Source organism: Salmo trutta, chromosome 17, assembly GCF_901001165.1.
Source record: "Salmo trutta chromosome 17, fSalTru1.1, whole genome shotgun sequence".
In the NCBI taxonomy this organism is placed as follows: Eukaryota; Metazoa; Chordata; class Actinopteri; order Salmoniformes; family Salmonidae; genus Salmo; species Salmo trutta.
In genome coordinates, this window is record NC_042973.1 from 937594 (window position 1) to 1081772 (window position 144179).

The 144179-nt window shown below is 45.4% G+C and overlaps 2 protein-coding genes and 1 long non-coding RNA gene across 3 annotated transcripts; 1 reads left to right on the plus strand and 2 right to left on the minus strand.

Annotated features, from left to right (window-relative positions):
* The first annotated feature begins 3776 nt into the window (after window positions 1-3776).
* On the plus strand, window positions 3777-73294 carry slc9a7 (solute carrier family 9 member 7). Its single transcript, XM_029695336.1, has 16 exons — window positions 3777-4115; window positions 11384-11586; window positions 12195-12272; window positions 16953-17029; window positions 17110-17222; window positions 17443-17548; window positions 20496-20637; window positions 21255-21360; window positions 23533-23621; window positions 25993-26106; window positions 35204-35315; window positions 39849-40002; window positions 52848-52911; window positions 60479-60558; window positions 64026-64131; window positions 72310-73294. The coding sequence occupies exons 1-16, from the start codon at window positions 3818-3820 to the stop codon at window positions 72559-72561; spliced, it is 2094 nt and encodes a 697-aa protein (XP_029551196.1). The 5' UTR covers window positions 3777-3817; the 3' UTR covers window positions 72562-73294.
* On the minus strand, window positions 71525-72071 carry LOC115151419 (uncharacterized). Its single transcript, XR_003867286.1, has 3 exons — window positions 71997-72071; window positions 71671-71928; window positions 71525-71557 (listed from the first exon to the last, which is right to left on the minus strand). It is a non-coding gene; the product is annotated as an uncharacterized LOC115151419 (long non-coding RNA).
* Window positions 73295-97575: 24281 nt separating the features above from the next.
* On the minus strand, window positions 97576-115112 carry chst7 (carbohydrate (N-acetylglucosamine 6-O) sulfotransferase 7; the record flags this gene model as incomplete). Its single annotated transcript, XM_029697367.1, has 2 exons — window positions 97576-98934; window positions 113702-115112. A coding segment is annotated over one exon (1389 nt), but the record flags the coding sequence as incomplete, so codon positions are not given.
* Between the last annotated feature and the right edge of the window lie 29067 nt (window positions 115113-144179).

Below are 144179 nucleotides of genomic sequence, written 5' to 3' on the forward strand. Positions count from 1 at the left end.
ATGTTTTGCTAGTCATCAACCATGTTTTGCTAGGTATCAACCATGTTTTGCTAGCCATCTAGCCATCAACCATGTTTTGCTAATCATCTAGCCATCAACCATGTTTTGCTAGTCATCTAGCCATCAACCATGTTTTGCTAGGTATCAACCATGTTTTGCTAGCCATCTAGCCATCAACCATGTTTTGCTAGTCATCTAGCCATCAACCATGTTTTGCTAGGTATCAACCATGTTTTGCTAGGTATCAACCATGTTTTGCTAGGTATCAACCATGTTTTGCTAATCATCTAGCCATCAACCATGTTTTGCTAGGTATCAACCATGTTTTGCTAGGTATCAACCATGTTTTGCTAGGTATCAACCATGTTTTGCTAGGTATCAACCATGTTTTGCTAGGTATCAACCATGTTTTGCTAGGTATCAACCATGTTTTGCTAGCCATCAACCATGTTTTGCTAGCCATCTAGCCATCAACCATGTTTTGCTAGTCATCTAGTCATCAACCATGTTTTGCTAGGTATCAACCATGGTTTGCCAGCCATCAACCATGTTTTGCCAGCCATCTAGCCATCAACCATGTTTTGCTAGCCATCAACCATGTTTTGCCAGTCATCAACCATGTTTTGCCAGCCATCTAGCCATCAACCATGTTTTGCCAGCCATCTAGTCATCAACCATGTTTTGCTAGTCATCTAGCCATCAACCATGTTTTGCTAGGTATCAACCATGTTTTGCTAGTCATCTAGCCATCAACCATGTTTTGCTAGCCATCTAGCCATCAACCATGTTTTGCTAGCCATCTAGCCATCAACCATGTTTTGCTAGCCATCTAGCCATCAACCATGTTTTGCTAGCCATCTAGCCATCAACCATGTTTTGCTAATCATCTAGCCATCAACCATGTTTTGCTAATCATCTAGCCATCAACCATGTTTTGCTAGGTATCAACCATGTTTTGCTAGTCATCAACCATGTTTTGCTAGGTATCAACCATGTTTTGCTAGCCATCTAGCCATCAACCATGTTTTGCTAATCATCTAGCCATCAACCATGTTTTGCTAGTCATCTAGCCATCAACCATGTTTTGCTAGGTATCAACCATGTTTTGCTAGCCATCTAGCCATCAACCATGTTTTGCTAGTCATCTAGCCATCAACCATGTTTTGCTAGGTATCAACCATGTTTTGCTAGGTATCAACCATGTTTTGCTAGGTATCAACCATGTTTTGCTAATCATCTAGCCATCAACCATGTTTTGCTAGGTATCAACCATGTTTTGCTAGGTATCAACCATGTTTTGCTAGGTATCAACCATGTTTTGCTAGGTATCAACCATGTTTTGCTAGGTATCAACCATGTTTTGCTAGGTATCAACCATGTTTTGCTAGCCATCAACCATGTTTTGCTAGCCATCTAGCCATCAACCATGTTTTGCTAGCCATCTAGCCATCAACCTTGCGCAGTTCCAAGGAGTAGAGACGGTGGGTGCAGCTTCGATTTTTCGACCAATGACGGAAGAGGAAGCATTGTTCGATTCTGTTGGCATGAGAATGAAGATGAGTATTCACCGGACGTGCTACCTGTCCCAGTCCTGCTGTTTTCAACTCTCTAGAGACAGCAGGAGCGGTAGAGATACTCTCAAAGATCGGCTATGAAAAAGCCAACTGACACTTACTCTTGTGTTACTGACTTGTTGCACCCTCGACAACTACTATGATTATTATTATTTGACAATGCTGGTCATTTATGAACATTTGAACATCTAGGCCATGTGCTGTTATAATCTCCACCCGGCACAGCCAGAAGAGGACTGGCCACCCCTCATAGCCTGGTTCCTCTCTAGGTTTCTTCCTAGGTTTTGGCCTTTCTAGGGAGTTTTTCCTAGCCACCGTGCTTCTACACCTGCATTGCTTGCTGTTTGGGGTTTTAGGCTGGGTTTCTGTACAGCACTTTGTGATATCAGCTGATGTAAGAAGGGCTATATAAATACATTTGATTTGATTTGATTTGGAGCTAAAAGGGTGTGGTTGGTGAAGAGTCTGAGGAAGCATGGTGGTAGAAACCACATTCCTGACTTCCTGGAGTGGCCTGGAAGGGTGAAAGAGGTTACTAGGCACGAGGCTATCCATTAGGTCTCCTATGTGGAGGCAGTAGAATAGGTACAAGGCTATCCATTAGGTCTCCTATGTGGAGGCAGTAGAATAGGTACAAGGCTATCCATTAGGTCTCCTATGTGGAGGCAGTAGAATAGGTACAAGGCTATCCATTAGGTCTCCTATGTGGAGGCAGTAGAATAGGTACGAGGCTATCCATTAGGTCTCCTATGTGGAGGCAGTAGAATAGGCACAAGGCTATCCATTAGGTCTCCTATGTGGAGGCAGTAGAATAGGTACGAGGCTATCCATTAGGTCTCCTATGTGGAGGCAGTAGAATGGCTGAAGGAGCGAGTTTAGATGAGATGGTAGTGGATTCCCCACAGCCTGTAGTAAATGTAATACATCAGAGGGATCCTGAAATACTAATAGTGAAGAAGGTGGACTTTGTTGTGTTTTTTGCGCAAGTGATAAATTGCACTGGACAAAATTATAACAAATAGAATAACTAGATATCATTGTGAAGGTGGTGAAAATATTTTTGGATCTCCAGGACTTCACGACCGAAACGTTGCAGGGTGACGATGTCTCCCTGTGTCGGGATCGGAGTAGACATTTTAATCCGACTGAAGGAGTACAATTTTAGTATATATATTTTGTTGCTTATGGAATATTAGGTGTATGTTTTTCCCTCCTTCCCCCCTTCCCCTATGATTACAATGTTCAGTTCTCACCCCATCCAGTAGGTGGCGGCATGCACCTCTAACATCTGTTTGCAGACCGCTATAATACCATGAATAAGAAGACATTTTTTGACTAAAATTTAAAACAAATATTTTAATAATTTTTACATTTTTTATTTTGTATGACAAAGTCCAGTTGGGGTGGTAATGCAACATATTGGATGCTAACCGCCGTTAAACGATGGAGGAGAAGAAGGAGGAAAAGGAAATAAGCATATTATGAATAAACATGGACTGGGTGATTACACAGACCTTCTGGAAGATCTGGTGAAGGACAAGATGATGGACAAGAAAATAAAAAGTGAACAGTGGAAATGGTTATGAGGGATTTCACAGAACCTTCTGGAAGAACTTGAGGAAACTGAGAGTGACGAGAGTGAGAATGAATTAGATGTGATGGCAGGTGCAGTGATGACTGTTGAGAAGAAGATGAGTGTAGAGGGAAGCAGTTTGGACGAGGAAGGTTGGCGTCAAGTGCAACAAGCAGAATATGTGTTCGAGTAGCTCAGAGATGGAACCTTACGAGAGTGTGGGTGAAATTCCTGCAGTGAGGACCGCCGAGATCGGGCCTCTGTTCGAGGATGTAAAGGATAATTCTGGCCCAGCACAGAAAGTGTTGTATGCTGAAGCAGTGAAGAGAGTGGTAGAAGAAGATGGGTACAGGGTGAGTTTACTGCTGAACATTTGCAGGGGGTGTTGAGTGGTAGTGTTCTGTCCTCCCAGACAGTTGGTCTGGAATAGGATTAGGGAAGGTTAAATAGTGGAATGGGGTGGTGTTTTACTGAGGGCTAATACTTGTCAGGGTAATTTTTCCTTTTCTTGTTAATGTAAATGTAGGTATGCCGTGAATGGCCTCACACTCCAGTACAGTAGGGGGCGGTGTATGCTCCTTCAAGTGGATGCGAGCCGCCAACACAATCCCAAAGAAGAAGAAGACAAGACTAGAGGCGGTCCGACAGGCTTGGTGCATCTAACTGCACCATGGATGCTGCTGTTGTCAAAAAACCAAAGCTATGCAGATTCTTCTTTCCTTTGGGAAAGCAATTTATGTTATTTCCCATTTTAATTCTGCTGATAAACCAAGCCTCTAAAATGAACGCCGAGGACGGCGTTATGGAGGAACTGGCAACTGAGAAAGAGGCAGAAGAAAGTCATCGACAGGACAGTGTGAATTTATTGACATTCATTTTACTGCTGACATTAACAATTCTGACCATTTGGCTTTTCAAACACAGAAGAGTTCGTTTTCTCCATGAGACCGGGTTGGCAATGATATACGGTAAGAGTCGACACGTTAATCTGTCAGACGTTTGCAACGCATGTAACTTTGCCAACCCCCCCACCCCCTAATCCCCGTACGAATGATGCCAACTCACGTCGGTGATTATTAGTGCAGCTCTATGACACTGCTACATTGAACCACGACGAGTTAGTTACCACTGATCAATATTGTAGACAGTTAAAATGTTACGCTATTACATGATGCGCCATTCAGCGCTCATTCCCAGTCCTAGTTGGTTCAGATGCGAGTGACACAGTATTTAGTAGATTGGGCATCACATTCCTGCATAGATACCCACAGAACCATGTTCCTATGCCACCAACAGATAACAATATATTATAGGTTTGGCTTTATTGGTATAGCCTGAATCACACTGCGCTATAGGCCTAATCATGAATTTTACTTTACATCTTAGCAGATAAATTGTATAATGTCGTGGCCTGGGCTTACAACTAATGTGTTGACTCGTTACCCAATAGCAGCTTGTAGTATGGAATATAGAAATATACCTGCCATGGGATGCAGTCAGTGTGGTGCAACTACAATACAAACATCACCTGATGCATCTGAAAATGTGCTTCTCACTCTGCTGAGTCAAGCCATGTCAATGTGATGTGAATCAAGAGCCTATCCCCTCTGAGAGGATTTCAATTTCCCAAACCCCTGAATAGCAGCCAGTTTTACGGGCTCCTGACCAATAGAAGAGGCAGTGTTCTAGAGGTCCGTGTGCGGGATACCTGACGAGACTACTGTCACGACTACCGCCGATGTCGGCTCCTCTCCTTGTTCGGGCGGCGTTCGGAGGTCGACGTCACCGGTCTTCTAGCCATCGCCGATCCACCTTTCATTTTCCATTTGTTTTGTCTTATTTTCCCGCACACCTGGTTTTCATCTACTACTAATTACTGTGTGTATTTAGCCCTCTGTTCCCTCCATGTCTGGGTGGGGTATTCTGTCAATGGTGGGTGTAGCTGGTGCATGGAAGTCAGGCGTAGGAGAGTAGAGATGAGTGGACAAAGCACTTTGCTTAGGCAATCATAATAACAGAACGCAATCGCGTCACAATAAACAAAATGCCCAAAGAACATTTGACGCAGCACAAAGTACCACAAACAATCTACAAAGTACCGGCTGCCACAAAGCACGGGTAATAAAACAAAACCCGGCGCAAACCAGCCGGAAGCGTGCCAACCTGACAATAAACAATACCCCACACAGACATGGAGGGAACAGAGGGCTAAATACACATAGTAATTAGTAGGAGATGTCTATTTGTCAATAACAGCTGGTGTGCAATGTGAAATATTAAGGTAGTCTCGAGGTATTGCTCGCCTGAGGTAGAGTACCTCATGATAGTGTGGTCTACAGCCTATCTACCAAGAGAGTTTTCATCTAATTTTTCATAGCCGTCATACTAATGCAGGAAGTACCAGTGACTCGCTCAATACGGAAGTGGTCAGATGACGCGGATGCTACGCTACAGGGCTGTTTTGGTAGCACAGACTGGAATATGTCAAAGGCATTGAGGAGTATACCCCCTCAGTCACAGGCTTCATCAATAATAATCTTAATCCTGTATTGACACTTTGCTTATTTGATGGTTCGTCTGAGGGCATAGCGGGATTTCTTATGAGCGTCCAGATTAGTTTCCCGCTCCTTGAAAGCGGCAGCTGTAGCCTTTAGCTCGGTGCGGATGTTGCCTGTAATCCATGACTTCTGGTTGGGATATGTACGTACGGTCACTGTGGGGACGACGTTGTCAATGCACTTATTGATGAAGCCGATGACTGAGGTGGTGTACTCAATACCATAGTCAGTATCGAGGCAAAGATGAACAGAGCAAAGTACAGAGAGATCCTTGATGAAAACCTGCTCCAGAGCACTCAGGACCTCAGACTAGGGCGAAGGTTCATCTTCCAACAGGACAACGACCCTAAGCACACAGCCAAGACAACGCAGGAGTGGCTTCGGGACAAGTGTTTGAATGTCCTTGAGTGGCCCAGCCAGAGCCCGGACTTGAACCCGATTTGAACATCTCTGGAGAGACCTGAAAATAGCTGTGCAGCGAAGCTCCCCATCCAACCTGGCAGAGCTTGAGAGGATCTGCAGAGAAGAATGGGAGAAACTCCCCAAATACAGGTGGGCCAAGCTTGTACCGTCATACCCAAGAAGACTCGAGACTGTAATCGTTGCCAAAGGTGCTTCAACAAAGTACCGCGTAAAGGGTCTGAATACTAATGTAAATGTGATATTTCTGTTTAAATGTTTTTATAAATGTGAAAATGTCTAAACCAGTTTTTCTTTGTTATTATGGGGTATTGTGTGTAGATTAATGAGGGGGAAAAAACTATTTAATCCATTTTACAATAAGCAACAAAATGTCGAAAAAGTCAAGTGGTCTGAATACTTTCAGAATGTACTGTGTATAGGATGAACCATGACTAGAATACAGTATATACATTATAAAGTGGGTAAAATAGTATGTAAACATTATTAAAGTGACTAGTGTTAAATGTCTGTGTACATAGGGCAACAGTTTCAGAAGTGCAGGGTAGAGTACCGGGTGTTAGCCGGCTAGTAACAGTGAGTAAGTTCAGGGCAGAGGCAGGCTAATGGTGGCTGTTTAACAGTCTGATGAGATGGAGATAGAAGCTGTTTTTAAGTCTCTTGGTCCCAGCTTTGATGCACCTGTACTGGCTACGCCTTCTAGATGGTAGCGGGGTGAACAGGCCGTGGTTTGGGTGGTTGGGGTTCTTGATCTTCCTGGCCTTTCTGTGACACAAGATGCTGTAGATGTCTTGAAGGGCAGGCAGTGTGCCCAGAGTAGAAGAAAAAAATTCCACAAGACAGTAGAGCCCCAGGGACAGACCATAGCATCCTAAGAGTTACTGTACTCCTTCTGTCTTACTGTATTCAATACAAGGCATCCAGACCTCATGAAAGGCCCCTGGTATAGCCTTCATTTGAATGTTAAAGTCTCAACTCATCTCTCTCACTGCTAGGCCTATTTGTAGGTGAATTGTAGTCTGTTCTGTTGCAGGATAATAACCTATATTGTCAGTAATAGAAACCGTTTCACATGGCATATTCCTCTTAGGCGTCATTAGTAGGGGTTGCCTAGAGGACCAGACTCTGTCCGTCTATCTCTCTGCATAGTCTGTGAGTGAGCATGGCCCTCCTTGAGATGCTCTGCACACCGTCCCAGCTGGTCTTAACTGGAGGACAGACAGACTCAGCTGCCGGGTGTTGCTGAGACATGACTGACTCTATGCTAATGTCCAAATACTGACTTAAGCAGTAATAATAATGTATTAGTAGTAATAATAATGTATTAGTAGTAATAATAAGGTAGTAGTAGTAATAATAATGTAGTAGCAGTAGTAATAATGTAGTAGTAGTAGTAGTAGTAGTAGTAGTAGTAGTAATAATAATGTAGTAGTAATAATAATGTAGTAGTAGTAGTAGTAATAATAATGTAGTAGTAGTAGTAGTAATAATAATGTAGTAGTAGTAGTAGTAATAATAATGTAGTAGTAGTAGTAGTAGTAATAATAATGTAGTAGTAGTAGTAGTAGTAGTAGTAGTAGTAATAATAATAATGTAGTAGTAGTAGTAGTAGTAATAATAATGTAGTAGTAGTAGTAGTAATAATAATGTAGTAGTAGTAGTAGTAGTAGTAGTAGTAGTAGTAGTAATAATAATGTAGTAGTAGTAGCAATAATAATGTAGTAGTAATAATAATAATGTAGTAATAATAATAATAATAATAATGATGTAGCTAGTAGTAATAATAATAATGTAGTAATAATAATGTAGCTTGTAGTAATAATAATAGTAATAATAATAATAATGTAGCTTGTTGTAGTAGTAGTAATAATAATAATAATAATAATGTAGCTAGTAATAATAATATTGTTGTTAGTATTGATAATGATGTAGCTAGTAGTAATAATAATGTAGCTAGTTGTCACGTCCTGACCAGTAAAAGGGGTTATTTGTCATTGTAGTTTGGTCAGGGCTGGCAGGGGGTGTTTGTTTTGGTGTTTTTGGTTTAGGTTCTATGTTTTCTATTTCTATGTTTAAATCTAGTTTTCTATTTCTATGTTGGGTTTTTGGTAGGACCTCCAATTAGAGGCAGCTGGTTGTCGTTGTCTCTAATTGGAGGCCATATTTAGTTGAGGTTTGTTTCACTAGTTTTTTGTGGGTGGTTATTTCCTGTATAGTCTGTGCACCTTATGGGACTGTTTCGTCGTTTGTTTCTTTTGTTTAAGTGTTATTTCTAATAAATTAAGAAGATGAGCACTTTACCCGCTGCGCCTTGGTCCAATCCTTACGACGCCCATGACGCTAGTAATAATAATATTAACAATAATAATAATGTAGCTAGTAAAATAATTATATAGCTAGTAAAACAATAATAATAATGTAGCTAATAATAATGTAGCTAGTAATAATAATAATAATAATAATGTAGCTAGTAATAATAATGTAGCTAGTAATAATAATAATAATGTAGCTAGTAATAATAATAATAATAATGTAGCTAGTAATAATAATAATAATAATGTAGCTAGTAATAATAATGTAGCTAGTATTAATAATAATAATGTAGCTAGTAATAATAATAATAATGTAGCTAGTAATAATAATAATGTAGTTAGTAATAATAATGTAGCTAGTAATAATAATGTAGTAGTAGTAATAATAATAATAATAATAATAATAATAATAATGTAGCTAGTAGTAATAATAATAATGTAGGTAGTAGTAGTAATAATAATAATAATGTAGCTAGTACTAATAATAACAATGTGGCTAATAATAAAATTGTAGCTAATAATAATGTAGCCAGTAATAATAATAATAATAATGTAGCTAGTAATAATAATAATAATAATAATAATAATAATAATAATAATAATAATGTAGCTAATAATAATAATAATAATAATGTAGCTAGTAGTAATAATAATGTCGCAAGCAGTAATAATAATAATAATAATTTTGCCAGTAATAATGTAATAATAATAATAATGTAGCCAGTAATAATAATAATAATGTAGCTAGTAGTAATAATAATGTCGCAAGCAGTAATAATAATAATAATTTTGCCAGTAATAATGTAATAATAATGTAGCCAGTAATAGTAATAATAATAATGTAGCTAGCAATAATAATAATGTAGCTAGCAATAATAATAATGTATCTAGTAATAATAATAGTGTAGTTAGTAATAATAATGTAGCTAGTAGTAGTAATAATAATGTAGCTACTAATAATTATAATAATAATAATGTAGCTAGTAGTAGCAGTAATAATAATGTAGCTAGTAGTAGATTAATAATGTAGTAGTATCAATAATAATAATGTAGCCAGTACAATAAATCAAATCAAGTCAAATTTATTTATATAGCCCTTCGTACATCAGCTGAAATCTCAAAGTGCTGTACAGAAACCCAGCCTAATACCCCAAACAGCAAGCAATGCATGTGAAAGAAGCACGGTGGCTAGGAAAAACTCCCTAGGAAAAACTCCCTAGAAAGGCCAAAAACCTAGGAAGAAACCTAGAGAGGAACCAGGCTATGAGGGGTGGCCAGTCCTCTTCTGGCTGTGCCGGGTGGATATTATAACAGAACATGGTCAAGATGTTAAAATGTTCATAAATGACCAGCATGGTCAAATAATAATAATCATAGAAGTTGTTGAGGGTGCAACAAGCACGTCCGGTGAACAGGTCAGTGTTCCATAGCCTCAGGCAGAACAGTTGAAACTGGAGCAGCAGCATGGCCAGGTGGACTGGGGACAGCAAGGAGTCATCATGCCAGGTAGTCCCGAGGCATGGTCCTAGGGCTCAGGTCCTCCGAGAGAGAGAGAGAAAGAAAGAAAGAAAGAAATAGAGAAAGAGAGAATTAGAGAGAGCATATATAAATTCACACAGGACACCGGATAAGACAAGAGAAATACTCCAGATGTAACAGACTGACCCTAGCCCCCCGACACATAAACTACTGCAGCATAAATACTGGAGGCTGAGACAGGAGGGATCAGAAGACACTGTGGCCCCATCCGATGATACCCCCGGACAGGGCCAAACAGGCAGGATATAACCCCACCCACTTTGCCAAAGCACAGCCCCCACACCACTAGGGATGTCTACAACCACCAACTTACCGTCCCAAGACAAGGCCGAGTATAGCCCACAAAGATCTCCGCCATGGCACAACCCAAGGGGGGGCGCCAACAATAATAATAATGTAGCTAGTAATAATGTAGCTAGTAATAATAACATTAATAATAATGCAACTAGTAATAATAATAACAATAATAATAATGTATCTAGTAGTAATAATAATAATTAATGTAGCTAGTAATAATAATATTGTAGCTAATAATAATAGTAATAATAATAATAAGCTAAAATAACATATCCCAGAAATGTTCCATATGCACAAAAAGCTTATTTCTCTCAAACTTTATGCTCCAATTAGTTTACATCCCTGTTAGTGAGCATTTCTCCTTTGCCAAGATAATCCATCCACCTGACAGGTGTGGCATATCAAGAAGCTGATTAAACAGCATGATCATTACACAGGTGCACCTTGTGCTGGGGACAATAAAAGGTGGTTTTGTCACACAACACAATGCTACAGATGTTTTGAGGGATTGTGCAGTTGGCATGCTGAGTGCAGGAATGTCCACCAGAACGGTTGCCAGAGAATTTAATGTTAATTTCTCTACCATAAGCCGCCTCCAACGCGGTTTAAGAAATTTTGGCAGTGTGAAGATATTCTATCCTCGGTGTATATATCTCTCTCTCTCTCTCTCTCTCGCCCTCCCTTTCTCTCTCTCTCTCTCGCCCTCCCTTTCTCTCTCTCTCTCTCTCTCGCTCTCTCTCTCGCTCCCTCGCCCCCTCTCTCGCTCTCTCGCCCCCTCTCTCGCTCTCTCGCCCCCTCTCTCGCTCCCTCGCCCCCTCTCTCGCTCCCTCGCCCCCTCTCTCGCTCCCTCGCCCCCTCTCTCGCTCCCTCGCCCCCTCTCTCGCTCCCTCGCCCCCTCTCTCTCGCGCTCCCTCGCCCCCTCTCTCTCGCTCCCTCGCCCCCTCTCTCTCGCTCCCTCGCCCCCTCTCTCTCCCTTCCTCTCTCTCTCGCCCTCTCTCGCTCTTTCTCCCTTCCTCTCTCTCTCGCTCCCTCGCTCTCTCTCTCTCTCTCTCTCCCTTCCTCTCTCTCCCTTCCTCTCTCTCTCGCCCCCTCTCTCTCTCTCCTTCCCAGGACTGTTGGTAGGTGTGATCCTGCGTTATGGAATCCCAGCCACCAGCTACCACAACAAAACTCCTCCCAGCTGTTGTCTGGAGGAGGGGCCAGTCAGTACTCTCCTGCTGAACGTCAGCGGGAAGTTCTTTGAGTACACGCTGAAAGGAGAGATCAACTCCAGGGAAATACACAACGTGGAGCAGAATGACATGCTGCGTAAGGTAACACACACACACACACACACACTATGTTGGAGCAGAATGACATGCTGCGTAAGGTAACACACACACACACACACACACACACACACACACACACACACACACACACTATGTTGGAGCAGAATGACATGCTGCGTAAGGTAACAGTCACACACACACAACTACTGACTAAACACAACTGAACTGTATAACCCCCCCCCCCCCCACTACTGACTAAACACAACTGAACTGTATAACCCCCCCCCCCACTACTGACTAAACACAACTGAACTGTATAACCCCCCCCCCCACTACTGACTAAACACAACTGAACTGTATAACCCCCCCCCCCCAACTACTGACTAAACACAACTGAACTGTATAACCCCCCCCACTACTGACTAAACACAACTGAACTTATTTGAAATTCATCCTGAAAACAACATTTTCCGGTATTCAGTCTAACCTATTTTCATGTCAGTCTCTGCATCCTAAGCAGGCAGGTAGCCCTCGTTGGCAGTGTAACCTCTTTGTCAACAGTCTGCATCTCAGCAGTGTATTAGCTGGCTATTAGCAACTTGTTTTGGATTGATCTGTTTACGTACATGGTTTTTCTCCTAAATGTACAGGTTACCTTTGACCCTGAAGTATTCTTCAATATACTGCTACCTCCAATCATTTTCCATGCTGGATATAGTCTCAGAAAGGTAAGTGACCGCTGTAACATTTGTATTTGTATTCTGTATTTTTTTTTAACCTTTATTTAACTAGGCAAGTCAGTTTTGAACAAATTCTTATTTTACAATGACTGCCTACCCCAGCGGTGGGAGAACCTTCCAGAAGGACAACCATCTCTGCAGTACTCCACCAATCAGGCCTTTATGATAGAGTGGCCAGACGGAAGCCACTCCTCAGTAAAAGGCACGACAGCCAACTTGGAGTTAGCCAATAGGGACCTAAAGGACTCTGACCATGAGAAACATGATTCTCTGGTCTGATGAAACCAAGACTGAACTCTTTGGCCTGAATGCCAAGCGTCACATCTGAAATAAACCTGGAACCATCCCTATGTTGAAGCATGGTGGTGGTGGCAGCATCATGCTGTCGGTATGTTTTTCAGTGGCAGGGACTGGGAGACTAGTCAGGATCGAGGGAAAGATGAACGGAGCAAAGTATTTGTATTTATTATGGATCGCTATTAGCTGCTCCACTTTCAGCCAGGAGAGATTGACATGCATATTATTAATATTAGCTCTCTGTGTACATCCAAGGGCCAGCCGTGCTGCCCTGTTCTGAGCCAATTGCAATTTTCTAAGTCCTTTTTTGTTGCAACTGACCACACGACTGAAAAGTAGTCAAGGTGCGACAAAACTAGGGCCTGTAGGACCTGCCTTGTTAAGAAGGCAGAGCATCGCTTTATTATAGACAGACTTCTCCCCATCTTAGCTACTACTGCATCAATATGTTTTGACCATAACAGTTTACAATCCAGGGTTACTCCAAGCAGTTTAGTCACCTCAACTTTCTCAATTTCCACATTATTTATTACAAGATTTAGTTGAGGTTTAGGGTTTAGTGAGTGTTTTGTTCCAAATACAATGCTTTTAGTTTTAGAAATATTTAGGGCTAACTTATTCCTTGCCACCCACTCTGAAACTAATTGCAGCTCTTTGTTGAGTGTTGCAGTCAATTTCAGTCACTGTAGTAGCTGACACGTATAGTGTTGAGTCATTCACATACATTGACACTCTGGCTTTACTCAGAGTCAGTGGCATGTCGTTAGTAAAAATTGGAAAAGCAAGGGGCCTAAACAGCTACCCTGGGGAATTCCTGATTCTACAGAGAGATCCTTGATGAAAACATACTCCAGAGCACTCAGGACCTCAGACTGGGGCAAAGGTTCACCTTCCAACAGGACAATGATCCTAAGCACACAGCAAAGACAATGCAGGAGTGGCTTCGGGACAAGTCTCTGTTTGTCCTTGAGTGGCCCAGCCAGAGCCTGGACTTGAACCCGATCGAACATCTCTGGAGAGACCTGAAAATAACTGTGCAGCGACGCTCCCCATCCAACCTGACAGAGCGTGAGAGGATCTGCAGAGAAGAATGGGAGAAACTCCCCAAATACAGGTGTGCCATACCCAAGACGCTTCAAAGCTATAATTTCTGCCAAAGGTGCTTCAACATAAACTCAGCAAAAAAAGAAACGTCCTCTCACTGTCAACTGCGTTCATTTTCAACAAAATTAACATGTGTAAATATTTGTATGAACATAACAAGATTCAACAACTGAGACAAACTGAACAAGTTCCACAGACATGTGACTAACAGAAATTGATGTGTCCCTGAACAAAGGGGGGTCAAAATCAAAAGTAACAGTCAGTCAGTAGAAAGGCCTCTTTAGTGTCCTAAGTTTTCGTGACTGTGACCTTAATTGCATACCGTCTGTAAGCTGTTAGTGTCTTAACGACCGTTCCACAGGTGCATGTTCATTAATTGTTTATGGTTCATGAACAAGCATGGGAAACAGTGTTTAAACCCTTTACAATGAAGATCTGTAAAGTTATTTGGATTTTTACTAATTTTCTTTGAAAGACAGGGTCCTGAAAAAGGGACATTTCTTTTTTTTGCTGAGTTTAGTACTGAGTAAAGGGTCTGAATACTCATGTAAATGTGGTATTACATTTTTTTTAAATGTGCAAAAATGTCTAAAAAACAGTTTTTGCTTTGTCATTATGCAGTATTGTGTGTAGATGAGGGAAAAAAATATTTAATCAATTTTAGAATAAGGCCGTAACGTAACAAAGTGGAAATATTCAATGTGTCTGAATACATTTCGAATACACTGTATGACTAAGACAACTTCATACGATGCTAAAACAATCCATGGGCGAGTCAGCGACCACAATTTAATTTGTGACGAAATAAAATAAAAGTTTTCTAGCCAATTCTGCTGTGAAATAGAAGTGACGTCTTTATTTTATTACTTATCGTCAATGCCGTCTTTGGTGTGCTTATCAATGAACAAGCACCTTTTCCCCACTCCTATCGCTTTTATCGGTGGAACAGGTTGTTGCATTGTGGCCGTAGACATATAATCCATAGAAGGGTTTGGAACCTGGACTGGAACCAGGATCTCTAGTAACACAGCTAGCGCTGTGATGCAGTGTATTGGAGCACTGCTCCACTCAGGATGCCAGTGTCCTCAGAGCACTGCTCCACTCAGGATGCCAGTGTCCTCAGAGCACTGCTCCACTCAGGATGCCAGTGTCCTCAGAGCACTGCTCCACTCAGGATGCCAGTGTCCTCAGACCACTGCTCCACTCAGGATGCCAGTGTCCTCAGACCACTGCTCCACTCAGGATGCCATGTGATAGGTATTTTAACATTACCGTTTTTTTACACCACATTTCATTAATAAAATATTGATAATTTGTCTTCCTCAAATGAAGGAGATGGGAGGGGAGGGGATTTGATTGGTCAACAACTCATGTTTCAGACACTTCATTCAGGATAAATGGTGTTAGCCCTTAGTTAGCCCTTAGTTAGCCTGCCCCAGAGCAGGTTAGTTCTGAATACAGGATAGTGGAGTTAGCCCTTAGTTAGCCCTTAGTTAGCCTGCCCCAGAGCAGGTTAGTTCTGAATACAGGATAAATGGTGTTAGCCCTTAGTTAGCCCTTAGTTAGCCTGCACCGGAGCAGGTTAGTTCTGAATACAGGATAAATGGTGTTAGCCCTTAGTTAGCCCGACCCAGACCAGGTTAGTTCTGAATGTAGGATAAATGGTGTTAGCCCTTAGTTAGCCTGCCCCAGAGCAGGTTAGTTCTGAATACAGGATAAATGGTGTTAGCCCTTATTTAGCCTGCCCCAGAGCAGGTTAGTTCTGAATGTAGGATAAATGGTGTTAGCCCTTAGTTAGCCTGCCCCAGAGCAGGTTAGTTCTGAATACAGGATAGTGGAGTTAGCCCTTAGTTAGCCCTTAGTTAGCCTGCCCTGGAGCAGGTTAGTTCTGAATGTAGGATAAATGGTGTTAGCCCTTAGTTAGCCTGCCCCAGAGCAGGTTAGTTCTGAATACAGGATAGTGGAGTTAGCCCTTAGTTAGCCTGCCCCAGACCAGGTTAGTTCTCAGTGCAGGATAAATGGTGTTAGCCCTTAGTTAGCCCTTAGTTAGCCTGCCCCAGACCAGGTTAGTTCTCAGTGCAGGATAAATGGTGTTAGCCCTTAGTTAGCCCTTAGTTAGCCTGCCCCAGACCAGGTTAGTTCTGAATACAGGATAGTGGAGTTAGCCCTTAGTTAGCCCTTAGTTAGCCCTTAGTTAGCCTGCCCCAGAGCAGGTTAGTTCTGAATACAGGATAGTGGAGTTAGCCCTTAGTTAGCCCTTAGTTAGCCCTTAGTTAGCCTGCCCCAGAGCAGGTTAGTTCTGAATACAGGATAGTGGAGTTAGCCCTTAGTTAGCCCTTAGTTAGCCTGCCCCAGAGCAGGTTAGTTCTGAATACAGGATAGTGGAGTTAGCCCTTAGTTAGCCCTTAGTTAGCCTGCCCCAGAGCAGGTTAGTTCTGAATGTTTCATTGCCATAGAAATATACCTACTAAAAGGTGAGCCGTTGTCAGACTGCCAGTCCAGTCACACTCCCATGGTGAGGAGTGTCTGTTGTAGAGGGAGTGACCTGGTCACCAATGGCTGGTGGCTTGAAAGGACTCAGAAGAGAGACTGCAAGTCGCTCTCTGAGGGCAGATGACAGGCAACACTCTCCCTGCTCACCAAGGCCCTCTTGTGAGGGGAAATGACAGGCAACACTCTCCCTGTTCACCAAGGCCCTCTTTGTGAGGGGAAATGACAGGCAACACTCTCCCTGTACACCAAGGCCCTCTTGTGAGGGGAAATGACAGGCAACACTCTCCCTGATCACCAAGGCCCTCTTGTGAGGGGAAATGACAGGCAACACTCTCCCTGATCACCAAGGCCCTCTTGTGAGGGGAAATGACAGGCAACACTCTCCCTGATCACCAAGGCCCTCTTGTGAGGGGAAATGACAGGCAACACTCTCCCTGATCACCAAGGCCCTCTTGTGAGGGGAAATGACAGGCAACACTCTCCTTGCACACCAAGGCCCTCTTGTGAGGGCAGATGACAGGCAACACTCTCCCTGATCACCAAGGCCCTCTTGTGAGGGGAAATGACAGGCAACACTCTCCTTGCACATCAAGGCCCTCTTGTGAGGGCAGATGACAGGCAACACTGCACATCAAGGCCCTCTTGTGAGGGCTGGCTGACATATCAATGGCACAGAGATAAATGTTTATTTAATGCCCATGTAGATCACACACTAACCTCTCTACATTCTATGATGTAGCCCAGCGATTTATAATATCCCTTCTCTTTTTCCAGAGACACTTCTTCAGGAACCTGGGCTCCATCATAACCTATGCCTTCCTAGGAACAGCTATCTCGTGCTTCGTCATTGGGTGAGTCAGTGTATTGGTGGGACTGATTTTTTTCAGATCATGTCTGGAATGGAACTCTTGTAGTCCTCTCCTCTCTTCAGAAACCTGATGTATGGAGTGGTGAAGCTGATGCAGTTCATAGGGCAGCTGACTAACAAGTTCTACTACACAGACTGTCTTTTCTTTGGAGCCATCGTCTCTGCCACTGACCCAGGTAGGTCCTGGAGCTCCTCACCACCTCACCCCAGTGGAGGGCTCTCTCTACAGGCCTTGTAACCAGGAGAATACCTCTGCAGTCCGTCGTTAACGAATCATCCGTCCTAGTTCACTACAAGTATGGTCACGGTCCATCCTAGCAAGCAACACGTTGCTCCTCAACTCTCTTAAGTGTGTGTGTGTGTGTGTGTGTGTGTGTGTGTGTGTGTGTATTTCAGTGACGGTGCTGGCCATCTTCAATGAGCTCCATGCAGATGTGGATCTTTATGCCCTGTTGTTTGGAGAGAGTGTCATGAACGACGCAGTGGCCATCGTCCTCTCCTCGTAAGTTACCGTGCTCCTCCTCTCTCCTCCCAGCGCTCTCTCGCTCTGTCTGTCTCGCTCTGTCTGTCTCGCTCTGTCTGTCTCGCTCTGTCTGTCTCGCTCTGTCTGTCTCGCTCTGTCTGTCTCGCTCTGTCTCTGTGTGTGTGTCGGAGGGTTCCTCAGTTTCTGGGAAATATTCCTGTTCCCTCCTCGTTTCCCCTCCTTTTCCCCGGTGTTGTAGAGATTCCTCACTGAGGTGACAGACAGTGTTACATCACTAGTGGGGTGCAGCTGGCAGCTGAGACAGACCTGGTGATCTACTAACCCCTGCTGGAAAGGCCTAGTGTGGTGCAGCTGAGACAGACCTGGTGATCTACTGACCCCTGCTGGAAAGGCCTAGTGTGGTGCAGCTGAGACAGACCTGGTGATCTACTGACCCCTGCTGGAAAGGCCTAGTGTGGTGCAGCTGAGACAGACCTGGTGATCTACTGACCCCTGCTGGAAAGGCCTAGTGTGGTGCAGCTGAGACAGACCTGGTGATCTACTAACCCCTGCTGGAAAGGCCTAGTGTGGTGCAGCTGAGACAGACCTGGTGATCTACTGACCCCTGCTGGAAAGGCCTAGTGTGGTGCAGCTGAGACAGACCTGGTGATCTACTAACCCCTGCTGGAAAGGCCTAGTGTGGTGCAGCTGGCAGCTGAGACAAACCTGGTGATCTACTGACCCCTGCTGGAAAGGCCTAGTGTGGTGCAGCTGGCAGCTGAGACAGACCTGGTGATCTACTAACCCCTGCTGGAAAGGCCTAGTGTGGTGCAGCTGAGACAGACCTGGTGATCTACAAACCCCTGCTGGAAAGGCCTAGTGTGGTGCAGCTGAGACAGACCTGGTGATCTACTGACCCCTGCTGGAAAGGCCTAGTGTGGTGCAGCTGGCAGCTGAGACAGACCTGGTGATCTACTGACCCCTGCTGGAAAGGCCTAGTGTGGTGCAGCTGCAATGAAAAATCAGGTGTTTTATGTGAAAGAGTGTATTATACAATTAAAGGTTTTATTGTCACATACATCGGATGGTGCAGTGTAATGTATTGTTTTACTGGGTCAGCCATAGTAGTATGATAGGTGCAGTGTAATGTATTGTTTTACTGGGTCAGCCATAGTAGTATGATAGGTGCAGTGTAATGTATTGTTTTACTGGGTCAGCCATAGTAGTATGATAGGTGCAGTGTAATGTATTGTTTTACTGGGTCAGCCATAGTAGTATGATAGGTGCAGTGTAATGTATTGTTTTACTGGGTCAGCCATAGTAGTATGATAGGTGCAGTGTAATGTATTGTTTTACTGGGTCAGCCATAGTAGTATGATAGGTGCAGTGTAATGTATTGTTTTACTGGGTCAGCCATAGTAGTATGATAGGTGCAGTGTAATGTATTGTTTTACTGGGTCAGCCATAGTAGTATGATAGGTGCAGTGTAATGTATTGTTTTACTGGGTCAGCCATAGTAGTATGATAGGTGCAGTGTAATGTATTGTTTTACTGGGTCAGCCATAGTAGTATGATAGGTGCAGTGTAATGTATTGTTTTACTGGGTCAGCCATAGTAGTATGATAGGTGCAGTGTAATGTATTGTTTTACTGGGTCAGCCATAGTACACTGGAAAAAAAAAATATGAAACGCAACATTTTACTGAGTTACAGTTCATATTAGGAAATCAGCCAATTGAAATAAATAATTTAGTCCCTAATCTATGGATTTCACATGACTGGGCAGGGGTGCAGCCATGTGTAGGCCTGGGAGGGCATAGGCCCACCCACTGGGGAGCCGGGCCCACCCACTGGGGAGCCGGGCCCACCCACTGGGGAGCCGGGCCCAGTCAGTCAGAATTAGTTTTTCCCCACAAAAGGGCTTTATTACAGACAGAAATACTCCTCAGACAATCCCGCAGATGAAGAAGCTGGATGTGGAGGTCCTGGATACTGGCGTGGTTAGACGTGGCCAGCCGGATGTGGAGGTCCTGGGTTGGCGTGGTTACACGTGGCCAGCCGGATGTGGAGGTCCTGGGTTGGCGTGGTTACACGTGGCCAGCCGGATGTGGAGGTCCTGGGTTGGCGTGGTTACACGTGGCCAGCCGGATGTGGAGGTCCTGGGTTGGCGTGGTTACACGTGGCCAGCCGGCTGTGGAGGTCCTGGATACTGGCGTGGTTAGACGTGGCCAGCCGGCTGTGGAGGTCCTGGATACTGGCGTGGTTAGACGTGGCCAGCCGGATGTGGAGGTCCTGGGTTGGCGTGGTTACACGTGGCCAGCCGGATGTGGAGGTCCTGGGTTGGCGTGCTTACACGTGGCCAGCCGGATGTGGAGGTCCTGGGTTGGCGTGGTTACACGTGGCCAGCCGGATGTGAGGCCAGTTGGATGCGCTGCCAAATTTTTTACAACGACTTTGGAGGCAGTATATGATAATAAAAAATAACATTAAATTATCTGGCAACAGCTCTGGTGGACATTCCTGCAGTCAGCATGTCAATTGCACCCTCCCTCAACTTGAGACATCTGTGGCATTGTGTTGTGTGACAAAACTGCACATTTTAAAGTGGCCTTTTATTGTCCCCAGCACAAGGTGCACCTGTGTAATGATCATGCTGTTTAATCAGCTTGTTGATATGCCACACCTGTCAGGTGGATGGATTATATTTTTCAGCTCATGAAACATGGGACCAAAACTTTACATGTTACGTGTTTAATTTTTGTTCAGTGTAGTATGCTGCCTCTGGAGCAAATTAGGGTTAAGGGCATTTCAACATATTTTTCACCTTGTCGGCTAGGGTATACAAACCAGCGACCTTTCACTTACAGGCCCAATGATCTAACCGCTAGGCTACCTGCCACCTGTGAAATGTATTGTACCTGTGAAACAGGATATTTGATGCATGAAAGTGTTTATTGGAAGTTCTGTATCCCGTTTCTTTGATCCAGGTCTATTGTAGCCTATCAGCCGGCTGGTGCCAGCACACACACCTTTGACGCCACAGCCTTCTTCAAGTCAGTGGGGGTTTTCCTGGGCATCTTCAGCGGATCCTTCGCCATGGGAGCCGTCACTGGAGTGGTCACTGCACTCATATCCTTCTGCTGAAAACGTCACTACACAACATAGGGATAGATCTAGTAAACTAAAATCACTTACAAAAGGGTAGTTAAAATGTGCTGCCGTCTTGTTTATTATGTTGGTGGAAAGAGTCATGTTTATTAAGTTATAGCTAGTCTGAAGTGGTCACTGGCCTCATATCCTGACCTGAAAGATTACCACAACTTGTTTTTGTTTACATTTCTAAAAGACAACTTTATTAACAGCGTATTCAGTACCCTGGCAATAGTGTATTGTAGTGTCCTCCGAAGCAATGCCAATAGTGTATTGTAGTGTCCTCCTAAGCAATGCCAATAGTGTATTGTAGTGTCCTCCTAAGCAATGCCAATAGTGTATTGTAGTGTCCTCCGAAGCAATGCCAATAGTGTATTGTAGTGTCCTCCGAAGCAATGCCAATAGTGTATTGTAGTGTCCTCCGAAGCAATGCCAATAGTGTATTGTAGTGTCCTCCGAAGCAATGCCAATAGTGTATTGTAGTGTCCTCCGAAGCAATGCCAATAGTGTATTGTAGTGTCCTCCAATAGTGTATTGTAGTGTCCAATGGTGTTTGTGATGTGTGAAATGTTCTGAGTCTCTAACTCTGTCTCTACGTGACCAAGTTCACCAAGCTGCACTGTTTCCCCCTGCTGGAGACGGCCCTCTTCTTCCTCATGTCCTGGAGCACCTTCCTATTGGCCGAAGCCTGCGGGTTCACAGGTCAGGACTGGGGTGGAGGGTGTCAAGAGGGGCTCTGTTTGCATCCCAAATGGCATATTATTCCCTATAAAAGTGCATATGGCTCTGGTCAAAAGTAGTGCACTATGTAGGGAGTAGGGTGCTGTTTGGGAAGTATATATTGTATGGTCAGCACTCTGGCTGCTGTACATGTTTTACAGATTCTGCTAAAGAAAGAGCAGAGCACATAGAAAAACGATACGAGGATTATAGATGTGGCGTAGGGAGGCAGGTAGCCTAGCAGTTGAGAGCGTTGGGCCGGAAACCGAAACCGAAAGGTTGCTGGTTCGATTCCCGAGCAGACTAGGTGAAACATCTGCCGACGTGCCCTTGAGCAAGGCACTTCGCTGAAATGAGTGTCTGCTAAATGACTATGTGCTAATCCCGGGGTGTTTATCGGTGTCCTAGTGGGTCTCTGTGACAACCATTCGCTCTGATCAATGTATTTATTAGCTGATGCCAAGGCAGCAACTACTCTTCCTGGGGTCCAGCAAAATTAAGGCATATATATACATACACAGTTTAATATATACAATTTCATAACACTTTACCCAAAATGATTTAGTGTGTTCCCTCAGGCCACTGCTCCACTATCATGTCTACAATACAACATCCATGTGTATAGAGTGCATGTCTTATGTACACTACCAGTCAAAAGTTTGGACACACCTACTCATTCAAGGGTTTTTCTTTATTTTCTACATTGTAAAATAATAGTGAAGACATCAAAACTAGGAAATAACACATATGGAATCATGTAGTAACCAAAAAAAAGTGTTAAACAAATCATAATCGATTTTACATTTTGAGATTCTTCAAATAGCCACCTTTTGCCTTTGACAGCTTTACACTCTTAGGTCGGCTATTTGAGCCAGTAAAGGGGGCTTTACTATTCTTGGGTAGCAGAATTACTTCAGCTTCCCTCCAGGCCTGAGGGGCACACACTTTCTAGTAGGCTTGGATTGAAGATGGGGCAATACCGTCTGCTATTATCCTCAGAAGATTTCCATCTAGATTGTCGGACCCTGGTGGCTTGTCATTGTTAATAGACAACAATGTTTTCACCTCTTCCACACTCACTTAACGGAATTCAAAAGTACAATTCTTGTCTTTCATAATTTGATCAGCTATACTTGATGTTTAGTGTCAGTGTTTGTTGCTGGCATGTCATCCCTAAAGTAACGGTTTAGAGGTTTTTGTTTTAGGGATGCCAAGTAGGTTGTTCCTACCAGAAAAAAAATATTAGTTTCTCCTTTTTGTTTGGGAGGGAATGAGTCCCGTCTGGTCCGTCAATTCTACACCAATACAAAGGAATCATGTAAAAGTCAGTATGGAAATACACTTTTCATAAACCCTTAAAACATTGGAAATAACTTAAACTTTTTTTGTGTGTTGGTTGTATTCCCAAAATAAATGAAACTACACACAATAATGTCTCAACACAATGATCTCTGGTTCCTCAAGAAAAGTCCCGTACCTCGGGCCTAAAAAGAGTCCAGCCCGGTAAATGACTTCAGTGAACCCAAGTGACCATAGTCACGCAATTGTCCTTCCATAAAGTGATGCGTAAAAAACGGTCTCATTCATACACTCAGAATGCAATAAACTTCCGTTCCACACACAATGGAGTATCAGAAATCTTCAGCTACAACTGTACACGTAAACCAACACGGTATAAATCACACCAAAACCAAAGGAAATAAAAGTTGTAGTCGGTCAGACAATCCAACCCGCCAACAGATCTCCAGCCGTCATTTATCTTTGTTTCATAGTTTATGTTTTTTATTCAGTTTAGTCACATGATTTCTCAATTTGCAGTACGTTTTCCAATTGGTTGTACAGCCAGACTTATTTGCAATTCAATTCCTTTTGCCTCATCCCTCTCAACCATACAAACCATAATATTTTTATTCCTCATCAATCAAACAGTTTTTAGTCATTTTGTTAATGGGTGCATACTTATTAGAAACTGGAATAAGCAATTTGCTTTCCCAATTGCACCCTATTTCCTATATAGTGCACTATCCATATGGCACCCTATTCCATTTATAGTGCACTACTTTTGGCCAGAGGGGGTCATTTGGGAAGCAGACTGTATCCTCAGGTGTGTTAGCTGTGTTTACACTGTTCTATCTCTGTGTGTTTCTGTCCCAGGTGTTGTGGCAGTGCTATTCTGTGGGATCACTCAGGCCCACTACACATACAACAACCTGTCTGAGGAGTCCACCAAGCGCACCAAGCAGGTAACACCCTACATACTACACTCTCCAGCCCTAACCCTTACCACTAACCCTCTCCAGCCCTAACCCTCTCCAGCCCCTCTCCTCTCCTGGTTGTCGTGCTAGCTGTAAAGGGCCAGATGGTTCAATCTGGAGCAAAAAACGTGCTATCCAGGAGCACGAGTAAAGGACATTAATAAGCTGCTCCCAAACATTTTAAACCAGCATCAGGAAATGTAGTCTATCATAGTTCATGTGGGGTTCAATGAAATTATGAAGGGCAGCTCAGAACAGCTGAAAATTGATTTTAAAGAACTGATTGGGTCTCTACTTGACACCAACAAACGCCCCATAATATCTGTCCCTCTGCCCTCCCTAAATCGTGGCATTGAACGGTTCAGCAGACTGTTAGCCCTCCATAACTGGCTACGAGACTATTGCAGCTCTGTGGGTGGAACATTTATTGACAATTTTGATACCTTCTGGAAACAACGCTCATTATATAAGGAGGAAGGGATCCACCCAAATTATTTGGGTTCCTGGATCCTTTCACAGCATTATAAGGCTGCGTTGAGACAATGACTTATCAATGACCCAGCTCAGTTAATCCCTACCGTTGTGTCGCTGAGTCATCATAATGCTTCAGCAAATGTACATTATACCAGGGGCGTTGGTAGACACAATGTAAGTAACCTAATTGATGTCCCTCTAACTGCCCTGAATGCCTCTGCTGATCCTACAGTTGTTGTATGCAGTAATCATGAGCCTATGGACCAGAGTTATACTGTTAGCACTGAGGCTGTCACGGTTGTCGTAGGGTAGAGACCAAGACGCAGCGGGAAAATATATACTCATCTTATCTTTATTTGGTGAAGAAGGGAAACACAATAAACGTATACAAACAAACTGGACAGTCTTGTCAGGCACACAGCTAAACAAGCACAATCTCCCACAAAAAACCCATGAAAACAAACTCCTAATTATAGGACCCTCAATCAGAGGCAACAATAACCAGCTGCCTCCAATTGAAGGTCCAACCCCAATTAACGAAACATAGAAATACAATAGATTAGAATGAACATAGAAAAATACTAACATAGAACATAGACTAACAAAACCTGAACCACATAAACCAAACCACACCCCTCTACCTAAATACATAGTTCAAGCCACATGAAACAAACACCCCCTGCCACGTCCTGACCAAACTATAATAACAAATAACCCCTATTACTGGTCAGGACGTGACAGAGGCAGTGTGTCCTAGTAGGAAGTCCACTGTGTGTAGCTCATCCTGCACTAACATAAATAACCTGAGCATGTCTACCTCTGCTGAGCTTCCCAGTAAAGCAAGAAAAACAATCAAGCATCCCAGAAATGTGCTAAAAATAGCCCACATTAACATATGTAGCTTAAGAAACAATGTTCATGAAATGAATAATTTGCTAGTAACAGATGACATTCATATTCTGACTATCTCTGAAACTCAGCTAGATAATACCTTTGTGTGTATGTGTATGTGACAAATAAAATTTGATTTGATTCTATGGAAGCGGAGCATCTCCATTGTTTTGTGTCCAGTACATGCGTTGAGCGTTTATTTGGATAGGATGAGAGCTTTGCAGACGAGTGACCAACTTTTTGTGTTCTGGGCGCCTCCCTGCAAGGGGAGGCCTCTTTCTCATCAACGGTTATCACATTGGATTGTGGAAGCTATTATATTGGCCTATAACAGCAAGGGATTGTAACCAGGGCTCATTCCATGGCTACATCTTAGGCACTGTTCAAGGGCATCTCCTTGCAGGGGATTTGCGATGCGGCTTGTTTGGCATCCTCTCATACTTTGAGGTCCTACTGACCAGACGTCCCTGTGCCTTCATTGGCACGTACAGTCCTCAGTGTCGGGGCCTCTGAGGGTTGATAAATTGGGACTCTCTGGCTTCAGAGGCCCTCTGAGGATTGATAAATTGGGACTGTCCTGCTTCGGAGGGCCTCTGAGGGTTGATAAATTGGGACTCTCTGGCTTCGGAGGGCCTCTGAGGGTCGATAAATTGGGACTCTCTGGCTTCGGAGGGCCTCTGGACATACCCCACTGTGAGATGTCTAAACTAATAATTGAAAGAAAACTTAAGGTTTCTTGCTTAATTAACCCCTGTTCTCTGATATTATGAGTGACCCGTCTTACCACGTTCCCCTACTCGCAAGACTGTGAGGAAATTCTACATTTCTGTTTCCTGGTTTTGACTGACTGACTGGCATCCTGTAAAGCTACCTGGTTGAGGAGAGACCTGAGTATATAAAAAGGGATTAAACATAAAGATTAGCCTTCTCAGCTTTGTTGACTTGGATGTGTGTGTGTGTGGCTATGTAATGAATGAATCTCTCTGTGTTTCAGCTGTTTGAGGTCCTTCACTTCCTAGCAGAGAACTTCATCTTCTCCTACATGGGCCTGGCTCTGTTCACCTTCCAGAACCATATATTCAGCCCCATCTTCATCGCCGGGGCCTTCGTATCCTTTAACCCTGAACAGGGACTCCTCAAAGCTTCCCTGCTGCTCAAAGCTTCCCTGCTGCTTCCACACGGTCAGTCTAGGTAACAGTGACTACTCTATAACCCCAGCTGCTCAAAGCTTCCCTGCTGCTTCCACACGGTCAGTCTAGGTAACAGTGACTACTCTATAACCCCAGCTGCTCAAAGCTTCCCTGCTGCTTCCACACGGTCAGTCTAGGTAACAGTGACTACTCTATAACCCTAGCTGCTCAAAGCTTCCCTGCTGCTTCCACACGGTCAGTCTAGATAACAGTGACTACTCTGTAACCCCAGCTCCTCAAAGCTTCCCTGCTGCTTCCACACGGTCAGTCTAGGTAACAGTGACTACTCTGTAACCCCAGCTGCTTCCACACGGTCAGTCTAGATAACAGTGACTACTCTATAACCCCAGCTGCTCAAAGCTTCCCTGCTGCTTCCACACGGTCAGTCTAGATAAGTGACTACTCTGTAACCCCAGCTCCTCAAAGCTTCCCTGCTGCTTCCACATGGTCAGTCTAGGTAACAGTGACTACTCTATAACCCTCAGTCCTGCTCTCAGTCCCCTCCTCCTGACTAGGCTTCATCTGTATTTATCCTGACCGCCAAGGCCCTTTAATTATATCCCCTGACTGTGTCTTCTATCCTGCCTCCTTGTTTATCTTTGTTTACCTCTAACGCACCGCCACAGCCAGCTCAGAGAGGATAAATAACACCAGTGCATGCTGGAACAGCAAAGGATGCTGTTCTTTGTCTCTTTTAAAGGAGAATGGAAACACTGTGATTTTGAACGCCAGCCAACTAACTGTAAATCGCCATATTGGCATTGTTGCATCAATTAACCTACTGAAGCCGTTCATGTTTGATCCGATCGTTGCCCCAGATCAAAGAGTTTGTTCTCGTAGCAGGAACAGAGGTATTCCGCCTTGAAACACCTCAGCTAGAGGGGAGGCATATCGGTGACACAATCTGGTGTGAGTGGGGATGCTGCCAGGTAATGGCTGGAGTTTGATGTGTTGTAGAGAGATGGTGGTGATACAGCACAAAATCCCAGTGGATGGTGACTGTATTACATCCAGGTCAGAGGTTCCTGTCAGTCTGTCTGGATGGTGACTGTATTACATCCAGGTCAGAGGTTCCTGTCAGTCTGTCTGGATGGTGACTGTATTACATCCAGTCAGAGGTTCCTGTCAGTCTGTCTGGATGGTGATGTATTACATCCAGGTCAGAGGTTCCTGTCAGTCTGTCTGGATGGTGACTGTATTACATCCAGGTCAGAGGTTCCTGTCAGTCTGTCTGGATGGTGACTGTATTACATCCAGGTCAGAGGTTCCTGTCAGTCTGTCTGGATGGTGACTGTATTACATCCAGGTCAGAGGTTCCTGTCAGTCTGTCTGGATGGTGACTGTATTACATCCAGGTCAGAGGTTCCTGTCAGTCTGTCTGGATGGTGACTGTATTACATCCAGTCAGAGGTTCCTGTCAGTCTGTCTGGATGGTGATGTATTACATCCAGGTCAGAGGTTCCTGTCAGTCTGTCTGGATGGTGACTGTATTACATCCAGTCAGAGGTTCCTGTCAGTCTGTCTGGATGGTGATGTATTACATCCAGGTCAGAGGTTCCTGTCAGTCTGTCTGGATGGTGACTGTATTACATCCAGGTCAGAGGTTCCTGTCAGTCTGTCTGGATGGTGACTGTATTTATTGGACGTGTCACTAATCCTTATGAAGGACTTCCTGTCAGGAGAGGTTACTCGACCAGTCAGCAGCCGATATGCCAGTTAAATAATTGAAGCCTTGCTTGATTATAAATTGTTTTAAAGCTAATAGCAGTAGTGGGTAGGTGCTCAGTATATATCAGTTTCCTATAACGATGTTTATCACCAGTGCTGTTTGTCGCCATGGTAATGCATTCACCTTTAGATTAGACGACCAGAGTTGGGATCGCAGACAGCGTCATGATTTATCAAATCTCATTCTAACCAATAATGGGGCGTGGGGGGGCAGGTAGCCTAGTGGTTAGAGGGGGGGGGGGCAGGTAGCCTAGTGGTTAGAGTGGGGGGAGGCAGGTAGCCTAGTGGTTAGAGGGGCGGGCAGGTAGCCTAGTGGTTAGAGTGGGGGGAGGCAGGTAGCCTAGTGGTTAGAGTGGGGGGGGGCAGGTAGCCTAGTGGTTAGAGGGGGGGGGCAGGTAGCCTAGTGGTTAGAGTGGGGGGAGGCAGGTAGCCTAGTGGTTAGAGTGGGGGGAGGCAGGTAGCCTAGTGGTTAGAGTGGGGGGAGGCAGGTAGCCTAGTGGTTAGAGTGGGGGGAGGCAGGTAGCCTAGTGGTTAGAGTGGGGGGAGGCAGGTAGCCTAGTGGTTAGAGTGGGGGAGGCAGGTAGCCTAGTGGTTAGAGTGGGGGGGGGCAGGTAGCCTAGTGGTTAGAGGGGGGGGGCAGGTAGCCTAGTGGTTAGAGTGGGGGGAGGCAGGTAGCCTAGTGGTTAGAGTGGGGGGAGGCAGGTAGCCTAGTAGTTAGAGGGGGGGAGGCAGGTAGCCTAGTGGTTAGTGGGGGGAGGCAGGTAGCCTAGTGGTTAGAGGGGGGAGGCAGGTAGCCTAGTGGTTAGAGTGGGGGGAGGCAGGTAGCCTAGTGGTTAGAGTGGGGGGGCAGGTTGGTTAGAGTGGGGGGAGGCAGGTAGCCTAGTGGTTAGAGTGGGGGGAGGCAGGTAGCCTAGTGGTTAGAGTGGGGGGAGGCAGGTAGCCTAGTGGTTAGAGTGGGGAGGGGCAGGTAGCCTAGTGGTTAGAGTGGGGGGAGGCAGGTAGCCTAGTGGTTAGAGTGGGGGGGGGCAGGTAGCCTAGAGGTTAGAGGGGGGAGGCAGGTAGCCTAGTGGTTAGAGGGGGGGAGGCAGGTAGCCTAGTGGTTAGAGGGGGGGAGGCAGGTAGCCTAGTGGTTAGAGGGGGGGAGGCAGGTAGCCTAGTGGTTAGAGTGGGGGGGGGCAGGTAGCCTAGTGGTTAGAGGGGCGGGCAGGTAGCCTAGTGGTTAGAGTGGGGGGAGGCAGGTAGCCTAGTGGTTAGAGGGGGAGGGGGGCAGGTAGCCTAGTGGTTAGAGTGGGGGGAGGCAGGTAGCCTAGTGGTTAGAGGGGGAGGGGGGCAGGTAGCCTAGTGGTTAGAGCATTGGGCCGGTAACCGAAAGGTTGCTGAATCGAATCCCCGAGCTGACAAGGTAAAAAATATGTCCCTGAACAAGGCAGTTAACCCACTGTTCCTAGGCCGTCGTTGTAAATAAGAATTTGCTCTTAACTGACTGGCCTAGTTAAATAAAGGTTACACGCATTTAGTTTCGGTATCAGATTAATTTCCTTATGGTTTTGTTTGCAGAGAATACAGGCTGGCAGTTTATCACCAGTTCACCCTATTGGATGAGGTGTAAAGCATCTCATCCCTGCGTGTGTTGTCTCTTCCATAAGGCGTCCATACCCAGAAGCTTGTGGCATCTACATAGGGTTTGACTTTGAATAAAACCAGTTCATTTAGTAAACGTAGCCTAGCCTGAAGACATAGGACCTAATACCTGCGCCTTATGTAGAAAATAGTACTAGTGAGCTTGTCCACTATAACGACAGGTTCAAGAGTAACCAGATAGACTTGAAGATAAAACTACTTTCAACGCACAGCTGAATGGGTCTCCGGGGGGGCAAGCAGCTGTTGAATGGGTCTCCGGGGGGGCAAGCAGCTGCTGAATGGGTCTCCGGGCGGGGGAAGCAGCTGCTGAATGGGTCTCCGGGGGGGGGGGGGGGGGGGGGGGCAGCTGAATGGGTCTCCGGGGGGGGCAGCAGCTGAATGGGTCTCCGGGGGGCAGCAGCTGAATGGGTCTCCCCTGGTGTTCATTGGTGATGTGGTGATCCTCTTTTCTTTTTGCACCTGGACACCAGCAGTGGCGGCACAGTACCACAGGGTGGTGCTCTAATGCCCTCACACACACTGACTGGGATCAGCAGTTATATAGTTCTGATCAGTACCTGAGACACAGGGAATAAATAGGACTGGAATCAGCAGTTATATAGTTCTGATCAGTACCTGAGACACAGGGAATAAATAGGACTGGAATCAGCAGTTATATAGTTCTGATCAGTACCTGAGACACAGGGAATAAATAGGACTGGAATCAGCAGTTATATAGTTCTGATCAGTACCTGAGACAGGGAATAAATAGGACTGGAATCAGCAGTTATATAGTTCTGATCAGTACCTGAGACAGGGAATAAATAGGACTGGAATCAGCAGTTATATAGTTCTGATCAGTACCTGAGACACAGGGAATAAATAGGACTGGAATCAGCAGTTATATAGTTCTGATCAGTACCTGAGACACAGGGAATAAATAGGACTGGAATCAGCAGTTATATAGTTCTGATCAGTACCTGAGACAGGGAATAAATAGGACTGGAATCAGCAGTTATATAGTTCTGATCAGTACCTGAGACAGGGAATAAATAGGACTGGAATCAGCAGTTATATAGTTCTGATTTTACTATAAAATATATGACAGTACCTCTGGCTTTCCGATGGCCACCAGCTGTTTCCTCACACCTTTGGCAATGGGCCACAGGTCATACTCCTGCTCATGAGCAGCCAGTAAGGAAGACCGCTGATGACACCAACAGATTCCCTGTAAACAACCTTCCCACTTCTGGTCTGGGACTCCCACTTCCTGCTGTGGTCCACAACACACTGTCTCCATGGTGATGGCCAAACCTTTTATTTTCAGGGTTGAACTGATGACACCTGCTCGACATCCTGGCTCACGGCAGACATTCAACAACTCCTTCAGCATTGAGGATTTTGTACATACTCTTCGATAGTATAGCTTGGCTAAGAACTGTGATGATTGATTCTGATCTCTCAGGTTCATACAGCGAGTTCTGGACTTCACTGATCTCTCTCTCTCCGTCAGCTCCATCTGTGGTGTAGTTCTGGTCTCTCTCCATCAGCTCCATCTGTGGTGTAGTTCTGGTCTCTCTCCATCAGCTCCATCTGTAGTGTAGTTCTGGTCTCTCTCTCCATCAGCTCCATCTGTGGTGTAGTTCTGGTCTCTCTCCATCAGCTCCATCTGGGGTGTAGAGGGGCAGGACTCGGTTGTATACTGATGGTCGTGAGCACAATCTATCTGATCCCCGAGCTCTTTAGTGATGGTCCAGGTGGACCTCTTTAGTGATGGTCCAGGTGGACCTCTTTAGTGATGGTCCAGGTGGACCTCTTTAGTGATGGTCCAGGTGGACCTCTTTAGTGATGGTCCAGGTGGTCCTCTTTAGTGATGGTCCCGGTGGACCTCTTTAGTGATGGTCCCAGTGGTCCCGGTGGACCTCTTCAGTGGTGGTTCCGGTGGATCCTCTATAGTGGTGGTTCCGGTGGATCCTCTATAGTGAGGGTCCCGGTGGACCTCTATAGTGAGGGTCCCGGTGGACCTCTATAGTGATGGTCCCGGTGGACCTCTATAGTGATGGTCCAGGTGGTCCTCTTTAGTGATGGTCCTGGTGGACCTCTTTAGTGATGGTCCCAGTGGTCCCGGTGGACCTCTTTAGTGGTGGTTCCGGTGGATCCTCTATAGTGGTGGTTCCGGTGGATCCTCTATATTGAGGGTCCCGGGAGGACCTCTAAAGTGAGGGTCCCGGTGGACCTCTATAGTTATGGTCCCGGTGGACCTCTTTAGTGATGGTCCCTGGTGGACCTCTATAGTGATGGTCCCGGTGGACCTCTATAGTGGTGGTTCCGGTGGATCCTCTATAGTGAGGGTCCTGGTGGACCTCTATAGTGAGGGTCCCGGTGGACCTCTATAGTGATGGTCCCGGTGGACCTCTATAGTGATGGTCCTGGTGGTCCTCTTTAGTGATGGTCCTGGTGGATCCTCTTTAGTGATGGTCCTGGTGGATCCTCTTTAGTGAGGGTCCTGGTGGATCCTCTTTAGTGAGGGTCCTGGTGGACCTCTTCTCCACCGCAGCAACACTCTGGCACCCAGGGGTCAGGGGTCAGTTTGGCATGCTGTACTAACTGTTCTTTCCTGTTGGTAGAAAACAATTAAGGCATCTATTAGGCTATAGGTATATTGAAGAATCACTGTGTATTGTCCAGTTTATATCCAAAATGGCCTCAGGGATGACAGGCTGTCTTGAAATAAACAATAGCCTTAGAAATAACATGGATGAGCATGTACCTGCACAGCCTCCTCCTGCACAGTCAGCCTCCTCCTGCACAGTCTGTCTCCTCCTGCACAGTCTGTCTCCTCCTGCACAGTCTGTCTCCTCCTGCACAGTCTGCCTCCTCCTGCACAGTCTGCCTCCTCCTGCACAGTCTGCCTCCTCCTGCACAGTCTGCAGCCTCCTGCACAGTCTCATCCAGGGTGAAAACCTTTACAGGGATGAACATGTCATCCTGGAAACAAACAAACGCTTTGTTAAGACAACTGAAACCAAATATATAAGTTGCCGTTAACAAGCTACCTGTCTTGTATGTCAACACACACACAGCAAATACAGAGCCGTTTTTCCCCAGCAAACATTAGCTATGTCCACTTCAGCCTAGCTAAGTAAGGTGGAGCTAACAAAACATTAAAACACATGTCAACAAAATGTATTACAGTAACGTAACTTGACTATCTGAGATGGAAGCTAGCTACAGAGTAACTGCCTAGTAACGGGGCTACAGAGTAACTACCTAGTAACGGGGTTACAGAGTAACTGCCTAGTAACGGGGTTACAGAGTAACTGCCTAGTAACGGGGCTACAGAGTAACTGCCTAGTAACGGGGCTACAGAGTAACTGCCTAGTAACGGGGCTACAGAGTAACTGCCTAGTAACGGGGCTACAGAGTAACTGCCTAGTAACGGGGCTACAGAGTAACTGCCTAGTAACGGGGCTACAGAGTAACTGCCTAGTAACGGGGCTACAGAGTAACTGCCTAGTAACGGGGCTACAGAGTAACTGCCTAGTAACGGGGCTACAGAGTAACTGCCTAGTAACGGGGCTACAGAGTAACTGCCTAGTAACGGGGCTACAGAGTAACTGCCTAGTAACGGGGCTACAGAGTAACTGCCTAGTAACGGGGCTACAGAGTAACTGCCTAGTAACGGGGCTACAGAGTAACTGCCTAGTAACGGGGCTACAGAGTAACTGCCTAGTAACGGGGCTACAGAGTAACTACAGAGTAACTGCCTAGTAACGGGGCTACAGAGTAACTACAGAGTAACTGCCTAGTAACGGGGCTACAGAGTAACTGCCTAGTAACAGGACTACACGGAGAAACTGTGTTGTATTTGCAGTCGAGTTGCTTGCTAACGTTAGTTACTGGGGGGTGTTACACAAAACACTTCAGACACAATTAGCTTGTTACCTTCAACCAGAGTTGCAACAAAGTTGTCCAGTGTCTAACGCTAGCCTTGTCATCAACAGTCATGACTGGTTTAACGTTACCTCAGAATCCGAAAATCTACCCCTAAACTTTGTTTCAACAAGTCAAAATACGTTTCTATCTACTCCTCAGATACCCTAAAATGTAATCAAACTAATATTTCTTACGGAAAGAAGTATGTTCAATAGGAAACCGATTTTAGCAGGTGTGTCCTGTCTTCATGGCGCAAACACGAATTTCCAAGACAGTGCCCCTGTACTTATTCGTTTTTGAAGTTACAAGCCTGAAACCTTGAACACAGACTGCTGACACCCTGTGGAAGCCATAGGTATTGCATCCAGGGAGCTAATTTTCAGTATGACCTTATACTTGCCATTCTAAGAGGATGGTCTTTCTCCAAAAAAAATCTGGTTGGGTTATCTCCTACCATATCTATTGTGTTATACTCTCGTACATTATTTTAACATTTCTACAAACTTCAAAGTGTTTTCTGTCCAATGGTACCAATTATATGCATATCCTGGCTTCTGGGCCTGAGTAACAGGCAGTTTACTTTGGGCACGTCAGTCAGACAGGAAATGGAGAAAAAGAGGGCCTAGCCCTAAGAAGCCACTTCTTACATTTACATTTTAGTCATTTAGCAGACGCTCTTATCCAGAGCGACTTACAGTAGTGAATGCATACATTTCATTTCATGCATTTATTTATACATATGTATATATATATTTTTTTTTGTACTGGCCCCCCGTGGGAATCGAACCCACAACCCTGACGTTGCACACACCATGCTGGCGTTGCAAACACCATGCTCTACCAACTGAGCCACAGGGAAGACTTCTTCGAAAGTTGTGGGTCATTTGGGCCGCCGATGGTAGCTTACAGAGGGATTTGTTTTGGAGCCAATTCCTACAGCCTGGTTTAGTGTTTGTTGCACCTGAGGGAACTGTTTGGAGTCGTTTGTTTTTTGTATACAGTTAATGTTTGAATTATTACGTTTTGTTGCCATCTTCATTGTCCTAACCTCACTCTCTTTCGATTCGCTCTACCTTTGTGAAAACTCAATACCATAGACACTTTACTGTTTCCTGCCAGTGACGCACTGGCGTCAGTCGTTACTATGGCAATTTAAAATAGAGCTGACCATAGTTCAAATATACCTTGTTGATGATCAAAATACTAAATACAGAGATGTTTTTATGTTAAATGCACATGTTCAGTATTAGTGGATTGAATACATCTCTTTGCTTAAATTAACTTCCTAAAGTGTTTCCATTCCCCTTTAAGAGTTGATAGTGTTTCCATTCCCCTTTAAGAGTGGATAGTGTTTCCATTCCCCTTTAAGAGTGGATAGTGTTTCCATTCCCGTTTAAGAGTGGATAGTGTTTCCATTCCCCTTTAAGAGTGGATAGTGTTTCCATTCCTCTTTAAGAGTTGATAGTGTTTCCATTCCCCTTTAAGAGTGGATAGTGTTTCCATTCCCCTTTAAGAGTGGATAGTGTTTCCATTCCCCTTTAAGAGTGGATAGTGTTTCCATTCCCCTTTAAGAGTGGATAGTGTTTCCATTCCTCTTTAAGAGTTGATAGTTCAGTGTCAGTGGTGATAGGGTCAAGGTAAACAGGGCTGTGGGGTGTTCTTCACATTGTGGCAGAGTTTATGTCCTTTCTGTATAGCGACTTCTATCCTCAACACTGTCCCGTCCGTCAGCTGGCCATCTTCATAGGCCGTGCCGCCAACATCTACCCCCTCTCCTTCCTGCTCAACCTGGGACGAAGAAACAAGATCAGGGGGAACTTACAGCACATGATGATGTTCGCAGGTACAGACCAGTGACGTCTGTGGTACAGACCAGCGACGTCTGTGGTACAGACCAGCGACGTCTGTGGTACAGACCAGCGACGTCTGTGGTACAGACCAGCGACGTCTGTGGTACAGACCAGCGACGTCTGTGGTACAGACCAGCGACGTCTGTGGTACAGACCAGCGACGTCTGTGGTACAGACCAGCGACGTCTCTGGTACAGACCAGCGACGTCTCTGGTACAGACCAGCGACGTCTCTGGTACAGACCAGCGACGTCTCTGGTACTGACCAGCGACGTCTCTGGTACTGACCAGCGACGTCTCTGGTACTGACCAGCGACGTCTCTGGTACTGACCAGCGACGTCTCTGGTACTGACCAGCGACGTCTCTGGTACTGACCAGCGACGTCTCTGGTACAGACCAGCGACGTCTCTGGTACAGACCAGCGACGTCTCTGGTACTGACCAGCGACGTCTCTGGTACTGACCAGCGACGTCTCTGGTACTGACCAGCGACGTCTGTGTGGTACAGACCAGCGACGTCTGTGTGGTACAGACCAGCGACGTCTGTGTGGTACAGACCAGCGACGTCTGTGGTACAGACCAGCGACGTCTGTGGTACAGACCAGCGACGTCTCTGGTACAGACCAGCGACGTCTCTGGTACTGACCAGCGACGTCTGCGGTACAGACCAGCGACGTCTGCGGTACAGACCAGCGACGTCTGCGGTACAGACCAGCGACGTCTGCGGTACAGACCAGCGACGTCTGCGGTACAGACCAGCGACGTCTGCGGTACAGACCAGCGACGTAGCGGCTGGACCAGCGGGCGGTATTCTGGTAGCAGCTGGACCAGCGGGAGGTATTCTGGTAGCAGCTGGACCAGCGGGAGGTATTCTGGTAGCAGCTGGACCAGCGGGCGGTATTCTGGTAGCAGCTGGACCAGCGGGCGGTATTCTGGTAGCAGCTGGACCAGCGGGAGATATTCTGGTAGCAGCTGGACCAGCGGGCGGTATTCTGGTAGCAGCTGGACCAGCGGGAGGTATTCTGGTAGCAGCTGGACCAGCGGGAGGTATTCTGGTAGCAGCTGGACCAGCGGGAGGTATTCTGGTAGCAGCTGGACCAGCGGGCGGTATTCTGGTAGCAGCTGGACCAGCGGGCGGTATTCTGGTAGCAGCTGGACCAGCGGGAGGTATTCTGGTAGCAGCTGGACCAGCGGGAGGTATTCTGGTAGCAGCTGGACCAGCGGGAGGTATTCTGGTAGCAGCTGGACCAGCGGGCGGTATTCTGGTAGCAGCTGGACCAGCGGGAGGTATCCTGGTAGCAGCTGGACCAGCGGGAGGTATCCTGGTAGCAGCTGGACCAGCGGGAGGTATCCTGGTAGCAGCTGGACCAGCGGGAGGTATCCTGGTAGCAGCTGGACCAGCGGGAGGTATCCTGGTAGCAGCTGGACCAGCGGGAGGTATCCTGGTAGCAGCTGGACCAGCGGGAGGTATCCTGGTAGCAGCTGGACCAGCGGGCGGTATCCTGGTAGCAGCTGGACCAGCGGGCGGTATCCTGGTAGCAGCTGGACCAGCGGGCGATATCCTGGTAGCAGCTGGACCAGCGGGAGGTATTCTGGTAGCAGCTGGACCAGCGGGAGGTATTCTGGTAGCAGCTGGACCAGCGGGAGGTATTCTGGTAGCAGCTGGACCAGCGGGAGGTATTCTGGTAGCAGCTGGACCAGCGGGAGGTATTCTGGTAGCAGCTGGATGAGGTTGTGGTCAGATTGTCCAGTGGAGGCAGATCAGTCAAATGTTTTTTCTGAATGAATAACGGACTATGTTAACTCCTGTACTGACAATGTGGTGCCAAGCAAAACTATGAAACGCTACGCAAATAATAAACCATGTGTCGTAAAGTAAATCAAGGAGGCACCGAGCAGGAAAAAGACTGGTTGACAGTAGTACAGAACGAGATTAAAGGGCTGATCAGGAAAGGCAAACATAAATACAAACTGAAATTAGAACGCTGCAAGAGAATAACATGAAGGATGTCTGGGATGGTATGAAGAAGATAACAGGCTACAGCACCAGGGGACAGCTACAGAGCTACAGAGTTAGAACGCTGCAAGAGAATAACAGGAAGAAGATAACAGGCTACAGCACCAGGGGACAGCTACAGAGCTACAGAGTTAGAACCAGTTTCTCAGCAGAGCAACAGCAGGTTGGGGGGAGGTGCTGGACACTGATCTGCGAAGCGCTGAGCCCATGAGCATCTGGGAGGAACATTTGGTGAAGCTGCTGAAGAGGATCAATCCCAGGAAGTCAGTAGGGCCTGATGGGGTTATTAAAGCCAGGGGACTCAAGGTGTATGCAGGCTGTCATACTGCAGTATATTTTCAACCTGTCCCTAATATTCACAGATATTCCTACTAATTGGGAAACATCCTGCATAGTGTCGATTTCAAAGAAAGCAGGAGGGACTGAGCACTGAAAGACTTCACACAAGTCATGAAAACCTTTTGAGTGGGTTTTAATACCTTTTATGAAGAGTCGATGTGGCAGGTTATCTGGATCCTTTGCAATTTGCCTACTGCCCAAAAGCTGGTGTTGAAGATGACCTCCACAGACTATATGAGCACCTGGAGAAGCCTGGCTGTGGTGACAACAAGGTTCTTTGACTTCTCCAGTGCTTTCAGTAGCATACAACCCCACCTGCAGGCCCAAAAGATAAAGGACATTCACGTAAACCCACACAAAATCAAATGGATTGTTTACTACCTGACGAATGGAACAGCGTTGGTAAGGCTGAACCAGGAAGTATCAGATCGGATATGTACCAATACGGGGGGCGGCGCAGGGGATGGTCTTGGCACATTTTTCTGTTTACCTTTTACACAAATGACTTAAAACACCAGTGAACTGAGTCACTTAGACATTCACCCACCCGCTCCACAGGGCTCTGACACTCACCCACTCCACAGGGCTCTGACACCCACCCACTCCACAGGGCTCTGACACCCACCCACTCCACAGGGCTCTGACACCCACCCACTCCACAGGGCTCTGACACCCACCCACTCCACAGGGCTCTGACACTCACCCACTCCACAGGGCTCTGACACCCACCCACTCCACAGGGCTCTGACACCCACCCACTCCACAGCACTCTGATGATTTTACTGTGGGTTCCTCTCCAGACGCCACTAGCTAGGTGGTTTTACTGTGGGTTCCTCTCCAGACGCCACTAGCTAGGTGGTTTTACTGTGGGTTCCTCTCCAGACGCCACTAGCTAGGTGGTTTTACTGTGGGTTCCTCTCCAGACGCCACTAGCTAGGTGGTTTTACTGTGGGTTCCTCTCCAGACGCCACTAGCTAGGTGGTTTTACTGTGGGTTCCCCTCCAGACGCCACTAGCTAGGTGGTTTTACTGTGGGTTCCTCTCCAGACGCCACTAGCTAGGTGGTTTTACTGTGGGTTCCTCTCCAGACGCCACTAGCTAGGTGGTTTTACTGTGGGTTCCTCTCCAGACGCCACTAGCTAGGTGGTTTTACTGTGGGCTCCTCTCCAGACGCCACTAGCTAGGTGGTTTTACTGTGGGTTCCTCTCCAGACGCCACTAGCTAGGTGGTTTTACTGTGGGTTCCTCTCCAGACGCCACTAGCTAGGTGGTTTTACTGTGGGTTCCTCTCCAGACGCCACTAGCTAGGTGGTTTTACTGTGGGTTCCTCTCCAGACGCCACTAGCTAGGTGGTTTTACTGTGGGTTCCCCTCCAGACGCCACTAGCTAGGTGGTTTTACTGTGGGTTCCTCTCCAGACGCCACTAGCTAGGTGGTTTTACTGTGGGCTCCTCTCCAGACGCCACTAGCTAGGTGGTTTTACTGTGGGTTCCTCTCCAGACGCCACTAGCTAGGTGGTTTTACTGTGGGTTCCTCTCCAGACGCCACTAGCTAGGTGGTTTTACTGTGGGCTCCTCTCCAGACGCCACTAGCTAGGTGGTTTTACTGTGGGTTCCTCTCCAGACGCCACTAGCTAGGTGGTTTTACTGTGGGTTCCTCTCCAGACGCCACTAGCTAGGTGGTTTTACTGTGGGTTCCTCTCCAGACGCCACTAGCTAGGTGGTTTTACTGTGGGTTCCTCTCCAGACGCCACTAGCTAGGTGGTTTTACTGTGGGTTCCCCTCCAGACGCCACTAGCTAGGTGGTTTTACTGTGGGTTCCTCTCCAGACGCCACTAGCTAGGTGGTTTTACTGTGGGTTCCTCTCCAGACGCCACTAGCTAGGTGGTTTTACTGTGGGTTCCTCTCCAGACGCCACTAGCTAGGTGGTTTTACTGTGGGTTCCCCTCCAGACGCCACTAGCTAGGTGGTTTTACTGTGGGTTCCCCTCCAGACGCCACTAGCTAGGTGGTTTTACTGTGGGTTCCTCTCCAGACGCCACTAGCTAGGTGGTTTTACTGTGGGTTCCTCTCCAGACGCCACTAGCTAGGTGGTTTTACTGTGGGTTCCTCTCCAGACGCCACTAGCTAGGTGGTTTTACTGTGATTGAGTGTTTTACTGTGTGTTCCCCTCCAGGCCTGCGGGGGGCGATGGCGTTTGCCCTGGCAATCCGGGACACGGCTACCTACGCACGCCAGATGACGTTCACCACCACCCTCCTCATCGTCTTCTTCACCGTCTGGGTGTTTGGAGGAGGGACCACCCCCATGTTGTCATGGCTACACATTAGGTTAGTTAGATGGCTGGGTGTTTGGAGGAGGGACCACCCCCATGTTGTCATGGCTACACATAGAACAACCTCTCTCCTTCACTTCTATTCCTGTCTCTTCCTCTTCATCCCAAATGGCACCCAATCCCCTATGTAGTGCACTACTATAGACCAGAGCCCAATCCCCTATGTAGTGCACTACTTTAGACCAGAGCCCTATTCCCTAATATAGTGCACTACTTTAGACCAGAGCCCTATCCCCTATGTAGTGCACTACTTTAGACCAGAGCCCTATTCCCTATATAGTGCACTACTTTAGACCAGAGCCCTATCCCCTATGTAGTGCACTACTTTAGACCAGAGCCCTATTCCCTATATAGTGCACTACTATAGACCAGAGCCCTATTCCCTATGTAGTGCACTACTTTAGATCAGAGCCCTATTCCCTATATAGTGCACTACTTTAGACCAGAGCCCTATTCCCTATATAGTGCACTACTTTAGACCAGAGCCCTATTCCCTATATAGTGCACTACCTTAGACCAGAGCCCTATTCCCTATATAGTGCACTACTTTAGACCAGAGCCCTATTCCCTATATAGTGCACTACTTTAGACCAGAGCCCTATTCCCTATATAGTGCACTACTATAGACCAGAGCCCTATTCCCTATATAGTGCACAAATATTGGTGAAAAGTAGTGCACTATATAGGAAGCAGGGTGTCATTTGGATGGAGTTGTCTCTCTGTATCACTCTGTTCATCTGTATCACTCTTCATCTGTCCAGCCCTTTTTAAACATGATTACAATGATTTGTTTGTTGTGTAATTCCAGTTGTCTCATTGTGGTTTGGTGAGGATGAGACGGTCTGTGTGGTGAGGATGAGACGGTCTGTGTGGTGAGGATGAGACGGTCTGTGTGGTGAGGATGAGACGGTCTGTGTGGTGAGGATGAGACGGTCTGTGTGGTGAGGATGAGACGGTCTGTGTGGTGAGGATGAGACGGTCTGTGTGGTGAGGATGAGACGGTCTGTGTGGTGAGGATGAGACGGTCTGTGTGGTGTGGTGAGGATGAGACGGTCTGTGTGGTGAGGATGAGACGGTCTGTGTGGTGAGGATGAGACGGTCTGTGTGGTGAGGATGAGACGGTCTGTGTGGTTTGGTGAGGATGAGACGGTCTGTGTGGTGTGGTGAGGATGAGACGGTCTGTGTGGTTTGGTGAGGATGAGACGGTCTGTGTGGTTTGGTGAGGATGAGACGGTCTGTGTGGTTTGGTGAGGATGAGACGGTCTGTGTGGTTTGGTGAGGATGAGACGGTCTGTGTGGTTTGGTGAGGATGAGACGGTCTGTGTGGTTTGGTGAGGATGAGACGGTCTGTGTGGTTTGGTGAGGATGAGACGGTCTGTGTGGTGAGGATGAGACGGTCTGTGTGGTTTGGTGAGGATGAGACGGTCTGTGTGGTTTGGTGAGGATGAGACGGTCTGTGTGGTTTGGTGAGGATGAGACTGCCTGTGTGGTGAGGATGAGACGGTCTGTGTGGTGTGGTGAGGATGAGACGGTCTGTGTGGTTTGGTGAGGATGAGACGGTCTGTGTGGTTTGGTGAGGATGAGACGGTCTGTGTGGTTTGGTGAGGATGAGACGGTCTGTGTGGTTTGGTGAGGATGAGACGGTCTGTGTGGTTTGGTGAGGATGAGACGGTCTGTGTGGTGAGGATGAGACGGTCTGTGTGGTGAGGATGAGACGGTCTGTGTGGTTTGGTGAGGATGAGACGGCCTGTGTGGTTTGGTGAGGATGAGACGGCCTGTGTGGTTTGGTGAGGATGAGACGGTCTGTGTGGTTTGGTGAGGATGAGACGGTCTGTGTGGTTTGGTGAGGATGAGACGGCCTGTGTGGTGAGGATGAGACGGCCTGTGTGGTGAGGATGAGACGGTCTGTGTGGTTTGGTGAGGATGAGACGGTCTGTGTGGTGAGGATGAGACGGCCTGTGTGGTTTGGTGAGGATGAGACGGTCTGTGTGGTGAGGATGAGACGGTCTGTGTGGTGAGGATGAGACGGTCTGTGTGGTGAGGATGAGACGGTCTGTGTGGTTTGGTGAGGATGAGACGGTCTGTGTGGTTTGGTGAGGATGAGACGGTCTGTGTGGTGAGGATGAGACGGTCTGTGTGGTTTGGTGAGGATGAGACGGTCTGTGTGGTTTGGTGAGGATGAGACGGTTTGTGTGGTTTGGTGAGGATGAGACGGCCTGTGTGGTGAGGATGAGACGGTCTGTGTGGTGAGGATGAGACGGTCTGTGTGGTGTGGTGAGGATGAGACGGTCTGTGTGGTGAGGATGAGACGGTCTGTGTGGTGAGGATGAGACGGTCTGTGTGGTGAGGATGAGACGGTCTGTGTGGTGAGGATGAGACGGTCTGTGTGGTTTGGTGAGGATGAGACGGCCTGTGTGGTTTGGTGAGGATGAGACGGCCTGTGTGGTTTGGTGAGGATGAGACGGCCTGTGTGGTTTGGTGAGGATGAGACGGTCTGTGTGGTGAGGATGAGACGGTCTGTGTGGTGAGGATGAGACGGTCTGTGTGGTGAGGATGAGACGGCCTGTGTGGTGAGGATGAGACGGTCTGTGTGGTGAGGATGAGACGGTCTGTGTGGTTTGGTGAGGATGAGACGGTCTGTGTGGTGAGGATGAGACGGCCTGTGTGGTTTGGTGAGGATGAGACGGTCTGTGTGGTGAGGATGAGACGGTCTGTGTGGTGAGGATGAGACGGTCTGTGTGGTTTGGTGAGGATGAGACGTCTGTGTGGTGAGGATGAGACGGCCTGTGTGGTTTGGTGAGGATGAGACGGCCTGTGTGGTTTGGTGAGGATGAGACGGTCTGTGTGGTGAGGATGAGACGGTCTGTGTGGTGAGGATGAGACGGTCTGTGTGGTTTGGTGAGGATGAGACGGTCTGTGTGGTTTGGTGAGGATGAGACGGTCTGTGTGGTGAGGATGAGACGGTCTGTGTGGTGAGGATGAGACGGTCTGTGTGGTGAGGATGAGACGGTCTGTGTGGTGAGGATGAGACGGTCTGTGTGGTGAGGATGAGACGGTCTGTGTGGTGAGGATGAGACGGTCTGTGTGGTGAGGATGAGACGGTCTGTGTGGTTTGGTGAGGATGAGACGGTCTGTGTGGTGAGGATGAGACGGTCTGTGTGGTGAGGATGAGACGGTCTGTGTGGTGAGGATGAGACGGTCTGTGTGGTGAGGATGAGACGGTCTGTGTGGTGAGGATGAGACGGTCTGTGTGGTGAGGATGAGACGGCCTGTGTGGTGAGGATGAGACGGTCTGTGTGGTGAGGATGAGACGGTCTGTGTGGTGAGGATGAGACGGTCTGTGTGGTTTGGTGAGGATGAGACGGTCTGTGTGGTTTGGTGAGGATGAGACGGTCTGTGTGGTTTGGTGAGGATGAGACGGTCTGTGTGGTTTGGTGAGGATGAGACGGTCTGTGTGGTTTGGTGAGGATGAGACGGTCTGTGTGGTGAGGATGAGACGGTCTGTGTGGTTTGGTGAGGATGAGACGGTCTGTGTGGTTTGGTGAGGATGAGACGGTCTGTGTGGTTTGGTGAGGATGAGACGGTCTGTGTGGTGAGGACGAGACGGCCTGTGTGGTGAGGACGAGACGGTCTGTGTGGTGAGGATGAGACGGTCTGTGTGGTTTGGTGAGGATGTGACGGTCTGTGTGGTGAGGATGAGACGGTCTGTGTGGTGAGGATGAGACGGTCTGTGTGGTGAGGATGAGACGGTCTGTGTGGTTTGGTGAGGATGAGACGGTCTGTGTGGTGAGGATGAGACGGTCTGTGTGGTGAGGATGAGACGGCCTGTGTGGTGAGGATGAGACGGTCTGTGTGGTTTGGTGAGGATGAGACGGTCTGTGTGGTGTGGTGAGGATGAGACGGCCTGTGTGGTTTGGTGAGGATGAGACGGCCTGTGTGGTTTGGTGAGGATGAGACGGCCTGTGTGGTTTGGTGAGGATGAGACGGCCTGTGTGGTTTGGTGAGGATGAGACGGTCTGTGTGGTGAGGATGAGACGGTCTGTGTGGTGAGGATGAGACGGTCTGTGTGGTGAGGATGAGACGGTCTGTGTGGTGAGGATGAGACGGTCTGTGTGGTGAGGATGAGACGGTCAGTGTGGTTAGGATGAGACGGTCTGTGTGGTGTGGTGAGGATGAGACGGTCTGTGTGGTGAGGATGAGACGGTCTGTGTGGTGAGGATGAGACGGTCAGTGTGGTGAGGATGAGACGGTCAGTGTGGTGAGGATGAGACGGTCTGTGTGGTGTGGTGAGGACGAGACGGTCTGTGTGGTGTGGTGAGGACGAGACGGTCTGTGTGGTGAGGACGAGACGGTCTGTGTGGTGTGGTGAGGACGAGACGGTCTGTGGGGTGTGGTGAGGACGAGACGGTCTGTGTGGTGTGGTGAGGACGAGACGGTCTGTGGGGTGTGGTGAGGACGAGACGGTCTGTGTGGTGAGGACGAGACGGTCTGTGTGGTGTGGTGAGGACGAGACGGTCTGTGTGGTGTGGTGAGGATGAGACGGTCTGTGTGGTGAGGATGAGACGGTCAGTGTGGTGAGGATGAGACGGTCTGTGTGGTTTGGTGAGGATGAGACGGTCTGTGTGGTGAGGATGAGACGGTCTGTGTGGTTTGGTGAGGATGAGACGGTCTGTGTGGTGTGGTGAGGATGAGACGGTCTGTGGGGTGAGGATGAGACGGTCTGTGTGGTGTGGTGAGGATGAGACTGTCTGTGTGGTGAGGATGAGACGGTCTGTGTGGTGAGGATGAGACGGTCTGTGTGGTGTGGTGAGGATGAGACGGTCTGTGTGGTGTGGTGAGGATGAGACGGTCTGTGTGGTGAGGACGAGACGGTCTGTGGGGTTTGGTGAGGACGAGACGGTCTGTGTGGTGAGGATGAGACGGTCTGTGTGGTGTGGTGAGGATGAGACGGTCTGTGTGGTGTGGTGAGGATGAGACGGTCTGTGGGGTGAGGATGAGACGGTCTGTGTGGTGTGGTGAGGATGAGACGGTCTGTGTGGTGAGGATGAGACGGTCTGTGTGGTGAGGATGAGACGGTCTGTGTGGTGTGGTGAGGATGAGACGGTCTGTGTGGTGAGGATGAGACGGTCTGTGTGGTGAGGATGAGACGGTCAGTGTGGTGAGGATGAGACGGTCTGTGTGGTTTGGTGAGGATGAGACGGTCTGTGTGGTGAGGACGAGACGGTCTGTGTGGTGAGGACGAGACGGTCTGTGTGGTGAGGATGAGACGGTCTGTGTGGTGAGGACGAGACGGTCTGTGTGGTGTTTATCCAGAAGATGGGGCCAGAGAGCCATACAGCAGCTTTACCCATTGGCCCAAATCTTTACACCTCTTTATCCATCCACCACTATAGTTTCCCCTAACTGTCACCATGGGAACTGCTGGGAGAGTGGAAAGGTACTCCTGTGCAGTACAGTGTTCAGCCAGAGGACTGTAGTACCACCTAGAGGGCTGTAGTACCACCTAGAGGGCTGTAGTACCACCTAGAGGACTGTAGTACCACCTAGTTGACTGTAGTACCACCTAGAGGACTGTAGTACCACCTAGAGGACTGTAGTACCACCTAGAGGGCTGTAGTACCTGACTGTAGTACCACCTAGAGGGCTGTAGTACCACCTAGAGGACTGTAGTACCACCTAGAGGGCTGTAGTACCTGACTGTAGTACCACCTAGAGGGCTGTAGTACCACCTAGAGGACTGTAGTACCACCTAGAGGACTGTAGTACCACCTAGAGGACTGTAGTACCACCTAGAGGGCTGTAGTACCACCTAGAGGGCTGTAGTACCACCTAGAGGGCTGTAGTACCTGACTGTAGTACCACCTAGAGGACTGTAGTACCACCTAGAGGACTGTAGTACCACCTAGAGGGCTGTAGTACCTGACTGTAGTACCACCTAGAGGACTGTAGTACCACCAAGAGGACTGTAGTACCACCAAGAGGACTGTAGTACCACCTAGAGGACTGTAGTACCACCTAGAGGGCTGTAGTACCTGACTGTAGTACCACCTAGAGGGCTGTAGTACCTCCTAGAGGACTGTAGTACCTCCTAGAGGACTGTAGTACCACCTAGAGGACTGTAGTACCACCTAGAGGACTGTAGTACCACCTAGAGGACTGTAATACCACCTAGAGGGCTGTAGTACCTGACTGTAGTACCACCTAGAGGACTGTAGTACCACCTAGAGGGCTGTAGTACCACCTAGAGGGCTGTAGTACCTGACTGTAGTACCACCTAGAGGGCTGTAGTACCACCTAGGGGACTGTAGTACCACCTAGGGGACTGTAGTACCACCTAGAGGACTGTAGTACCACCTAGAGGGCTGTAGTACCACCTAGAGGACTGTAGTACCACCTAGAGGACTGTAGTACCACCTAGAGGACTGTAGTACCACCTAGAGGACTGTAGTACCACCTAGAGGGCTGTAGTACCTGACTGTAGTACCACCTAGAGGACTGTAGTACCACCTAGAGGGCTGTAGTACCACCTAGAGGGCTGTAGTACCACCTAGAGGGCTGTAGTACCTGACTGTAGTACCACCTAGAGGACTGTAGTACCACCTAGAGGACTGTAGTACCACCTAGAGGACTGAGGACTGTAGTACCACCTAGAGGACTGTAGTACCACCTAGAGGGCTGTAGTACCACCTACAGGGCTGTAGTACCTGACTGTAGTACCACCTAGAGGACTGTAGTACCACCTAGAGGGCTGTAGTACCACCTAGAGGACTGTAGTACCACCTAGAGGACTGTAGTACCACCTAGAGGACTGTAGTACCACCTAGAGGACTGTAGTACCACCTAGAGGGCTGTAGTACCACCTAGAGGGCTGTAGTACCACCTAGAGGGCTGTAGTACCACCTAGAGGGCTGTAGTACCACCTAGAGGGCTGTAGTACCACCTAGAGGACTGTAGTACCACCTAGAGGACTGTAGTACCACCTAGAGGACTGTAGTACCACCTAGAGGGCTGTAGTACCACCTAGAGGGCTGTAGTACCACCTAGAGGACTGCTGCTAATAGTAGGGATGTCGGACCAGGTAACTCTACTTGCTGCTAGTAGTAGGGATGTCGGACCAGGTAACTCCACCTGCTGCTAATAGTAGGGATGTCGGGCCAGGTAACTCCACCTGCTGCTAATAGTAGGGATGTCGGGCCAGGTAACTCTACCTGCTGCTAATGGTAGGGATGTCGGGCCAGGTAACTCTACCTGCTGCTAATGGTAGGGATGTCGGGCCAGGTAACTCTACCTGCTGCTAGTGGTAGGGATGTCGGGCCAGGTAACTCTACCTGCTGCTAGTGGTAGGGATGTCGGGCCAGGTAACTCTACCTGCTGCTAGTAGTAGGGATGTCGGGCCAGGTAACTCTACCTGCTGCTAGTAGTAGGGATGTCGGGCCAGGTAACTCTACCTGCTGCTAGTAGTAGGGATGTCGGGCCAGGTAGCTCTACTTGCTACTAGTAGTAGGGATGTCGGGCCAGGTAACTCTACCTGCTGCTAATAGTAGGGATGTCGGGCCAGGTAACTCTACCTGCTGCTAATGGTAGGGATGTCGGGCCAGGTAACTCTACCTGCTGCTAGTGGTAGGGATGTCGGGCCAGGTAACTCTACCTGCTGCTAGTAGTAGGGATGTCGGGCCAGGTAACTCTACCTGCTGCTAGTAGTAGGGATGTCGGGCCAGGTAACTCTACCTGCTGCTAGTAGTAGGGATGTCGGGCCAGGTAACTCTACCTGCTGCTAGTAGTAGGGATGTCGGGCCAGGTAACTCTACCTGCTGTTAGTAGTAGGGATGTCGGACCAGGTAACTCTACCTGCTGCTCTGGGAATGGACATATTAACTGTGATGTGATGTGAAACTCGCTGTCAGAGTGAGTTGTTTAAAGAGCTTAGCTAACATGACTATCTGCCTGTCTGTCATCCAGTATGGTCTGGCCAGGCTCTGGTCCATATTGATCAGAGTAAAGAGGATTATGGGTAGTGATGTGTGTTGGCAGCTGCTCATTTTGAATGACTAATGCTGTCTCTGTGTGGTGTACAGACAGGGTTAATCCACAGTCTCTAAAGCAGAGAGTAGCAATATGGTGATACTCCCAGGAAGGCACCAAACAGACCAGGCCGGGGTTTGGGCTTTAAGAAGTCAATCATTCTCCCTGAGTTATACATTTTCTCGAAATCGAAAGGGACGACCTCGATTGGATCCAATGTCTTCAGTAGTTGAACATGTTATTTCTCCAACCTTGTGAAAGTGACAAACTGACACACTTTTTCATGTTTCGTTAAAAACTACTTTATATCGCCGTAACTTTTGATTTGAAGGCCTGCAAAATGTGCAATTCGGCGCGAGACAACGGTTAGACCAGATGATGTTTCTAGGCATGAGCTTAGCTAGCCAACTTCGCCATAACATCTCATGGAGAAGCAGTTTTAGTCTATCTTCATACTGTAATGTGTTTTGGTTCATCTGAGAAGTCTGTAGGGTTATCCTGGTTGACTTAAACCCATCACTGTAGTGCCCAGAGTTGTGCCAAAAGGACTATAAGCATGTGTTTGGAGGAGAGGAGAAGCTAGTCTGTATCAGTGTGTTTAGAGGAGAGGAGAAGCCAGTCTGTATCAGTGTGTTTAGAGGAGAAGCTAGTCTGTATCAGTGTGTTTAGAGGAGAGGAGAAGCCAGTCTATCAGTGTGTTTAGAGGAGAGGAGAAGCCAGTCTGTATCAGTGTGTTTAGAGGAGAAGCTAGTCTGTATCAGTGTGTTTAGAGGAGAGGAGAAGCCAGTCTATCAGTGTGTTTAGAGGAGAGGAGAAGCTAGTCTGTATCAGTGTGTTTAGAGGAGAGGAGAAGCCAGTCTGTATCAGTGTGTTTAGAGGAGAAGCTAGTCTGTATCAGTGTGTTTAGAGGAGAGGAGAAGCCAGTCTATCAGTGTGTTTAGAGGAGAGGAGAAGCCAGTCTGTATCAGTGTGTTTAGAGGAGAGGAGAAGCCGTAGGGAGGGCAGCGGTAGGGAGGCTGCCGTCGGTAGGGCAGCGGTAGGGAGGCTGCCGTCGGTAGGGCAGGGGTAGGGTTAGGGAGGCTGCAGTCGGTAGGGCAGCGGTAGGGTTAGGGAGGCTGCAGTCGGTAGGGTTAGGGAGGCTGCAGTCGGTAGGGCAGCGGTAGGGTTAGGGAGGCTGCAGTCGGTAGGGTTAGGGAGGCTGCAGTCGGTAGGGTAGGGTTAGGGAGGCTGCAGTCGGTAGGGCAGCGGTAGGGTTAGGGAGGCTGCCGTCGGTAGGGCATGGGTAGGGTTAGGGAGGCTGCAGTCGGTAGGGCAGCGGTAGGGTTAGGGAGGCTGCCGTCGGTAAGCAGCGGTAGGGAGGCTGCTGTCGGTAGGGCAGCGGTAGGGAGGCTGCCGTCGGTAGAGCAGCGGTAGGGAGGCTGCCGTCGGTAGGGCAGCGGTAGGGAGGCTGCCGTCGGTAGGGCAGCGGTAGGGAGGCTGCCGTCGGTAGGGCAGCGGTAGGGGTAGGGAGGCTGCAGTCGGTAGGGCAGCGGTAGGGAGGCTGCAGTCGGTAGGGTTAGGGAGGCTGCAGTCTGTAGGGCAGGGGTAGGGTTAGGGAGGCTGCCATCGGTAGGGCAGCGGTAGGGGTAGGGAGGCTGCCATTGGTAGGGCAGCGGTAGGGGTAGGGAGGCTGCCATCGGTAGGGCAGCGGTAGGGGTAGGGAGGCTGCAGTCGGTAGGGCAGCGGTAGGGTTAGGCTGCCGTCGGTAGGGCAGGGGCAGGGTCAGGGAGGCTGCCATCGGTAGGGCAGCGGTAGGGTCAGGGAGGCTGCCGTTTTGTAGGGTAGCGGTAGGGAGGCTGCCGTCGGTAGGGTTAGGGAGGCTGCAGTCGGTAGGGTTAGGGAGGCTGCCATCGGTGGGGCAGCGGTAGGGGTAGGGAGGCTACCGTCGGCAGGGTTAGGGAGGCTGCCGTCGGTAGGGCAGGGGTAGGGAGGCTGCCGTCGGTAGTGCAGGGGTAGAGTTAGGGAGGCTGCAGTCGGTAAGGCAACGGTAGGGGTAGGGAGGCTGCAGTCGGTAGGGCAGCGGTAGGGTTAGGGAGGCTGCCGTCGGTAGAGCAGGGGTAGGGTTAGGGAGGCTGCAGTCGGTAGGGCAGCGGTAGGGTTAGGGAGGCTGCCGTCAGTAGGGCAGGGGTAGGGAGGCTGCCGTCGGTAGGTCAGCGGTAGAGAGGTTGCCATTGGTAGGGCAGCGGTAGGGAAGCTGCAGTCGGTAGGGTTAGGGAGGATGCAGTCGGTAGGGTTATGGAGGCTGCAGTCGGTAGGGCAGGGGTAGGGTTAGGGATTCTGCCATCGGTAGGGCAGCGGTAGGGGTAGGGAGGCTGCCATCGGTAGGGTAGGGAGGCTGCAGTCGGTAGAGCAGCGGTAGGGTTAGGCTGCCGTCGGTAGGGCAGGGTCAGGGAGGCTGCCATCGGTAGGGCAGCGGTAGGGGTAGGGAGGCTGCAGTCGGTAGGGCAGGGGTAGAGTTAGGGAGGCTGCAGTCGGTAAGGCAGCGGTAGGGAGGCTGCAGTCGGTAGGGCAGCGGTAGGGTTAGGGAGGCTGCCGTCGGTAGGGCAGGGGTAGGGTTAGGGAGGCTGCAGTCGGTAGGGCAGCGGTAGGGGTAGGGAGGCTGCCGTCAGTAGGGCAGGGGTAGGGAGGCTGTCGTCGGTAGGGCAGCGGTAGGGAGGCTGCCGTCGGTAGGTCAGCGGTAGGGAGGCTGCCATCGGTAGGGCAGCGGTAGGGGTAGGGAGGCTGCCATCGGTAGGGTAGGGAGGCTGCAGTCGGTAGGGCAGCGGTAGGGTTAGGCTGCCGTCGGTAGGGCAGGGGCAGGGTCAGGGAGGCTGCCATCGGTAGGGCAGCGGTAGGGGTAGGGAGGCTGCAGTCGGTAGGGCAGCGGTAGGGTTAGGCTGCCGTCGGTAGGGCAGGGTCAGGGAGGCTGCCGTCGGTAGGGCAGGGGCAGGGTTAGGGAGGCTGCCATCGGTAGGGCGGGGTTAGGGAGGCTGCCATCGGTAGTGCGGGGTTAGGGAGGCTGCCATCGGTAGGGCGGGGTTAGGGAGGCTGCCATCGGTAGGGCGGGGTTAGGGAGGCTGCCATCGGTAGGGCGGGGTTAGGGAGGCTGCCATCGGTAGGGCGGGGTTAGGGAGGCTGCCATCGGTAGGGCGGGGTTAGGGAGGCTGTAGGTGATGGTGGTGGATTTACTGAATCCACACCACCTCCGGTAGTGATTGTTTTCCCGCACAGCGATTAGGATTGCGACGACGCGCTTTAGATTTAGACAAAACGAACAAAACAGAACGGTATAACTATAAACAAAAAAACAATTCACGCAGGTGAGCTCAGGGTCTGGCAGCAGGGCCGTGTCCCCGAGGGTAGCCTAGACCAGACTGATCCTCTGTCTCCTCCTCAGTCCAGCCGCTGTGTCTGTCTCCTAGCCAGGACGAGATCAGTGCATGTGTCCAAAACACACAGTCTCGTATGTATCTGAGACGGACGCCAATTAATGCTTTAATGCTTTACTAAGCTTAAGTGATTATAAAGATTATAGCTCTCTATCTGTAATCCTTTCATCATCACAGTAGGCCCTCTAGTCTGTCTATCTCTCTATATTACTATTACACATCAGCCCACTGAGCATAATATCCACTAACACCAGTCAGTCTACCCCACTGAGCATAATATCCACTAACACCAGTCAGTCAGTCTACCCCACTGAGCATAATATCCACTAACACCAGTCAGTCTACCCCACTGAGCATAATATCCACTAACACCAGTCAGTCTACCCCACTGAGCATAATATCCACTAACACCAGTCAGTCAGTCTACCCCACTGAGCATAATATCCACTAACACCAGTCAGTCAGTCTACCCACAAAGCATAATATCCACTACACCAGTCAGTCTACCCCACTGAGCATAATATCCACTAACACCAGTCAGTCAGTCTACCCCACTGAGCATAATATCCACTAACACCAGTCAGTCAGTCTACCCCACTGAGCATAATATCCACTAACACCAGTCAGTCAGTCTACCCCACTGAGCATAATATCCACTAACACCAGTCAGTCAGTCTACCCCACTGAGCATAATATCCACTAACACCAGTCAGTCAGTCTACCCCACTGAGCATAATATCCACTAACACCAGTCAGTCAGTCTACCCCACTGAGCATAATATCCACTAACACCAGTCAGTCAGTCTACCCCACTGAGCATAATATCCACTAACACCAGTCAGTCAGTCTACCCCACTGAGCATAATATCCACTAACACCAGTCAGTCAGTCTACCCCACTGAGCATAATATCCACTAACACCAGTCAGTCAGTCTACCCCACTGAGCATAATATCCACTAACACCAGTCAGTCAGTCTACCCCACTGAGCATAATATCCACTAACACCAGTCAGTCAGTCTACCCCACTGAGCATAATATCCACTAACACCAGTCAGTCAGTCTACCCCACTGAGCATAATATCCACTAACACCAGTCAGTCAGTCTACCCCACTGAGCATAATATCCACTAACACCAGTCAGTCAGTCTACCCCACTGAGCATAATATCCACTAACACCAGTCAGTCAGTCTACCCCACTGAGCATAATATCCACTAACACCAGTCAGTCAGTCTACCCCACTGAGCATAATATCCACTAACACCAGTCAGTCAGTCTACCCCACTGAGCATAATATCCACTAACACCAGTCAGTCAGTCTACCCCACTGAGCATAATATCCACTAACACCAGTCAGTCAGTCTACCCACTGAGCATAATATCCACTAACCTGTCCTGACCTCTCTACAGGGTCGGAGTGGACCCAGATCAAGACCTGCAACAATGTGGAGATAACTTCCAGCTCTTTCAAGGGGTGAGTCTATGGGTCTGTCCTCAATCGAACCCTATTCCCCATATAGTGCACTACTTTAGACCATGGCCCATCTGTTTATCTCGGTGTGTCCCAATGTCCCCTCTACTGACTACAGTACTCTAGATCAGGAGTTCCAAACCTTTTCAATCGGGAAGGGGGGGTGCACCATGTCTATGGGCACAAGTACTGTTCCCTCTGGTTATTCCAGTACTGTTCCCTCTGGTTATTCCAGTACTGCTCCCTCTGGTTATTCAAGCACTGTTCCCTCTGGTTATTCCAGCACTGTTCCCTCTGGTTATTCCAGCACTGCTCCCTCTGGTTATTCCAGTACTGTTCCCTCTGGTTATTCCAGTACTGTTCCCTCTGGTTATTCCAGTACTGTTCCCTCTGGTTATTCCAGTACTGTTCCCTCTGGTTATTCCAGTATTGTTCCCTCTGGTTATTCAAAAACTGTTCCCTCTGGTTATTCCAGTATTGTTCCCTCTGGTTATTCCAGTACTGTTCCCTCTGGTTATTCCAGTACTGTTCCCTCTGGTTATTCCAGTACTGTTCCCTCTGGTTATTCCAGTATTGTTCCCTCTGGTTATTCCAGTATTGTTCCCTCTGGTTATTCAAAAAACTGTTCCCTCTGGTTATTCCAGTATTGTTCCCTCTGGTTATTCCAGTACTGTTCCCTCTGGTTATTCCAGTACTGTTCCCTCTGGTTATTCCAGTACTGTTCCCTCTGGTTATTCCAGTACTGCTCCCTCTGGTTATTCCAGTACTGCTCCCTCTGGTTATTCCAGTACTGCTCCCTCTGGTTATTCCAGTACTGTTCCCTCTGGTTATTCCAGTACTGTTCCCTCTGGTTATTCCAGTACTGTTCCCTCTGGTTATTCCAGTACTGTTCCCTCTGCTTATTCCAGTACTGTTCCCTCTGCTTATTCCAGTACTGTTCCCTCTGGTTATTCCAGTACTGTTCCCTCTGGTTATTCCAGTATTGTTCCCTCTGGTTATTCAAAAACTGTTCCCTCTGGTTATTCCAGTATTGTTCCCTCTGGTTATTCCAGTACTGTTCCCTCTGGTTATTCAAAAACTGTTCCCTGTGGTTATTCCAGTACTGTTCCCTGTGGTTATTCCAGTACTGTTCCCTCTGGTTATTCCAGTACTGTTCCCTCTGGTTATTCCAGTACTGCTCCCTCTGGTTATTCCAGTACTGCTCCCTCTGGTTATTCCAGTACTGCTCCCTCTGGTTATTCCAGTACTGCTCCCTCTGGTTATTCCAGTACTGTTCCCTCTGGTTATTCCAGTACTGTTCCCTCTGGTTATTCCAGTACTGTTCCCTCTGGTTATTCTAGTACTGTTCCCTCTGGTTATTCCAGTACTGTTCCCTCTGGTTATTCCAGTATTGTTCCCTCTGGTTATTCCAGTACTGTTCCCTCTGGTTATTCCAGTACTGCTCCCTCTGGTTATTCCAGTACTGCTCCCTCTGGTTATTCCAGTACTGTTCCCTCTGGTTATTCCAGTACTGTTCCCTCTGGTTATTCCAGTACTGTTCCCTCTGGTTATTCCAGTATTGTTCCCTCTGGTTATTCCAGTATTGTTCCCTCTGGTTATTCAAGCACTGTTCATTACACCATCTATTCCCTTTTGGTGGTGGATTTTTTTTTTCATTGTTAAAGTTTATTACCTGCAATTCTACACAATTTTGTCATTGTGATGCAAAGAATCCTTTGCAGTTTTAAAGCACATTTTCTTGGAATTCTATAAATGTTTTGCCCTGTCTAATGTGTATTCATGTGATATTTGAGTGACAAGAAAAATACAACAATATCTATGTGCTAAAAAAACCTAACTGGTCTGTAGGCTGGTTGATCTGGACATTTCTGACAAGTTATAAATATCTCTCTAAGAGGAACTGGTGATGCACCACCGTGTGCTTTCTGCTATTACAACTCTCAAGAGGAAGTTTAAGACTCTTCTACCCTGTCCTCCACTAGAGATATATAAACTGTTCTGGCATCAGGGGAAAGAGACTCCTCTTCATCAGTCAACTTTGATATCACTTCCTCTTCTACTGGTTGTCGGATATTGTGGTTAGTTCAGGGTTCATGGCCTATCAGGGTAAGACTGAAACAGTCAAAGTTGTTTCCTGTGTGTCTTGGCTCTTTGAACAGCCCTGGAGCACATCAGACTCTAAAACACTCACTACAAGACAAAGGAGCTGATCGTGGACTACAGGAAAAGGAGGGCTGAACAGTCCCCCATTTAACATTGACGGATGTTAATGGGGGACAAGTTCCTTGGTGTCCACATCACCAACAAACTAACATGGTCCAAACACACCAAGACTGTCGTGAAGAGGGCACGACAACACCTTTTCCCCCTCAGGAGACTGAAAAGATTTGGCATGGGTCCTCAGATCCTCAAAAAGTTCTACAGCTGCACCATCGAGAGCATCCTGACTGGTTGCATCACTGCCTGGTATGGCAACTGCTCGGCAAGGCACTACAGAGGGTAGTGTGTACGGCCCAGTACATCCCTGGGGCCAAGCTTCCTGCCATCCTGGACCTATATACTAGGCAGTGTCAGAGGAAGGCCCAAAAAATTGTCAAGGACTCCAGTCACCCAAGTCATAGACTATTCTCTCTGCTACCGCACGGCAAGCGGTACCGAAGCACTAGGTCCAAAAGGAACAGCTTCTATCCCCAAGCCATAAGACTGCTGAACAGTTAATCAAATGGACTGCATTATTGGTTACAGGTTAGTAAGTAAGCATTTCACTGTGAGGTCTACTACACCTGTTGTATTCAGCATTTCACTGTAAGGTCTACTACACCTGTTGTATTCAGCGTTTCACTGTAAGGTCTACTACACCTGTTGTATTCAGCATTTCACTGTGAGGTCTACTACACCTGTTGTATTCAGCATTTCACTGTGAGGTCTACACCTGTTGTATTCAGCATTTCACTGTGAGGTCTACTACACCTGTTGTATTCAGCATTTCACTGTAAGGTCTACTACACCTGTTGTATTCAGCATTTCACTGTGAGGTCTACTACACCTGTTGTATTCAGCATTTCACTGTGAGTTCTACTACACCTGTTGTATTCAGCATTTCACTGTGAGGTCTACTACACCTGTTGTATTCAGCATTTCACTGTGAGGTCTACTACACCTGTTGTATTCAGCATTTCACTGTGAGGTCTACTACACCTGTTGTATTCAGCATTTCACTGTGAGGTCTACTACACCTGTTGTATTCAGCATTTCACTGTGAGGTCTACTACACCTGTTGTATTCAGCATTTCACTGTGAGGTCTACTACACCTGTTGTATTCAGCATTTCACTGTGAGGTCTACTACACCTGTTGTATTCAGCATTTCACTGTGAGGTCTACTACACCTGTTGTATTCAGCATTTCACTGTGAGGTCTACTACACCTGTTGTATTCAGCATTTCACTGTGAGGTCTACTACACCTGTTGTATTCAGCATTTCACTGTAAGGTCTACTACACCTGTTGTATTCAGCATTCACTGTAAGGTCTACTACACCTGTTGTATTCAGCATTTCACTGTGAGGTCTACTACACCTGTTGTATTCAGCATTTCACTGTGAGGTCTAATACACCTGTTGTATTCAGCATTTCACTGTGAGGTCTACTACACCTGTTGTATTCAGCATTTCACTGTAAGGTCTACTACACCTGTTGTATTCAGCATTTCACTGTGAGGTCTACTACACCTGTTGTATTCAGCATTTCACTGTGAGGTCTACTACACCTGTTGTATTCAGCATTTCACTGTAAGGTCTACTACACCTGTTGTATTCAGCATTTCACTGTGAGGTCTACTACACCTGTTGTATTCAGCATTTCACTGTGAGGTCTACTACACCTGTTGTATTCAGCATTTCACTGTGAGGTCTACTACACCTGTTGTATTCAGCATTTCACTGTGAGGTCTACTACACCTGTTGTATTCAGCATTTCACTGTGAGGTCTACTACACCTGTTGTATTCAGCATTTCACTGTGAGGTCTACTACACCTGTTGTATTCAGCATTTCACTGTGAGGTCTACTACACCTGTTGTATTCAGCATTTCACTGTGAGGTCTACTACACCTGTTGTATTCAGCATTTCACTGTGAGGTCTACTACACCTGTTGTATTCAGCATTTCACTGTGAGGTCTACTACACCTGTTGTATTCAGCATTTCACTGTGAGGTCTACTACACCTGTTGTATTCAGCATTTCACTGTGAGGTCTACTACACCTGTTGTATTCAGCATTTCACTGTGAGGTCTACTACACCTGTTGTATTCAGCATTTCACTGTGAGGTCTACTACACCTGTTGTATTCAGCATTTCACTGTGAGGTCTACTACACCTGTTGTATTCAGCATTTCACTGTGAGGTCTACTACACCTGTTATATTCAGCATTTCATTGTAAGGTCTACACCTGTTGTATTCAGCATTTCACTGTAAGGTCTACTACACCTGTTGTATTCAGCATTTCACTGTAAGGTCTACTACACCTGTTGTATTCAGCATTTCACTGTGAGGTCTACTACACCTGTTGTATTCAGCATTTCACTGTGAGGTCTACTACACCTGTTGTATTCAGCATTTCACTGTGAGGTCTACTACACCTGTTGTATTCAGCATTTCACTGTGAGGTCTACTACACCTGTTGTATTCAGCATTTCACTGTGAGGTCTACTACACCTGTTGTATTCAGCATTTCACTTTGAGGTCTACTACACCTGTTGTATTCGGCACATGTGACAAAAAACATTTGAATTGATTTGAAACAACTGACTCTATACAGTGCCTTCAGAGTATTTATACCCCTTGACTTATTCAACATTTTGTTGTGTCACAGCCTGAATTCAAAATGGATTAAATAAACACACATTTCTCACCCATCTACACACCACATAATAAAGTGAAAACGTTTTTTTGAAATGTTAGATTTTTGGGGGGGAAATGAAGTACAGAAATATCTAATTGATGTAAGTATTCAGTCAATACATGTTAGAATCACCTTTGACAGCTGTGGGTGTTTCTGGGTAATTCTCTAAGAGTTTTCCACACCTGGATGGTACAACATTTGCCCATTATTCTTTTCAAAATTCATCATGCTCTGTCAAATTGGTTGTTGATCATTGCTAGAAAAACATTTTCAGGTCTTGCCATAGATTTTCAAGTGGGTTTAAGTCAAAACTCGGCCACTCAGGAACATTCACTGTCTTCTTGGTAAGCATCTCCAGTGTAGATTTGGCCTTGTGTTTTACATTATTGTCCTGCTGGAAGGTGAATTCATCTCCCAGTGTCTGGTGGACAGCAGACTGAACCAGGTTTTCCTCTAGGATTTACCCTGTTCTTAGCTCTATTCCTTTTCTTTTTTATCCTGGAAAACTCCCCAGTCGTTAAAGATTACAAGCATACCCATAACATGAGAAGCCACCACTATGTTTGAAAATATGAAGAGTAGTACTCAGTAATGTGTTGTATTGGATTTGCCCCAAACATAACACTTTGTATTCAGGACATGTGAATTGCCACAAAATGTATTTCCATGTGAAAATGTTATGGGATTTGCTCCATTGGTTTTGTTGGTAGGCCTACATTATGCTCAAATAGCCTATTGGCTACTGTCTAAAACTGTAAGGGTTCAGCCTATTGGCTACTGAAACTGTCAGGGTTCAGCCTATTGGCTACTGAAACTGTCAGGGTTCAGCCTATTGGCTACTGTCTAAAACTGTAAGGGTTCAGCCTATTGGCTACTGTCTAAAACTGTAAGGGTTCAGCCTATTGGCTACTGTCTATAACTGTAAGGGTTCAGCCTATTGGCTACTGTCTATAACTGTCAGGGTTCAGCCTATTGGCTACTGTCTATAACTGTCAGGGTTCAGCCTATTGGCTACTGAAACTGTCAGGGTTCAGCCTATTGGCTACTGTCTATAACTGTAAGGGTTCAGCCTATTGGCTACTGTCTATAACTGTCAGGGTTCAGCCTATTGGCTACTGAAACTGTCAGGGTTCAGCCTATTGGCTACTGTCTATAACTGTAAGGGTTCAGCCTATTGGCTACTGTCTAAAACTGTAAGGGTTCAGCCTATTGGCTACTGTCTAAAACTGTAAGGGTACAGCCTATTGGCTACTGTCTAAAACTGTAAGGGTACAGCCTATTGGCTACTGTCTAAAACTGTCAGGGTTCAGCCTATTGGCTACTGTCTAAAACTGTCAGGGTTCAGCCTATTGGCTACTGTCTAAAACTGTCAGGGTTCAGCCTATTGGCTACTGTCTAAAACTGTCAGGGTTCAGCCCATTGGCTACTGTCTAAAACTGTCAGGGTTCAGCCCATTGGCTACTGTCTAAAACTGTCAGGGTTCAGCCCATTGGCTACTGTCTAAAACTGTCAGGGTTCAGCCCATTGGCTACTGTCTAAAACTGTCAGGGTTCAGCCTATTGGCTACTGTCTAAAACTGTCAGGGTTCAGCCTATTGGCTACTGTCTAAAACTGTCAGGGTTCAGCCTATTGGCTACTGTCTAAAACTGTAAGTGTTCAGCCTATTGGCTACTGTCTAAAACTGTAAGGGTTCAGCCTATTGGCTACTGTCTATAACTGTCAGGGTTCAGCCTATTGGCTAGGGTCCAGGAACAGGGTTGTCTACCCCTGGTGTATAGGGTCCAGGAACAGGGTTGTCTACCCCTGGTGTATAGGGTCCAGGAACAGGGCTGTCTACCCCTGGTGTATAGGGTCCAGGAACAGGGTTACCTACCCCTGGTGTATAGGGTCCAGGAACAGGGTTGTCTATCCCTGGTGTAAAGGGTCCAGGAACAGGGTTGTCTACCCCTGGTGTATTGGTCATTTGGGACACCACCTCTGTCTCCACTTTACCAGCCTGCCAATAGACTGACCCCTCCCATTCTCTCCAGCCTGCCAATAGACTGACCCCTCCCATTCTCTCCAGCCTGCCAATAGACTGACCCCTCCCATTCTCTCCAGCCTGCCAATAGACTGACCCCTCCCATTCTCTCCTGTTCAATGTGTCCTGTCTTCTGCTAAATGGTTTTCCTCGACAGAAAGAGGGGTGTGAATACTGGGGGGTGTGAATACTGGGGGGTGTGAATACTGGGGGGTGTGAATACTGGGGGGTGTGAATACTGGGGGGTGTGAATACTGGGGGGTGTGAATACTGGGGGGTGTGAATACTGGGGGGTGTGAATACAGGGTGGTGTGAATACTGGGGGGTGTGAATACTGGGGGGTGTGAATACTGGGGGGTGTGAATACTGGGTGGATTCAGGAACACTGATCTATCTAACACTCAAGTGCAGAGGTTTTCAACTCTTACCCTATGAGGTCCAGAGCCTGCTGGTTTTCTGTTCTTCCTGATAAATAATTGCACCCATTAAATCAGTTCCCGATTTAGAGGGGAAGAATTTAAAAAAAAAAAAACGGGACTGGTGGGACTGGCTTTGAGGTCCAGAGTTGAATTTGAGGGCCCTAGTCGATCCACATGATGGTCGTTGAAGATGTGAACATGATGAATGTTGTGTTAATGTCTCTCTGTAGGACGGGACCATGCCAGAAGTCAGTAAGACCAAGCAGGAGAGTGCCTGGCTCTTCAGGCTATGGTACACCTTCGATCACAAGTATCCTTCTTAATATGTCGTTTCACTAAGACAGCCAGAGAACTCCTGTTATTGGTTGATCTCAACTTTCTGATCTTTCCACTATGCTGATTTGGAGGGAATTCTGTGGCTGTGGACAGGTACAGATGCTGAAATTAACAATCTCAGGTGAAAGTGTTTTCCATTCCTACCCCTCTCCCTCCCCTCCCTCACTCCTTCTCTCACTCCCTTAATCCTCATTCCCTCCCTCTCTCACTCCCTTAATCCTCATTCCCTCCCTCTCTCCCTCTCTCACTCCCTTAATCCTCATTCCCTCCCTCTCTCACTCCCTTAATCCTCATTCCCTCCCTCTCTCACTCCCTTAATCCTCATTCCCTCCCTCTCTCCCTCTCTCACTCCCTTAATCCTCATTCCCTCCCTCTCTCACTCCCTTAATCCTCATTCCCTCCCTCTCTCACTCCCTTAATCCTCATTCCTTCCTCTCCTCCCTCTCTCACTCCCTTCCTCCTCTCCCACTCTCTCACTCCCTTCCTCCTCTCCCACTCCCTCTCCCTCCCTTCCTCCTCTCCCTCTCTCACTCCCTTTGTCTTCTCTCCCTCCCCCTCTCACTTTATTAAAAAAATGTTCCTTATCTATTTTTTACTTAACACTTATTTTTCTTAACTGCATTGTTGGTTAAGTGCTTGTAAGGTCTACACCTGCTGTAAAATTTGATTTTGACTTCCTTTATCCTCCCTGTCACACACCTTTGTCTTCAGAGTTTTGCGGCTGCTGTAAAACTCTATGTCCCTGGATAGGAGTCCCGTGGTGTGACGGCCGATTATAGAGAATAAAAACCTCTCTATGGCCAGGGCGTGACCCGTGGGCTGTGCTAGCCACTATAGCCTTCAATACCCACTGAGACGGGCTAGCTGGGTATCCTTCAATACCCACTGAGACGGGCTAGCTGGGTATCCTTCAATACCCACTGAGACGGGCTAGCTGGGTAGCCTTCAGTACCCTCTGAGACGGGCTAGCTGGGTAGCCTTCAATACCCACTGAGACGGGCTAGCTGGGTAGCCTTCAGTACCCACTGAGACGGGCTAGCTGGGTAGCCTTCAATACCCACTGAGACGGGCTAGCTGGGTAGCCTTCAATACCCACTGAGACGGGCTAGCCGGGTAGCCTTCAATACCCACTGAGACGGGCTAGCCGGGTAGCCTTCAATACCCACTGAGACGGGCTAGCTGGGTAGCCTTCAGTACCCACTGAGACGGGCTAGCCGGGTAGCCTTCAATACCCACTGAGACGGGCTAGCCGGGTAGCCTTCAATACCCACTGAGACGGGCTAGCCGGGTAGCCTTCAATACCCACTGAGACGGGCTAGCTGGGTAGCCTTCAATACCCACTGAGACGGGCTAGCTGGGTAGCCTTCAATACCCACTGAGACGGGCTAGCCGGGTAGCCTTCAGTACCCACTGAGACGGGCTAGCCGGGTATCCTTCAATACCTACTGAGACGGGCTAGCCGGGTAGCCTTCAATACCCACTGAGACGGGCTAGCTGGGTAGCCTTCAATACCCACTGAGACGGGCTAGCTGGGTAGCCTTCAATACCCACTGAGACGGGCTAGCTGGGTAGCCTTCAATACCCACTGAGACGGGCTAGCTGGGTAGCCTTCAATACCTACTGAGACGGGCTAGCTGGGTAGCCTTCAGTACCCACTGAGACGGGCTAGCTGGGTAGCCTTCAGTACCACTGAGACGGGCTAGCTGGGTAGCCTTCAATACCCACTGAGACGGGCTAGCTGGGTAGCCTTCAATACCCACTGAGACGGGCTAGCTGGGTAGCCTTCAGTACCCACTGAGACGGGCTAGCTGGGTAGCCTTCAGTACCCACTGAGACGGGCTAGCTGGGTAGCCTTCAATACCCACTGAGACGGGCTAGCTGGGTAGCCTTCAATACCCACTGAGACGGGCTAGCTGGGTAGCCTTCAATACCCACTGAGACGGGCTAGCTGGGTAGCCTTCAGTACCCTCTGAGACGGGCTAGCTGGGTAGCCTTCAGTACCCACTGAGACGGGCTAGCTGGGTAGCCTTCAGTACCCTCTGAGACGGGCTAGCTGGGTAGCCTTCAGTACCCACTGAGACGGGCTAGCTGGGTAGCCTTCAGTACCCACTGAGACGGGCTAGCTGGGTAGCCTTCAATACCCACTGAGACGGGCTAGCTAGATACCCTTCCGTAACCCACTGAGACGGGCTAGCTAGATACCTTCCCGTAACCTCTGAGACGGGCTAGCCTGATACCCTTCCGTAACCGCTGAGACGGGCTAGCCTGATACCCTTCCGTAACCTCTGAGACGGGCTAGCCTGATACCCTTCCGTAACCTCTGAGACGGGCTAGCCTGATACCCTTCCGTAACCGCTGAGACGGGCTAGCCTGATATCCTTCCGTAACCCGCTGAGACGGGCTAGCCTGATATCCTTCCGTAACCCGCTGAGACGGGCTAGCCTGATATCCTTCCGTAACCCGCTGAGACGGGCTAGCCTGATACCCTTCCGTAACCGCTGAGACGGGCTAGCCGGGTAGCCTTCAGTACCCACTGAGACGGGCTAGCTGGGTAGCCTTCAATACCCACTGAGACGGGCTAGCTGGATACCCTTCCGTAACCTCTGAGACGGGCTAGCCTGATACCCTTCCGTAACCGCTGAGACGGGCTAGCCTGATACCCTTCCGTAACCGCTGAGACGGGCTAGCGAGATACCCTTCCGTAGCTAGATACTAACCGATACCCTTAAATACCCAGGCAGAATACTCCTCTCTACTCTACTACCCACACTGGGACAAGGTGTTTCCTTCTGTTAGAACAGAGTGGGTTTGTTCTCTTTCTTCCCTTTCCACCCATCCTCCTCTCCTGCTCCCTCTTCCTGTCCTGCTCCCTCCTCCTCACCTGCTCCGTCCTCCCCTGCTCCCTCTTCCTGTCCTGCTCCCTCCTCCTCACCTGCTCCCTCCTCTCCTGCTCCCTCTTCCTCTCCTGCTCCCTCTTCCTCTCCTGCTCCCTCTTCCTCTCCTGCTCCCTCTTCCTCTCCTGCTCCCTCCTCCTCACCTGCTCCCTCCTCCTCACCTGCTCCCTGCTCCCTCCTCCTCACCTGCTCCCTCCTCCTCACCTGCTCCCTCCTCCTCACCTGCTCCCTCCTCCTCTCCTGCTCCCTCCTCCTCCCCTGCTCCCTCCTCCTCACCTGCTCCCTCCTCCTCACCTGCTCCCTCCTCCTCACCTGCTCCCTCCTCCTCCTCTCTAACCCAGTGGTTTAGCAGGCCTTGCCTACACAGCAACACACCTAGCCCTCGTTATGTTATGACATGTCAACATGAAAACTGATATTCTGACAATCCCACTAGACTTTTACACTTTCTCAGATGAATCTCGAGCTATTCCAGAAATCACTGTGTTAAAGTTCCTTGGGTAATATTAGTATGGAAAGGTCTTTGTCTTCCTTAAGGGTATGCCAGCTACCTGAAGCCCATGTTGACCCACAGTGGTCCTCCTCTCACCACTACCCTGCCATCCTGCTGTGGTCCCCTGGCACGATGCTTCACCAGCCCACAGGCCTACGAGGTGAGTACAGGACACTGCACACAGTGTATACAATCACAATCATACGCACACACGCATTCACAGACTCACCGCGCACACATAAAATAAACAACAAATGCATGTACAGTGTACCCCACCTAGTCTCATAATGTTTACATGCCCCTTGTCAAATCAACTTAGATATATTGAGTATGTACAGTATTTGTTTATGTTAGCTGGGTGGGGAAAATACTTTACTGTCAAATAGGAACGAAGGAGAAATTTCACACGCTCTGGTTTCACATGTTATTACCATTACAACATCTACAGTGACTAATGAAATCAGCACCTGACTCATTCTTCTATTTGTTATGAAAAGATGAAATGCAGTTAGTTAACCAGCTCAGTGTGCAGGACAGCAGGCTAGCAGGTTGTCGGTCCTACTGGTCCTACCGGCGGGTTGTCGGTCCTACTGGTCCTACCGGCGGGTTGTCGGTCCTACCGGCGGGTTGTCGGTCCTACTGGTCCTACTGGTGGGTTGTCGGTCCTACTGGTCCTACTGGCGGGTTGTCGGTCCTACTGGCAGGTTGTCGGTCCTACTGGTCCTACCGGCAGGTTGTCGGTCCTACTGGTCCTACTGGCTGGTTGTCGGTCCTACTGGCGGGTTGTAGGTCCTACTGGCGGGTTGTCGGTCCTACTGGCGGGTTGTCGGTCCTACTGGCGGGTTGTCGGTCCTACTGGTCCTACTGGCGGGTTGTCGGTCCTACTGGCGGGTTGTCGGTCCTACTGGTGGGTTGTCGGTCCTACTGGCGGGTTGTCGGTCCCACTGGCGGGTTGTCGGTCCTACTGGTCCTACTGGCGGGTTGTCGGTCCTACTGGTCCTACTGGCGGGTTGTCGGTCCTACTGGCGGGTTGTCGGTCCTACTGGCGGGTTGTCGGTCCTACTGGCGGGTTGTCGGTCCTACTGGTCCTACTGGTCCTACTGGCGGGTTGTCGGTCTTACTGGTTCTACTGGCGGGTTGTCGGTCCTACTGGTCCTACTGGCGGGTTGTCGGTCCTACTGGCGGGTTGTCGGTTCCTACTGGCGGGTTGTCGGTCCTACTGGTCCTACTGGTGCTACTGGCGGGTTGTCGGTCCTACTGGTGGGTTGTCGGTCCTACTGGTCAAATAGGAACGAAGGAGAAATTTCACACGCTCTGGTTTCACATGTTATTACCATTACAACATCTACAGTGACTAATGAAATCAGCACCTGACTCATTCTTCTATTTGTTATGAAAAGATGAAATGCAGTTAGTTAACCAGCTCAGTGTGCAGGACAGCAGGCTAGCAGGTTGTCGGTCCTACTGGTCCTACCGGCGGGTTGTCGGTCCTACTGGTCCTACCGGCGGGTTGTCGGTCCTACCGGCGGGTTGTCGGTCCTACTGGTCCTACTGGTGGGTTGTCGGTCCTACTGGTCCTACTGGCGGGTTGTCGGTCCTACTGGCAGGTTGTCGGTCCTACTGGTCCTACCGGCAGGTTGTCGGTCCTACTGGTCCTACTGGCTGGTTGTCGGTCCTACTGGCGGGTTGTAGGTCCTACTGGCGGGTTGTCGGTCCTACTGGCGGGTTGTCGGTCCTACTGGCGGGTTGTCGGTCCTACTGGCGGGTTGTCGGTCCTACTGGCGGGTTGTCGGTCCTACTGGTGGGTTGTCGGTCCTACTGGCGGGTTGTCGGTCCCACTGGCGGGTTGTCGGTCCTACTGGTCCTACTGGCGGGTTGTCGGTCCTACTGGTCCTACTGGCGGGTTGTCGGTCCTACTGGCGGGTTGTCGGTCCTACTGGCGGGTTGTCGGTCCTACTGGCGGGTTGTCGGTCCTACTGGTCCTACTGGTCCTACTGGCGGGTTGTCGGTCTTACTGGTTCTACTGGCGGGTTGTCGGTCCTACTGGTCCTACTGGCGGGTTGTCGGTCCTACTGGCGGGTTGTCGGTTCCTACTGGCGGGTTGTCGGTCCTACTGGTCCTACTGGTGCTACTGGCGGGTTGTCGGTCCTACTGGTGGGTTGTCGGTCCTACTGGTCCTACTGGCGGGTTGTCGGTCCTACCGGCGGGTTGTCGGTCCTACCGGCGGGTTGTCGGTCCTACCGGCGGGTTGTCGGTCCTACCGGCGGGTTGTCGGTCCTACCGGCGGGTTGTCGGTCCTACCGGCGGGTTGTCGGTTCTACCGGCGGGTTGTCGGTTCTACCGGCGGGTTGTCGGTTCTACCGGCGGGTTGTCGGTCCTACCGGCGGTTTGTCGGTCCTACCGGCGGGTTGTTGGTCCTACTGGTCCTACCGGCGGGTTGTCGGTCCTACCGGCGGGTTGTCGGTCCTACCGGCGGGTTGTCGGTCCTACCGGCGGGTTGTAGGTCCTACTGGTGGGTTGTCGGTCCTACTGGCGGGTTGTCGGTCCTACTGGTCCTACTGGCGGGTTGTCGGTCCTACCGGCGGGTTGTCGGTCCTACTGGTCCTACTGGCGGGTTGTCGGTCCTACTGGTCCTACCGGCGGGTTGTCGGTCCTACTGGTCCTACTGGCGGGTTGTCGGTCCTACTTACAGGTGCAGGACAGCAGGCTAGCATCCTTGCCTCAAGATGCCCCTGGCTCCACGGGGTGGCAGAGATGCAGGGATGCAATCTAGTCACCTTTCGGGGGAAATTTTCCGTTTTGAATCTAAAATAGGTGACCTACGTGATTAGTGTAGATCCAATGAGGGGGCTGGATCACTACTGGCTGTAAGCGAATGAGTGATGCGCGATTGGAGCAATACTGGCTGTATCCAAGGCGCAGCACCTCGACTGAAGAGAGAAGAGACAAACGACTGACTAGTTACAGAATCAGCGAGCGCTCTGGAAAGGCAGCTTTTTCAGTTACAATAGCGCATCCCCTGAACGATAACGAAGAGGTCGGTGAGAAGCCTGACCACGGAGACGAGGGTGAGAAGGTGATGAAGCGTACTTCATGAGCTGTAACCAAAAAAACAATTGACATTTGGAAAGTTTGAGGTGAGGGAGAAAGTGTGGTGGAACAAGTATTAGCATTGTTAAGTATCTCGCTAGCTGGATAAAATTCTCCGTTAGCTAGCCAGATAAATGTTGAGCAACATTAGCCAACTTATCTGATCAAATAATTGAGTTTATGGTGTGAAAATGTGCTACTAAAGTCAGACCGCTAACGATAGCTAGCTAACGTTACAACATCAGATGAGCTAACGTTAGTAACCTAACCTATACGACTCCTTGACGTTCCTCAAGTTATAACGCGTTAGTTGCTTACTGAACCCTGGCAATCTGTGTGAAATGTTAAGCTGGATGCCACTATAGAGGTGAAAGGAACACCACACACTTTCCCTCTGTCTCACTTCTTCAATACAGTGGATATAAAGGGGTGTGCCAGGTGTACTCTCTGCCTGAAAGAGATCAGTTATACCAACTAAGGGTCTCACTTCAATACAGTGGATATAAAGGGGTGTACCAGGTGTCCTCTCTGCCTGAAAGAGATCAGTTATACCAACTAAGGGTCTCACTTCAATACAGTGGATATAAAGGGGTGTGCCAGGTGTACTCTCTGCCTGAAAGAGATCAATTATGCCAACAAAGGGTATCATGCTCTGCTGGCACATTGTAAAACAGAGGTCCACAGGCAGAAAGTGTACAATGTAATATTGTGCAGTGTAGCCAAAATATATTATTTTTGTTGTGTTGAACTTGACAGTTGTGTGTGTGTGTGTGTGTGTGTGTGTGTGTGTGTGATTCTTTTCTTTTTTTTTACTCAATGAGCATTTTTTTTGTACGCATGTAGCCTTGTGCACTTACTTGATCGATGTCTACTATAGTGGCCACTATAATAGAGCAACAATAGAATGTTTGGTTCATTCTATTTCTACTTTAATGTTTTTTTCTATTATAAGGCTGTCATGGCTAACTGCAATATTAGTGGATTGTTTGAGGGACTTGAGTGTCATTTGCAGTAAAGTCTAGGCAACAAATAACATTGGATTGCTTTCTTTACATGTTTTAGCAGATGCTAAACTACTTTTTATTTTACACACAGAGACTGATCATGTAGATCATATTCTGTAGATAGCTATAGCTCGCCTGAGGTAGAGTATCTCATGATAAGCTGTAGACCACACTATCTACCGAGAGAGTTTTCATCTATATTATTCGTAACTGTTTACATACCACCACAGTCAAAGCCTGGCACAAAGACAGCAATGAATGAGCTGTATTCAGCCATAAGCAAACAGGAAAACGCTCACCCAGAGGCAGCGCTCCTAGTGGCCGGGGACTTTAATGCAGGGAAACTCAAATCTGTTTGACCTAATCTCTACCAGCATGTTAAATGTGCAATCAGAGGGGAAAATAACTCTGGACCACCTTCTACTCCACACACAGAGATGCATACAAAGCTCTCCCTCGCCCTCCATTTGGAAAATCTGACCATAATTCTATCCTCCTGATTCCTGTTTACAAGCTAAAATTAAAGCAGGAAGCACCAGTAATAACGTTTTTTTAAAAAGTGGTCAGATTAAGCAGATGCTAAACTACAAGACTGTTTTGCTATCATAGACTAGAATATGTTCCAGGATTCCTCCAATGGCATTAAGGAGTACACCACATCAGTCATTGGCTTCATCAATAAGTTCATTGATGACGTCGTCCCCACAGTGACCACAGTGCTTTTCATTCATACATACCCCAACCAGAAGCCATGGACTACAGACAACATCCGCACTGAGCTAAAGGCTAGAGCTGCCGCTTTCAAGGAGTGGGACTCTAACCCGGAAGCTTATAAGAAATCCCGCTATGCCCGCCAACGAACCATAAAACAGGCAAAGCGTCAATACAGGACTAAGATCGAATCGCACTACACCGGCTCTGACGCTCGTTGGATGTGGCAGGGCTTGCAAACCATTACAGACTACAAAGGGAAGCACAGCCGAGAGCCTATCAGACGAGCCTACCAGACGAGCTAAACTACTTCTATGCTCGCTCCCGAGGCAAATAACACTGAAACATGCATGAGAGCACCAGCTGTACCGGAAGACTGTGTGATCACGCTCTCCGCAAAAGGACATCCAGCCAACTTGACAACTGTGGGGAAGCATTGGAGTCGACATGGGCCAGCATCCCTGTGGAACGCTTTCGACGCCTTACAGAGTCCATGTCCCGACGAATTGAGGCTGTTCTGACGGCAAGGAGGGGGGGTGCAACTCAATATTAGGAAGGTGTTCCTAATGTCTTGTCCACTCAGTGTACATTGACAGTTGCTTCAACTGTCTCTCTACGAACAGTGTTAAAGCTGTACTGTGTGTGTGTGTGTGTGTGTGTGTGTGTGTGTGTGTGTGTGTGTGTAACAGCTGGTGTGTGTGTCAGCTTTCTGTGATTAATCCCTGTCCAGCAGCTGTCAGCTCATCAGAACAATATGGAGGACTGAGTGGAGCTCTGACTAACCCTCCTCTAACTCTCTAACCCCCCTCTAACCCCCCTCTAACCCTCCTCTAACTCTCTAACCCCTCTCTAACCCCCCTCTAACCCTCCTCCAACCCTCCTCTAACTCTCCAACTTTCCTCTAACCCTCCTCTAACCCTCCTCTAACCCTTCTCTAACCCTCCTCTAATCCCCCTCTAACCCTCCTCTAACCCTCCTCTAATCCCCCTCTAACCCTCCTCTAACTCTCCTCTAACTCTTTAACCCCCCTCTAACCCTCCTCTAACTCTCTAACCCCCCTCTAACCCTCCTCTAACTCTCTAACCCCCCTCTAACCCCCCTCTAACCCTCCTCTAACTCTCTAACCCCCCTCTAACCCCCCTCTAACCCTCCTCTAACTCTCTAACCCCCCTCTAACCCCCCCTCTAACTCTCCTCTAAATCTCCTCTAACCCTCCTCTAATCCCCCTCTAACCCTCCTCTAACCCTCCTCTAATCCCCCTCTAACCCTCCTCTAACCCTCCTCTAACTCTCTAACCCCCCTCTAACCCTCCTCTAACTCTCTAACCCCCCTCTAACTCTCCTCTAACTCTCCTCTAACTCTCCTCTAACCCCCCTCTAACCCCCTCTAACCCTCCTCTAACTCTCCTCTAACCCTCCTCTAACTCTCCTCTAACCCTCCTCTAACTCTCCTCTAACTCTCCTCTAACTCTCCTCTAACCCTCCTCTAACTCTCCTCTAACTCTCCTCTAACTCTCCTCTAACTCTCCTCTAACCCTCCTCTAACTCTCCTCTAACCCTCCTCTAACTCTCCTCTAACCCTCCTCTAACCCTCCTCTAACTCTCCTCTAACCCTCCTCTAACTCTCCTCTAACTCTCCTCTAACTCTCCTCTAACTCTCCTCTAACTCTCCTCTAACTCTCCTCTAACTCTCCTCTAAATCTCCTCTAACTCTCCTCTAAATCTCCTCTAAATCTCCTCTAACTTTCTAACCCCCCTAACTTTCTAACCCCCCTCTAACACCCCTCTAACACCCCTCTAACCCCCCTCTAACACCCCTCTAACACCCCTCTAACACCCCTCTAACACCCCTCTAACTATCTATCCCTCCTCTAACTCTCTAACCCTCTGTCTCTGATTGATTGATTGATTGAAGAGAGGAACAATCAAATGTATTTATAAAGCCCTTCTTACATCAGCTGATATCTCAAAGTGCTGTACAGAAACCCAGCCTAAAACCCCAAACAGCAAGCAATGCAGGTGTAGAAGCACGGTGGCAAGGAAAAACTCCCTAGAAAGGCCAGAACCCAGGAAGAAACCTAGAGAGGAACCAGGCTCTGAGGGGTGGCCAGTCCTCTTCTGGCTATGCCGGGTGGAGATTATAACAGAACATGGCCAAGATGTTCAAATGTTCATAGATGACCAGCAGGGTCAGATAATAATAATCACAGTGGTTGTAGAGGGTGCAACAGGTCAGCACCTCAAGAGTAAATGTCAGTTGGCTTTTATAGCCGATCTCTCTGTTCCTATCTTCATCTCTCTGTTCCCACCTTCATCTCTCTGTTCCCACCTTCATGTCTCTGTTCCCACCTTCATGTCTCTGTTCCCACCTTCATGTCTCTGTTCCCACCTTCATGTCTCTGTTCCCACCTTCATGTCTCTGTTCCCACCTTCATGTCTCTGTTCCCACCTTCATGTCTCTGTTCCCACCTTCATGTCTCTGTTCCCACCTTCATGTCTCTGTTCCCACCTTCTCTGTTCCCACCTTCTCTGTTCCCACCTTCTCTGTTCCCACCTTCATGTCTCTGTTCCCATGTCTCTGTTCCCACCTTCTTGTCTCTGTTCCCATGTCTCTGTTCCCACCTTCATGTCTCTGTTCCCATCTTCATGTCTCTGTTCCCACCTTCATGTCTCTGTTCCCACCTTCATGTCTCTGTTCCCACCTTCATGTCTCTGTTCCCACCTTCATGTCTCTGTTCCCACCTTCATGTCTCTGTTCCCACCTTCATGTCTCTGTTCCCACCTTCTCTGTTCCCACCTTCTCTGTTCCCACCTTCTCTGTTCCCACCTTCATGTCTCTGTTCCCATGTCTCTGTTCCCACCTTCTTGTCTCTGTTCCCATGTCTCTGTTCCCACCTTCATGTCTCTGTTCCCACCTTCATGTCTCTGTTCCCACCTTCATGTCTCTGTTCCCACCTTCATGTCTCTGTTCCCATGTCTCTGTTCCCACCTTCATGTCTCTGTTCCCACCTTAATCTCTCTGTTCCCACCTTCATGTCTCTGTTCCCATGTCTCTGTTCCCACCTTCATGTCTCTGTTCCCACCATCATGTCTCTGTTCCCACCTTCTCTGTTCCCACCTTCTCTGTTCCCACCTTCATGTCTCTGTTCCCACCTTCATGTCTCTGTTCCCATGTCTCTGTTCCCACCTTCATGTCTCTGTTCCCATGTCTCTGTTCCCACCTTCATGTCTCTGTTCCCACCTTCATGTCTCTGTTCCCATCTTCATGTCTCTGTTCCCACCTTCTCTGTTCCCACCTTCATGTCTCTGTTCCCATCTTCATGTCTCTGTTCCCACCTTCTCTGTTCCCACCTTCTCTGTTCCCACCTTCTCTGTTCCCACCTTCTCTGTTCCCACCTTCTCTGTTCCCACCTTCATGTCTCTGTTCCCACCTTCATGTCTCTGTTCCCACCTTCATGTCTCTGTTCCCACCTTCATGTCTCTGTTCCCACCTTCATGTCTCTGTTCCCATCTTCGTGTCTCTGTGAATTCCAGAACCATGAGCAGCTGAGAGACGACGACTCCGACCTGATCCTGAATGACGGCGACCTGGCGCTGACCTACGACGACACGGCCATCACGGCTAAAGGAACGTCCAGTGGAGGGGCGGACGCGGCCGGGGCGGGCTGGGGGGTCAACGGGAAGAGGAGCAGCACCACGTCTGAAGAGGCACTAGAGAGAGAGATGGACCAGGAATTCCTGTCCCGCAGCACACGACTCATCTTTCCCATCGAAGACCACGCCTGACCCCCCTACACCATGACCCCCATGAACCTTCGCCCTCCACCCCACACACACACACATCAGACTATGGGAGGAGAGGAGGAGAATAGGAGAGCGAGGGTTTGGAGGAAAGGGTTTGGTTTAAAACAGGGCTGATATCAGATGTCATTTCTTCCCGGTATGGGACCTCTTGTGTATGCACCCAAAACAATAAATTGCAGCTAAACTAGCATAGTGTAGGATAGCAGGGGTCTGCAATAGGTTTGGCCTGTTCTCTGCTAATAGTCAACATAGAACATCATAACAGCCCATTCATAGGCCAATGCTACATCAAAATAGCAGCCCATTCATAGGCCAATGCTACATCATAATAACAGCCCATTCATAGGCCAATGCTACATCAAAATAGCAGCCCATTCATAGGCCAATGCTACATCAAAATAGCAGCCCATTCATAGGCCAATGCTACATCATAATAACAGCCCATTCATAGACCAATGCTACATCATAATAACAGCCCATTCACAGGCCAATGCTACAAATTAAACAATACGTAAACAGATCTGGTTAGTAGGCTATATCATCAGTTCAATGTCAATAACATATCCTAATATTTTGATTACACTGATAAAATCACCAATGTCCTATATTGAAATTCGTTTTTTTTAAATATATATTTCTTTGTGCAAGAGAAAATGTCCTGTGAAAAAGTCTCAAAAGAAAGGTGAACGATGAAAATAGAAGTTTCAGGAAAGAATGGACAGAGAAACAGGCCATATTTCTCCAATGTCAAACCAGTGTGTCTGTCACGACTTCCACCGAAGTCGGTTCCTCTCCTTGTTCGGGCGGCGTCACAGGTCTTCTAGCCATTGGTCGATCCACTTTTAATTTTCCATTTGTTTTGTCTTGTTTTCCTACACACCTGGTTCTCATTCCCCTCATTAAGTGTTGTGTATTTAACCTTCTGTTCCCCCCCATTTCTTTGTGTGGAATTGTTTGATGTAAGTGCTTGTGCACATGTTTACTGGTGCGTGTCGGGTTTTGGACCCATGTTGGTTATTTCTGTATGCTGTTCGTTTTGAAATTAAACTGCTCCGGCTATTACCTAGTTCCCCTCTCCTGCGTCTGACTTCACTGCCATCAGTTACGCACCCCTTTACAGAGTCTTGTTTGCAAATAATGAAATATTAGACATCCTTATGAATCTAAGCATGGCACTCAAAAGTTACCTTTCTAACCCAGACAGAGGCTCGACCGACGCAGAAAAATGTAAGCTTCAATTGCTGGCTACTCGTCCGTTGCTTAACCCAACAGTAAAGGGGCTTCCCTAAAAGCGGCTTGGATTTAAACATGTTCTCTTTTCAGAAAGTGAAAAGCTAAATTAATAGGGACAGAATAGCAAAGACAATTGTTTTGTCTCCTGGAGTATTGAAGGCCGTAGGTCAACTTCAGAATGTCATAAAGACGAACCAATACATCCCCAGAAGGCATCAGAGGCATGTCTTTAAAGCTTGTTTCTAGCAGAAGGCATCAGAGGCATGTCTTTAAAGCTTGTTTCTAGCATAAGGCATCAGAGGCATGTCTTTAAAGCTTGTTTCTAGCAGAAGGCATCAGAGGCATGTCTTTAAAGCTTGTTTCTAGCATAAGGCATCAGAGGCATGTCTTTAAAGCTTGTTTCTAGCAGAAGGCATCAGAGGCATGTCTTTAAAGCTTGTTTCTAGCATAAGGCATCAGAGGCATGTCTTTAAAGCTTGTTTCTAGCAGAAGGCATCAGAGGCATGTCTTTAAAGCTTGTTTCTAGCAGAAGGCATCAGAGGCATGTCTTTAAAGCTTGTTTCTAGCAGAAGGCATCAGAGGCATGTCTTTTGTGGGCATTTTAAAGCTTGTTTCTAGCAGAAGGCATCAGAGGCATGTCTTTTGTGGGCATTTTAAAGCTTGTTTCTAGCATAAGGCATCAGAGTTCAGCATTGTTCTAGAACACTTTATGTTATCCGAATAGTTATTTCAGAATATAAAGCTAACAAGCTTTTTGCCTTTTTCTTTAACAAAGGGTATGGCATGCCCTCACTCAACACCAGGCCTTCCCAGACACACAGGTGTTTCTGGAGTGCAGGGTGACTGTATTGGAAGGCTAAACTGACATCTATGGATAGCATAATTGCGTCGGTCAAACAGGTAGGCCTACCTCTCTTTGGGGCAGGAGGGGAAGAAATGGGGTCGAACAAAGCCCTCTTATTGTTGGTGAAGTCTAATTAAAATGAAGACAATTGTTGATATGAATTACTTTCAGCACCATTTTGCTGTCCACCTCTTTTTCATTATGCCGCAGCCGCTCCAAAGTTGACGTCTATCTGACGCCTATCTTCTTGCCTTTTAGTTGACTTTCTCCTCATTAATAATGATTTAGAAAGTGTCTCGAGGTTGTAATACATAGTCTCCAGTCTACGGGCTCTGCCATGACATTGTAATACATAGTCTCCAGTCTACGGGCTCTGTCATGACATTGTAATACATAGTCTACGGGCTCTGTCATGACATTGTAATACATAGTCTCCAGTCTACGGGCTCTGTCATGACATTGTAATACATAGTCTACGGGCTCTGTCATGACATTGTAATACATAGTCTCCAGTCTACGGGCTCTGTCATGACATTGTAATACATAGTCTCCAGTCTACGGGCTCTGTCATGACATTGTAATACATAGTCTCCAGTCTACGGGCTCTGTCATGACATTGTAATACATAGTCTCCAGTCTACGGGCTCTGTCATGACATTGTAATACATAGTCTACGGGCTCTGTCATGACATTGTAATACATAGTCTCCAGTCTACGGGCTCTGTCATGACATTGTAATACATAGTCTCCAGTCTACGGGCTCTGTCATGACATTGTAATACATAGTCTCCAGTCTACGGGCTCTGTCATGACATTGTAATACATAGTCTCCAGTCTACGGGCTCTGTCATGACATTGTAATACATAGTCTCCAGTCTACGGGCTCTGTCATGACATTGTAATACATAGTCTACGGGCTCTGTCATGTCATTGTAATACATAGTCTCCAGTCTACGGGCTCTGTCATGACATTGTAATACATAGTCTACGGGCTCTGTCATGACATTGTAATACATAGTCTCCAGTCTATGGTCTACAGAAAAACCACATCGGCTACATAATTTATGTTAAATTGGATTGAGCGTTGGTGTTGCGTCGCAGCTGGGCATGGACAAGCAGCGCTGCACCTCTCCAACACCCCCCTGGAGCGTACGAAGCGCCGGCTCATTCAGTCTACTGGATGCTGCTACTGTCCGGAAGGTGAGTGCGTACTCGGCAGTACGCGCTGGTCCTCCTGCCGTAGTTGGAGTAGGCGCTCACCCTCCTTTCTGCCCACCGGTGGATGATCGAAGATAACTCTGAACCCGAGCCATGATCCCCTCATACAAATCCAGCTCCTCCTCTCTCCCAGACGGCCGTGGCCCATTCCAACGCCCACCCAGTCAGCAGAGATATAACCGTGGCAACCGTGGACCTCTCGGTGGTAGGAGCTCCCTTCTGGTGCCAAAGGGAGCACGGTAGTAGGAAGCCACGGCATTTAGATGGGGTGCCGTCATATTTATCCGGGAGGGACAAACGGGCTCGCTGACTAACTGGCTGACAAACTGGCAGGCTGACTAACTGGCTGGCTGACTAACTGGCTGGCTGACTAACTGGCTGGCTGACTAACTGGCTGACTGACTAACTGGCTGACTGACTAACTGGCTGGCTGACTAACTGGCTGGCTGACTAACTGGCTGGCTGACTAACTGGCTGACTGACTAACTGGCTGACTAACTGGCTCGCTGACTAACTGGCTGACTAACTGGCTCGCTGACTAACTGGCTGACTAACGGGCTGGCTGACTAACTGGCTCGCTGACTAACTGACTGGCTGACTGACTAACTGGCTGACTAACGGGCTGGCTGACTAACTGGCTCACTGACTGGCTGACTGACTAACTGGCTGACTGGCTGGCTGACTAACTGGCTGGCTGACTGGCTGACTAACTGGCTCGCTGACTAACTGGCTCGCTGACTAACTGGCTCGCTGACTAACTGGCTGGCTGACTAACTGGCTGACTAACGGGCTGGCTGACTAACTGGCTCGCTGACTAACTGACTGGCTGACTGACTAACTGGCTGACTAACAGGCTGGCTGACTAACTGACTGGCTGACTGACTAACTGGCTGACTGGCTGGCTGACTGACTGGCTGACTAACTGGCTCGCTGACTAACTGGCTGGCTGACTGGCTGACTAACTGGCTGGCTGACTGGCTGACTAACTGGCTGGCTGACTGGCTGACTAACTGGCTCGCTGACTAACTGGCTGACTAACTGGCTCGCTGACTAACTGGCTCGCTGACTAACTGGCTCGCTGACTAACTGGCTGGCTGACTAACTGGCTGACTAACTGGCTCGCTGACTAACTGGCTGACTGGCTGGCTGGCTGACTAACTGGCTGACTGACTGGCTGACTGGCTTTTAACTTTTACTACCCTACATTCCTAAAGAAAATGATGTACTTTTTACTCCATACATTTTCCCTGACACCCAAAAGTACCCGTTACATTTTGAATGCTTATCAGGACAGGAAAATGGTTCAATTCACACACTTATCAAGAGAACATCCCTGGTCATCCCTACTGCCTCTGATCTGGAGGACTCACTAAACAGAGAACATCCCTGGTCATCCCTACTGCCTCTGATCTGGAGGACTCACTAAACAGAGAACATCCCTGGTCATCCCTACTGCCTCTGATCTGGAGGACTCACTAAACAGAGAACATCCCTGGTCATCCCTACCGCCTCTGATCTGGAGGACTCACTAAACAGAGAACATCCCTGGTCATCCCTACCGCCTCTGATCTGGAGGACTCACTAAACAGAGAACATCCCTGGTCATCCCTACCGCCTCTGATCTGGAGGACTCACTAAACAGAGAACATCCCTGGTCATCCCTACTGCCTCTGATCTGGAGGACTCACTAAACATAGAACATCCCTGGTCATCCCTACTGCCTCTGATCTGGAGGACTCACTAAACAGAGAACATCCCTGGTCATCTCTACTGCCTCTGATCTGGAGGACTCACTAAACAGAGAACATCCCTGGTCATCTCTACTGTCTCTGATCTGGAGGACTCACTAAACAGAGAACATCCCTGGTCCTCCCTACTGCCTCTGATCTGGAGGACTCACTAAACAGAGAACATCCCTGGTCATCTCTACTGCCTCTGATCTGGAGGACTCACTAAACAGAGAACATCCCTGGTCATCCCTACTGCCTCTGATCTGGAGGACTCACTAAACAGAGAACATCCCTGGTCATCTCTACTGCCTCTGATCTGGAGGACTCACTAAACAGAGAACATCCCTGGTCATCCCTACTGCCTCTGATCTGACGGACTCACTAAACACAAATGCTTCATTTGTAAATGATGTCTGAGTGTTGGAGTGTGCCCCTGGCTATCCGTAAGTTTTTAAAAAACTAGAAAGTTGTGCCGTCTGGTTTGCCTAATATAAGGAATTTGAAATGATTTATACTTTTACTTTTGATACATAAGTACAGGGGTTCTTAAAGTTCTTCAGCCTGGGACCCAAATGAGAAATTCTGTGTTTTCCTGGGACCCAAGCTTAGGAAAATATGCAACTAAACGTAAATATCATTTTTTTAATTGCCTTTATGCACCAAAATATAATGCAATATAGACAAAAACAAATAACAATGAAATACCCATAAATATCGTTTCATGTTTATTTTCCCCCATTAAAAACACTCTTACATCTCTGTCTAGGTTGGAACTGTTGCTGTTAAAATACAACAAATCATTTTCATTCTGAACTGGAATAAACAGATTCTGAACTGGAATAAACACACAGATGAATAACAGAACAGACACACAGGCTTTTTGATCGTGCAACACTAAGAAACAGTACAGATGAACAATTCAAGCCTACTGCACATCCTACTGTACATCCTACTGTACATGCTACTGTACATGCTACTGTACATGCTACGGTACATGCTACTGTACATGCTACTGTACATGCTACTGTACATGCTACTGTACATCCTACTGTACATGCTACTGTACATGCTACTGTATAAATGATTGTTGATAGAAAGCCTAGGTTGGAACTGTTGCTGTTAAAATACCCTTTTTAATTCTGAACTGGAATAAACTGATTGATCACAGGAGGCTTGAAGGAGCTGCAGTTAAAGTCAGAAGTTTACGTACACTTAGGTTGGAGTCATTAAAACTCGTTGTTCAACCACTCCACACATTTGTTGTTAACAAACTATAATTTTGACAAGTAGGTTAGGACATACACTTTGTGCATGACACAAGTAATTTTTCCAACAATTGTTTACAGACATATTATTTCACTTATAATTCACTGTATCACAATTCCAGTGGGTCAGAAGTTTACATACACTAAGTTGACTGTGCCTTAAAACAGCTTGGAAAATTCCAGAAAATGATGTCATGGCTTCTGATAGGCTAATTGACATAATTTGAGTCAATTGGAGGTGTACCTGTGGATGTATTTCAAGGCCTACCTTCAAACTCGGTGCCTCTTTGCTTGACATCATGGGAAAATCAAAAGAAATCATTCAAGACCTCAGAAAAAAAAATTGTAGACCTCCACAAGTCTGGTTCATCATTGGGAGCAATTTCCAAACACCTGAAGGTACCACGTTCATCTGTACATACAATAGTATGCAAGTATAAACACCATGGGACCACGCAGCCATCATACCGCTCAGGAAGGAGACGCATTCTGTCTCCTAGAGATGAACGTACTTTGGTGAGAAAGATGCAAATCAATCCCAGAACAACAGCAAAGGACCTTGTGAAGATGCTGCAGGAAACGGGTACAAAAGTATCTATATCCACAGTTAAACGAGTCCTATATCAACATAACCTGAAAGGCAGCTCAGCAAGGAAGAAGCCACTGCTCCAAAACCGCCATAAAAAAGCCAGACTATGGTTTGCAACTGCACATGGGTACAAAGATTGTACTTTTTGGAGAAATGTCCTCTGGTCTGATAAAACAAAAATAGAACTGTTTGGCCATAATGACCATCGTTATGTTTGGAGGAAAAAGGGGGAGGCTTGCAAGCCAAAGAACACCATCCCAACCGTGAAGCACGGGGGTGGCAGCATCATGTTGTGGGGGTGCTTTGCTGCAGGAGGGACTGGTGCACTTCACAAAATAGATGGCATCATGAGGACGGAAAATTATGTTGCTTCAATATATCGACATCTCAAGACATCAGTCAGGAAGTTAAAGCTTGGTCGCAAATGGGTCTTCCAAATGGACAATGACCCCAAGCATACTTCCAAAGTTGTTGAAAAATGGCTTAAGGACAACAAAGTCAAGGTATTGGAGTGGCCATCACAAAGCCCTGACCTCAATCTTATAGAAAATTTGTGGGCAGAACTGAAACATTGGCAGTAGAATGGCCTTACTGAAGAGCTCGCTGACCTTCAAGATGGGTAGCTCCGTCATAGGATGCCACCTTTCCATCAAATCAGTTCGTCAAATTTCTGCCCTGCTAGAGCTGCCCCCGGTCAACTGTAAGTGCTTTTATTGTGAAGTGGAAACGTCTAGGAGCAACAATGGCTCCGCCGCAAAGCGATAGGTCAGACAAGCTCACAGAACGGGACCGCCGAGTGCTGAAGCGCGTAGCGGGTAAAAACAGTCTGTCCTCGGTTGCAACACTCACTAACGAGTTCCAAACTGCCTCTGGAAGCAACGTCAGCATAAGAACTGTTTGTAGGGAGATACATGAAATGGGTTTTCCATGGCCGAGCAGCCGCACACAAGCCTAAGATCACCATGCGCAATGCCAAGCGTCAGCTGGATTGGTGTAAAGCTCGCCGCCATTGGACTCTGGAGCAGTTGGAAACACGTTCTCTGGAGTGATGAATCACGCTTCACCATCTGGCAGTCCGACGGACGAATCTGGGTTTGGCGGAAGCCAGGAGAACGCTACCTCCCACAATGCATAGTGCCAACTGTAAAGTTTGGTGGAGGAGGAATAATGGTCTGGGGCTGCTAGGAGGAGGAGAGGACAGTGGGGGCTCCTGGCTAGGAGGAGGAGAGGACAGTGGGGGCTCCTGGCTAGGAGGAGGAGAGGACAGTGGGGGCTCCTGGCTAGGAGGAGGAGAGGACAGTGGGGGCTCCTGGCTAGGAGGAGGAGAGGACAGTGGGGGCTCCTGGCTAGGAGGAGGAGAGGACAGTGGGGGCTCCTGGCTAGGAGGAGGAGAGGACAGTGGGGGCTCCTGGCTAGGAGGAGGAGAGTGTCTGAGTGCAGTCAGTAACCACCGTGTGTGTCTCACTAGAAAAATATTTGAAAATGTTTAAAATATCCATAATAAAACTGTACTGAACAAAAATATAAACGCAACATGCAACAATTTCAATGATTTTACAGTTCATATAAGGAAAATAGTCAATTGAAATAAATTCATTAGGTCCTAATCAATGGATTTCACATGACTGGGCATGGGTGCCTGGGAGGGTGGTCTGGGAGGGCCCAGCCAATTAGAATGAGTTTTTCCCCACTCAAGGGTATTATTACAGACATAAATACTCCTCAGTTTCATCAGCTGTTCGGGTGGCTGGTCTCAGACGATCCCGCAGGTGAAGAGGCCGGATGTGGAGATCCTGGGCTGGCGTGGTTACACGTGCTCTGCGGTTGTGAGGCCGGTTGGACATATTGCCAGATTCTCTTGAACGACGTTAGAGGTGGCTTATGGTAGAGAAGGATTCTATTATCTGGCAACAGCTCTGGTGGACATTCCTGCAGTCAGCATGCCAGTTGCACCCTCCCTCAAAACTTCAGACATCTGTGGCATTGTGTTGTGCTACAAAACTGCACATTTTAGAGTGACCTTTTATTGTCCCCAGCACAAGGTGCACCTGTGTAATGATCATGCTGTTTAATCAGCTTCTTGATGTGCCACACCAGTCAGGTGGATGGATTATCTTGGCAAATTCTCACTAATAGGGATGTAAACAAATGTGCACAACATTTGAGAGAAATAAGCTTTTTTTGTGTATCTGGAACATTTCTGGGATCTTTTTATTTCAGCTCATGAAACATGAGACCACCATTTTACATGTTGGGTTTATATTTTAGTTCAGTGTGAAATAAAAAGTATTTTCTAGGAAAACCAGCCAAGTTGACCTTCTGTACAACAGAACAACCACAGTCTTAAAAGCATTGTTGACGGAAGGATTTGTGACCGACTGGCTGGCGGGGCTGATCAACGACGGCATGTGGGCACAACGACACCCTCTGTCTCAGTTCTTCTACTGTTTAATCACTCTGTTCAATGGGTCACATCTCATGGCAGTGAAGAATGCAACATGTGATCTGTTTCGGGCCAGAGATCTAAAGTCCACCTGTGACATGAACAGAGAACTCTGTATCGACTAGGGCCTGCGTCCCAAATGGAATCCTGTTCCCTATATAGTGCACTACTATTGACCAGAGCCATTTGGGGATGCAGAACCTAGATTTGTCTGGGCTGCTAGCCAGACATAGCATTAGTCCTCTCTAGTTATGTTAATCATCGATGGTACTGCTAGATTCAAACACACAGGACATGTCTCTACTGTACTGGACACAGAACATGTCTCTACTGTACTGGACACAGAACATCTCTCTACTGTACTGTACTGGACACAGAACATGTCTGTACTGGACACAGAACATGTCTCTACTGTACTGGACACAGAACATGTCTCTACTGTACACAGAACATGTCTCTACTGTACTGGACACAGAACATGTCTCTACTGTACCGGACACAGAACATGTCTCTACTGTACCGGACACAGAACATGTCTCTACTGTACCGGACACAGAACATGTCTCTACTGTACCGAACACAGAACATGTCTCTACTGTACTGGACACAGAACATGTCTCTACTGTACCGGACACAGAACATGTCTCTACTGTACCGAACACAGAACATGTCTCTACTGTACCGAACACAGAACATGTCTCTACTGTACCGGACACAGAACATGTCTCTACCGGACACAGAACATGTCTACTGTACTGGACACAGAACATGTCTCTACTGTACTGGACACAGAACATGTCTCTACTGTACTGGACACAGAACATGTCTCTACTGTACACAGAACATGTCTCTACTGTACTGGACACAGAACATGTCTCTACTGTACCGGACACAGAACATGTCTCTACTGTACCGGACACAGAACATGTCTCTACTGTACCGGACACAGAACATGTCTCTACTGTACCGGACACAGAACATGTCTCTACTGTACCGAACACAGAACATGTCTCTACTGTACCGGACACAGAACATGTCTCTACTGTACCGGACACAGAACATGTCTCTACTGTACCGAACACAGAACATGTCTCTACTGTACCGGACACAGAACATGTCTCTACTGTATTGAACACAGAACATGTCTCTACTGTACTGGACACAGAACATGTCTCTACTGGACACAGAACATGTCTACTGTACTGGACACAGAACATGTCTCTACTGGACACAGAACATGTCTCTACTGTACTGGACACAGAACATGTCTCTACTGGACACAGAACATGTCTCTACTGTACTGGACACAGAACATGTCTCTACTGGACACAGAACATGTCTACTGTACTGGACACAGAACATGTCTGTACTGGACACAGAACATGTCTCTACTGTACACAGAACATGTCTCTACTGTACTGGACACAGAACATGTCTCTACTGTACTGGACACAGAACATGTCTCTACTGTACTGGACACAGAACATGTCTCTACTGTACTGGACACAGAACATGTCTCTACTGTACACAGAACATGTCTCTACTGGACACAGAACATGTCTCTACTGGACACAGAACATGTCTCTACTGTACACAGAACATGTCTCTACTGGACACAGAACATGTCTCTAGTAATGAACGTGTCGGGAGTCGGGACAAGACAGACAGACAGACAGACAGACAGAGCGTTCCTCAGCCAGTCGAAATCATGAATCAGCTGTCATCATTTTTATGGATCTATATACAAAGAAATGTCAATTGAAAAAGTTTAAACGAAATGCAGCTAGTTTGCAGTCTTTCCAGCTTCAGTTTGATGCGATTGTGTTAGCTGGGTTGTTAGCTGTGTTGTTGGCTAGCTCCTCTGAACAACAGTGTCCTGATGAGGACATTTTCTATGCCAGGTGAAATCACACCTCATTAGCTCATTATGGATGTGTCCAAATAAATGTCCCTAGAAAACAACTTAAACACATGCAGCTACTGTTGTTATTCTGTCTGCACGGTTTGACGTGACGGTAAGTTAGCCGTAGTTAGCTAGCAAGGGACAAGAACGTTGCCAGCCGGTATGGCAATGGACATTTTTTTATTTTTGTAATTTTTTTATGTTACCTTTATTTAACTAGGCAAATCAGTTAAGAACAAATTGTTATTTTACAATGACGGTCTAGGAACAGTGGTTTAACTGCCTTGTTCAGGGGGCAGAACGACAGATTTTTACCTTGTCAGCTCGGGGGATTCGATTTAGAACGAACGACTGGATCGCGTCCACAGATACAAAACAAAAAGACTGAACGACTGGGTCTGACAACCGAACCAATAGAACGAACGACTGGGTCTGACAACCGAACCAATAGAACGAACGACTGGGTCTGACAACCGAACCAATAGAACGAACGAACGACTGGGTCTGACAACCGAACCAATAGAACGAACGAACGACTGGGTCTGACAACCGAACCAATAGAACGAACGAACGACTGGGTCTGACAACCGAACCAATAGGACGAACGACTGGGTCTGACAACCGAACCAATAGAAAGGACGAATGACTGGGTCTGACAACCGAACCAATAGAACGAACGAACGACTGGGTCTGACAACCGAACCAATAGAACGAACGACTGGGTCTGACAACCGAACCAATAGAACGAACGACCAGCCTGCTTGGGTAGTAACCCTAGATTTATTTCGGGACTATATCTCGTGGAAGGATGAAATAGTATGAATAAATTAATCAAAATAACGTTTTTAAAAAAAAAATATATCAATCATTATTTGAATATGTTGATAACCTGTTGTATAAAAGTGATAATGCCCTCGAAGCCGGGTCTAAACAACACCCGTGCCAATATATCCTCCAAAACACTGACTTCTCGGGCATTATCACTTAAGTGGAACACAGACAAACTAGCATCTGTCTGCACATCCATTTACATGACTCCACACATCATCACAGGAAGTGTAGAAAGCTTTAAGGTTTTCTATAGTAGTATTAGATGTTGTAGCACTCCCTTCCTATCTTGAGGAGTGTCTAGAGAATCACGTTCAGGACCCTCCTTCCTGTGATCTCTGTTATGAAGCCAATGGCACCCTGTCCTCTATAAAGTGCACTACATTTGACCAGGGCCGATCAGTAGTGACTAGGACACATTGGACCCTGGTAAGAAATAGTGCACTAGATAAGGGAAAGGGTTTCATTTCAGACACACAGTGTCTCTTCTCTCCTGCATCCCTGTTCCAGCTTCCTGTATGTCTCTTCTCTCCTGCATCCCTGTTCCAGCTTCCTGTATGTCTCTTCTCTCCTGCATCCCTGTTCCAGCTTCCTGTATGTCTCTTCTCTCCTGCATCCCTGTTCCAGCTTCCTGTATGTCTCTTCTCTCCTGCATCCCTGTTCCAGCTTCCTGTATGTCTCTTCTCTCCTGCATCCCTGTTCCAGCTTCCTGTATGTCTCTTCTCTCCTGCATCCCTGTTCCAGCTTCCTGTATGTCTCTTCTCTCCTGCATCCCTGTTCCAGCTTCCTGTATGTCTCTTCTCTCCTGCATCCCTGTTCCAGCTTCCTGTATGTCTCTTCTCTCCTGCATCCCTGTTCTAGCTTCCTGTATGTCTCTTCTCTGCTGCATCCCTGTTCCAGCTTCCTGTATGTCTCTTCTCTCCTGCATCCCTGTTCCAGCTTCCTGTATGTCTCTTCTCTCCTGCATCCCTGTTCCAGCTTCCTGTATGTCTCTTCTCTCCTGCATCCCTGTTCTAGCTTCCTGTATGTCTCTTCTCTGCTGCATCCCTGTTCCAGCTTCCTGTATGTCTCTTCTCTCCTGCATCCCTGTTCCAGCTTCCTGTATCTCTTCTCTCCTGTTTCTGATCCTGATCCTCTGTTCTCCAGCTCTGTTTCTGTTCCTGATCCTCTGTTCTCCAGCTCTATGTTTCTGTTCCTAATCCTCTGTTCTCCAGCTCTATGTTTCTGTTCCTGATCCCCTGTTCTCCAGCTCTATGTTTCTGTTCCTGATCCCCTGTTCTCCAGCTCTATGTTTCTGTTCCTGATCCCCTGTTCTCCAGCTCTGTTTCTGTTCCTGATCCTCTGTTCTCCAGCTCTATGTTTCTGTTCCTGATCCTCTGTTCTCCAGCTCTATGTTTCTGTTCCTGATCCTCTGTTCTCCAGCTCTATGTTTCTGTTCCTGATCCTCTGTTCTCCAGCTCTATGTTTCTGTTCCTGATCCTCTGTTCTCCAGCTCTATGTTTCTGTTCCTGATCCTCTGTTCTCCAGCTCTATGTTTCTGTTCCTGATCCTCTGTTCTCCAGCTCTATGTTTCTGTTCCTGATCCCCTGTTCTCCAGCTCTATGTTTCTGTTCCTGTTCCTCTGTTTTTCTTCCTGGTTCTTCTTAAGTTGTAAATAGTGGCGCTGCAACAATGTAGGACGCAGCTGTGCCTATCTAGTGGAACTGCAGCTGGATTGGCTGGATCTGTCCTCTTCAGCTGTATCAGACTGGCCGCAGGGTATTTCAGGCAAATGCCAGATGTGCTGGTCCATTTTTAGCCCAGTGGGTCTTTCTAAGTAATATTGTTTTTGGAAAATTATAATAATGGAGCCCTCGGGGGTGGGGTTGCATGCCTGGGCCAATTTCTGGTCCCAGTTTGCCCCTGGTCCTGTTCAGCTGTGCAGCAAGGGAGACCAACCCGACAAGCAGCGGGTTGGAGAAGCATGTCCTGGGGGTGGAATTTGGATTCTGTTTTCTAGGCAGACACATTAATGTCTGTCTCGTCTGATTCAAATGTAAATGAACAAATCCCTCCCTTTTTGAAGGGAACAAATCCCCAATGTTCTATGCGTGGGCTGTGTGGGTGTGTTGTCCTGAATGTACAGACAGAGTCCACAGTGGATCCTATGTGCAGTGTGTAGGAGTGTGTGGGTTATGGAACATACAGTCGCAGGGTGAATGAAGGCCACATTGTCCCACTGGACTCTGGAATGTGTGAGACGGACACACGTGACAGGAGAAGCTCACTGCTGCTGCACAGCAGGAGATCCAATGGTGTTAACGATCTCGGGCTGCATCCCAAATGGCGTCCTTTTCCCTACATAGTGCACTACTTGTCAAAATGTGTTCACGGCTCTGGTCAAAAGATGTGGGGAATAGTCATATCTGTAGCCATTGAAGAGACACAGCCTTAGTTACGCAATCCACCTCCACCAGCTGTATGGGGCTGGGTTGTAGGGTATTAGTTTAACTTTTGGTGATATCCAATTGGTAGTTACAGTCTTGTCCCATGGCTGCAACTCCCCTACCGGACTCGGGAGAGGCATGCATCCTCCGGAACAAGACCCTGTCAAGCCGCACTGCCAGCCGCACTGCCAGGCGTACTGCCAGCCGCAGCAATGTGTTGGAGGAAACACCGTCCAACAATGACGAGACGGCCTACAGGGAGGAGGTGAGGGCCCTCAGAGTGTGGTGTCAGGAAAATAACCTCACACTCAACTTCAACAAAACAAAGGAGATGATCGTGGACTTCAGGAAACAGCAGAGGGAGCAGCCCCCATCCACATCGACGGGACAGTAGTGGAGAGGGTGGAAAGTTTTAAGTTCCTCGGCGTACACATCACGGACAAACTGAAATGGTCCACCCACACAGACAGCGTGGTGAAGAAGGCGCAGCAGCGCCTCTTCAACCTCAGGAGGCTGAAGATATTTGGCTTGTCACCAAAAACACAGAAAATTTACAGATGCACAATCGAGAGCATCCTGTCGGGCTGTATCACTGCCTGGTACGGCAACTGCTCCGCCACAACCGGAAGGCTCTCCAGAGGGTAATGAGGTCTGCACAACGCATCACCTGGGGCAAACTACCTGCCCTCCAGGACACCTACACCACCCGATGTCACAGGAAGGCCAAAAAGATAATCAAGGACAACAACCACCCGAGCCACTTCCTGTTCACCCCGCTATCATCCAGAAGGCGAGGTCAGTACAGGTGCATCAAAGCTGGGACCGAGAGACTGAAAAACAGCTTCTATCTCAAGACCATCAGACTGTTAAACAGCCATCACTAACATTGAGAGGCTGCTGCCAACATACTGACTCAAATCTCTAGCCACTTTAATAATTAATAATTGGATGTAATAAATGTATCACTAGTCACTTTAAACAATGCCACTTTATATAATGTTTACATACTCTACATTACTCATCTCTTATGTATATACTGTACTCTATACCATCTACTGTATCTTGCCTGTGCCGCTCGGCCATCGCTCAACCATATATTTATATGTACATATTCTCATTCACCCCTTTAGATGTGTGTGTATTAGGTAGTTGTTGGGAATTGTTAGATTACTTGTTAGATATTACTGCACTGTCGGAACTAGAAGCACAAACATTTCGCTACACTCCTATTAACACCTGCTAACCATGTGTATGTGACCAATAACATTTGATTTGATTTGATTTAAGACAGACCAGTTGTCAGGAACGTCGTTGTAATGCTGGTCGGACCAAGGTGCAGCGTGGGACCAAGGTGCAGCGTGGGACCAAGGTGCAGCGTGGGACCAAGGTGCAGCGAGGGACCAAGGTGCAGCGAAGGACCAAGGTGCAGCGTGGGACCAAGGTGCAGCGAGGGACCAAGGTGCAGCGTGGGACCAAGGTGCAGCGTGGGACCAAGGTGCAGCGTGGGACCAAGGTGCAGCGTGGGACCAAGGTGCAGCGTGGGACCAAGGTGCAGCGTGGGACCAAGGTGCAGCGTGGGACCAAGGTGCAGCGTGGGACCAAGGTGCAGCGTGGGACCAAGGTGCAGCGTGGGACCAAGGTGCAGCGTGGGACCAAGGTGCAGCGTGGGACCAAGGTGCAGCGTGGGACCAAGGTGCAGCGTGGGACCAAGGTGCAGCGTGGGACCAAGGTGCAGCGTGGGACCAAGGTGCAGCGTGGGACCAAGGTGCAGCGTGGTAGACATACATCTTACTTTATTAAATGAACACCGGAAAAACTACAGGTGGGAAAAGGCTGTACATTACAATTATAAATGCTTCCCTAATCTCTCTACCCGTCATGTCCGTTTGCCTGTACTCTCCATGCTTCTTAGTACCAACAACATTCACACTATTTTACTGTGAACAATCTCTTTATTGAAGTGTATCATTTAATCAGCAGGGTTTTATTCTTTGACAGTCACAGCACTGAGATAGCAGAGGCCATGATTACAGACTGTACTACTACACTGTTAACCAATGGGTTTACAGACTCTACTACACGTTTAACCAATAGGATTACAGACTCTACTACTACACGGTTAACCAATGGGATTACAGACTCTACTACTACACGTTTAGCCAATGGGATTACAGACTCTACTACTACACGTTTAGCCAATGGGATTACAGACTCTACTACAACACGGTTAACCAATAGGATTACAGACTCTACTACTACACGTTTAACCAATAGGATTACAGACTCTACTACACATTTAACCAATGGGATTACAGACTCTACTACACGTTTAACCAATGGGATTACAGACTCTACTACTTCACGTTTAACCAATGGGATTACAGACTCTACTACTTCACGTTTAACCAATGGGATTACAGACTCTACTACACGTTTAACCAATAGGATTACAGACCCTACTACTTCACGTTTAACCAATGGGATTACAGACTCTACTACTACACGTTTAACCAATAGGATTACAGACTCTACTACTACACGTTTAACCAATAGGATTACAGACTCTACTACTACAAGTTTAACCAATGGGATTACAGACTCTACTACTACAAGTTTAACCAATGGGATTACAGACTATACTACACGTTTAACCAATGGGATTACAGACTTTACTACAAATTTAACCAATGGGATTACAGACTCTACTATTACAAGTTTAACCAATGGGATTACAGACTCTACTACTTCACGTTTAACCAATGGGATTACAGACTCTACTACACGTTTAACCAATGGGATTACAGACTCTACTACACGTTTAACCAATGGGATTACAGACTATACTACACGTTTAACCAATGGGATTACAGACTATACTACACATTTAACCAATGGGATTACAGACTCTACTACTACACGTTTAACCAATGGGATTACAGACTCTACTACTACACGCTTAACCAATGGGATTACAGACTCTACTACTACACGTTTAACCAATAGGATTACAGACTCTACTACTACACGTTTAACCAATAGGATTACAGACTATACTACACGTTTAACCAATGGGATTACAGACTCTACTACACGTTTAACCAATGGGATTACAGACTCTACTACACATTTAACCAATGGGATTACAGACTCTACTACTACACGTTTAACCAATGGGATTACAGACTATACTACACGTTTAACCAATGGGATTACAGACTATACTACACATTTAACCAATGGGATTACAGACTCTACTACTACACGTTTAACCAATAGGATTACAGACTCTACTACACGTTTAACCAATGGGATTACAGACTATACTACACGTTTAACCAATGGGATTACAGACTATACTACACATTTAACCAATGGGATTACAGACTCTACTACTACACGCTTAACCAATGGGATTACAGACTATACTACACGTTTAACCAATGGGATTACAGACTATACTACACATTTAACCAATGGGATTACAGACTCTACTACTACACGTTTAACCAATGGGATTACAGACTCTACTACACGTTTAACCAATGGGATTACAGACTATACTACACGTTTAACCAATGGGATTACAGACTATACTACACATTTAACCAATGGGATTACAGACTCTACTACTACACGTTTAACCAATGGGATTACAGACTCTACTACTACACGCTTAACCAATGGGATTACAGACTCTACTACTACACATTTAACCAATAGGATTACAGACTCTACTACTACACGTTTAACCAATACGATTACAGACTATACTCCACGTTTAACCAATGGGATTACAGACTATACTACACGTTTAACCAATGGGATTACAGACTCTACTACACGTTTAACCAATGGGATTACAGACTCTACTACTACACGTTTAATCAATGGGATTACAGACTCTACTACTACACGTTTAACCAATAGGATTACAGACTCTACTACTACACGCTTAACCAATGGGATTACAGACTCTACTACTACACGTTTAACCAATAGGATTACAGACTCTACTACTACACGTTTAACCAATAGGATTACAGACTATACTACACGTTTAACCAATTGGATTACAGACTCTACTACACGTTTAACCAATGGGATTACAGACTCTACTACACGTTTAACCAATGGGATTACAGACTCTACTACTTCACGTTTAACCAATGGGATTACAGACTCTACTACACGTTTAACCAATAGGATTACAGACCCTACTACTTCACGTTTAACCAATGGGATTACAGACTCTACTACTACACGTTTAACCAATAGGATTACAGACTCTACTACTACACGTTTAACCAATAGGATTACAGACTCTACTACTACAAGTTTAACCAATGGGATTACAGACTCTACTACTACAAGTTTAACCAATGGGATTACAGACTATACTACACGTTTAACCAATGGGATTACAGACTTTACTACAAATTTAACCAATGGGATTACAGACTCTACTATTACAAGTTTAACCAATGGGATTACAGACTCTACTACTTCACGTTTAACCAATGGGATTACAGACTCTACTACACGTTTAACCAATGGGATTACAGACTCTACTACACGTTTAACCAATGGGATTACAGACTATACTACACGTTTAACCAATGGGATTACAGACTATACTACACATTTAACCAATGGGATTACAGACTCTACTACTACACGTTTAACCAATGGGATTACAGACTCTACTACTACACGCTTAACCAATGGGATTACAGACTCTACTACTACACGTTTAACCAATAGGATTACAGACTCTACTACTACACGTTTAACCAATAGGATTACAGACTATACTACACGTTTAACCAATGGGATTACAGACTCTACTACACGTTTAACCAATGGGATTACAGACTCTACTACACATTAACCAATGGGATTACAGACTCTACTACTACACGTTTAACCAATGGGATTACAGACTATACTACACGTTTAACCAATGGGATTACAGACTATACTACACATTTAACCAATGGGATTACAGACTCTACTACTACACGTTTAACCAATAGGATTACAGACTCTACTACACGTTTAACCAATGGGATTACAGACTATACTACACGTTTAACCAATGGGATTACAGACTATACTACACATTTAACCAATGGGATTACAGACTCTACTACTACACGCTTAACCAATGGGATTACAGACTATACTACACGTTTAACCAATGGGATTACAGACTATACTACACATTTAACCAATGGGATTACAGACTCTACTACTACACGTTTAACCAATGGGATTACAGACTCTACTACACGTTTAACCAATGGGATTACAGACTATACTACACGTTTAACCAATGGGATTACAGACTATACTACACATTTAACCAATGGGATTACAGACTCTACTACTACACGTTTAACCAATGGGATTACAGACTCTACTACTACACGCTTAACCAATGGGATTACAGACTCTACTACTACACATTTAACCAATAGGATTACAGACTCTACTACTACACGTTTAACCAATACGATTACAGACTATACTCCACGTTTAACCAATGGGATTACAGACTATACTACACGTTTAACCAATGGGATTACAGACTCTACTACACGTTTAACCAATGGGATTACAGACTCTACTACTACACGTTTAATCAATGGGATTACAGACTCTACTACTACACGTTTAACCAATAGGATTACAGACTCTACTACTACACGCTTAACCAATGGGATTACAGACTCTACTACTACACGTTTAACCAATAGGATTACAGACTCTACTACTACACGTTTAACCAATAGGATTACAGACTATACTACACGTTTAACCAATTGGATTACAGACTCTACTACACGTTTAACCAATGGGATTACAGACTCTACTACACGTTTAACCAATGGGATTACAGACTCTACTACACGTTTAACCAATGGGATTACAGACTCTACTACACGTTTAACCAATGGGATTACAGACTATACTACACATTTAACCAATGGGAGTACAGACTCTACTACTACACGTTTAACCAATAGGATTACAGACTATACTACACGTTTAACCAATGGGATTACAGACTATACTACACATTTAACCAATGGGATTACAGACTCTACTACTACACGTTTAACCAATAGGATTACAGACTCTACTACACGTTTAACCAATGGGATTACAGACTATACTACACGTTTAACCAATGGGATTACAGACTATACTACGCATTTAACCAATGGGATTACAGACTCTACTACTACACGTTTAACCAATGGGATTACAGACTATACTACACATTTAACCAATGGGATTACAGACTCTACTACTACACGTTTAACCAATGGGATTACAGACTATACTACACATTTAACCAATGGGATTACAGACTCTACTACTACACGTTTAACCAATGGGATTACAGACTCTACTACTACACGCTGAACCAATGGGATTACAGACTCTACTACTACACGTTTAACCAATAGGATTACAGACTCTACTACTACACGTTTAACCAATAGGATTACAGACTATACTACACGTTTAACCAATGGGATTACAGACTCTACTACACGGTTAACCAATGGGATTACAGACTCTACTACTACACGTTTAACCAATGGGATTACAGACTCTACTACTACACGTTTAACCAATAGGATTACAGACTCTACTACTACACGTTTAACCAATAGGATTACAGACTATACTACACGTTTAACCAATGGGATTACAGACTATACTACGCATTTAACCAATGGGATTACAGACTCTACTACTACACGTTTAACCAATGGGATTACAGACTATACTACACATTTAACCAATGGGATTACAGACTCTACTACTACACGTTTAACCAATGGGATTACAGACTATACTACACATTTAACCAATGGGATTACAGACTCTACTACTACACGTTTAACCAATGGGATTACAGACTCTACTACTACACGCTTAACCAATGGGATTACAGACTCTACTACTACACGTTTAACCAATAGGATTACAGACTCTACTACTACACGTTTAACCAATAGGATTACAGACTATACTACACGTTTAACCAATGGGATTACAGACTCTACTACACGGTTAACCAATGGGATTACAGACTCTACTACTACACGTTTAACCAATGGGATTACAGACTCTACTACTACACGTTTAACCAATAGGATTACAGACTCTACTACTACACGTTTAACCAATAGGATTACAGACTATACTACACGTTTAACCAATGGGATTACAGACTCTACTACACGTTTAACCAATGGGATTACAGACTCTACTACACGTTTAACCAATGGGATTACAGACTCTACTACACGTTTAACCAATGGTATTACAGACTCTACTACTACACGTTTAACCAATGGCATTACAGACTCTACTACTACACGTTTAACCAATAGGATTACAGACTCTACTACTACACGTTTAACCAATAGGATTACAGACTATACTACACGTTTAACCAATGGGATTACAGACTCTACTACACGTTTAACCAATGGGATTACAGACTCTACTACTACACGTTTAACCAATGGGATTAGACTCTACTACAAATTTAACCAATGGGATTACAGACTGTACTACACATTTAACCAATGGGATTACAGTCTCTACTACAAGTTTAATCAATAGTCCCAATATACTTTGAAAGTACAAAACATTAGGAACACCTTCCTAATATTGAGTTGCACCCCCTTTTGCCCTCAGAACAGCCTCAATTCATCAGAGCATGGACTCTATGGGGTGTCCAGCGTTCCACAGGGATGCTGGTCCATTTTGACTCCAATGCTTCCCACAGTTGTGTCCAGCTGGCTGGATGTCCTTTAGGTGGTGGACCATTGTTGATTCATACAAGAAACTGTTGAGTGTGAAAAACCCGGCAGCGTTGCAGTTCTTGACACTCAAACCAGTGTGCTTGGCACCTACTACCATACCCTGTTCAAAGGCACTTTAATATTTTATCTTGCCATTCACCCTCTGAATGCACACATACACAATCCATGTCTAATTGTCTCAAGGCTTAAAAATCCTTCTTTAACTTGTCTCCTCCCCTTCATCTACACTGATTGAAGTGGATTTAACAGGTGACATCAATAAGGGATCATAGCTTTCACCTGGATTCACCTGGTCAGTCTGTGTCATGGAAAGAACAGGTGTTCCTAATGTTTTGTGCACTCAGTGTATGTGTGTGGCTGGATGATACATGTAATGGTGGTCTCTACACTGGCTGTGAATAGAGGCTAATGAAATGGCTAATGAAATGTTTATATCTCATCGGTTTAACGTGTCATGTAAAGGTCGTTAGCTGTTCTGTGTCTGCCTGGCTTGAATGTCTTGGAGAAGGTGGTCTGGATGGCTGGTTGGTGGGCTGGATGGCTGGTTGGTGGGCTGGATGGTTGGATGGCTGGCTGGCTGGTGGGCGGTCTGGCTGGCTGGCTGGTGGGCTGGATGGCTGGCTGGCTGGCTGGTTGGTTGGCTGGATGGCTGGTGGGCTGGATGGCTGGCTGGCTGGCTGGCTGGTGGGCCGGATGGCCGGCTGGCTGGTTGGTGGGCTGGATGGCTGGTGGGCTGGATGGCTGGCTGGCTGGCTGGTGGGCTGGATGGCTGGTTGGTGGGTTGGTCTGGCTGGTTGGATGGATGGATGGCTGGTTGGTGGGCTGGATGGCTGGCTGGCTGGCTGGTCTGGTACCCCTGGTATTTCCGTATTTAACACTAATGTGAGAGTGTCGTCAGTAACAGGGAAGCTGCAGCTGGCTGGATTCCTGTGGTAGACTGGGGGGGGGGGGGAGGGGGGAAAGGAAGGGGAACAACCAGAACAACTGTTGACTCCATACAGTTGTTCATTTTAAAGCTCTATGGCTTTTCTCTCCTATGCTGTACACCTTGGAAACCACTCTCATCTGCTGGAACCATCCAGACAGACCAGGGGCGAGGTAGGGCCAGGGGCGAGGTAGGGCCAGGGCAGGGGGGAGGGGAGTTAGGGCCAAGGCAGGGGGGAGGGGAGTTAGGGCCAAGGCAGGGGGAGGGGAGGTAGGGCCAGGCCAGGGGGGAGGGGAGGTAGGGCCAGGGGGGAGGGGAGGTAGGGCCAGGGGGGAGGGGAGGGGAGGTAGGGCCAGGCCAGGGGGGAGGGGAGGTAGGGCCAAGTCAGGTCAGGCCACCCCGAGTCAGGCTGAGGCTTATTATGACTGTGGCCTTGTTGTCTTTGCTGGGGATTTAAGAGGGATTAAGGGGGGAAGGACCGGGACGGAAGAACAGGGCCTGGCTGATTGGCCAATGGACGGATAGAGCCTAGCCTACTGGATGTAAGGATTGGGCCTCTCGTCCTATGGGATGGCAGCACAAACCAACCTGATCCCCGTCTGTAAGGCAGCTAACCCAAATCAAATCAAATGTTATTGGTCACATGCACATGGTTAGCAGATGTTATTGGTCACATGGTTAGCAGATGCTATTGGTCACATGGTTAGCAGATGCTATTGGTCACATGGTTAGCAGATGTTATTGGTCCCATGGTTAACAGATGTTATTGGTCACATGGTTAGCAGATGTTATTGGTCACATGGTTAGCAGATGTTATTGGTCACATGGTTAGCAGATGTTATTGTGAGTGTAGTGAAATGCTTGTGCTTCTAGATCCAATAGTGCAGCAGAATCTAACAGGTAATATCTAACAATTCCACAACTAAACCTAATACACACAATCCAGTGAAGGAATGGGATGAGAATATATAAATATAAAATATATGGATGGGAGTAACAGAGCAGCTAAAATGCAATAGATAGTATAGAATAGAGAGTGAAGGATACAGTATACAGTATATACATATGAGATGAGTAATGTGAGATATGTAAACATTATTAAAGTGGCATTATTAAAGTGACTAGTGATCCATTTATTAAAGTGGCCATTGATTTCAAGTCTGTAGGTAGGCAGCCACCTCTCTGTGTTAGTGATGGCTGTTTAACAGTTTATGGCCTTGAGATAGAAGCTGTTTTTCAGTCTCTCGTTCCCAGCTTTGATGCACCTGTACTGACCTCGCCTTCTGGACGATAGCGGGGTGAACAGGAAGTGGCTCGGGTGGTTGTTGTCCTTGATGATCTTTTTGGCCTTCCTGTGACATCGGGTGGTGTAGGTGTCCTGGAGGGCAGGTAGTTTGCCCCCGGTGATGCGTTGTGCAGACCTCACTACCCTCTGGAGAGCCATGTTGTCTTTCTGTCAGGCAGCTAACCCATGTTGTCTTTCTGTCAGGCAGCTAACCCATGTTGTCTTTCTGTCAGGCAGCTAACCCATGTTGTCTTTCTGTCAGGCAGCTAACCCATGTTGTCTTTCTGTCAGGCAGCTAACCCATGTTGTCTTTCTGTCAGGCAGCTAACCCATGTTGTCTTTCTGTCAGGCAGCTAACCCATGTTGTCTTTCCGTCAGGCAGCTAACCCATGTTGTCTTTCCATCAGGCAGCTAACCCATGTTGTCTTTCTGTCAGGCAGCTAACCCATGTTGTCTTTCTGTCAGGCAGCTAACCCATGTTGTCTTTCTGTCAGGCAGCTAACCCATGTTGTCTTTCTGTCAGGCAGCTAACCCATGTTGTCTTTCCGTCAGGCAGCTAACCCATGTTGTCTTTCCATCAGGCAGCTAACCCATGTTGTCTTTCTGTCAGGCAGCTAACCCATGTTGTCTTTCTGTCAGGCAGCTAACCCATGTTGTCTTTCTGTCAGGCAGCTAACCCATGTTGTCTTTCTGTCAGGCAGCTAACCCATGTTGTCTTTCTGTCAGGCAGCTAACCCATGTTGTCTTTCTGTCAGGCAGCTAACCCATGTTGTCTTTCTGTCCCTCTAAGTCCTCTCTAAGGAGTCTCCAGAGTTAACTAACCCTGTGAATGGGTTTGAGAACTTTTAAATCTTAGCAGTGCTGTTAGGTAAGTTGGACGTTTGTGGAGCAGGGCTTTGTAACGATGTGATCTACATGACTTTAAAGAGATTCAGTCAACCTGTTGGTAAAGAATACAGTGATGAGTAATGAAATGGTCTCCTGTAATAAAACGAAGGTAGAACGGTTGATAAATACTATCACCATAACAACAACAGGTAGAAAGGTTGATAAATCGTATCACCATAACAACAACAGGTAGAAAGGTTGATTGCACAATCTGCGTCCTGCTGACTAGAGACAGGATCTGTTTCTATAAAAAAATATCCACTTTAAATCCTTAGTTTCTTAGCCAGCTCATTCATTTATGTCTTGTAACCATTACATCACTGTCAATACCAAGGCTGGGACTGGTCAGATTATAGAAAACATCTAAGATCATCAGAAGAGAACTTGAAAACAACATATATTTAGTTTTGCCCGTATTAAAAACAGGAGTTCAATGATTTTTTATTAACAAATTGACAAACAGCATTTATATAAATAGTGAAAAGAGCAGGTTCTAGTATCCATCCCTGCGAAACACCTTCATGGACTTCAAGAAATATCGGACATCGTGAACGATGGGGTTGAGTTCTGTCACAGAAACAATCATGAAACCAGGCGTCAGAGTTCAGGCCAGTGGAGGACAACTTGTTCAATAAAATAGCAGTATCAAACACTTTTTCGACAGATCCACAAAACAGGAAGAAACAAATCATTTTAGCATCTAAAGCATTGACACGATTCTGTCCCTCTAAGTCCTCTTCATGTTGACGTGTTGCTGTCCAGCCCGTGACGGACTCCTTCCCTGTGTATCCTCTCTCCTTCAAAGTTCATACAGCCAGGGGATTGGCTGAAGAAAACCGACCCCAACAGTCTTGCTGCTTCTCAGTTCCTCTTCCCTTGGCTCCAGTCTGACACTCCTGCCATCGTAGTTTCTCCCATGAATTTCAGGCACCTGTATGAAAAGGAAAAAAAATGGCACAGCTAAAGTTAGCAAATTCCTTCTCAAGCTAAAATAACAGGTCTGCTGCTCAACGGGTAGTAACAGTCTCCCACCTCCTCCACTCTGTGCCTGGTCGGATGGGGCCACAGTGTCTCCTGACCCCTCCTGTCTCAGCCTCCAGTATTTATGCTGCAGTAGTTTATGTGTCGGGAGGCTAGGGTCAGTCTGTCACGTCTGGAGTATTTCTCTTGTCTTTTCCGGTGTCCTGTGTGAATTTAAATATGCTCTCTCTAATTCTCTCTTTCTTTCTTTCTTTCTCTCTCTCTCAGAGGACCTGAGCCCTAGGACCATGCCTCAGGACTACCTGGCTTGATGACTACTTGCTGTCCCCAGTTCACCTGGCCGTGCTGCTGCTCCAGTTCCAACTGTTCTGCCTGCAGCTATGGAACCCTGACCTGTTCACCGGACGTGCTACCTGTCCCAGACCTGTTGTCCCAGACCTGCTGGAACCCTGACCTATTCACCGGACGTGCTACCTGTCCCAGACCTGCTGTTCTCAACTCTCTAAAGACAGCAGGAGCGGTAGAGATACTCTCAAAGATCGGCTATGAAAAAGCCAACTGACACTTACTCTTGTGTTACTGACTTGTTGCACCCTCGACAACTACTATGATTATTATTATTTGACAATGCTGGTCATTTATGAACATTTGAACATCTAGGCCATGTGCTGTTATAATCTCCACCCGGCACAGCCAGAAGAGGACTGGCCACCCCTCATAGCCTGGTTCCTCTCTAGGTTTCTTCCTAGGTTTTGGCCTTTCTAGGGAGTTTTTCCTAGCCACCGTGCTTCTACACCTGCATTGCTTGCTGTTTGGGGTTTTAGGCTGGGTTTCTGTACAGCACTTTGAGATATCAGCTGATGTAAGAAGGGCTATATAAATACATTTGATTTGGTGACGGCTTACAGACCGCCTGGCTCTGGCCTCCCTCCCCTGTGACTGGTGTATGGTGCTGGCTCTGGCCTCCCTCCCCTGTGACTGGTGTATGGCTCTGGCATCCCTCCCCTGTGACTGGTGTATGGTGCTGGCCTCCCTCCCCTGTGACTGGTGTATGGTGCTGGCCTCCCTCCCCTGTGACTGGTGTATGGTGCTGGCCTCCCTCCCCTGTGACTGGTGTATGGTGCTGGCCTCCCTCCCCTGTGACTGGTGTATGGTGCTGGCCTCCCTCCCCTGTGACTGGTGTATGGTGCTGGCCTCCCTCCCCTGTGACTGGTGTATGGTGCTGGCCTCCCTCCCCTGTGACTGGTGTATGGTGCTGGCCTCCCTCCCCTGTGACTGGTGTATGGTGCTGGCCTCCCTCCCCTGTGACTGGTGTATGGTGCTGGCCTCCCTCCCCTGTGACTGGTGTATGGTGCTGGCCTCCCTCCCCTGTGACTGGTGTATGGTGCTGGCCTCCCTCCCCTGTGACTGGTGTATGGTGCTGGCCTCCCCCCCTGTGACTGGTGTATGGTGCTGGCCTCCCTCTCCTGTGACTGGTGTATGGTGCTGGCCTCCCTCCCCTGTGACTGGTGTATGGTGCTGGCCTCCCTCCCCTGTGACTGGTGTATGGTGCTGGCTCTGGCCCCCCCCCGTGACTGGTGTATGGCTCTGGCCTCCCTCCCCTGTGACTGGTGTATGGCTCTGGCCTCCCTCCCCTGTGACTGGTGTATGGTGCTGGCCTCTCTCCCCTGTGACTGGTGCTGGCCTCTCTCCTCCCCCCTGGCCCTGAAGGCTGGGCTTGTCAGAGGGGATGTATGGTGACAGGCTGAGCCCAGACTCATACAATGGTCCCTATGTTCTGTTCTCTCCAGCAGGGCTGGCTTGCTGCCGCCCGGGGGTGTGATTCAGTCCCTGCCAGCCCCAGATAGCAGCCCACCCCCTCCCTCCCTCCCTCCCATTGGCCTTTAGAAAAACGCCAGTCCCTCATTAGGAGGAAGATCTATTTCCTTACCATTCCGTTTCCCCGTCAGAAGGAGTCTAAAATGTCGCCTACACAGTAAACTCTTGACGTGCTGGAGGTGTGTTATGATGTTAACCTGGTCAGTTACAGGTCTTACTGCAGTACTAGTGTGCTTCTACAATCCATTGATCTCATCCTAAGATGTTTCCTAATGACCTGAGACTGAGGTGATGTTTTCTGATAATACTGGGTTGGACAACGGTACTCCAGAGCGGTGGCCACAGCTTGACTTGTCCAACCGGGTCATTCATTTGTGATAACAGATGTGTGTGAGATATCTGACATGGACCAGAGTCCATTTACCTGACTACAGTGATATAGGCCTACCGCCTACTCCTGAGATATGCACTGGCTTGGGACAGTGATCCTCAGAGGAAGCCAGAGCAGATAGCCAGAGCAGATAGCCAGAGCAGATAGCCAGAGCAGATAGCCAGAGCAGATAGCCAGAGCAGATAGCCAGAGCAGATAGCCAGAGCAGATAGCCAGAGCAGATAGCCAGAGCAGATAGCCAGAGCAGATAGCCAGAGCAGATAGCCAGAGCAGATAGCCAGAGCAGATAGCCAGAGCAGATAGCCAGAGCAGATAGCCAGAGCAGATAGCCAGAGCAGATAGCCAGAGCAGATAGCCAGAGCAGATAGCCAGAGCAGATAGCCAGAGCAGATAGCCAGAGCAGATAGCCAGAGCAGATAGCCAGAGCAGATAGCCAGAGCAGATAGCCAGAGCAGATAGCCAGAGCAGATAGCCAGAGCAGAGCAGATAGCCAGAGCAGAGCAGATAGCCAGAGCAGAGCAGATAGCCAGAGCAGAGCAGATAGCCAGAGCAGAGCAGATAGCCAGAGCAGAGCAGATAGCCAGAGCAGAGCAGATAGCCAGAGCAGAGCAGATAGCCAGAGCAGAGCAGATAGCCAGAGCAGAGCAGATAGCCAGAGCAGAGCAGATAGCCAGCCAGAGCAGATAGCCAGCCAGAGCAGATAGCCAGCCAGAGCAGATAGCCAGAGCAGATAGCCAGAGCAGATATAGAAGTAGTAAGAAAGCATTTGTTTTGAACAGGGTCTGGGCAAGGACACTGCACATTACAGCACGTATCTAATGTGTTCTTATCAGGGAGGGATGAAGTGGATAAACAAGCTGGTGTCGTCCTCGTGATAACCAGATACCAGGCATGTCGAGTTGATGTCCTCAAACCTCTAAACAGATACTGATGAGGCCACGTGAGGTTTAAGCCCTTAATCCCAAATTAAAATCAGTTGAGTTTTATCAGAATAAATGTGAGAGGTTGCAATTTGTAGGGCTTTTCAGCATCACTTTATTTGTATTGAAAAGCAGAATTTGGCAGGAAATGTATGAAATGCTGTGTAAGTTAAATTAAACAGGCCAGGCATTTATCTGCTTCAATAACCAAACACAACCAGCGCTTATTAGAAGCAGGCTTCTATTTGAGCCAGGCTTCTATTTGATTAATGCACACAGCTTTTTCGCTAATAAAAATGTTGAAAAGACTACATCACTATTTATTGTGACCAATACAAACATTATAATAGCAAATCCATCGCAGGTCAGACTTACAAAGATCAGGTTTCATTTCATACAAGCCAGATTTCGAGCTTCACCACCATTCTCTCACTCATTGCGCCTCGTATCCCCTGTTGTTGCAACGCCATCACACCCGATAAACGTGAATACTGAAGTCTGTCTCAGTTCCCAGGACATTGGGTGATGCCTTCCAATACCATCCACTAGGGGCAACTTAACCGGCAAGTTTTTTTTGTGTTTTAATTACAAACCTTAACCCTTACGTACTCTCAGGTTAACGAGATGTTTATCCTCCCTGGAAAACGTTGAATACTGCCGTTTCATCCATGATATCGTGTTGCTAGTTGAGAGACCATGTCAAGTTATCGTTACTCATTGTGTATTTATTATTACTTTTATTATTATGCGTTTTACTTTTCTATTATTTCTCTCTACACTGTTGGTTAAGGGCTGGTCAGTCCGCATTTCTCTGTTAGTCTACACCTGTTGTCTCTCTCTGCATTGTTGAGAAGGGCCTGTCAGTAGAGGTCGACCGATTAATCGGAATGGCCGATTAATTAGGGCCGATTTCAAGTTTTCATAACAATCGGTAATCGGTATTTTTGGCCACCGATTTTTTTTTTTTTACACCTTTATTTAACTAGGCAAGTCAGATTAAGAACACATTCTTATTTACAATGACGGCCTAGAAACGGGGGTTAACTGCCTTGTTCAGGGGGGGATTCGTTTTTGCAACCTTTGGTTGCCAGTCCAACGCTCTAACCACCTGCCTTACATTGCACTCCACAAGGATTAACAGGCTGACTACCTGTTACGCGAGGGCAGCAAGAAGCAAAGGTAAGTTGCTAGCTAGCATTAGACTTATAAAAAACTATCAATCTTAACATAATCACTAGTTAACTACACATGGTTGATGATATTACTAGTTTATCTAACGTGTCCTGCGTTGCATATAATCGATGCGGTGCCTGTTAATTTATCATTGAATCACAGCCTACAAACGGGTGTTGGTATAACAAGCGCATTTGCGAAAAAAGTACTGTCGTTGCACCAATGTACCTAACCATAAACATCAATGCCTAACAGGAATATTTAGACTTAGGGATGCCACCCGTTAGATAAAATACGGAACGGTTCCGTATGTCACTGAAAGAAAAAAACTTTTGTTTTCGAGATGATAGTTTCCGGATTCGACCATATTAATGACCTAAGGCTTGTATTTCTGTGAGTTTATTATATTATAATTAAGTCTATGATTTGATAGCGCAGTCTGACTGAGCGGTGGTAGGCAGCAGCAGGCTCGTAAACATTCATTCAAACATACCTTCGCTGTGCTTCAAGCATTGCGCTGTTTATGACTTCAACCTGGGTGGGTATAATTTGTGGAACGTTCCAACAGGAATCTATTCCAAAAACTTCATAAATAACAAGGTTTCCAAAAAACAACGCATACAAAGTTGTATAGCGGCAGAATAAGATACCGGGTAGGGAGTGGTCTATTTCATTGCGTTTTTCACTCATCACGTTTATTCTGAAAAATGTCTGTCCTCACATGTCTGTTTGCCTATGGACAAACATTAACAATAAGCTACGTGGTGAGTTGATGCCTATTCGGCAGCTAGTTAGCTAGGTTTGTATGCGTTTCTACTTTGTATGCGTTGTTGGTTGGCAACCTTTTACTTTACGTTTTTTTGGAACAGATTCCTGTTGGAACGTTCCACGAATTATACCCACCCCTTCAAGCCTGTCAACTCCCGAGATTAGGCTGGTGTAACCGATGTGAAATGGCTAGCTAGTTAGCCGGGTGCACGCTAATAGCGTTTCAAACGTCACTCGCTCTGAGACTTGGAGTAGTTGTTTCCCTTCCTCTACATGGGTAACGCTGCTTCGAGGGTGGCTGTTGTCGATGTGTTCCTGGTTTGAGCCTAGGTAGGAGCGAGGAGAGGGACGGAAGCTATACTGTTACACTGGCAATACTAAAGTGCTTATAAGAACATCCAATAGTCAAAGGTATATGAAATACAAATCGTATAGAGAGAAATAGTCCTATAATTCCTAGAATAACTACAACCTAAAACTTCTTACCTGGGAATATTGAAGACTCATGTTAAAAGGAACCACCAGCTTTCATATGTTCTCATGTTCTGAGCAAGGAACTTAAGTGCACATAATGCACTTTTACTTTCTTCTCCAACACTTTGTTTTTGCATTATTTAAACCAAATTGAACACGTTTCATTATTTGAGGCTAAATTGATTTTATTGATGTATTATATTAAGTTAAAATAAGTGTTCATTCAGTATTGTTGTAATTGTCATTATTACAAAAAATAAATAAAAAATACAAATAATCGGCCGATTAATCGGTATCGGGGGTTTTGGTCCTCCAATAATCGGTATTGGCGTTGAAAAATCATAATCGGTCGACCTCTACCTGTCAGTCAGCATTTCTCTGTTAGTCTACACCTGTTGGTTAGCATGTGAAAAATACAAGAAAAGATTATTACTCTTTATGAAGAATTAAAAGATTTGAACCAAGTGCCTTGAATTGAATAAGGATTATATGAGAGTATCTGCATCTTTAAACATTTATTAACCTTCTGGAAACTAAGCTCGTATTATAAGGAGGACAGGATCCACTCAAATCATTTGGGTTCCTGGATCCTTTCACAGCATTATAAGGCTGCGTTGAGACAATGACATATCAATGACCCAAGTCCAGCTCATTTAATCCCTACCATTGTGTCGCTGAGTCATCATAAAGCTTCAGCAAATGTACATTATACCAGGTGCGATGGTAGACACAATGTAAGTAACCTAATTGATGTCCCTCTAACTGCCCTGAATGCCTCTGCTGATCCTACAGCTGTTGTATGCAGTAATCATGAGCCTATGAACCAGAGTTATACTGTTAACACTGAGGCAGTGTGCCCTAGTAGGAAGTCCACTGTGTGCAGCTCATCCTGCACTAACATAAATAACCTGAGCATGTCTACCTCTGCTAAGCTTCCCAGTAAAGCAAGAAAAACAATCAAGCATCCCAGAAATGTGCTAAAAATAGCCCACATTAACATATATAGCTTAAGAAACAAGGTCCATGAAATGAATAATTTGCTAGTAACAGATGACATTCATATTCTGAATCTCACTTAGATAATACCTTTGATTCAGTGGTAGCAATACATGGTTATAACATCTACAGAAAATACAGAAATGCCAATGGTGGAGGTGTTGCTGTTTATATTCAGATCCACAATCCTGTAAAGATTAAAGAGGATCTCATGTTAAATACTGTTGAAGTAATATATCTACAGGTTCATCTGCCTCACCTAAAGCCCATATTCTGGTGGGAAGCTGCTATAGACCACCAAGTGTTAACAGTCAGCATCTGGATAATATGTGTGAAATGCTTGATAATGTATGTGATATCAACAGAGATTATTATTTTCTGGGTGATTTAAATATTGACTGGTTTTCATCAAGCTGCCCACTCAAGAGAAAGCTTCAAACTGTAACCAGTGCCTGCAACCTGGTTCAGGTTATCAGTCAACCTACCAGGGTATTTACAAATAGCACAGGAATGAAATCATCAACATGTATTGATCACATCTTTCCTAGTGCTGCAGAAATTTGCTTTAAAGCAGTATCCAAATCCATTGGATGTAGTGATCACAATATAGTAGCCATATCTAGGAAAACCAAAGTTCCAAAGGCTGGGCCTAATCTAGTATACACAAGTTTTGTAGTGATTCCTATGTTGTTGACGTAAATAATATTTGATGGTCTGAGGTGTGTAATGAGGAGCAACCAGACGCTGCACTGGACACATTTACCTATCCCAGTTACTAATAAGCACCCATTAAGAAAATGACTGTAAAAACTGTTAAATCCCCGTGGATTGATGAGGAATTTAAAAATGGTACGAGGCAAAATAGAAGGCAAATAAGTCTGCCTGTACAATCAATTGGCAAACGTACAGCAAATTGAGAAATCATGTGACTAAACTGAATAAAAATAAACTACCCTATGAAACAAAGATAAATGACATAAAGAATGATAGTAAAAAGCTTTTGGGGCACCTTAAATGAAATTCTGGGTAAAAAGGCAAATATTACCAACTACTTTAATGATTTTTTTCATTGGGAAGATTAGCAAACTAAGGCATGACATGCCAGCAACAAACGCTGACACTACACATCCAAGTATATCGGACCAAATTATGAAAGACAAGCATTTTAATTTTGAGTTCCGTAAAGTGAGTGTGGAAGAGGAAGACATTGTTGTCTATCAACAATGACAAGCCAGCGTGGTCTGACAACTAGGAAAATTACTGAGGATAATAGCGGACGATATTGCCACATCTTCAATTTAAGCCTACTAGATAGCGTGTGCCCTCAGGCCTGGAGGGAAGCGAAAGTCATTCTGCAACTCAAGAATAGTAAAGCCCCCTTTACTGGCTCAAATAGCCGACCAATCAGCCTGTTACCAACTCTTAGTAAACTTCTGGAAAGAATTGTGTTTGACCAGATACAATGTTATTTCACAATAAACAAATTGACAACAGACTTTCAGCACGCTTATAGGGAAGTACATTCAACAAGCACAGCACTTACACAAATGACTGATGATTGGCTGAGAGAAATTGATGATAAAAAGATTGTGGGGCTGTTTTGTTAGACTTCAGTGCGGCTTTTGACATTATTGATCATAGTCTGCTGCTGGAAAAATGTATGTGTTATGGCTTTACACCCCCTGTTATAATGTGTTATCATGCTGTGTTGTCATGCTGTGTTGCTACCATGCTGTGGTGTCATGTGTTGCTACCATGCAGTGTTGTCATGTGTTGCTACCATGCTGTGTTGTCATGTGTTGCTACCATGCTGTGTTGCTACCATGCTGTGGTGTCATGTGTTGCTACCATGCTGTGTTGTCATGTGTTGCTACCATGCTGTGGTGTCATGTGTTGCTACCATGCTGTGTTGCTACCATGCTGTGTTGTCATGTGTTGCTACCATGCTGTGTTGTCATGTGTTGCTACCATGCTGTGTTGTGCTGTGTTGCTACCATGCTGTGTTGTGCTGTGTTGCTACCATGCTGTGGTGTCATGTGTTGCTACCATGCTGTGGTGTCATGTGTTGCTACCATGCTGTGTTGTCATGTGTTGCTACCATGCTGTGTTGTCATGTGTTGCTACCATGCTATGTTGTCATGTTGTGTTGCTACCATGCTGGGTTGTCATGTGTTGCTACCATGCTGGGTTGTCATGTGTTGCTACCATGCTGTGTTGTCATGTTGTGTTGCTACCATGCTGTGTTGTCATGTTGTGTTGCTACCATGCTGTGTTGTCATGTGTTGCTACCATGCTGTGTTGTCATGTGTTGCTACCATGCTGTGTTGTCATGTGTTGCTACCATGCTGTGTTGTCATGTGTTTCTACCATGCTGTGTTGTCATGTGTTGCTACCATGCTGTGGTGTCATGCTGTGTTGCTACCATGCTGTGGTGTCATGTGTTGCTACCATGCTGTGTTGTCATGTGTTGCTACCATGCTGTGTTGTCATGTGTTTCTACCATGCTGTGTTGTCATGTGTTGCTACCATGCTGTGTTGTCATGTGTTGCTACCATGCTGTGTTGTCATGTGTTGCTACCATGCTGTGTTGTCATGTGTTGCTACCATGCTGTGTTGTCATGTGTTGCTACCATGCTGTGTTGCTACCATGCTGGGTTGTCATGTGTTGCTACCATGCTGGGTTGTCATGTGATGCTACCATGCTGTGTTGTCATGTTGTGTTGCTACCATGCTGTGTTGTCATGTTGTGTTGCTACCATGCTGTGTTGTCATGTGTTGCTGCCATGCTGTGTTGTCATGTGTTGCTACCATGCTGTGTTGTCATGTGTTGCTACCATGCTGTGTTGTCATGTGTTGCTACCATGCTGTGTTGCTACTATGTTGTCATGTTGTGTTGCTACCATGCTGTGTTGTCATGTTGTGTTGCTACCATGCTGTGGTGTCATGTGTTGCTACCATGCTGTGGTGTCATGTTGTGTCGCCGCCATGCTGTGGTGTCATGTTGTGTCGCCGCCATGCTGTGTTGTCATATTGTGTCGCCGCCATGCTGTGTTGTCATGTTGTGTCGCCGCCATGCTGTGTTGCCGCCATGCTGTGATGTTGTGTTGCCGCCATGCTGTGTTGTCATGTTGTGTTGCCGCCATGCTGTGTTGTCATGTTGTGGTGTCGCCATGCTGTGTGGTCATGTTGTGGTGTCATGTGTTGCCGCCATGCTGTGTTGTCGCCATGCTGTGTTGTCATGTTGTGTTGCCGCCATGCTGTGTTGTCATGTGTTGCCGCCATGCTGTGTTGTCATGTGTTGCCGCCATGCTGTGTTGTCATGTGTTGCAACATAGCAACACATGTCAGGAGGCCTTTTGACTTTTGGTAGGCCGTCAATGTAAATAAGAATTTGTTTCTTAACTGACTTGCCTAGTTAAATAAAGGTTAAAGAAAATAAATAAATAATTGTGGATAAAGAGCAACCTGTCTAACAGAACACAGAAGGTGTTGTTTAATGGAAACCTCTCAAACATAATCCAGGTATAATCAGGAATTCCCCATGGCAGCTGTCTGGGCCCCTTACGTTTTAAAATCTACATTAACGACATGCCACTGGCTTTGAGTAAAGCCACAGTGTCTATGTATGTGGATGAGTCAACACTATACACATCAGCTACTACAGCTACTGAAATGACTGCAACACTTAACAAAGAGCTGCAGTTAGTTTCAGAATGGGTGGCAAGGAATAAGTTAGCCCTAAATATTTCAAAAACTAAAATCATTGTATTTGGGACAAATCATTCACTAAACCTCAACTAAATCTTGTCATGAATAATGTGGAAATTGAGGTGACTCAACTGCTTGGAGTTACCCTGGATTGTAAACTGTCATGATCAAAATATATTGATACAACAGTATCTAAGATGGGGAGAAGTCTGTCCATAATAAAGCACTGCTCTACCTTCTTAACAACACTGTCAACAAGGCAGGTCCTACAGGCCCTAGTTTCTACCTTAACAACACTATCAACAAGGCAGGTCCTACAGGCCCTAGTTTCTACCTTCTTAACAGCACTATCAACAAGGCAGGTCCTACAGGCCCTAGTTTCTACCTTCTTAACAGCACTATCAACAAGGCAGGTCCTACAGGCCCTAGTTTCTACCTTCTTAACAACACTATCAACAAGGCAGGTCCTACAGGCCCTAGTTTCTACCTTCTTAACAACACTATCAACAAGGCAGTTCCTACAGGCCCTAGTTTTGTCGCACCTGGACTACTGTTCAGTCGTGTGGTCAGGTGCCACAAAGAAGGACTCAGAACAGGGCCTCACGGCTGGCCCTTGGATGGACACAGAGACCTAATATTAGTAATATGCATGTCAATCTCTCCTGGCTGAAAGTGGAGGAGAGATTGACTTCATCACTGCTTGTATTTATGAGAGATATTGACATGTTGAATGCACCGAGCTGTCTGTCTAAACTACTGGCAGGCAGCTCAGACACCCATACACACCCCACAAGACATGCCACCAGAGGTCTGTTTAAACTACTGGCACGCAGCTCAGACACCCATACATACCCCACAAGACATGCCACCAGAGGTCTCTTCACGGTCCCCAAGTCCAGAACAGACTATGGGAGGCACACAGTACCACATAGAGACATGACTACATGGAACTCTATTCCACATCAGGTAACTGATGCCAGCAGTAAAATTAGATTTTAAAAAACGGGTAAAAATACACCTTATGGAACAGCGGGGACTGTGAAGCAACACAAACACATGATAACATACGCACTATACACACGTACACATGGACTTTGTGTTACAGATAAGTGATAGTAGTAGAGTAGGGGCCTGAGGGCACACACTAAATATGTTGTGAAATCTGTTATGAATGTATTCTAAATGTTTTTAACATGTATAAACTGCCTTAATTTTGCTGGACCCCAGGAAGAGTAGCTGCTGCCTTGGCAGGAACTAATGGGGATCCATAATAAACCCCAGGAAGAGTAGCTGCTGCCTTGACAGGAACTAATGGGGATCCATAATAAACCCCAGGAAGAGTAGCTGCTGCCTTGGCAGGAACTAATGGGGATCCATAATAAACCCCAGGAAGAGTAGCTGCTGCCTTGGCAGGAACTAATGGGGATCCATAATAAACCCTAGGAAGAGTAGCTGCTGCCTTGGCAGGAACTAATGGGGATCCATAATAAACCCCAGGAAGAGTAGCTGCTGTCTTGGCAGGAACTAATGGGGATCCATAATAAACCCCAGGAAGAGTAGCTGCTGCCTTGGCAGGAACTAATGGGGATCCATAATAAACCCCAGGAAGAGTAGCTGCTGCCTTGGCAGGAACTAATGGGGATCTATAATAAACCCCAGGAAGAGTAGCTGCTGCCTTGGCAGGAACTAATGGGGATCCATAATAAACCCCAGGAAGAGTAGCTGCTGCCTTGGCAGGAACTAATGGGGATCCATAATAAACCCTAGGAAGAGTAGCCGCTGCCTTGGTAGGTACTAATGGGGATCCATAATAAACCCCAGGAAGAGTAGCTGCTGCCTTGGCAGGAACTAATGGGGATCTATAATAAACCACAGGAAGAGTAGCTGCTGCCTTGGCAGGAACTAATGGGGATCCATAATAAACCCCAGGAAGAGTAGCCGCTGTCTTGGCAGGAACTAATGGGGATCCATAATAAACCCCAGGAAGAGTAGCCGCTGCCTTGGCAGGAAGTAATGGGGATCCATAATAAATACAATTTGATTTGAACAGTCTTGGAGAATGTCACACACAGTTGACCCATATAGTGCCTTCAGAGTATTTAAACCCCTAGACTTATTCCACATTTTGTTGAGTTACAGCCTGAATTCAAAATGGATTAAATATGTTTCTCACCCATTTACACACAATACCCCATAATGACAAAGTGAAAACATGTTTTTCGAAATGTTTGCTAATTTATTGAGAATGAAATACAGAAATATCTCCTTTTCATAAGTAATCACAACCCTGAGTCAATACGTGTTAGAATCTCCTTTGGCAGTGATTACAGCCGTGAGTCTCTCTGGGTCTCTGAGAGCCGAGAGTCTCTCTGGGTCTCTGAGAGCCGAGAGTCTCTCTGGGTCTCTGAGAGCCGAGAGTCTCTCTGGGTCTCTGAGAGCCGAGAGTCTCTCTGGGTCTCTGAGAGCCGAGAGTCTCTCTGTTTCTCTGAGAGCCGAGAGTCTCTCTGTTTCTCTGAGAGCCGAGAGTCTCTCTGTTTCTCTGAGAGCCGAGAGTCTCTCTGTTTCTCTGAGAGCCGAGAGTCTCTCTGTTTCTCTGAGAGCCGAGAGTCTCTCTGTTTCTCTGAGAGCCGAGAGTCTCTCTGAGAGCCGAGAGTCTCTCTGTTTCTCTGAGAGCCGAGAGTCTCTCTGGGTCTCTCTAAGAGCTTTTCACACCTGAATTGTACAATATTTGCACTTTTTTTTTTTTTTTTTTTTAATTCTTCAATCTCTCAGTTCAAGTGCTCCAACTGCGTTTTACGTTGAATTAGTCATTTTGTAAGTTTTTCCTTGGTAAGCCATTCTCATTCTTCAAGCTCTGTCAAGTTGGTTGTTGATCGTTGCTAAACAGACATTTTCAAGTCTGGCCACAGATTACCAAGCCGATGTAGCCCTTTCCTGCAGTCAAATGCCCGAATGGCCTCATGGGTGGAATAATTATAAAATTATGAAAAATATTATAACAATCTTTTCTTTTTTATGCCACAAATCCGGTGTTTCTATGTGAAGCGGTTTTGTTATATTAGAGTCTTCTGTGATGTTTATAAAGTGTAATATTGGGATGGAAACTCAAAATGTAATACATTTCATCCCTATATCTGACATGGTACAGGTGTCTTCTTTTGTTAAGCCCATAACCATGTGTGTTTTGTTTTAAAGTAGATGTGTTTAAGACTACCAATAAAACACTGTGTGACCCTGATTTAGCCCCATGCAGTAAAAGGTTAAGTCAAAACTGAAACTAGGCCACTCAGGAACATTCAATGTCGTCTTGGTAAACAACGCCAGTGTATATTTGGCCTTGTGTTTAGGTTATTGTCCTGCTGAAAGGTGGATTTGTATCCCAGTTTTTTCCTCTAGGAACTTGCCTGTGTTTGGCTCTATTCAGTTTTTAACTCCCTAGTCCTTGCCGATGACAAGCATACCCATAACATGATGCAGCCACCACCATGCTTGAAAATATGAAGAGTGGTACTCAGTGATGTGTTGGATTTGCCCCAAACATAACACTTTTTATTCAGGACAGAAAGTTCATTTCTTTGCCACATTTTTTGCAGTTTTACTTTAGTGCCTTATTGCAAACAGGATGCATGTTTTGGAATATTTGTTTTCTGTACAGGCTTCCTTATTTTCACTCTGTCATTTAGGTTAGTATTGTGGAGTAACTACAATGTTGTGGATCCATCCTCCGTTTTCTCCCATCACAGCCATTCAACTCTGTAACTGTTTTAAAAAGTCACCATTGGCTTCATGGTGAAATCCCTCATCATCATAGGCCTACATACCTCCATCATCACAGGTCTACATACCACCATCATCATCATCATCATCATCATCACAGGCCTACATACCATCATCACTGGCCTACATACCTCCATCATCATCACAGGCCTACATACCATCATCATCACAGGCCTACATACCATCATCATCACAGGCCTACATACCATCATCACAGGCCTACATACCATCATCATCACAGGTCTACATACCATCATCATCACAGGTCTACATACCATCATCATCATCACAGGTCTACATACCATCATCATCATCACAGGCCTACATACCTCCATCATCACAGGCCTACATACCTCCATCATCATCATCATCATCATCATCATCATCACAGGCCTACATACCTCCATCATCACAGGCCTACATACCTCCATCATCATCACAGGCCTACATACCATCATCATCACAGGCCTACATACCATCATCATCACAGGCCTACATACCATCATCATCACAGGCCTACATACCATCATCATCACAGGCCTACATACCTCCATCATCATCATCATCATCATCACAGGCCTACATACCACCATAATCATCACAGGCCTACATACCATCATCATCATCACAGGCCTACATACCATCATCATCATCACAGGCCTACATACCATCATCATCACAGGCCTACATACCATCATCTTGATGCTGTAATGTCTATGTTTGATCCACACTGTTCTTCTGATAGCCCAGTTGTCTCATGACCTCACTGCAGTAGTCTTCCACTTGGGAGATCTGTTCAATGTTCAACCGCTCTCTCCATGCGAAGATGGCTTCCTTAGCGTCTCTGGACGATATTAGAAACGGTTTGTCTGAGGAGTAACCGTGTCCGTGGGTCATGTTCAACACGAACTTATCCATGGCAGGAAAGGACGAGAGGTTGGAGAAGGTGTAAAGTCTCTTGAGTTCCTCCATGGGGTGTAGAACCAAGTCTTCGTAACGGATCTTGATGTAATTCCTCTTTACCCAGAGGGGCGCATTCATCATGAGCATCATATCGTTCAGCCAGTTATCACATATTATCTCCATCGCGCTAGAGACATAATTCTCTGCCCGGTTCCCCCTTTTGTTTGGCAACAGTAGACGCTTGTATTTCTCCGTCTGTTTTTTACTTCTCAGTACCTGTATGCTCTCCTTGACCAGAGCTTGTTTCGATTTCAGTCGTGAATTGTGTACTGCCCGCGGGTCTCTAAACAACTGAATGATCTGGAGATTTAAAGCGGGATCTCTCATTAACGGGACGAGTACACCGAGATCCAGAACCCGCACACCTTTGATTACCACGACGCGGTACTTCTTGCACTCCTTCTCCAACTCCTTGATATCTTTCCTTGGGCACTTTCCACAGACGTCATCCTGGACTAATCCCACTTCGTTTCTCTTGTACGCCTCGCATAGAGGTTCCGAACAGATCACTTTGTTCTTTCTCCATCCAAATATAAAAGACGTGGTGATATTTTGACTCCCTGTGTACAGTTTTAAAACTGAGAAGTCGCATCGTAATAACGCCTTCATCATATCACGCACGGCTCCTTGCAGACTGACCGCATCTCCTGGATATAAAGCCTGCCATATATGCCACATGGGCTCGTAGAGGTAAAACACATCGGGGTGTTGATTGAATAACTCTCCTAAGAACGATGACCCCGTCCTCCATGTAGCATGTAAATAAACGTGTATTTTAGACTGGGTCCTGTTGACTACCGACTCTTCCACGGTATCCGTAGTGTTGCTAAACTTGTCCCCGTTATTCCACATACCGAGGTCGGGGCACCTCGGCTGTTGCTTACCATATTTAATATGCCCTGATTTACTCCTGTAGTCCAGCATATACGGAATTAACAGAAGTAACACGGAATATCCTAGAATTAAAATGAAGTATTTCTTCTGAAGCCTCCTTTTCATTTCCCTCTCTCTCAGATAGACACGGCTGTAGTTGTTGTGTTTGTCGCCGCTCTGTGAAGGCGGAGGAGCGCAGCAGGAAAGACCTGAACCGTAATGACTGACACACGCCCATTCAACTGACTCAATAAACCCACAGTCACAGGTTCAAAATAAAAGCCCAGTTATACAGTTTCAGTCTAGTGTGCATTCATGTAGCCTTTAAAAAAATATATATATAAAAAAAAAAAATCGAATCATATTTATGTATAGCTAGGGCTATATAGATGTTTCTATGTCAATTTTGAGTCTTATAACAAAGGGCCTGAATACTTATGAAAATATGGTATTTCTTTTTTTTTTATTCCAAAAACCTGTTTTCTTTTCGCTTTGTCATTATGGGGTATTGTGTGTGTAGCTTGATGAGGGAAAATATAACAAAATGTAACAAAATGTGGGGGAAAAGTTGTGTAGGCCGTCATTGTAAATAAAAATAGGTTCTTAACTGACTTGCCTAGTTAAATAAAGGTTCAATTATTTTTTTTAAGTCAAGCGGTCTGAATACTTTCCAAATGCCCTGTACTGGTGAAAAACATACATATCCCTGCAAAGGAAAAACTGTTCTCCAACGAAAGCCAACTGAAAACTGAGAAATAACTTTAGTTGAGTTTTTATTCTAACAATTGGTTGCCATGGTGAATAATCCAATAGCAATTGGTAGGATACATGAAAGGAAACATCAAAGAGTTTACCGGAATCTCTAAATTAAATTTCAATTACATGTATTTGTAGATCTAATGACATTTAGTGGGATTCTAAATTCAAATCTAAGGGGCTTTTATAGAACTTATATTTCTTAAACAAGCAACTTATAAAGTGCACACACACCAAAAACCCTGTTGCTTTGACAAGAGTCAATAATTCACTAGTATCGATCAGGTTGTGCTCCTGAAACTAACGCAACTGAAAAAAACACATGGAAACTGGGTCCGTGTGCTTATGGATAATTCACATTTCCTTTCATCTCGGCAAGGCCAAACGAGGAAATGAATTTTTTTTTAAATCCTATTTTTCCTTTTGTCAATTTCTACGCCAATAAATGGTCTAATGCAAAATGCTTTTATTTCCCATTTTTCCACTTATTTCTAAATGTGAGTAGCGGACAAAATATAAAAACAACTGTATTGTTCTATTTCCAAGTAATCATTCACTCATTTTCATTTTCATGTGTTCAAATTCGAAATACCAAAAACAAGTTGTTGTATTATTAAATTGGAAGAATTATTGCCGAAAACCAAAAAGCACTCATCGGTAGATAATGATCACAGACAATAAGGAATCGGTTCCATTTCTCATTTCCGGTCATGTGGGTTGGGCTAAATCTATAGTCTTGTATCATTGGTCAAACGCATATCCTGTTCAAATCTAGCCTTCAAAATAAGAGTTGAGTGTGTGTTGCACGACTTTGTGTGTGTTGCACGACTTTGTGTGTGTTGCAAAATGCATACTTGTGTTCTTTCTAGAGCATATAACGAGTACTTAAGTCAACTGTCATTTATCAAGTGCAATTCCAAAAATAATAAGACGAAAACGCAAGTTTGTACTAAGTTTACTGGACTTTCTATAAGCGTAGGTCTACTTGGGAGGTCAGGAAAACAAAGCAGAGCATGTGAGCATCTTTTTTTACTTTTTGGTTCCCTTCGCCAGGGAGGCTATCCCATAACACATTGCAATGGCAAAAATGGCAGACTGAAGTCCCCGCCCGGGAGAAAATGGATGCGGTCCAAACACTTAAAAAATGCACTTGGGGGAATCCCCTTCGCCATCTTGGAGGGTGGTCCAAATGATTAGCCAAGCAAGGGAAGTTTGCAAAGTAAGCCCCTCAGCCCCCGTTTTCAGTCGGCTTAGCGAGTGTACAATTATGTTCACTCCGGGGCCTGAAACTCCCCATAATTCAATTCGCAACGATTGTACAGTGATAAAAACAATCAAACATCCCAGAAAAGTGCTAAAAAAAATCATTAAATCAATAATTTGCTAGTAACAGATGACATTCATCTCTGAAACTCACTTAGATAATACCTTTGATGATACAGTGGTAGCAATACAAGGTTATAACATTTACAGAAAATACAGAAATGCCAATGGTGGAGGTGTTGCTGTTTATATTCAGAACCACATTCCTATAAAGCTTAGAGAGGATCTCATGTTAAATACTGTTGAAGTAATATGGCTACAGGTTCATCTGACTCACCTAAAGCCCATTCTGGTGGGAAGCTGCTATAGACCACCAAGTGTTAACAGTCAGTATCTGGATAATATGTGTGAAACGCTTGATAATGTATGTGATATCAACAGAGAGGTATATTTTCTGGGTGATTTAAATATTGACTGGCTCTCATCAACCTGCCCACTCAAGAGAAAGCTTCAAACTGTAACCAGTGCCTGCAACCTGGTTCATGTTATCAGTCAACCTACCAGGGTATTTACAAACTGCACAGGAATGAAATTATCAATATGTATTCATCACATCTTTACTAATGCTGCAGAAATCTGCTTTAAAGCAGCATTTAAATCCATCAGATATAGTAGCCAGTTACTAATAAGCATGCATCCATTAAGAAAAGGACTGTAAAAACTGTTAAATCCCCGTGGATTGATGAGGAATTGAATAATTTCATGGCTGAGAGGGATGAGGTTAAAGGAATGGTAAGTAAGTCTGGCTGCACAACCAACTGGCAAAAGGTACTGCACATTGAGAAATCATGTGACTAAACTGAATAAAAAGAAGAGGAAACGGTACTAAATGTCACCTGTTAAATGGGATACTTCATGATCACAGGCTGTATCTAATCATGGTTATATCATGATGTTCATTAGGGTTGTCATCTGTTAAATGGGATACTTCATGATCACAGGCTGTAAATAATCATGGTTATATCATGATGTTCATTAGGGTTGTCATCTGTTAAATGGGATACTTCATGATCACAGGCTGTAAATAATCATGGTTATATCATGATGTTCATTAGGGTTGTCACCTGTTAAATGGGATACTTCATGATCACAGGCTGTAAATAATCATGGTTATATCATGATGTTCATTAGGGTTGTCATCTGTTAAAATGGGATACTTCACGCTCACAGGCTATAACTACTCAGAGCAAATATGGATAACGGTTCTGTAAACATAATCTCTTGGAATATAAATGGTTGTGGTAGCCAAGTGAAGAGGAAAAAGATTTGGACGTACTTAAAATCAAAACAGGTGGATAATGTGTTCATACAGGAATCACATTTAACGGATAGAAGCACAGATCATTTAGAGGAGGCTGGGTTGCAGTAGTTTATCACAGATTAGAGGAGGCTGGGTTGCTGTAGTTTAACACAGATCATTTAGAGGAGGCTGGGTTGCAGTAGTTTATTACAGATCATTTAGAGGAGGCTGGGTTGCAGTAGTTTATCACAGATCATTTAGAGGAGGCTGGGTTGCAGTAGTTTATTACAGATCATTTAGAGGAGGCTGGGTTGCAGTAGTTTATCACAGATCATTTAGAGGAGGCTGGGTTGCAGTAGTTTATTCCAGATCATTTAGAGGAGGCTGGGTTGCAGTAGTTTATCACAGATCATTTAGAGGAGGCTGGGTTGCAGTAGTTTATCACAGATCATTTAGAGGAGGCTGGGTTGCAGTAGTTTATCACAGATCATTTAGAGGAGGCTGGGTTGCAGTAGTTTATCACAGATCATTTAGAGGAGGCTGGGTTGCAGTAGTTTATCACAGATCATTTAGAGGAGGCTGGGTTGCAGTAGTTTATCACAGATCATTTAGAGGAGGCTGGGTTGCTGTAGTTTATCACAGATCATTTAGAGGAGGCTGGGTTGCAGTAGTTTATCACAGATCTGTAACGGTCGTCGTCAGAAAGAGACCAAGGTGCAGCGGAGGATGTATTCATCTTCTATATTAAATTAATAGAAACACTTTACAAAAATAAACCAAAGACGACAGCAAAACAGTCCTGTCAGGAAAAACTCTCAACAGAAAACAATCACCCACAAACCCCAAAGGAAAAACAGGCTGCCTATGTATGACTCCCAATCAGCAACAACGAACTACAGCTGTTCCTGATTAGGAGCCACACATGGCCACCCAAAGAAACAAACCAACATAGAAAAATAAACATAGAACGCCCACCCATGTAACACCCTGGCCTAACCAAAATAGAGAACTAAAAACCCCTCTCTATGGCCAGGGCGTTACAGTACCCCCCCCAAAGGTGCGGACTCCGGCCGCAAAACCTGACACTAAAGGGGAGGGTCCGAGTGGGCCTTCCTTTACAGATCATTTAGATCTGTAAAGGATCACCAGAGCCGCCTTCCTGGCGGCTCTGGTGCGGGCCGTGGACCCCGCTCCACCCTCGGCTTAGCCCACTTAGGTGGCGCCCCTGGCTGCGCCGGAGGACTGGCGGGTGACCCTGGCTGCGCCCGGCTGGTGGGCGACCCTGGCTGCGCCCGGCTGGCGGGCGACCCTGGCTGTGCCCGGCTGGCGATTCTGGCGGCTCCGGACAGGCGGGCGGCTCTGGCTGCTCCGGACAGGCGGGCGGCTCTGGCGGCTCCGGACAGGCGGGCGGCTCTGGCGGCTCCGGACAGGCGGGCGGCTCTGGCGGCTCCGGACAGGCGGGCGGCTCTGGCGGCTCCGGAGACTTTAAACTTCATCTAATGGGCAGATCGTCCTTCCTGGAGACTTCAACCTTCATCTAATGGGCAGATCGTCCTTAATGGAGACTTCAACCTTCATCTAATGGACAATATGATTGATAGAAGTACATTCACAGGTAACTACACGCCAAAGGATAGACTTGCAATACATATGCTAGCAGAATATATGGGCCTTTACAGACCTATGGAGATCAGTCCATCCTATTGAAAAAAGTATATTCTCTTTCTCCCACTGTTATAAGACACACTCCAGAATAGATGTCTTCTTGATATCTAATTTCATGGTTAATAATGTGATTGATTGGTCCCATTGCCTTCACAGATCATGCTATCAAATCAAATCTTATTGGTCACATACACATGGTTAGCAGATGTTAATGTGAGTGTAACGAAATGCTTGTGCTTCTAGTTCTGACCGTGCAGTAATATCTAACAAGTAATCTAACAATTCCACAACAACTACCTAATACACACAAATATGAAGGGATGGAATAAGAATATGTACATATAAATATATGGATGGGCGATGACCGAGCGGCATAGGCAAGATGTAGAGAGTTACATGTTGATATTAGCCAGTCACTAACAGAGGAAGGGTAGATTTAGACTCAACACCACGCTGTTACAAGATGAGATATTTAGCCAGTCACTAACAGAGGAAGGGTAGATTTAGACTCAACACCACGCTGTTACAAGATGGGATATTTAGCCAGTCACTACCGGATGATCTTAGATCCTTTTTTGAGATCAACATAGGCTCAAATGAAAGGTTTCCACAGTGTGGGAAACCTCTAAAGCATACAGTACCAGTCAAAGGTTTGGATACACCTACTCATTCAAGGGTTTTTCTTTATTTTTACTATTTTCTAAATTGTACAATAATAATGAAGACATCAAAACTATGAAATAACACATATGGAATCATGTAGTAACCAAAAAAGTGTTAAACAAATCAAAATATATTTTAGATTCTTCAAAGTAGCCACCCTTTGCCTTGATGACAGCTTTGCACACTCTTGGCATTCTCTCAACCAGCTTCATCTGGAATGCTTTTCCCAACAGAAAAGCACCCCATCACAGCTCCTCCTCCATGCTTCACGGTGGGTACCACACATGCGGAGATCATCCGTTCACCTACTCTGCGTCTCACAAAGACACGGCGGTTGGAACCAAACATCTCAAATTTGGACTCATCAGACCAAAGGACAGATTTCCACCGGTCTAATGTCCATTGCTCGTGTTTCTTGGCCAAAGGATGACTCTTCTTCTTTCTGGTGTCCTTTAGTAGTGGTTTCTTTGCAGCAATTCGACCAGTCTCTTCTGAACGGTTGATGTTTGAGTTTGAGTTTATTTTATTTTTACAGGGACAGTGCACATTAATCAACGTTTCAGTAAAAGTGCCGGTTTTAGCCAGCCGGCTAATTTTCAACCGCAGTCCCTGGGCAGGTTATTAAAAACAATTACAATATAGACAATCATAGAACAGTGAGCACACGCAGAGTAACATAGGACAAGCAAGACATAGCATACAGACAGTGCAACATAGGACAAGTAAGATGTAGCATACAGACAGAGCAACATAGAACAAAAAGCAACAAGACAAAATCCATAAAAACAACAAAGTGTTTCCACACCTCACAAGCTACAGACAACAGACAACATGGAAAGCGGCAATACACAGCTAGGGATTATGTTCACAAATCTGATTGACCTTTAGCCATGTCTTCATGCATTTTGTGAAAGTGTGATATGTGGTGCAGTTATGTGTGTCTGATGGCAGTGTATTCCAGACATGGGATGCTCTCACAGAGAAAGCGGATTTACTAAAGGTGCTTTTCCTTAAGGGAACTATACAGTCACCTCTCATGGCAGACCTTGTGGATCTGCTGCCATATGTTTGGATTTTCTGTTTAACAAAAATACTGAGTGGAGGGGGAGCTAGGCCATTTAGGATCTTGAATACAAGACATGCGTCGGTGTATTGCACCAGATTTTCCCAACTCAGGAGCTCATGGTTTCTGAGGATGTAACAGTGATGATGGCTATTGGGCTTCCTATCGAGCACTTTGAGAGCCTGTTTGTAGACAGACTGAATAGGTTTTAATGTTGTATAGCAAGCTTGGGTCCAACTAGTCAAGCAGTCATGTTGAGATGTGTCTGTTACTTGAACTCTGTGAAGCATTTATCTGGGCTGTAATTTCTGAGGCTGGTAACTCTAATGAACTTATCCTCTGCAGCAGAGGGAACTCTGGGTCTTCCTTTCCTGTGGTGGTCCTCATGAGGCTGGTAATTCTAATGAACTTATCCTCTGCAGCAGAGGTAACTCTGGGTCTTCCTTTCCTGTGGCGGTCCTCATGAGAGCCAGTTTCATCATAGCGCTTGATGGTTTTTGTGACTGCACTTGAAGAAACCTTCAAAGTTCTTCAAATTTTCCATGTTGAATGACCTTCATGTCTTAAAGTAATGATGGACTGTCATTTCTCTTTGCTTATTTGAGCTGTTCTTGCCGTAATATGGACTTGGTCATTTACCAAATAGGGCTGTCTTCTGTATACCACCCCTACCTTGTCACAACAGAACTGATTGGCTCAAATGCATTAAGAATGAAATTCCACAAATTAACAAGGCACACCTGTTAATTGAAATGCATTCCAGGTGACTACCTCATGAAGCTGGTTGAGAGAATGCCAAGAGTGTGCAAAGCTGTCATCAAGGCAAATGGTGGCTACTTTGAAGAATCGCAAATCTCAAATATAACCCTTTTTTGGTTACTACATGATTCCATATGTATTATTCCATAGTTTTGACGTCTTCACTATTATTCTATAATGTATAAAATAGTAAAATAAAGAAAAACCCTGGAATGAGTAGGTGTGTACAAACTTTTGACTGGTACTGTATATTAGAGGGAAAATAACCCGTTTTTAAAGGGAGATAAGAAGACAGGCAGGCTACTAGCAAGACAACTAAAAATGCAGAACACTACTAACGTAATGACAGTAATTAAGACGCTGTCACGTCCTGACCATAGAGAGCTCGTATTTTTCTATGGTAGAGTAGGTCAGGGCGTGACTGGGGGGTTTTGTCTAGTTTATTTCTATGTTTGGTTCTAGTTTCTTTTTTCTATGTTGGGTTTTTTGTCTAGTTTAAATTTTCTATGTTGTGTTCTAGGTTCTTTTTTCTAAAAAGCTTCATACCGGCGCCTCTCCGCCTTGGCTGCCTCTATTTTCTCCGGTGGACGACGATATTCCCCAGCCTGGTGCCATGGCCCAGCCCCGTCCAGAATTTCCTCCCATGTCCATGATTCCACTGGGCTCTGTTGCTGCTCCCTCCTCCGCTGCTTGGTCCGTGTTTGGTGGGAGATTCTGTCACGGGTGTCGTAGGGTTTAGACCAAAACGCAGCGGGAAAATGAGAAATGCTCACTAACAGAGATGTAAACAAATGTGAGCACATCATTTTAGAGAAATAAGATTGTGCATATGGAACATTTCTGGGATCTTTTTATTTCTGCTCATGAAACATGGGACCAACACTTTACATGTTGCATTTATATTTTTCTTCAGTATAATTTCCTTTCAACACTTACTAGCCATATGTTGTTACTGTTACAGTAGCATTCTCAGTAAGACTTAACATTTAAAAAGGTAGACTCAGCGATATGACGTAGACACAGAAAGTAAACAGCATAGTAGGTCAATTTCCGCAACACCTAAGAGCATTGAAGTGCGAAGTTCAACATCTCCGCTGTTTTGGTGCCCTGGCTACCATGCTGTGAACAGCGTGAAGCACATTCGCCGATACTGTGTGTGACTGTGTGAGAGCGAAGTGTTGCATCTCGCTTATCTCAGTATCTCCGGTCTACCTTTAAACTGTTGTTGTGTAATAGAACAGGAAGTCCTTTTGGGGCAACATTCTATTAGCGTGTTGTAGTCTTTTTGGTTCTTCATCAAATATTTGTCAGCCATCAAATCATTCTTATTTTTGTTTTCAAATAACTTGCATATTTAAAAACAAAAAATACCTTAAAATATTTAAATATTTGTTTTTTTCTGAGAGGTATTCAAAATACTTTTAAATATTATTGGTTTTTCGGAGACCTGTGTTTGAATAGAAAATAGCTGCCTTTTAGTTGAAACTCTATATAAAAATAAATTCTCTATTTAAACTATATTCTCTATATAAACTATATCGTCCATATAAACTATATTCTCTATTTAAACTATATTCTCTATATAAACAATATTCTCCATATAAACTATATTCTCCATATAAACAATATTCTCTATATAAGCTCTATAAACTATATTCTCTATAAACGATATTCTCTATTGTTAGAATAATTTGTATGTGTTAGAATAATGACTAAATTGTTCCACTCTTAAATGGTAGGATAGGAGGTGATAGGTTTGAGAAACATTGGAGAGGTTTCAAACCAAGAGGGTCATAAAGGGGGAGGGGAGGTGAAAGCCTTGAAGAATGTGGTCAACTTTATGGTTCTTTGTGGTGAGTGGAAAAGTACTGGTTGTTTGAGAAGGGAGTGGTCTAAAGATAGGAATTATAAAAGGACTGAGTCCTAATTTTTGACTTTAGAACGTTCTCTGAATAAACTGTACAGACCTTTTGCAGAAAGCTGAGTCCTTGCCTAATTATTATTAAACCCAGTGTCTTACAAACCTTGGGGATTAGTCAAGGCTTATTGATTGGTAATTATTAGCATTGGGATTCGAAAATTCCCATAACATCTATATAAACAAAGCATCAGAGAAAAGGTCTTAAGAATCCTGTTAAACCCTGTTTTAAGACAACAACAAAAACTCCCATCTAAGAGTAGCTTTTAAGATGATGTTGGACACTGCCTAGACAAACTCTGAGCCAGGATTAAAATCAACTCATAAAAGTTTATCTCAGCTGCTGAACACACTCATGCTCATTGACATTGTTGCAAATGATGGAGAATAACCAATCACAATGAGGCATCGCCAGCTTTGAACTCTATAGAACAATTCAGACAACCACGGTGAATGTGATTGGACATCTGCAACGATAAAACGTTTCATACAATTTCCCACCTGACGTGATCACTTAGCGTTCTTTTTATTATCGGCTAATATGTTGGCATTCATAACCTTTTTTAACCATTTCTGATGGTTGTTCAAAAACTGAAATTTAGACAATATTACTGTTATATCAACACACTCATTTAACAACTATATTGTCACGTCTGCTCCCTCTCTGGCCTCTAGGTCACCAGGCTGCTCGTTATGGCGCACACTTGTCACCATCGTTACGTTAGTCATCAGACTCACCTGGTCTCCATCACTTCCCTGATTACCTGCCCTACGTAAACTCAGTAAAAAAATAAACGTCCCTTTTTCAGGACCTTGTCTTTCAAAGATAATTCGTAAAAATCCAAATAACTTCACAGATCTTCATTGTAAAGGGTTTAAACGCTGTTTCCCATGCTTGTTCAATGAACCATAAACAATTAATGAACATGCACCTGTGGAACGGTCGTTAAGACACTAACAGCTTATAGACGGTAGGCAATTAAGGTCACAGTTATGAAAACTTAGGACACTAAAGAGGTCTTTCTACTGACTCTGAAAAACACCAGAAGAAAGATGCCCAGGGTCCCTGCTCATCTGCGTGAACGTGCCTTAGGCACAAGAAGGCATGAGGACTGCAGATGTGGCCAGGGCAATAAATTGCAATGTCCGTACTGTGAGATGCCTAAGACAGCGCTACAGGGAGACAGGACGGACAGCTGATCATCCTCGCAGTGGCAGACCACGTGTAACAAAACCTGCACAGGATCGGTACATCCGAAACATCACACCTGCGGGACAGGTAGAGGATGGCAACAACAACTGCCCGAGTTACACCAGGAACGCACAATCTCTCCATCAGTGCTCAGACTGCCCGCAATAGGCTGTTGCCATGTCCTGGTTAGCGATTACTGTCTTATTTCACTGTAGAGCCTCTAGCCCTGCTCAATATGCCTTAACCAACCATGCTGTTCCACCTCCTACATATGCGATGACATCACCTGGTTTAAACGTCTCTAGAGACTATATCTCTCTCATCATTACTCAATGCCTAGGTTTACCTCCAATGTACTCACGTCCTACCTTACCTTTGTTTGTACATTATGCCTTGAATCTATGCTATCGTGCCCAGAAACCTGTTCCTTTTACTCTCTGTCCCGAACGTGCTAGACGGCCAGTTCATATAGCCTTTAGCCGTACCCTTATCCTACTTCTCCTCTGTTCCTCTGGTGATGTGGAGGTTAATCCAGGTCCTGCAGTGCCTAGCTCCACTCCCATTCCCCAGGTGCTCTCATTTGCTGACTTCTGTAACCGTAAAAGGGCCTGTTGTCTGGACCTCTGGTAGTCTCTATGGGGGTGCCACAGGGTTCAATTCTCAGGCCGACTCTCTTCTCTGTATACATCAATGATGTCGCTCTCGCTGCTAGTGAGTCTCTGATCCACCTCTACGCAGACGAAAACCATTCTGTATACTTCTGGCACCTCTTTGGACATTGTGTTAACTAACCTCCAGACGAGCTTCAATGACATACAACTCTCCTTCCGTGGCCTCCAACTGCTCTTAAATACAAGTAAAACTAAATGCATGCTCTTCAACCATTCGCTGCCTGCACCCACCCGCCCAGCATCACTACTCTGGACGGTTCTGACCTAGACTATGTGGACAACTACAAATACCTAGGTGTCTGGTTAGACTGTAAACTCTCCTTCCAGACTCACATTAAGCATCTCCAATACAAAATTAAATATAGAATCGGCTTCCTATATTGCAACAAAGCATCCATCACTCATGCTGCCAAACATACCCTCATAAAACTGACCATCCTACCGATCCTTGACTTCGGCGATGTCATCTATAAAATAGCCTCCAATACTCTACTCAACAAACTGGATGCAGTCTATCACAGTGCCATCCGTTTTGTCACCAAAGCCCCATACACTACCCACCACTGCGACTTGTACACTCTCGTTGGTTGGCCCTTGCTTCATACTCATCGCCAAACCCACTGGCTACAGGTCATCTACAAGTCTCTGCTAGGTAAAGCCCCGCCTTGTCTCAGCTCACTGGTCACCATAGCAGCACCCACCTGTAGCACGCGCTCCAGCAGGTATATTTCACTGGTCACCCCCAAAGCCAATTCCTCCTTTGGTCGTCTTTCCTTCCAGTTCTCTGCTGCCAATGACTGGAACGAACTGCAAAAATCACTGAAGCTGGAGACTCATATCTCCCTCACTAGCTTTAAGCACCAGCTGTCAGAGCAGCTCACAGATCACTGCACCTGTACATAGCTCATCTGTAAACAGCCCATCTATCTACCTCATCCCCATACTGTATTTATTTATTTATCTTGCTCCTTTGCACCCCAGTATCTCTACTTGCACATTCATCTTCTGCACATCTATCACTCCAGTGTCTAATTGCTATATTGTAATTACTTTGCCACCATGTCCTATTTATTGCCTTAACTTACCTCATTTGCAGTCACTGTATATAGACTTTTTGTTTTCTTTTTTTCTACTGTATTATTGACTGTATGTTTTGTTTATTCCATGTGTAACTCTGTTGTTGTATGTGTCAAATTGCTATGCTTTATCTAGGCCAGGTCGCAGTTGCAAATGAGAACTTGCTCTCAACTAGCCTACCTGGTTAAATAAAGGTGGAATAAATAAAAAAAATAGTAGAGGCTGGACTGAGTGCTTGCAGGCCTGTTGTAAGGCAGATCCTCATCAGACATCACCGGCAACAATGTCGCCTATGGGTACAAACCCACCGTCGCTGGACAAGACAGGACTGGCAAAAAGTGCTTTTCACTGACGAGTCACGGTTTTGTCTCACCAGGGGTGATGGTCGGATTTGCGTTTATCGTCAAACGCCCTCCTGTGGTGTGTATGTTACTTATACGAGGGATATCCTCTCTTGGGCAGGTGGGACGCATCCCAAAAGGCACCCTTTTCCCTATTTAGTAAACTACATTTTAAAACCTCTCTGGGGTATGTGGGATGTGACCGGTCCACCCACGGTTCACACTATTCAACAGCTAGTGAAAAATCAGAGCGCCAAATTCAAAACAACAAAATGTCCATAATTCAAAGTTCTCAAACATACGACTATTTTACACCATTTTAAACTTCTCCTTAATGTAACCACATTGTCCGATTTCAAAAAGGCTTTACGGTGAAAGCATAAAGTTAGATTATGTTAGGACAGGGACAACACAAGAAAAACCACACAGCCATTTTCCAAGCAGGAGAGGGGTCACAAAAACCAGAAATAACCTTTGACGATCTTCATCAGATGACATTCCTAGGACTCAATGTTAGACAATACATGTATGTTTTGTTCGATAAAGTTCATATTTATATCCAAAAACAGCATTTTACATTGGCGCGTGATGTTCTGAAAATATTTTGCCTCCAATACTGCCGGTGAATCAGCACAACAATTTACAAAAATACTCATCATAAACGTTGATAAAATATTAAACTGTTATTCAAAGAATTATAGATAACCATCTCCTTTATGCAACCGCTGTGACAGATTTCAAAAAAGCTTCACGGGGAAAGCACACTTTGCAATAATCTGAGTACGGCGCTCAGAAACATACACCTGTCACGCTTGTCGTTGGAAATGGAGGACCAAAACGCAGCAGGTATGAGTAAGCTCATCTTGAGATTTATTAACTCCAAAATGAACACAAAAATAACAAAAGAGAACGAACGATAAACTGACAGTCCTGTAATGTTGACACACACTAAACACGGAACAATCTCCCACAAATCAAACACAAACACACCCCAATATATGGGACTCTCAATCAAAGGCAAAGAGAAAACACCTGCCTTCAATTGAGAGTCCCAACCCCAATGAATCAACAAAATACTAAATCAAACACCCTTTTAACAAACACACCACCCTGAACCACATAAAACAAATACCCTCTGCCACGTCCTGACCAAACTACAATAACAATTAACCCTTATACTGGCCAGGACGTGACAACACCAGGCAATACAGATACCGCCATTTTGGAGTCATCTAAAATCATAAATAGCATTATAAATATTCACTTACCTTTGATGATCTTCATCAGAAGGCACTTCCAGAAATCCCAGGTCCACAATAAATGTTTTTTTGTTCGATAAAGTACATAATTTATGTCCAAATAACTCCTTGTTGTTAGCGCGTTCAGTAAGCTACTCCAAATGTAGGAAGCGCGCCCAGAATTTCACGACAAAAAGTTTAAAAAAAGTTATATTTACGTTCGTTGAAACATGTCAAACATTGTATAGCATCAATCTTTAGGGCCTTTTTAACATAAAACTTAAATAATATTCCAACCGGACATTCCAATGTCTTGAAAAACGTTATGGAACACAGCTACCTCATCACGTGAATGCGCGCCACAAAACTCATTTTCTGAGTCACCAACTTCCCGGCCTTCTTGTTCGCTGTCTGTTCACTGCAAAAGCCTGAAACTAGGTTCTAAAGACTGTTGACATCTAGTGGAAGCCTTAGGAAGTGCAAAATGAACCCTAAGTCACGGTGTGTTAGATAGGCAATGACTTGAAAAGATTACAAGCATCAGATTTCCCACTTCCTGGTTGGGTTTTTCTCAGGTTTTTGCCTGCCATATGAGTTCTGTTATACTCACAGACATCATTCAAACAGTTTTAGAAACTTCTGAGTGTTTTCTATCCAAATCTACTAATAATATGCATATTCTAGTTTCTGGGCCCGAGTAGTAGGCTGTTTAATTTGGGTACGTTTTTCATCCGGCCGTAAAAACACTACACAAGAGAGGATATTGTTTTTCAACAGGAACCGTTCCAAAATAGCTGGTGTCTTTAATAATTTCTTATGGATAACATAGTTATATAGTATAATAATAATAACATAATAATAATAACAATAACATAGTTGGTCTGAAGAATGATCAGAATGATCAGTGACCCTGCAGGACACCTGGAGATTCTCTGTCCAGCAGGCAGGAAGAACTGCTTGTGTGTTGGTGTGTGTGTCTGCATACAGTATGTGTGTTTGCTCACATGTGTGTGTCTACGTGTGTGTTTGTGTGTCTACGCGTGTGTTTTACATACCTTCATCCTGCCTGAAGCCAATTTGCGTGGTTACCTGGGAAAGGCTGAGCTTGTTCTGTTTTAGCCCATTGCTTTTCAACCACAGCTGAGGAGATCATGGTTTCCACTTCCTCCTCCATATTTCCAGACCATTACACAACCACCGGGCTATGCAATGACCCTGCTTGTATGGACAGAGGAGGGGGAGAGAGATGACAGGGGAGGAAAAGAAAGGAGGGAGAGAGAAAGAGAGATGACAGGGGATGAAAAGAAAGGAGGGAGAGAGAATGGAGGGTGGAGGAGGGAGAGAGAACAGTTGAAGTTGGAAGTTTACATACACCTCAGCCAAATACATTGAAGCTCAGTTTTTCACAATTCCAGACATTTAATTCTAGTAAAAATTCCCTATTTTAGGTCAGTTAGGATCACCACTTTATTATAAGAAGGTGAAATTTTATTTTATTTCTTTCATCACATTCCCAGTGGGTCAGAAGTTTGCATACACTCAATTAGTATTTGGTAGCATTGCCTTTAAATTGTTTAACTTGGGTCAAACGTTTCGTGTAGCCTTCCACAAGCTTCCCACAATAAGTTGGGTGAATTTTGGCCCATTCCTTCTGACAGAGCTGGTGTAACTGAGTCAGGTTTGTAGGCCTCCATGCTCACACACGCTTTTTCAGTTCTGCCCACAAATTTTCTATAGAATTGAGGTCAGGGCTTTGTGATGGCCACTCCAATACCTTGACTTTGTTGGCCTTAAGCCATTTTGCCACAACTTTGGAAGAATGGTTGTGGTCATTGTCCATTTGGAAGACCCATTTGCGACCAAGCTTTAACTTCCTGACTGATGTCTTGAGATGTTGCTTCAATATATCCACATAATTTTCCTTCTCATGATGCCATCTATTTTGTGAAGTGCACCAGTCCCTCCTGCAGCAAAGCACCCCCACAACATGATGCTGCCACCCCCGTGCTTCACGGTTGGGATGGTGTTCTTCAGCTTGCAAGCCTCCCCATTTTTCCTCCAAACATAACGATGGTCATTATGGCCAAACTGAGGACATTTCTCCGAAAAGTACGATCTTTGTCCCCATGTGCAGTTGCAAACCGTAGTAGGGCTTTTTTATGGCGGTTTTGGAGCAGTGGCTTCTTCCTTGCTGAGCTGCCTTTCAGGTTACGTCAATATAAGACTCGTTTTACTGTGGATATAGATACTTTTGTACCTGTTTCCTCCAGCATCTTCACAAGATCCTTTGCTGTTGTTCTGGGATTGATTTGCACTTTTCACACCAAAGTAAGTTCATCTCTACGAGACAGAACGCATCTCCTTCCTGAGCGGTATGACGGCTGCGTGGTCCCATGGTGTTTATACTTGCGCACTATTGTTTGTACAGATGAACGTGGTACCTTCAATCGTTTGGAAATTGATCCCAAGGATGAACCAGACTTGTGGAGGTCGACAATTTTTTTTCTGAGGTCTTGGCTGATTTCTTTTGATTTTCCCATGATGTCAAGCAAAGAGGCACTGAGATTGAAGGTAGGCCTTGAAATACATGCACAGGTACACCTCCAATTGACTCAAATGATGTCAATTAGCCTATCAGAAGCTTCTAGAGCCATGAGATCATTTTCTGGAATTTTCCAAGCTGTTTTAAGGCACAGTCAACTTAGTGAATGTAAACTTCTGAGCCACTGGAATTGTGATACAGTGAATTATAAGTGAAAAAATCTCTCTGTAAACAATTGTTGGAAAAATTACTTGTGTCATGCACAAAGTAGATGTCCTAATCGACTTGCCAAAACTATAGTTTGTTAACAAGAAATTTGTGGAGTGGTTGAAAAACGAGTTTTAATGACTCCAACCTAAGTGCATGTAAACTTCCGACTTCAACTGTATCTATATATCTATCTATCTATTTATATATATATATATATATAAATAACGTTACAGTATATTCTCTAATCCCCCTTCTCTCTCTATATATAACGTTACAGTATATTCTCTAATCCCCCTTCTCTCTATATATATAACGTTACAGTATATTCTCTAATCCCCCTCTCCCCCTTCTCTCTATATATAACGTTACAGTATATTCTCTAATCCCCCTCTCCCCCTTCTCTCTCTCTATATAACGTTACAGTATATTCTCTAATCCCCTCTCCCCCTTCTCTCTCTCTATATAACGTTACAGTATATTCTCTAATCCCCCTTCTCTCTCTCTATATAACGGTACAGTATATTCTCTAATCCCCCTCTCCCCCTTCTCTCTCTCTATATAACGTTACAGTATATGCTCTAATCCCCCTCTCCCCCTTCTCTCTCTCTATATAACGTTACAGTATATTCTCTAATCCCCCTTCTCTCTCTCTATATAACGTTACAGTATATTCTCTAATCCCCCTTCTCTCTCTCTATATAACGTTACAGTATATTCTCTAATCCCCCTTCTCTCTCTCTATATAACGTTACAGTATATTCTCTAATCCCCCTTCTCTCTCTCTATATAACGTTACAGTATATTCTCTAATCCCCCTTCTCTCTCTCTATATAACGTTACAGTATATTCTCTAATCCCCCTCTCCCCCTTCTCTCTCTCTATATAACGTTACAGTATATTCTCTAATCCCCCTTCTCTCTCTATATATAACGTTACAGTATATTCTATAATCCCCCTCTCCCCCTTCTCTCTCTATATATAACGTTACAGTATATTCTCTAATCCCCCTCTCCCCCTTCTCTCTCTATATAAATAACGTTACAGTATATTCTCTAATCCCCCTTCTCTCTCTCTATATAACGTTACAGTATATTCTCTAATCCCCCTTCTCTCTCTCTATATAACATTACAGTATATTCTCTAATCCCCCTCTCCCCCTTCTCTCTCTCTATATAACGTTACAGTATATTCTCTAATCCCCCTCTCCCCCTTCTCTCTCTCTATATAACGTTACAGTATATTCTCTAATCCCCCTCTCCCCCTTCTCTCTCTCTATATAACATTACAGTATATTATCTAATCCCCTCTCCCCCTTCTCTCTCTATATATAACATTACAGTATATTCTCTAATCCCCCTTCTCTCTCTATATAAATAACGTTACAGTATATTCTCTAATCCCCCTCTCCCCCTTCTCTCTCTATATATAACGTTACAGTATATTCTCTAATCCCCCTTCTCTCTCTATATATAACGTTACAGTATATTCTCTAATCCCCCTTCTCTCTCTCTATATAACGTTACAGTATATTCTCGAATCCCCCTTCTCTCTCTCTATATAACGTTACAGTATATTCTCTAATCCCCCTCTCCCCCTTCTCTCTATATATATAACGTTACAGTATATTCTCTAATCCCCCTTCTCTCTATGTATATAACGTTACAGTATATTCTCTAATCCCCCTTCTCTCTCTATATATAACGTTACAGTATATTCTCTAATCCCCCTTCTCTCTATATAACGTTACAGTATTTTCTCTAATCCCCCTTCTCTCTCTCTATATAACGTTACAGTATATTCTCTAATCCCCTCTCCCCTTCTCTCTCTCTATATAACGTTACAGTATATTCTCTAATCCCCCTTCTCTCTCTCTATATAACGTTACAGTATATTCTCTAATCCCCCTCTCCCCCTTCTCTCTCTCTATATAACGTTACAGTATATTCTCTAATCCCCCTTCTCTCTCTCTATATAACGTTACAGTATATTCTCTAATCCCCCTCTCCCCCTTCTCTCTCTCTATATAACGTTACAGTATATTCTCTAATCCCCCTTCTCTCTCTATATATAACGTTACAGTATATTCTCTAATCCCCCTTCTCTCTCTATATATAACGTTACAGTATATTCTCTAATCCCCCTTCTCTCCCTATTTTTAAAGTTACAGTATATTCTCTAATCCCCCTCTCCCCCTTCTCTCTCTCTATATAACGTTACAGTATATTCTCTAATCCCGCTTCTCTCTATATATATAACGTTACAGTATATTCTCTAATCCCCCTCTCCCCTTCTCTCTCTCTATATAACGTTACAGTATATTCTCTAATCCCCCTTCTCTCTATATATATAACGTTACAGTATATTCTCTAATCCCCCTCTCCCCCTTCTCTCTCTCTATATAACGTTACAGTATATTCTATAATCCCCCTTCTCTCTCTCTATGTAATGTTACAGTATATTCTCTAATCCCCCTTCTCTCTCTATATATAACGTTACAGTATATTCTCTAATCCCCTCTCCCCCTTCTCTCTCTCTATGTAACGTTACAGTATATTCTCTAATCCCCCTTCTCTCTCTATATATAACGTTACAGTATATTCTATAATCCCCCTCTCCCCTTCTCTCTCTCTATATAACGTTACAGTATATTCTCTAATCCCCCTCTCCCCCTTCTCTCTCTCTATATAACGTTACAGTATATTCTATAATCCCCCTTCTCTCTCTCTATGTAATGTTACAGTATATTCTCTAATCCCCCTTCTCTCTCTCTATATAACGTTACAGTATATTCTATAATCCCCCTCTCCCCTTCTCTCTCTCTATATAACGTTACAGTATATTCTCTAATCCCCCTTCTCTCTCTATATATAACGTTACAGTATATTCTCTAATCCCCCTTCTCTCTCTCTATATAACGTTACAGTATATTCTCTAATCCCCCCTCTCCCCCTTCTCTCTCTCTATATAACGTTACAGTATATTCTCTAATCCCCCTCTCCCCCTTCTCTCTCTCTATATAACGTTACAGTATATTCTCTAATCCCCCTTCTCTCTCTATATATAACGTTACAGTATATTCTCTAATCCCCCTCTCCCCCTTCTCTCTCTCTATATAACGTTACAGTATATTCTCTAATCCCCCTCTCCCCCTTCTCTCTCTCTAGGTAACGTTACAGTATATTCTCTAATCCCCCTTCTCTCTCTCTATATAACGTTACAGTATATTCTCTAATCCCCCTCTCCTCCTTCTCTCTCTCTATATAACGTTACAGTATATTCTCTAATCCCCCTTCTCTCTCTCTATATAACGTTACAGTATATTCTCTAATCCCCCTTCTCTCTCTATATATAACGTTACAGTATATTCTCTAATCCCCCTCTCCTCCTCTCTCTCTATATAACGTTACAGTATATTCTCTAATCCCCCTTCTCTCTCTCTATATAACGTTACAGTATATTCTCTAATCCCCCTTCTCTCTCTCTATATAACGTTACAGTATATTCTCTAATCCCCCTCTCCCCCTTCTCTCTCTCTATATAACGTTACAGTATATTCTCTAATCCCCTTCTCTCTCTCTATATAACGTTACAGTATATTCTCTAATCCCTCTCCCCCTTCTCTCTATATATATAACGTTACAGTATATTCTCTAATCCCCCTCTCCCCCTTCTCTCTCTCTATATAACGTTACAGTATATTCTCTAATCCCCTTCTCTCTCTCTATATAACGTTACAGTATATTCTCTAATCCCTCTCCCCCTTCTCTCTATATATATAACGTTACAGTATATTCTCTAATCCCCTCTCCCCCTTCTCTCTCTCTATATAACGTTACAGTATATTCTCTAATCCCCTTCTCTCTCTATATATAACGTTACAGTATATTCTCTAATCCCCCTTCTCTCTCTCTATATAACGTTACAGTATATTCTCTAATCCCCCTTCTCTCTCTATATATAACGTTACAGTATATTCTCTAATCCCCCTTCTCTCTCTCTATATAACGTTACAGTATATTCTCTAATCCCCTCTCCCCCTTTTCTCTCTCTATATAACGTTACAGTATATTCTCTAATCCCCTCTCCCCCTTTTCTCTCTATATATAATGTTACAGTATATTCTCTAATCCCCCTTCTCTCTCTATATATAACGTTACAGTATATTCTCTAATCCCCCTTCTCTCTCTCTATATAACGTTACAGTATTTTCTCTAATCCCCCTCTCCCCCTTCTCTCTCTATATATAACGTTACAGTATATTCTCTAATCCCCCTTCTCTCTCTATATAACGTTACAGTATATTCTCTAATCCCCTCTCCCCTTCTCTCTCTCTATATAACGTTACAGTATATTCTCTAATCCCCCTTCTCTCTCTCTATATAACGTTACAGTATATTCTCTAATCCTCCTTCTCTCTCTCTATATAACGTTACAGTATATTCTCTAATCCCCCTTCTCTCTCTATATATAACGTTACAGTATATTCTCTAATCCTCCTTCTCTCTCTCTATATAACGTTACAGTATATTCTCTAATCCCCCTCTCCCCCTTCTCTCTCTCTATATAACGTTACAGTATATTCTCTAATCCCCCTTCTCTCTATATATATAACGTTACAGTATATTCTCTAATCCCCCTTCTCTCTATATATATAACGTTACAGTATATTCTCTAATCCCCTCTCCCCCTTCTCTCTCTCTATATAACGTTACAGTATATTCTCTAATCCCCCTTCTCTCTATATATAACGTTACAGTATATTCTCTAATCCCCCTCTCCCCCTTCTCTCTCTCTATATAACGTTACAGTATATTCTCTAATCCCCCTTCTCTCTATATATATAACGTTACAGTATATTCTCTAATCCCCTCTCCCCCTTCTCTCTCTATATAACGTTACAGTATATTCTCTAATCCCCCTCTCCCCCTTCTCTCTCTCTATATAACGTTACAGTATATTCTCTAATCCCCCTTCTCTCTCTATATATAACGTTACAGTATATTCTCTAATCCCCCTCTCCCCCTTTTCTCTCTCTATATAACGTTACAGTATATTCTCTAATCCCCCTTCTCTCTATATATATAACGTTACAGTATATTCTCTAATCCCCTCTCCCCCCCTTCTCTCTCTATATAACGTTACATTATATTCTCTAATCCCCCTCTCCCCCTTCTCTCTCTATATATAACGTTACAGTATATTCTCTAATCCCCCTTCTCTCTATATATAACGTTACAGTATATTCTCTAATCCCCCTTCTCTCTCTCTATATAACGTTACAGTATATTCTCTAATCCCCTCTCCCCTTCTCTCTCTCTATATAACGTTACAGTATATTCTCTAATCCCCCTTCTCTCTCTATATATAACGTTACAGTATATTCTCTAATCCCCCTCTCCCCCTTCTCTCTCTCTATATAACGTTACAGTATATTCTCTAATCCCCCTTCTCTCTCTATATATAACATTACAGTATATTCTCTAATCCCCCTCTCCCCCTTCTCTCTCTCTATATAACGTTACAGTATATTCTCTAATCCCCCTTCTCTCTATATATATAACGTTACAGTATATTCTCTAATCCCCTCTCCCCCTTCTCTCTCTATATAACGTTACAGTATATTCTCTAATCCCCCTCTCCCCCTTCTCTCTCTATATATAACGTTACAGTATATTCTCTAATCCCCCTTCTCTCTATATATAACGTTACAGTATATTCTCTAATCCCCTTCTCTCTCTCTATATAACAGTACAGTATATTCTCTAATCCCCCTTCTCTCTCTCTATATAACAGTACAGTATATTCTCTAATCCCCCTCTCCCCCTTCTCTCTCTCTATATAACGTTACAGTATATTCTCTAATCCCCCTTCTCTCTCTATATATAACGTTACAGTATATTCTCTAATCCCCCTCTCCCCCTTCTCTCTCTATATATAACGTTACAGTATATTCTCTAATCCCCCTTCTCTCTCTATATATAACGTTACAGTATATTCTCTAATCCCCTCTCCCCCTTCTCTCTCTATATAACGTTACAGTATATTCTCTAATCCCCCTCTCCCCCTTCTCTCTCTATATAACGTTACAGTATATTCTCTAATCCCCCTTCTCTCGCTCTATATAACGTTACAGTATATTCTCTAATCCCCTCTCCCCCTTCTCTCTCTCTATATAACGTTACAGTATATTCTCTAATCCCCCTCTCCCCCTTCTCTCTCTCTATATAACGTTACAGTATATTCTCTAATCCCCCTTCTCTCTCTCTATATAACGTTACAGTATATTCTCTAATCCCCTTTCTCTCTCTCTATATAACGTTACAGTATATTCTCTAATCCCCTTCTCTCTCTCTATATAACGTTACAGTATATTCTCTAATCCCCTTCTCTCTCTCTATATAACGTTACAGTATATTCTCTAATCCCCTTCTCTCTCTCTATATAACGTTACAGTATATTCTCTAATCCCCCTTCTCTCTCTCTATATAACGTTACAGTATATTCTCTAATCCCCCCTCTCCCCCCTTCTCTCTCTCTATATAACGTTACAGTATATCTCTAATCCCCCTTCTCTCTCTCTATATAACGTTACAGTATATTCTCTAATCCCCCTCTCCCCCTTCTCTCTCTCTATATAACGTTACAGTATATTCTCTAATCCCCTCTCCCCCTTCTCTCTCTCTATATACGTTACAGTATATTCTCTAATCCCTCTCCCCCCTTCTCTCTCTCTATATAACGTTACAGTATGGTTCTCTAATCCCCTCTCCCCCCTTCTCTCTCTCTCTATATACGTTACAGTATATTCTCTAATCCACCTCTCCCCCTTCCTCGTGCTCTATATAACGTTACAGTATATTCTCTAATCCCCCTTCTCTCTATAATATATAACGTTACAGTATATTCTCTAATCCCCTCTCCCCCTTCTCTCTCTATATAACGTTACAGTATATTCTCTAATCCCCCTCTCCCCCTTCTCTCTCTATATATAACGTTACAGTATATTCTCTAATCCCCCTTCTCTCTATATATAACGTTACAGTATATTCTCTAATCCCCCTTCTCTCTCTCTATATAACGTTACAGTATGTTCTCTAATCCCCTCTCCCCTTCTCTCTCTCTATATAACGTTACAGTATATTCTCTAATCCCCCTTCTCTCTATATATATAACGTTACAGTATATTCTCTAATCCCCCTCTCCCCCTTCTCTCTCTCTATATAACGTTACAGTATATTCTCTAATCCCCCTTCTCTCTATATATATAACGTTACAGTATATTCTCTAATCCCCCTCTCCCCCTTCTCTCTCTCTATATAACGTTACAGTATATTCTCTAATCCCCCTTCTCTCTCTATATATAACGTTACAGTATATTCTCTAATCCCCTCTCCCCCTTCTCTCTCTATATAACGTTACAGTATATTCTCTAATCCCCCCTCTCCCCCCTTCTCTCTCTATATAACGTTACAGTATATTCTCTAATCCCCCTTCTCTCTCTCTATATAACGTTACAGTATATTCTCTAATCCCCTCTCCCCCTTCTCTCTCTCTATATAACGTTACAGTATATTCTCTAATCCCCCTCTCCCCCTTCTCTCTCTCTATATAACGTTACAGTATATTCTCTAATCCCCCTTCTCTCTCTATATATAACGTTACAGTATATTCTCTAATCCCCCTTCTCTCTCTATATATAACGTTACAGTATATTCTCTAATCCCCTTCTCTCTCTCTATATAACGTTACAGTATATTCTCTAATCCCCTTCTCTCTCTCTATATAACGTTACAGTATATTCTCTAATCCCCCTTCTCTCTCTCTATATAACGTTACAGTATATTCTCTAATCCCCCTTCTCTCTCTCTATATAACGTTACAGTATATTCTCTAATCCCCCTCTCCCCCTTCTCTCTCTCTATATAACGTTACAGTATATTCTCTAATCCCCCTTCTCTCTCTCTATATACGTTACAGTATATTCTCTAATCCCCCTCTCCCCCTTCTCTCTCTCTATATAACGTTACAGTATATTCTCTAATCCCCTCTCCCCCTTCTCTCTCTCTATATAACGTTACAGTATATTCTCTAATCCCCTCTCCCCCTTCTCTCTCTCTATATAACGTTACAGTATATTCTCTAATCCCCTCTCCCCTTCTCTCTCTCTATAACGTTACAGTATATTCTCTAATCCCCCTCTCCCCCTTCTCTCTCTCTCTATAACGTTACAGTATATTCTCTAATCCCCCTTCTCTCTATATATATAACGTTACAGTATATTCTCTAATCCCCTCTCCCCCTTCTCTCTCTATATAACGTTACAGTATATTCTCTAATCCCCCTCTCCCCTTCTCTCTCTATATAACGTTACAGTATATTCTCTAATCCCCCTTCTCTCTATATATAACGTTACAGTATATTCTCTAATCCCCCTTCTCTCTCTCTATATAACGTTACAGTATGTTCTCTAATCCCCTCTCCCCTTCTCTCTCTCTATATAACGTTACAGTATATTCTCTAATCCCCCTTCTCTCTCTATATATAACGTTACAGTATATTCTCTAATCCCCCTTCTCTCTCCCCCTTCTCTCTCTCTATATAACGTTACAGTATATTCTCTAATCCCCCTTCTCTCTCTATATATAACGTTACAGTATATTCTCTAATCCCCCTCTCCCCCTTCTCTCTCTCTATATAACGTTACAGTATATTCTCTAATCCCCCTTCTCTCTATATATATACGTTACAGTATATTCTCTAATCCCCTCTCCCCCCTTCTCTCTCTATATAACGTTACAGTATATTCTCTAATCCCCCTCTCCCCCTTCTCTCTCTATATATAACGTTACAGTATATTCTCTAATCCCCCTTCTCTCTATATATAACGTTACAGTATATTCTCTAATCCCCCTTCTCTCTCTCTATATAACAGTACAGTATATTCTCTAATCCCCCTTCTCTCTCTCTATATAACAGTACAGTATATTCTCTAATCCCCCTCTCCCCCTTCTCTCTCTCTATATAACGTTACAGTATATTCTCTAATCCCCCTTCTCTCTCTATATATAACGTTACAGTATATTCTCTAATCCCCCTCTCCCCCTTCTCTCTCTCTATATAACGTTACAGTATATTCTCTAATCCCGCTTCTCTCTCTATATATAACGTTACAGTATTTTCTCTAATCCCCTCTCCCCCCCTTCTCTCTCTATATAACGTTACAGTATATTCTCTAATCCCCCTCTCCCCCTTCTCTCTCTCTATATAACGTTACAGTATATTCTCTAATCCCCCTTCTCTCTATATATATAACGTTACAGTATATTCTCTAATCCCCCTCTCCCCCTTCTCTCTCTCTATATAACGTTACAGTATATTCTCTATTCCCCCTTCTCTCTCTATATATAACGTTACAGTATATTCTCTAATCCCCTCTCCCCCTTCTCTCTCTATATAACGTTACAGTATATTCTCTAATCCCCCTCTCCCCCTTCTCTCTCTATATAACGTTACAGTATATTCTCTAATCCCCCTTCTCTCTCTATATATAACGTTACAGTATATTCTCTAATCCCCTCTCTCCCCCTTCTCTCTCTCTATATAACGTTACAGTATATTCTCTAATCCCCCTCTCCCCCTTCTCTCTCTCTATATAACGTTACAGTATATTCTCTAATCCCCCTTCTCTCTCTCTATATAACGTTACAGTATATTCTCTAATCCCCCTTCTCTCTCTCTATATAACGTTACAGTATATTCTCTAATCCCCCTTCTCTCTCTCTATATAACGTTACAGTATATTCTCTAATCCCCTTCTCTCTCTCTATATAACGTTACAGTATATTCTCTAATCCCCCTTCTCTCTCTCTATATAACGTTACAGTATATTCTCTAATCCCCCTTCTCTCTCTCTATATAACGTTACAGTATATTCTCTAATCCCCCTTCTCTCTCTCTATATAACGTTACTGTATATTCTCTAATCCCCCTCTCACCCTTCTCTCTCTCTATATAACGTTACAGTATATTCTCTAATCCCCCTTCTCTCTCTCTATATAACGTTACAGTATATTCTCTAATCCCCCTCTCCAACTTCTCTCTCTCTATATAACGTTACAGTATATTCTCTAATCCCCTCTCCCCCTTCTCTCTCTCTATATAACGTTACAGTATATTCTCTAATCCCCTCTCCCCCTTCTCTCTCTCTATATAACGTTACAGTATATTCTCTAATCCCCTCTCCCCCTTCTCTCTCTCTATATAACGTTACAGTATATTCTCTAATCCCCCTTCTCTCTATATATATAACGTTACAGTATATTCTCTAATCCCCCTCTCCCCCTTCTCTCTCTCTATATAACGTTACAGTATATTCTCTAATCCCCCTTCTCTCTATATATATAACGTTACAGTATATTCTCTAATCCCCCTCTCCCCTTCTCTCTCTCTATATAACGTTACAGTATATTCTCTAATCCCCCTCTCCCCCTTCTCTCTCTCTATATAACGTTACAGTATATTCTCTAATCCCCCTTCTCTCTCTCTATATAACGTTACAGTATATTCTCTAATCCCCCTTTTCTCTCTCTATATAACGTTACAGTATATTCTCTAATCCCCTTTCTCTCTCTCTATATAACGTTACAGTATATTCTCTAATCCCCCTTCTCTCTCTCTATATAACGTTACAGTATATTCTCTAATCCCCTCTCCCCCTTCTCTCTCTCTATATAACGTTACAGTATATTCTCTAATCCCCCTTCTCTCTCTCTATATAACGTTACAGTATATTCTCTAATCCTCTCTCCCCCTTCTCTCTCTATATATAACGTTACAGTATATTCTCTAATCCCCCTCTCCTCCTTCTCTCTCTCTATATAACGTTACAGTATATTCTCTAATCCCCCTTCTCTCTCTATATAACATTACAGTATATTCTCTAATCCCCCTTCTCTCTCTATATATAACGTTACAGTATATTCTCTAATCCCCCTCTCCCCCTTCTCTCTCTCTATATAACATTACAGTATATTCTCTAATCCCCCTTCTCTCTCTCTATATAACTTTACAGTATATTCTCTAATCCCCCTCTCCCCCTTCTCTCTCTCTATATAACATTACAGTATATTCTCTAATCGCCCTCTCCCCCTTCTCTCTCTCTATATAACGTTACAGTATATTCTCTAATCCCCCTTCTCTCTCTCTATATAACGTTACAGTATATTCTCTAATCCCCCTTCTCTCTCTATATATAACGTTACAGTATATTCTCTAATCCCCTCTCCCCCTTCTCTCTCTCTATATAACGTTACAGTATATTCTCTAATCCCCCTTCTCTCTATATATATAACGTTACAGTATATTCTCTAATCCCCCTTCTCTCTCTCTATATAACGTTACAGTATATTCTCTAATCCCCTCTCCCCCTTTTCTCTCTCTATATAACGTTACAGTATATTCTCTAATCCCCTCTCCCCCTTTTCTCTCTATATATAACGTTACAGTATATTCTCTAATCCCCCTTCTCTCTCTATATATAACGTTACAGTATATTCTCTAATCCCCCTTCTCTCTCTCTATATAACGTTACAGTATTTTCTCTAATCCCCTCTCCCCCTTCTCTCTCTATATATAACGTTACAGTATATTCTCTAATCCCCCTTCTCTCTCTATATAACGTTACAGTATATTCTCTAATCCCCTCTCCCCTTCTCTCTCTCTATATAACGTTACAGTATATTCTCTAATCCTCCTTCTCTCTCTCTATATAACGTTACAGTATATTCTCTAATCCCCCTTCTCTCTCTCTATATAACGTTACAGTATATTCTCTAATCCCCCTTCTCTCTCTCTATATAACGTTACAGTATATTCTCTAATCCCCCTTCTCTCTCTCTATATAACGTTACAGTATATTCTCTAATCCTCCTTCTCTCTCTATATAACGTTACAGTATATTCTCTAATCCCCTTTCTCTCTCTCTATATAACGTTACAGTATATTCTCTAATCCCCCTTCTCTCTATATATATAACGTTACAGTATATTCTCTAATCCCCCTCTCCCCCTTCTCTCTCTCTATATAACGTTACAGTATATTCTCTAATCCCCCTTCTCTCTATTTATATAACGTTACAGTATATTCTCTAATCCCCCTTCTCTCTATATATATAACGTTACAGTATATTCTCTAATCCCCTCTCCCCCTTCTCTCTCTCTATATAACATTACAGTATATTCTCTAATCCCCCTTCTCTCTCTATATATAACGTTACAGTATATTCTCTAATCCCCCTCTCCCCCTTCTCTCTCTCTATATAACGTTACAGTATATTCTCTAATCCCCCTTCTCTCTATATATATATAGTTACAGTATATTCTCTAATCCCCTCTCCCCCTTCTCTCTCTATATAACGTTACAGTATATTCTCTAATCCCCCTCTCCCCCTTCTCTCTCTCTATATAACGTTACAGTATATTCTCTAATCCCCCTTCTCTCTTTATATATAACGTTACAGTATATTCTCTAATCCCCCTTCTCTCTATATATATAACGTTACAGTATATTCTCTAATCCCCTCTCCCCCTTCTCTCTCTATATAACGTTACAGTATATTCTCTAATCCCCCTCTCCCCCTTCTCTCTCTATATATAACGTTACAGTATATTCTCTAATC

What these genes read in the sequence shown, in the direction of transcription:
- slc9a7 (XM_029695336.1), top strand. Translation starts at nt 3,818, where the DNA reads ATGGATGCTGCTGTTGTCAAAAAACCAAAGCTATGCAGATTCTTCTTT. An exon ending in ATCTCGTGCTTCGTCATTGG is followed by an intron (nt 17,030 to 17,109) that starts GTGAGTCAGTGT and finishes TCCTCTCTTCAG; the next exon opens with AAACCTGATGTATGGAGTGG. An exon ending in GCACATGATGATGTTCGCAG is followed by an intron (nt 35,316 to 39,848) that starts GTACAGACCAGT and finishes GTTCCCCTCCAG; the next exon opens with GCCTGCGGGGGGCGATGGCG.